Source organism: Prinia subflava, chromosome 8 (genome assembly GCF_021018805.1).
Source record: "Prinia subflava isolate CZ2003 ecotype Zambia chromosome 8, Cam_Psub_1.2, whole genome shotgun sequence".
NCBI classification, from domain to species: Eukaryota; Metazoa; Chordata; class Aves; order Passeriformes; family Cisticolidae; genus Prinia; species Prinia subflava.
The window spans coordinates 35,046,904-35,191,082 of NC_086254.1; the positions used below are offsets into that span (position 1 = coordinate 35,046,904).

The 144,179-nt window shown below is 45.5% G+C and overlaps 2 protein-coding genes and 1 long non-coding RNA gene across 8 annotated transcripts in view; 1 reads left to right on the forward strand and 2 right to left on the reverse strand.

Annotated features, from left to right (window-relative positions):
- The first annotated feature begins 24,967 nt into the window (after positions 1–24,967).
- ASIP (agouti signaling protein) lies at positions 24,968–64,789 on the forward strand. Of its 6 annotated transcripts, none has more exons than XM_063404697.1 (5): positions 24,968–25,091; positions 27,968–28,011; positions 51,990–52,192; positions 54,305–54,366; positions 55,350–55,533. In XM_063404697.1, the coding sequence occupies exons 3-5, from the start codon at positions 52,012–52,014 to the stop codon at positions 55,524–55,526; spliced, it is 420 nt and encodes a 139-aa protein (XP_063260767.1). In that variant the 5' UTR covers positions 24,968–25,091; positions 27,968–28,011; positions 51,990–52,011; the 3' UTR covers positions 55,527–55,533. The 6 variants fall into 6 exon arrangements, with proteins under 6 accessions (XP_063260767.1, XP_063260766.1, XP_063260763.1 ...); XM_063404696.1 differs by lacking the exon at positions 24,968–25,091 and adding an exon at positions 25,264–25,459; XM_063404693.1 differs by lacking the exons at positions 24,968–25,091; positions 27,968–28,011; positions 55,350–55,533 and adding exons at positions 33,579–34,696; positions 64,584–64,789.
- A 3,468-nt stretch (positions 64,790–68,257) lies between these two features.
- Positions 68,258–93,442, reverse strand: AHCY (adenosylhomocysteinase). Its single transcript, XM_063404698.1, has 10 exons — positions 93,297–93,442; positions 91,482–91,672; positions 88,741–88,816; positions 86,842–86,994; positions 82,197–82,309; positions 78,960–79,167; positions 78,060–78,147; positions 77,039–77,156; positions 72,190–72,384; positions 68,258–69,207 (listed from the first exon to the last, which is right to left on the reverse strand). Exons 1-10 carry the CDS (start codon positions 93,322–93,324, stop codon positions 69,076–69,078), a joined length of 1,302 nt encoding a protein of 433 aa, XP_063260768.1. The 5' UTR covers positions 93,325–93,442; the 3' UTR covers positions 68,258–69,075.
- Positions 93,443–144,023: 50,581 nt separating this feature from the next.
- The window catches only part of LOC134553048 (uncharacterized), a 1,277-nt gene continuing 1,121 nt past the window's right edge, over positions 144,024–144,179 (reverse strand). The window contains exon 3 of the long non-coding RNA XR_010081024.1: positions 144,024–144,179. This exon is cut by the window's right edge and continues 120 nt beyond it. This is a non-coding gene — a long non-coding RNA (uncharacterized LOC134553048).

Consider the following 144,179-nt stretch of genomic DNA (forward strand, 5'->3'; position numbering starts at 1 on the left):
TATCTCTAGGGGGGGAAGAGGGCGGATGCCTTCTGTTAATGGGACGACTGATAACACCAGATAAGGCAGTGCCTTCTTATCTCTTCATTCACCCATCCTCTATTATCTGTGAATGGGCCATTGAAGGCCTCTCGCATTACTGATAACATCACCTCATTCCATGTGAGATGCTCCACCCAGTGGGAGGAGCCAAAGCCTTTCCACCAGGATAAAACAGCAATCCCAAACACCGAGAGAGGCTGTTCCCACTGGATTCCCAGAGGAAGACTGGACCCATCTTGTCAGCACTGGGCCCTTTTTTGTACAGGATCATCTCTACTTCACAGAACAACATCTGTTACTCCAGGAGGATTTATTTCCACTGCTTCCAACACCCTGGCTGACAGGGTGTCAGGTGGTATCTCTGGCTCTGTCAGCGTTTTCTAGGACTTTTGTTTGTTTGCTTGTTTGTTTTTTGTACTACTGCATTTGTATTTTTTAATATTCCTAGTAAAGAACTGTTACTCCTATTCCCATATTTTTGCCTGAAAGCTCCTAATTGCAAAATTGTAATAATTTGGAGGGAGGGGTTTTTACATTATCCATTCCAAGGGAAACTCCAGTTTTCCCTGACATATATCTGTCTTTTCAAACCAAGACAAAGTGCTTCATCTGCACACCCAGTGCAGGCATGCAGAGCTTGAGGCTTGAGGTCTGTTCATCCCAGGTCTCCTCCTTCTCCTGCCTGTGAGGGGTTCCTGTGCCTGTCCCAGCACTCTGCATCAGGCAGGCAATGCTGGAAACTGCTGTGGGGATGGTTTGGACTAACTCAGCATCTCCTCAGTGGCTGAGTGACACTTCCTGCCAGCTCAGCTCTGGGAGCACATCCTTACCCAGCACGGGCCCCGTGGCTTCAAAGCCCTTCTGCAGTGACACTGTGACCAGGTGACACCTCTGACCATTGTCATCATCCCCGAGGAGATGCTCAGTGTGAATTCTCGCTCCCCTTGCAGTGGCAGCATGGCCTGAAGGTGAACCAAGCACACTTTAGAGAGGATGAGCTTCAGAGCAGCTGAACCAGGAAACATGTCAGCTGCCACCCTGCTGGCTGCAGGGACAGAGAGAAGGACTGGTCACAGAACACCTGTTTTGTCCTTGCTCCTCTGTTTTCCACCCCAAAGCAGCTGCTGTGGGCTCCCGCTTCATGCAAACACAAGCCAGAGGGCAGCTTGTAGCACCACAGGATAGCAGCAAGAATTTACTGGAACTCCAAAATGAGGATTTTGCAATAAGATGCATCAGAAAGGAGCAAGAATGGGGCTTCCCCAGGAGGGGGACAAGCCAGAAGCCAGGGCTGGCCCCAGTGCAAGCTACAGTCCCACAGGATGCAAAGAGGATCCATCAACGGTCCTGGACAGGGAGCCAGCTCCAGGGTCCATCCAGGATTCCTCAGAGCTGTTAAAACAGTGGTGAGACAATGTTGCCACATCATGGTCATTGTCCATACCATATCCCATGGGAATACACAGCTGCTGTGACAGGACAGCCCAGGGTTCCCCACCTCCAGCTGGGGGACCAGGGATGAGACTGGCTCATAAAATCTTGGCATGTGGCCAGAGCAAAGTGAGACACGTGAAGATTTATCAGATCTGAGGGTGTCTAGCACTTTTCAGAATGGGTTAATAATAGCGAGATGGCTCTTTAGAGGTGTTTTGTAAAGCAATAAGTTTTAATAAAATCAAAATTACAAACAACACAGAAATAAAAGAAAAAGCCGAGCACAGGTGTCAGAGAAACCTCTGACAGCTTGCTAAGAACACCCTAAAAAGCCCAGAGCACCTCTCTGCTTGTCCTAAAGTACTGAATGACCCAGGAGTGTTTTATTGGTAAACTGCCAGTAGAAACAGCTACAGGTTTTGAGAAATGTCCTAAAGATCCAACCAGTGCCCCTGTGCTGGCACGGAGCCAATTACCATGAGAAGGCCGTGGAAAATTGTAGTTTAACTTCCTAAAATGTCTGGAGGTAAACTGAAACTTCTTTCCTTATAAAGAAATGCCCACTTGGGTGTGAGGGTGCCTTCCTACCCCTGGCTACGTCCTAGATCCCAGGCAGACTCTGGAAGCACAGCCAGGTCTAAGGTTTGGGGAGGGTTGGTAATGTCTTGGGGAGGCAAGGAAGACGAGAGCATGGGTTTGTCCACAGAAAATTTTATTTTAAAGCAAGCAGAAGAGGGAAAGAAGTGCATAAAAAAGTCCTGACAATGGCACTGCAGGAGGAAATGTTGAAACCCAGCAACATGCAGTGAGGAAAGGATGGGGGCACAATAACAAAGATTTAAATGCTGTTTAGGGTGAAAATCAAAGCTTGGGCATGACCTTGAGTGTTGGAGTCCAGGACATCCCTCTGGCCACCCTGGAGGGTTTGGAGACCGGACGGGGGGTCTGGGATCTGTCCAAGGGCTCAGCCAGCCTCACACAGAGCCCAGGAGGGCACTGCCTCTGATCCCTGTTCATGGGAGTGAATGCCCACATTGTATGAAGAATCACAAGCCAAAAGAATTCAAAATAAGTAGTAGTTAGTTTATCACAGAGTGTAAATGTAGAATTTAGGATTTTTAGTATATGGGCTTGAAGAGACAAGATGGAGGAATTGGGGGGTGGTCCTGTCCTCCTTGTTCTTGTCCTCGTCTCCCATTTGCTGTTGAGTTGGATCACAAGGATTGATTTAGAGTTGAAATGACATGTTAACATAGGTAGTAAGTATTGGTAAGACTCTGTAAATAAAAAGTACTTGTGGATGGTGGTTGGACCAGGGAAATGGTACAAAGGGTCTGGGACCCTCTGATCCGCGCCAGTCCCCTGCATGTCCTGCTCTGCTGGGGACGCCTTGCAGAGCTGACAAAGAACTGAGAGATAATGAAAGAATAAACAACCTTGGAAACACGGACTGGCAGACTGTGTTTGACTTCTCTGGCTCTGGCGCAGGACCTTTCAGGCAAGAAATGCTTGAAAACCCTACATACCTCAGGGAACAGCAACCCTGAGGTGAATCTCAGGGAAAAGCAACCCTGAGCCTTGAGGAGCTCGATCCTTGCTTTGGTTGTGAGTGCCCTGGGGAGGATCAAGCTGCTGGAGGGAGGTGACTGCCCCACTCCAGTCCTGGGGGCAGTTTCTGGCACCACAATATGAACAAGATTAAAGCTGTTAGTGTCCAAAGGAGGGGTAGGAGGAGGATGAAGGGCCTTGAGAGGAGGCGCATGAGGAGCAGCTGAGGGCACTTGGTCTGTTCAGCTGGAGGAGCCTGAGGTCAGATCCCACCAGGGGCTGCGGCTCCTCATGAAGGGCAGCTCCAATCTCTGCTCTGGGACAGGGACAGGACCCAGTGCTGGAGCTGGGCCAGGGAGGGTCAGGTTGGAGATCAGGGAAAGGTTCTTCCCCAGAGGGTGCTGGCACTGCCCAGGCTCCCCAGGGAATGGGCACAGCCCTGCCAGAGCTCCAGGAGCCTTTGGACAGCGCTGCCAGGGATGCCCAGGGTGGGATTTTGGGGTGTCTGTGCAGGGCCAGGGGCTGAGCTGGGTCCCAGTGGGTCCCTCCCAGCTCAGGAGATTCTGTGATTCCATGATTCTAAGTGCTTAGCTCATGTTCAGCACTCTTTAACATTCAAAGCTAAAAATTTATGTTCTCCTTTTTTTTTTTTTTAAATTGTTTGTAATTTCCAAGTGAGGGTGCTGGAGATGGTACCAGAGTAACCCACAGCTCCTCCAGTGACAGCCTGCCCACCACAGCTCCTTATCCTGAGCTCCCCATCGCTCACAACAAAGACTGGAACAACTCTACTTCTTGCTGTTGACATCCATGGAAGAAATTGTTTGTTTTGAGACAAAATTAGTTCCTTGCAAATGTGCAAATTATCTGGGAATATGCATTGCATTAACCGTCATTGTGTATCAGCCATAGCAAATGAGTCACATGGATAAAGGGAAATCCACAGCATACTTTACAAACCTGGAGGAAACTGTGGGGAAGGAAGAGGGAAAAGGTGGATAACTGCATCCTTATGGGTTTAAGCAAGCTAATTTTTCTTTTTCCATGCCAGTCCATAAAGCCAGCTATTTCCACTGATCCTAGAAAACCTCCCAAGCTGACATTTAACAATTCCATTCCACACGCCTTGTCCATGGCATGCTTCCCCTATTATGGTTGTGTTTAAGCTGTATTGTGTTTTCCAACACTGCTGGAATCACAAAAATAGAGGAAATAGAGATTCTTTTGTACAATAGTCAGGATTAGCAGATTGAATGAGCTGGTTAATGAAAAAACTTGTAGAAGACATTTACATGCAGTCTATGGTCAAAAGGTGAATTATCTTTTACAATATAATTAGCCTATAATTGCTTTGACATTATTTACCTATATCTCTCCCATTAGATTATACCTGTCCAGTACCAGGTAAACTAGAACTTGCAGAGTGTTCCCTAAGATAAGGTGGGGAAGAAGGGTCTAGAAATTTCCAGGGTGCCTGAAATCACACAACCTTAGCCAGGAAAAAAATCCTGATATGCCAAAGAAATCCCATTAATATTTAATGTTTTAATCAAGAGCTGTGTGATCCAAGCCAAGGAGGAGAAAACTGAGCACCTCCAGTTGCTGGGAGCCTTTTCATCCATCAGTGAGAAATATTTGCTGAAGGGTTGGTTTTCTTCCCACTTAAACTTGAGAGAATATATTTTAAATGGATAGAAATAGCCTGAAACCATAACATTTCTCTTTGTTCAAGCATTAGAGTGAGCTTTAACTTGGGCCAAGCTCTAAGTGGCACCAGCTGGGCACAGTCTGGGTGTGCAGAGGTGATGAATGGCTGGGAAATGGCAAAGCCACTCTGGCCATGAGCTGGAGCCAAGGAGCTGGCGGGGGGAAGAGCTGCAGGAATTGGCGACCCCTGTGGCACCAGCTCCAGGCTTCCCATGGCAATTTGGCAAAATGAACATACACTGTTGTTCTCAGTGAGAATGGAGTGTTTCCAATATTGCAACATCTATGGATCATCCATTTCATTTATTTCATGTTGATGCCTTAGGAATTTAGCTTGCATATTTTTCATCTATTTGTAATCCTGAAGTTCTTTCGTGTGTAACTCTAAACTCCACACACAGTGTGAAGCTGCTGGTTCCCCATTTTGGTCAGACACAACAATTCCTCTCCAGGCCTGGCAATCAAGGGCACCTCGCTGCTTCAGGCCTGAGAGATGGAAACAAAAGTGAGTTGGGGGAGCAAACTTGGGGTAAATGACTTCATTACCTGAAGCTGTAATTGGAAGATGAACCCCCAATCTGGAAATGGACCAAACTTATTTGTCATAAAGTCAAGCTCTAATGCAAAACATTGATTGATACTCAATGTGTCAAAGCAACCCTGAAACACAAAAAGCACCTTTCTAAAGCTCTAATAAAAACAATGTGTTTTCAGGTTTTGGGTTGGATTTCTTTTTTCCCTTCATTTTTTCATAATTAATTTAGAATATGACAAGACATGAGATAATACAGCTCAGTTTTAGAAACGACTGTTTTACCAGCTGAACTTCCTTCAAATTCCCTGCTAATAAAAACCATGCTTTTCCTGATAATTGCAGGAATGATGTTCTGTGCATCTGTGAAGCTCCTCAGAAATTCCTCTTAGGAATGGCTTGTTGACTTTGCTTCCTTGGAATATTGCAGGTGTCTACAGGAAGATAAAATCATCCCCATAACCAGAGGTGACTTTAATACCTGGGGGAAAATCCACTGAGTGGGTTTTAGGGATGTTTCTCTGTAACTGCCAAAAGTATCTGTTGCCAAATGAGAATGGAATAAAATCTTTATTTTTTAAAATAGAAACTGGTGGTTAAAGGAACTGTTCTGTTCTGTGAGTGACACATTTCGACCACCCTGCAATCAGTCAGTGACTGCTACTAAATCTACCTCTATGGTGCCATTTGGGTTTTGCCTTTTTTTCTTTTATATGCTCTCTGTATCCTTCACACATCTATATGTAGCTCTGTCAGCTATTGTGTTAGTGACTGCTTTTCCCAGTAATTTTCCCTGGCCTTTCCCTAGGCTGAAAAACAAAACAACTTCCAGAGCTCCAAGCCCTGGGGGTATAAGGCCCCAGTGCTACCTCGGTTCTTCCTGGGAACCAAGGCTGAGAACAACTCCTGGAGATCCATTTCATGGACAGAGTACAGCCAGGGCCAAGAGTGGGGCTCCAGAGAAGGGGCTTGACCTGGGGGGGAATTGCCTCACCACTTGTCCTCCTAATTGGTGCTTTTTATTAATTGCGTTAATTTCCTAAAAGCTATAAAAATACACTCACTCCTATGGGCTGAGTAGGCTTTTGTGGACATCCTTCCAAACTGCCCCTGAAAGCCTTAAGATAAAAATCCACTTTTTTATATTACCTCCTTACTAAAATTATCTCGAGCTTCATTTCCAGGTTGGGCAAAAGGCAACACTAAGTGGATTGATTATGTTTTTCCCATGGTATTTCTGACTCGTGGCCCGGAGGTGCCGGAGAGATCAGAGACAGGCATTGACATTCACTGCATTTTTCTGTATTTCTTCTTGCCCAAGGTAAAGAGAGAACAAAATCTTTCCCAATTAAAAAAACCCAAACAAACAAACAAACAAAAAAACTCCGCCAAAACCAACCAAACCAAACCCAAAACAAAAACAAAACAAAAACAAAACAAAAACAAAACAAAAACAAAACAAAAACAAAACAAAAACAAAACAAAAACAAAACAAACCAAAACACAAAGAGGGAAAAAATTGAAGTGGTTGAAATAAGAACAAATATCTAAAAATACAGCAATGTTCCACATTGCCATCCTTATTCCAGATGGTTTCTTTGATCCTGCTTGCTCTGAGCTGAAGCCCAGCAATTGGTGAATCCCTGCTCCCTATGGATTCTGAGTGTTGGAGCTGAAGATCTCCCAGGAACAGATGGATTCACTCAGTTTTGTATCTGCATGGAGGGGACTGTGCCATGCAGAGATTTTATTTCTTTCAGTTTTATACTGGCCAGCAGGAAGGGCTGCACGGCTGCACACTGTAGCCCCTCTGTAGATCCATTAATGGATTTTTATTCCTGTGTTCAGACTGTGGCATTGTTACTTTGTCATCCAGCACAGCAACCACGCCACTAGAAAACAAAAATTCATAATCCCAGTGGATCCCAAGATTAAAAGACTAAGATTTAATTGCTTTCTATCATTGTCTTCAGCCCTTTCTATCAGATGCAACCAGATTGAAGCCAGCCCTTCCATTGAATTAACTAACTTTAAACATCCAAACGGCTTTGTTTTCTGGAGGAAAACCAGAACACATAGGCAACTCTGAGTTTCATAATAATTAGTTACATTTGTTTTCACTCAGTTTCTGTTCATGGGACTCAGAGATCCAACCAGTAACTGGGAAGTGGCTGGGAATCAGCAGATCCTGCCTCTTTCCACCACTGCATTTCCACATTAAGGTCACTCTACTCCCTGTTTGTAGTGAAGCTGATTCCTCTGTGCAAGGCCTTTGGCAATCTAAGGACAGCAGATGAAACATGTACAGGTTCTTCTTAAAGCATTAGTGCCAAATGTCACAGGTTCAGAGAGGGATGCAGTATGGTGCAGAACAGGGATTGAGAAACTACAACCATACAAACCAACAGTGGCCACTACATAGCTTTAAAATGAGCAGTAGTGAAATTAGAATCAAGCACAGTTGGAAATGGAGAGTTCCAAGCGTGGCTATATTTTTGTTTTCTTTTAAGCATGTAAACTAGGAAAGTATAAATTGGGATGGTAGGAGAAGAACAGAGGAGAAATAATTGGTGCAAGACAAGATGGAGCTGAGGAAGTTCCATCCAAGGTGGTTTTGGAGAGCTGAGCACAAATCACCAGCATGACCAGCAGGTCCCTGTGTGTGCAGGACACAGAAGAACCTCTCAGAAAACCTCAGCACTTGTCAGACATGAGGATGTGGCACTAAGGGATGTGGTTCAGGGATAGCCTTGGCAGTGGAAGGTTTGTGTTTGGATTCAATCTTAAAGGTCTCTTCCAACTTCAGGGGCTTCATGATTCTAAACCAAATGAAAATAACATGGGAAAATTACATACAGGAAACACAACACAGAAATAGGCAGAAGAGTACACAGGGCCCTTCTGAGAGCTTGGGGCCAGACTGAAGCAGTTAGCAGAGCTTGTAACAAAAGTTTTAACAGAAATAAGGGAATTTTTTATAAGGGGCCTTCAGATTGAATTACAGTTTTTTCCAGGAAACAAGCAACAACAAAACTGCCTTGAACTTAAGAAATTAAACATTCAGATGCACGACAGTCACAGACAGGACTGTGCCAGAAGCCTGCCCAGGTTCACAGGGATCATTTTGGGCATTGCTACAAGATGAGCAGAGCAAGAGCAGGTGATAGACCAGAGACAGAAGTTCTTGGTGGGGCTGCAAAGGCTGGGGATGGGATTGCTTCTGCACAGAGGTGAGGATGGATCCTAAGAAAAGCTGTTTTCCCTCAAAGCCTCTTTATGAAGGGAGAAGAAAAAAAAACAAACCAAAAGCACCACCACCAAACACCAACCAGTCAAGCATTTCAGATGACTATTCCAAAATAAGCACAAAGCCAAGGCAAGAAGTCATCATAAAAAGCAGGCAAGAGTTCATCCAAACCTGGGAGTGCTTTGGAAAAAGTTCATCAAAATTCATACATTTCTGTAAAACTTTTTGATTTTATGAAGAAATATTTTCTGATTTATGCTTAGCTGACACGATATTTCCTTGCCCTCATGTTCAGTGCATCCAAAAAGTCAGGTTCTCGAAACCTCTGTGCTTCGAAATTCTTCATTACAAAAAGCATAGAATAAATCTCTTTAAGTTATTATTGCTTGATTCAATAATTCTACCCATGCTGGTTTTAAAACAGAACTTAGAAAAGAATAGCAGAGTATAAAAATGCATCTGAAGACAAAGAGATGGGGTGGCAAATATGTAAAGGAAAAGTGTCTCAAGATTGGGAGCAGAAAGTAATAATAATAATTACAGATTATTTTTGCAACTCCAGGGAGTCATAAACACCAGAACTGCTGGCAGAAGATGTAGCAGAGGATTTGTAAGAGACCAAAGACATTTTAATTTGGGGGACTTGGAAATAATGATCTTCAAGTAGTCTCATCATATTGGTAAGGGAGTAAGCCAAAAGTGCTTTTTAAGTGCCTGCAATAATATGTCAAAGTGATTTTTTTGGCAAGGTAACAACAACCACTGGAACACCTCATTGTTGGCTTGCTTACAGGTTCTCTTTTCAGAAAAGACTCCAAATCCTTGCAAGAAATGTGCATTAAACAAAACACCTATTTCTCTTTAAATCTGGCTAACACATGCTTTTGAGGTCACCCTGACCTGGACAGGACTTTTAAAAAAATTTGCCTTACAGTGACAAAATTCCATGCAGGCTGCCTGTTTGGATGAGGGTGAGTACAACCATCATCCCTCCCTTCTTCTGTTCCTGCCTCAGGAATCACAAAAAGAAGGTGTTTTGGTTTTTTCTTTCCTTTGCTTTTCCCACAGTCCTTGAAATAAAATATCATGAACATGAGTTCAATAAAACCTTTTCCACATTTTCTATGTTCACAAGAAAGAGCTAAACTTAGTGTATTTCTTCCCCAAAAAGCCATTTTTTCAGTAAATAAATAAAAATAGTATGAACTATTGAAAAAAATTAAAATAATCTACCTTCCTAGCCAGGAGGGAAGTAAAAGAAATAAGAGCTACATCATAGTCACAGACTTTTATTTCCCAAATCCCACAAATGTCACCATATTAACTGATTAATATCAATGCAGATCTGCTGGACAAAATCTGACACATGTCTCCAAACAGAACAGTTCACTTAGAGACTTTACATCCCCAAATCTGCTTGCTGTGAGCATCATGACCTTGGGGGCTGAGGGGTGCTCCTGGAATTTGCACAGCAGTGTCACTCTGCAACATTTGAAGGAGTCATTAACGTCATTCAAGGGCTCCACTTTAAAAGCTACGTCTTCCAGCATCCCATCTCTTAATTACAGCCCACAGGGCTCCAGATCCTGTCTGTCCATGCCACAAGATCACTTGCAGAGTCCAAAGCTTCACCCCTGCCCTGCCCCATCTGCCTTTATACTCCTGTGAATCAAGACAGAGGTTTTACCTCTGTTAATGATTGTTGTTAAGAGGCTCCTTTCCTTTCCCATTGCTGCAGTGATGACAGAGCCTTCAGGAGCAGGGGCTGTTTCAAAAGTATCTCCTTGCTGCCGAAATGCTGTTCAAAAAGCCTGTGAATGATGTCACTGTGAATTTTGAGCTGTTTTTCCCTTGAAGCATCAGCTATTGCAGATGGATAATTGCATTAAAATTAACACTGCAGATGTCTGGTTTTATTCCCATCACCCTGTCTCTCCATGGCAGTAACTGCAGCTTTTACCTCTCCCTCACCCAAGTTATCTGACTTTGATCTTGGAACAGGGGTTGTTTCAATGCCCACAGTCAGCTATGTGGGGAGATTTTCTTGTCTCTTTGTATTAGCCCAAATAAGACAGAGATAAGACAGAAGAGAAATGATCAGGTCAGAAATGCAGCTGAAGCACAGCAGCCAGGGACTGATTTCTGTACAGCTGGATGCCATCTCTGCTCCTGCCAGAACCCCTCTTGAATGATGAAGACAATATCCAGCTTCCTCCTCCCTGCACCATGAGATTGGTGTTTTTGAAAAAGGGTTCTCTGGGAAGTAAAGTACATCCACAGCTCTCATCACATGAGACTTTACAGTGAGAAGCACACAAAATAATTCTAACCCATTCTGTTCTCAGGCTTGAAGTTTTCTCTCTGATTTTTAACTAGCTGATGCGATTCTCGCCACAGACTTCCTTTTTCCCTAATTACATGTCCAAATGTCTTGGTTTGGAAAGACACGTATCTGTCAAAGGAAACGGGAGTTTCCCTTGGAATGGAGAATGTAAAAAAACCCCTTCCTTCAAATTATTATAATTTTGCAATTAGGAGCTTTCAGGCAAAAAATATGGGAATAGGAATAACAGCTCTTTACTAGGAATAATAAAAATGCATATGTAGTAATACAAAAAAACACCAAAAAACCAAAAACAAGCAAACAAACAAAAGTCCTAGAAAACTCTGACAGAGTCAGAGATACAACCTGACACCCTGTTGTCAGGGTGTTGGAGGCAGTGCAAATAAATCCTCCTGGAGTAACAGACGTAGTTCTGTGGAACAGAGATGATCCTGTAGAAAAAGGGTCCAGTGGTGGTGAGACGAGTCCAGTCTTCCTCTGGAATCCAGTGGCAAACAGGCTGCTTGGTGTTCCTACATCTCATTTTTTATCTTGTAGGAATGGTTGGCTCCTCCCCACTGGGTGTTGCATATCCCAATGGGATGATGGAATATGTCACTGGTGAGCCTCAATGGCCCATGAACAGAAGATATCCCCGAGGGTGGACAGTGGTGACAGAGATCACAAACACTGCCCCACCTGGTTTAACAGCTGGGCTGTTATCAGAAGGCATCCACCCCCCTCCCCCCTGGAGTTACAAGAAACAAACAAACAAACAAACAAACAACCCCCCCCAAAAATCTCCCCAACTGGTTTCAACAGATGAAATAGAATACACTTTTTTTTGGTTACATAACCCAAGACACCACACAATGTAAAAAGATGTTTCTGTGAGGTTATTTAAGATAAGTGACAGATGCCATGGACCCAGCATCCCTAATTCCATCCCCCAGAGATGCAGAGGAGCTTTGCCCTGCCCACCAACGTGTGCATTTATGAGCTAACCCTCAGTAACATCCCTCCAGTCACAAACTGGGCTGCAGAAATCAAGGCACAACTTTCCAAGTATCAACAGGAACAACTTAAGGAACACACCTTTACAGTAAACAGTGTTTTAGTTTCACAGAAGTAAGATGATACTTGATTACAAGCTGAAGTTGGACTACCAAGAGGAAAAAGAAAATTTAAATAAAACCCCACACACAAAAAATGCACCTGTCTTTGGAAAGGAGCCACCTGAGCCACGTTTAGTAATGAAATAGACTCTTCATCACCTTTTAACACATCTAGGCACTCAAATGATTGAGGGCCAAACTGCTTTTATGTGGCAATACAAAGTCAACCAACAGAGAGACCTGTGGGTTGCAATGAACAGCTGGTTTTGTATCCATGTCTGCAAGGCCAAGGTGTATTGTTTGATTGATGGGAAGAAGTGGAGTTCAGGTAATGCAGATACTCTGTTTTCTTTTTCTTAAAAAACCCCAACAAGACAACAAAAAATCCAAACCCACCAAAACTTCTCCACCAGCAGTGGAGCAAAAAAGCCTGAAACCAAAGTATAAGTCTACACTAAAGTCTCGAAATATAGGAGAAATTAATCCAGTATTTTTCAAGTTCCTGAATTTCTGCACAAAACCACCACTTCAGAGTTAACTAATATTGTTTCCTCTGGGTTTCTTGTCAAATATTCCCTTAGGAAGGAGCTCTGCAGCTTGTAAGCTTCAACTTGATGTTGAGTGCAGCTGATTCACTCAGAGTTACAAGAAAACACAGAGCTGATTGACCTCCAAACTCTGTGCATGGAAAATAAGTGGAACTTGTGATAAAGAGCTGGACTACTCCAGAGCTGGACTGCTGTGAGTCAGTGAGAGAGGCAAGGGCAAAGCATCAAACTGCTGGAATTGCTTCAACAGGTATACAGAAATTAAATGCACACGCATTTGTGGTAGTGGGTGATGTATTAATGCATGTGAGAGAGGCATCCAGCCTCTGAAGGGGTTTGAGGGACATGTGTGGGGCACAGCTGGCTTTGGCTTTTACTCGGCAGTTCTGAGTAGAAGTTAATTGGATGTTAGTAAGGAGAGAAGTACAGTAGGGTGGAACAAAGCAGGGTTATTATAATCACTGGATGAGGCCAAGAATTCGAGTCACATACAGCTGCCACACACGTGGAGCCAGTGATTGCCCTCTTGTGCTCCTGCCAGGCTCACCCCTGCTGCCAGCTCCAAATGCCAGATTTCCCATCCCCACACAGTGCTGTGGCCTTTACAGAAGGCACAAAAGCCATGGAGATCCCAGATACCTTTTCTTTTCCTGTAAAGATGTCTCAAAATTAGCCCAGCTTTCTTCACTGGCTATGCCCAGTAACTTCTCTCAGCACTGGTTAATTTTGTCTTTAGTACTTTATCATAAAGACATTCCTCCCTGCCTCAAAGCTATTTTCATTTAGTATTAGAGCTCTGCCTACATGTGAACAGGACCCATTTTTCTCTCAGGCTGTTTCTGAAGGCAGAGAGTGCCAGAAATACCAATCCCAGCCCATGGAAACTATTTCTGCCATTCCTTGGAAAGAAAGTTTTCTTCTCTTGTTCTCTTTGTACTGAAGGAGGTACCATGAATTTGGCTATTTGGAATCACAGGCTACAGGCTATGTTACAACCTTCCTTCTGAATTCCACTTCCTGTACAGCTACTGCCACTAAAACCTTCAGGTCACACCAAATCCATTCAGGGCTCTGAAGTTCCAGGAAACCAGATAAAGTTCAGATCAGGCAGCTGGAATATAATCACTGTTGTGTGTCTAATTCAGGATATTGACTGTGGGGCTTGTATGGATGAGAGAGAGATGAACTGGGTGTATCAGTCAGTTGGGGTGTCTTGGATGTACTGAATTATTACCTGAAAATCAGCCAAATTGGTGAAAGGGACTGCCTTGGGACACTCATGACTTCATTTCCAGATCTCTTGACTGTGAGCATTTCAGCACATGCTGGTCAGCACCAGAAGGATGTCTCTGTGGATGAGAGAGATTTTTCCTCCTGACAGTCATATTTTTGTAAATGACTGTTCTTACTTCTAGCAAAATTTATGCCATAGTTCAATTTAAGATGAGGGAAAAAAAAACAAAACAAAACAAGACACACACACACACACACAAAAATCCCAAAAGCACCACCACCACCAACAAACCAAAAATTCCCATCACACTGTAGTTTCACAGAACCACAAGATCTCCTGAGCTGGGAGGGACCCACAGGATCACCCAGCTCCTGGCCCTGCACAGACACCCCAAAATCCCACCCTGTTCATCCCTGGCAGCGCTGTCCAAAGGCTCCTGGAGCTCTGGCAGCCTCGGGGCCGTGCCCATTCCCTGGGGAGCCTGGGCAGTGTCAGCACCCTCTGGGGAAGAACCTTTCCTAATATCCAGCCTAAACCCCTATGACATAGCTCCAGCCATTCCCTGGATAGCTTAAACCACTTTGTCCTGACAAACCAAAACTGAGCTGATGGCAGCAGAGTGACTGTGAGGCTGGGCTTCAGGAACAATCAGCAAATGCTGCTGGCTAAATGTTTTTTTTGGATCAAAGTTTGAATTCTGTGAGAGTGCTGACCATGGGTAGGGGTGAGAAGGGCAGGCAAGGAATCTCTGCTCCCATACCTCTCACTGCACTAGGTGATAAAATAGCAATAGATTTATAAATATATAGATACTTGGTCGGGACTCTTTCCTTTTGCACTGCTGGAGTCAAAGGGAAATGAAAATTCAGACTAAGAACTTGTCCCATGGGTGATGCTGGAAGACCCTGAGCTTTCAACAGGATGGAAACACAAGGTAAAACTTTGTGCCTGCACAACCTGATTTAAGGAAAGGGGACCTGCCTCAGCAGCAGGTTTACAGCAGTTATTGTCAGGCTTGGGCAGAGTGTTCCTTTGCTGCAGCACAGCCCAAGTTGCTGGGCGAGTCCCACACATTTCAGCTCCCACTATTTCATTTCAAACCCTCTGCTGAGCCTCATTCAAGTGCAGCTTCTCAAACACACCAGAGAGCCTTGCAGTTTGTGTTTTGAAGACAGAAGGCTTCATAAATTATAAGAACTTCACTCATCCTCAGCAGTGGAAAAGCTGCTGGAAAACTCCAAAGGGTTTCAGGGTTTGCTCATTCACATGCAAATTGGCTGATGGAAAAAGGGCAACAAAACCAGTCACAGTGCTGAGCAGTTTTCCAGTGATACCATAAAATCTCATTTCTCACAGGGAAACTCAGCACTGTGTCACTTCCAGATGTTGTCCTACTGTGGTCCACGTTCAGTTCTCAGCTGCCATCCCCCAGCAGATGTTTTCCTTCATGCTGTAGTCTGTAAACATTTTGCCTTCAGCAGAAATCTATTTAAGCAGTATTTTTGAAGTTCAAAGAACTGCTTGATTTCTTTTTCAGTCCTGTGTATGTTTCTATCTGCGAGGAGAAGGGATGAGCTGTAATTTCTTTCTCCTTTAGTTCACATGTCACCATCAAGCCTCTCTTTAGCTTTCAGATCAGCCTGGGGTTTACTACAAAACCAACTGAGGGGTTACATTTTCTGGAATTGCAGTCAATGATCACTTTTCAAAATGCAAATTTAAAACCCCTTGAACTTCTCTTTCATTGAGGGAGCAAACAAAACAGCAGAAAGCTGAACAGCAGCACAGGGCAATAATACAGGAGTATTCTGCGATGCCTCTATCTCCATCTCACAACTACTTCAGGAGGTCTTCCTATCTCCATGAGAAAGAATTTCTTTTTTCACAATTTGATTAAAAACAGGTCTTTAATAAAGATATTAGAAGACAGTTGTTATTAAACTAAGTAAAATTTTATTTACCCCACTATTCTTATTTTTCCTGAAGTTCATTAAACTTGCTTCAGGAGTTTTTTCTTTTATTTTTTATTACAAAACCTTCTAATAAATTATTAGAAGCTTAATATCTTATTAAATTTCCAGTAAGTTATTAAACCCATAAGTTACTAATATTATAAGCTCTTATTTAAAATAACAGGAATAGTGGGGGGTAAATAAATAAACCAGATTAAAAGTGGACTAAATAAACTTCCAGTGAGTTTAATGTATTAGAATTTAATTTATTTCCTCCCTGCTATTCTTATTATTTCTGAAGTTAAATTTCTTGAATTCAGCCAGAATTTTCTACAGAAAACAATTGCATCACCAGAAATATAAATATATTACACATTTCTGTTCTTTTTTCTTTTTTGTGTATTATTTTACTATTTCTTCACAGACAAATCTGCATAATGAATACTTAAAGAACAGATGCAGTAAATTAATTTATTGTTATTTCTACGTGGCAGTGTTTGCTATTCTTAAATATACAGCAGATTGTTCTATGTTTAGGGAAATACTGCAATGTCTCAACCTGTCACTTCGAAAAGTTATAATTCTGAATATTTAGGCTTAAACCCAAGTCATTATTTCATGTAACCAAAGTTGTATTTATGCTAAAAGGGAGAAGAAAATTCTAAAGGCTTCTGAGTCCCAGCAGCTTCTTTGAATCAATCCAACATGGGGAAACATCTCCAGATATTTTCAGATATTTTGCTGTCTCTTCTCTTGCTTTGGGAGCTGAAAAGAGTTTCATGCAGTCTGAGAGAAGTCAAAGACAGCTTCCCTCCAAAAATAGTTAATATTTGAAATATTTACCAGATAAAAGGTGTTGCACTGAAGCACACCCGGAGCAAGTTGGAGAAGTGACTGCCCAGGGAGATCATGACCTGTTTGTGGAGCCTTTAGGAAAGGAAATACTGACTGGACCAGGTCATAAAAACAAATGCTGGCTTTTGTATAGATGACCTCAAAATCCCAGTTCTAGGATCTTTTAAAGATTCCTAGAAAGCTAAAAGTTTTCTCTTCCCACCCTCAAGCCCACACAAAGACACACAAGGTTGAATGCTCAAGTGTTCTTTGGTGCCTTTTTTTGCTCTGGACGCCTTCGCCTCTTTCCAAGCATCATTCTGGGATTTCTGTCCTGTGAGCACTGTAAGACTTCTCCTTGTACTGCTCATTCCCTGGAGGTCAAAGCAAAGTTGATCAAGAGATCAGTTTTCCTCTCTGACATCCATCATGACAATTTGCAGTTACTTTTCCTGATTTCCAATTTCTTTATCATGCTCACCTTGACATGGAAAACACAGAGAGCAAGCAGGGGCAAAGCCAGGGCAGCCCTTGGAAAAGCTGTCCTGCTTGGCTGTGTCCCAGTGGCACGATTTTAGCACACAGGAGCTGTCAGAGGACACCTGAGGCTCAGGAGGAGGTGCCAGGTCCCTGTGGGCTTCACCCTGAGCAGGGTGGAGCAAGGGAGGATTTACTCCCCCTTATTTCCTCTAAGGGTCTTTGGCACAGGTTGATCTCCTTGATACCAAAGTTATGAACCACAGTAACTTCAAAGGCATGAAGGCTGGGAAAATATGACTGTAAATTAAATTCCATAATCAGAATGACTGTGGACAGAACGAACTCAAAACATATTTTAATCAGCTTCCTGGACTATTTTACAAGCAGCTCCACCTAGAGAGAGGAGTGAAAGAGAAATGCAAAACAAACCCACTGATTTAGAAACACAGACTTAGTTCAGCTGCTGCTCTAATTTTATTGACAATTTTTTAAGCTCTTTGAATTATTTTTCAGCCTGCACTGCATAGCAACCTTCCTTAGGTCTGTGCTGATAGGCTCACTGGATGGCATTTCTGGCCTCCTTCTTTCTCGGCTTTCTTTTCTGTTTCAAGTAAGGTTTTTGTGGCTGAAGAGTATCTGTTCTTGCCAGGTCAATTCACTTAAGCTGGAACAGGAATTTGCAAGCCTCTTTCTCTCCCTGCATGAAGGCTACACTAGCACATCACACCAAGGTCTGTATGTCAGTGATGCTCCTTCACTCAGATGAACTCTGAAAACAAATTTGGGTACTGGTCTGTGGTCTTTAAATTCACTTTTTTTTACAAAAGGCAGAGGGAAAAGCCACAAACCCAAATATTTCCAGCAAAAGCAGAGACATAAAGAATCAAAACATCATAGAATCAGAGAATAGTTTGGGTTGGAAGGACCTTGAAGCCCACCCTGTCCCACCCTCTGCCATGCGCAGGGACACCTCCCACTGTCCCAGGTTGCTCCAAGCCGTGTCCAGCCTGGCCTTGGACACTGCCAGGGATCCAGGGGCAGCCAGAGCTTCTCTTGGCACCCTGTGCCAGGGCCTGCCCACCCTCCCAGTGAGGATTTCATATTCTTCACTGAGGATGCCTTTAAATAGCCAAAACTGGCAGGAGCAGAAGGCGCCTTATGTGGCCACTCACTCTCATTTTGACCTGCTGCTCACCAGATCAGGGTAATATTATTATGTACTATTAATTTGGTTGGATTAATTGCAGGTAATCACACTCAGATAATTAATAGAGACTCAGGTTTGGGAAATAGGAATCAGGAAATTGATGTATGTGGGTAAGGGAAGAGCAGAGGACACCAAAACATCCTTCTGTGCAGGTGAGGACATGAGAGCACGCAGGGCCCCACGTGCCCTTTGTGGTGACTCAGGATTTCCCTCAGGTCATTGCCCATCCTTGGGAAAACCCACACCCATGTGGAGCAAGAGACACAACCTACACAAAGCACTGCAGCATTGCACAAAACTGAGCCCTTGAGGGAGGAGAAATGAGAAGAAAATGTTTCACTTATCAAGAGGACAACAATAAAGCATTGACCTCTGCAAAAAACCCAAGTACAAGAACAAAGAACTTTCTTAATGTGGGAATTATTTCTTGAGGACTCAGCAGACTTTTGCCTTAAACATTCCCTCAGCCCCAAATATTGCATTATTTCAAACTGACTATTTCAAGGAGATGCTGCCAACTGAAAGAAAAACCTTATGGAACATCTGGAGGGGAATGTGACCTTCCCACTGCCGGATTTCAAACACCAGAATTGATCTATCCTAGATCTAAGAGGATATCAAGGCCAGATGCTGCTATGGATAGTCAGCCTTAAGTGGTGATAGTGTTTTCCTTCCATTGCCCTATTCAAGTACTCAGATCTTTAACCAGCCTTGATAAATCAAGCCTTTCAAAACCTCATCCAAACAGATGAATACTGTTTTTGTTTTAAGGATTAAAAAATGGTGCAAATCTTATTCTGAATCCTAGAAAACCTGCAGAATCAAGAAATGACAGGGTAATTACATGCTTGCTAAATGTGTTCCAACATACCCACTGTTCTGTGTCTGGAGACTCAGCTTAAGCCCATAAGCACAGGTCCCCCACACACAACGGATCATTTACTAGATTTTGTCCCAGATTAAATAGTACAACTGCTTATTGCTCAATGTCTGCCTAACGGAAAATTCCTCCTAGTCTTGGTCATTGTTCTTCATTAGTGAACACACATTCACTTAGGCTTCCCAAAATATTGCTGACAAAACAAAATTTTGTGCATTTGTTAATTGCTTCATCACTCACTGCAAGTAGTCTTGGAAGTTCCTAAGTTTCTTTGAGGAAGAGATAGTCTAAATGCACCATTTTCTGTCTTTGGACAGTAAAAGTGGAATCCTCCCATTAGGCCAAGTTGGTCCAAGCCCCATCCCTTGAACACTTCCAAGGATGGGGCAGCCACAGCTTCTCTGGGCACCAGAAAAATAACTCCATGATACAAGTTATATTCATACAAGTCATCTATATTTTAGCATTTTTTCACCTTTTTTGCTGTTTAGCAGACACTTCGAATGCAGCACAATGCTAAACATAATTGCTATAACTGAAAGCATAGTGAAATATGTGTATTCTCTGACTAGGATGAGACAACTAAAATTACCTGAGTCTCTGGCACAGCTAGGTCACACTGCAGTATAAAAATGCCACAGCATTCTCGAGGTGCTCGAGATGGAGCATTGCAGCTGAGAATGCCAAGTTTGTGCTTTAAAACTGCACTTGGGGACAAAACAAAACCTCTGGTGAAAATACCAGCTCCAGTGGAACTTCTGCTAAGTTATGTATTTTTTCCAGGTCTGTGGAGCTGCACACAACCTATTCTTCCACTGCAGGCTGAGTTCAGGTGGAAGATAAGGAAGAGATGTTGAAGAAATTGGGTGGAATTGGGCGGTTTCCATGGATTCCCCAGAGCTGGCAGTCCCCTCAGCACAGTAGCTGCGCTCCCATCTGCCCTCCCTGCAGCCAGGGAGGTGCTGAGCCTGTGTCATCCATTGACAGCAAAGTGAAGATGTTGTGTGCTGCTCGGGAATGTGTTTGTGGTGGAGCACTGGCAGGAACAGAACGGCCCAGGCACCAGCACTTCAGCTGGAGCTGGAGCAGTGTCGTGGCTCAAATGCCAAAAACCGGCCAGAGCCCTGCCCATGCCAACTCCTCTCAAACATCCTACTCCCTCCGTGGTGCTCCTAGATTTCTGTCCAGGATTTATGGACAGGGATATAGATACCCTGTCCTGCTCAAAAAGAGAACAGTGGCTTTAGTCTGTGCACTCAGCAAAACTGAGCAACCTCCCTTCAGTGAAATCTATCATAATATTGTATCATTTCTGTTCATTCACAGGAAGGGAAACAATGTGCTCCACAGCTGAGTGACGTGTCCCAGCCTCAGCTGAGGCTTTTGTTCTTCTCAGTTCCCAAAAAAGCACCAAAGGGGGACCTGCCACCAGCCATATAAGCGTCATCTTGCCAATGATTAACATTTTTTTCCATAGGCACAAAAGAAACCAAGCATCCATTTCTCTTCTGTAAAACCTTTCATGAAATGCAATTTGACTTTGTAGATGACACTGGTTATAAATAAGACTGACAACTCTAGCAATCATATGGAAGTTTGGAGGAGCACTCACAGAGCATTTGTGGGAACATATTTTGCTCAGGAGTCAAAGAGGAGCATGTTTAGCTAAAGCCACACAACACACTTCCTGGAACTCTTCTAAGAAGAGTTGGGTGGCAAATAGGAGAGAGAAGTGTGGAAACACTTCAGAGAGGTGTTTGGTGCCAGCTCTTTCTGGGAGACACATTTCTGTGGGTCCTGCAGAGGTAGAGGGGGATCCCTTCTTCATGCCAGCACCACCAGGTGATGCAGAATCAGCCAAGTTTCTCGTTCACCACCATGGTAATTTCTGCACTCCCCCAGCCCCACGGCCACACTGCAGTGGGGCTTCCCCAGAATGTGGCTCTTCTCTTTCTGTCTTCATTGTCCCACCAGTTCCAGCCCTACACAGGGGTGGGGGACGGGCAGGACAGAGCTGTCACAGGCACCCCCATAGCGTGGAGTTAACTAGGCCATCCTGAGAAAAGACATGTTTGTCCTTGATTCAAAGTTAGGTTTTTGTGGCAAAATCGGTCCTTTGTGCCCATTTACACAGGCTTCTCAAACTGGTATTTCTGAGAGTTTCTACACTGGGTAACAGAACAATGAGTCAGGATTTACAGATGGTTTAAAATGACTCAACCAAACTCCACTTGGACTTGTTGACTTCATTCACCTGAAGATCTGGTTCTCATTATGAAATGTATTTACTCAGTGGTGAATTTTATTACTTCTAGGCTGACAGAAAAATTACATAATAAAATTGTGTTGCTTAAATGGGATAATAGAAAAATATGTAGATTGAGAGAGAAGAAACTGCATCCCGTATAATATAATATTATATTGCATCTTCAGTCAGAATTATAACACTTTTAGGAGAAAACAAAAGAATTTTTTAAAATAGCTTCACTGACAAAAATATGTAATTACCTTTCTCAGCTACATTTTCAATATTGTGCACCTGAAGAGTCATGTTTGGTGAATATACAACCAAGTTCCCTGGGGGAAATTCCCTGTGTAATCACTGCCATAGGAAGCTGAAAGAATCAGAAGTTTTGTCAGGAAGGCTCCAGCTTGTGCTGGCAAGGTTATTTGCTAATCACATATAAGGCCAGGCTCAGCCTGATGCAAATGAAAGAAATTTGAACAACAGAAAAATCAAGTGAAAATACTGAAAAGGAAATAAAATGATACAGTTTCCCCTTAAAAATGAAATACAGATTTTCTGTGGTTACGTCTTGAAATGAAGTACCCTTTAAATTATGAAGGATTAACTGTTCTTGACTGCATACAACAAAAGTCACTACAAAACAATTTCATAACCAGATAAGAAACAATATTTTCATCTACTGAAATCCTCACTCTCAGTTCTAGACCATCATTCATGTAAGGGCCTGCCTTGCACCAAAACTTGTGAAAATGACCCTTGACGTTTCTTCTCACTGAAATAATGCCTGAGACATTATTTCACCATCTTTTCTATGGTTCCAGTCTTTATGCCTTTATCTGCTTTGAGGGGTTCTGTGTTCTTACTGCCTTCTTGGGAAAACTGGAGGGACTGGATGGCTTACATGTGTAGCTGCAGTGCCCATCCTCAGCACTGACCAACATCTCTCCCAGCCTGTGTGTGGTTCAGCTGGGGCTGTTGAAAAAGCACAGCTCTCCTCCTTGTGCAATGCTTTCAGCCCAGCATTGCTAGCATGTCATGCCGCTAGCAAAAATAAATATCCACCAGTCTTGCGTGCAGTAAATAGAAGGAGAAGGTTTTTAAGGCAGCACAATGCTTATTCATGCTTATTTATTGCTTAATAAAAATTTCCATTCAAGTAAATGCCCTTAAACTTGAAAGAGGCAGAGCTGAGAAAAGGAAACTGAGAAGAACCTACCCCAGGCCCTGGTGGCAGAGGTGATGGTCAAGGAGGTCTTGCAGGAGCAGGACTCACTTCACCAAAGTGCCCTGTGCAGGCAGCAGGGAAGTAGGAACTGGTTTGGATGCTGTAGCTCCAGGCTTCTTCCATTGCCCTTGTCCTGGTGTCATCCTCCTGAGTGTCATCAATACAAAGCCCATTTGGTGGCTGTGAAGAGCAGCCTCTCCTGCCAGTCCTTGCCTCACACAATGGAGGGTGATGACCAAGGGCCAGACAGAGGTAGAGAAGAATTCTTTCTTCTGGTGTTATCTGCACCTTTCTTTTCTGTGAGTGTGGTCCATGCAAGTGGAACATTTCATCATTAGAGCACCTTTCCTATAAGGAAACTGAGAGAATTGGGATTGTTCGACCTGGAGAAGGATCTGGGGAGGTTTTATTGCAGACTTGCAGTGCCTGAAGTTGCTCTGAGAGAGCTGGAGAGGGATTTTGGACAAAGGCCTAAGATGCCGGGACAAGGGGAATGGCTTCCCTCTGTCAGAGGGCAGGGATGGATGGGATATTGGGAGGGAATTGTTCCCTGTGAGGGTGGGCAGGCCCTGGCACAGGGTGCCCAGAGAAGCTGTGGCTGCCCCTGGATCCCTGGCAGTGCCCAAGGCCAGGCTGGACAGGGCTGGGAGCAGCCTGGGACAGTGGGAAGTGTCCCTGCCATGGCAGGGGGTGGGACAGGGTGGGCTTTAAGGTCCCTTCAAACACAAAGCATTCCAGGAGCACATGAGTCAGGCTGTACAAAATGCTGTGGACTCTTCCATGTGCTGTCCAACACCAGAGGCTTTTGGCCACCTCCCTGGAGTCAGCAGGGCCCTGGCAGAGTCTTGACTCAGGTCCCTGCTGCTGGGCAGCATCCAACCCACACTGTCCCAGTGTGGATGACACCAACACCACAGCAGTGCTGGCCATGCGCTCCAGCCAGGCTCCCAAACACCACAATGTTCATTGTGGCAGCTTTATGCCTCAGCCTCCTGTGCTGTGTCAGGCCATGTCAGACTGTTCTGCAATACCTGACCCCCAACTTGCTGTGTCCCTGCCCCATATGGTGTCTCCAGGCCATGACAGTTCTACAGTGTGTTCCTTCTCTCCTTCAGGAGTGGGAAAAGAGCAGGCAGTGCCAGCCTGCACTGCTCCTCCCGCTCCCCTTGGTGCCATTAGTCCTTCTCCATTTCCTGAGCAGGTTGCTGGAGCAGTGCCATGACATCCTGGGATCAGTGAGTGTCCTGAGGGTGGGGGAGAAGGAAATGCTCTTCTGCTGGGGAAGGAAGAGGTTTCCCACTGGAGAAGGAGGAAAAAGCAGCAGCCCCAAGTCCTCATCTGCACACTGTTCTACAAACCAACATCTTCCTTGGCAGAAGAGGCCAGGGTCTAATCAGAACTTCTTGGCAAACAATGAACAAGACAGCAAGACTAAGCCAACCAGAGCCCTTTGCCTTCTTTACACACCACAAAGTTCAGTGGCCTTTTCTAATCCCCCACAAATTATTCAGACACCCAACACTCAGTGGCTTGATTTTAGCATTGGATGCTGGAAGGTGGCTGTTGCCCACGATGACTGAGGTGCAAAGATGACTGGAGGCCATGGGACTTCATGCCTGTGGAGCAGGTGAAGTGCCTGGTTAGCAAAGCCTAATTTATTTTTGGGGGGTGGGGGTGTTTTTTTTTTTCCTTAAAACCTCATTAGACCATTCTGCTTCTCAAAGGAACAAAGTACTTTCTTTGAGAAGAGACACTTCAGAATGACCTAACTGTGGCCTTCCAGTATCTGAAGCAGCTGACAGGAAAGATGAAGAAGGACTATTTACAAAGTCTGAAGTGACAGGACAACAGGAATGGCTTCCCACTGATGGGAGCAGGGTGAATGCTAGGATAATAGGAAGGAATTGTTCCCTGTGAGGGTGGGGAGGCTCTGGCACCGGGTGCCCAGAGCAGCTGTGGCTGCCCCTGGGTACCTGGAAGTGTCCAAGGTCAGGTTGGATGGGGCTTGGAGCAGCCTGGGACAGTGGAAGGTGTCCCTGCCCATGGCAGGGGGTGGAGCTGTAAAGGTCCCTTTCAATCCATGCCACTTGATCATTTTGTAATTCATGGAAGGAAGGTGCCAAATCAACAGACTTCTTTTTATGATGGGGCTTTACCTTCACCATGTGATAGCTGCCAACACCAAAGGCACAAAACAAGCAACACAACCCACAAAGCAGAACGAAGTCAGAAGTTTCTTGCTTCTCCAGAAGTGCCCGTGGGTGGGTCTCCTGTGCCCCACATACCTGATGTACAAACCTCTATTGTGTAACTAAAGGATGGAATGAATTTACAGCAGTATTCCCAACTGACATCGGATTGGAGAGGGAGGAAAGAAATTAGAACCCTTCCAGAGCACAGCCCCGCCAGCACGTTCTGGATATTTATTATAAGCAAGACCACTCACATCCTTCCTTCGCTTCACGTCCGATCTACCAAACCAGGAAGGCAGACCAGGATGTTCTAAGTGCAGCCAGAGGAAGGCCCAAGAGAAAGGTATGTGATAAATGCACTTGGAGGTTCATTTCTAATGCAGCTAAAAGCGAGGTACTGAGCACATCCTGCTGTGCTTGTCTCCCCTGGGCTGACACCGCAGTGCCAGGAGCCCTCGCGCTCCCAGGGCTCTTCCCTTCCCTCCTTTGCTCCGGTGACTCCCTTTCAGGAAAAATAAATCTAGATAGAGGCCTTAAAAGCTGAGTTACCTAAGAAGCTCTAGATAAATCAAAGGATTTATTAGGATTAGTTTCACCTGACTTGCAGTGGAATTTCTTGCCCTGAGAAAAGACAGAACTTCCAGTCAATGTACAGCACTTTTATGACATTCCAGTCTGGCTGGAAGTAGTTTCCTCAGCTACATTCCCGAGGTGAGTAAATTCTTTATGGTGTAAGTGGGTGTTTTGGTTTTATTTATAAGTTATTTCTGATTTTATATTTTTCATTATTGTTCTAAATTACAACAAAAATATTTTCAGAAGATACAGGTCCAGTGAGAAGTCTGGATGTGATATGGATTTTTTAGCAAGCTAAAACAAAAATACAGGGGCCAGAAACATCTATAGTTTAAATATTCTGCTTATATGTAGGTACAAATAAATACATATTTTTTACTTTTAAAATAGCAGCACACATTGGTTGAAACTTGAAGATTACAACTACTCACCACTTTTTGTGAAATATAAACTGAATATCTTAAAAAAGGAGACAAGTTTTCATTAAATTAAAATATTAATTTCTGCAAATCTCCTGTATGGGAAAGGCAGTGTTTTCTTTCTGCTTTTTAAATTATAAGCTTGCCTTTAGAAATTGGACAGGTAAAGTTTATAAGCATCTTTTCGTATGAAACATACTTTTACTTCTTACAGAGTTTTGTCACACTCCAGCCCCAAATTCCTTATATTATGGAGGAGAATATGTAGCTTCTTCACTGTGAATAGTTTAGTTTTCTGTTTAAGGAGAGGTTTCCTGGATGTTGAGTTGGGTTGTTTTAAACCACTTCAAAAATTTGTTTTGTTATTGTAGCAACTCTTAATAAATTTATTAACATGCTACATCATCATATATGTTCAGATTTATACAAGGTTTTTTATGACCTATGCAGAATTCTGAAACCTGTAAACACACTGATAGCCTTAACAAGGATCAGATGTCAGCTGCTTTTCTGGTATAGAAACTAAGAAGGTGGAAGTTCTGAATATTTGAAGGACTGGGTGCCTCGGTCTCTCAATCCGCCGCTGGGTTTCACATCCGCGCCGTCTGCGGCCCTCGCACCAGTGCTGAAAAAGTTTTGCACTTTCAGATTAATTCTAGCAAGTTTCTGAGACCTTTTCCTCCATTTGGTGAGAGAGGATGGCAAGCCTGGATGATTATTTTTGGAGGGTAATTAGAACACTGGTCGTTGTTTCCAGTGTCTTAATTTTTAAATGGTGGGAAAGTAAAAACCAAAAAAATTGTTAAAATAAAAAAATGTATTGCAATGCTGGTTTTGTAGTGGAATTTTCCCCCTCCATTTCAAACTCCATTGCAAAAAATAAAATATAGTGCTTTATCTCAAAGCATACAGCAGTACTACTGAGAAATGTCTGATGCTGAAAAAATGGCAATCATTACTGAATATTATGGGGTCCTTAAAATCCTTTTCTGTGATTAGTTAGAATATGGCTGTAGCAGAACAATTAAATTTGATTTAGGACAATCTAAGATCCCAACAGTACAGCCTGTTTTAGTGTTCAGATACATCCCTCATAGCTCAGTAACTCACTAAAATATGAAAAATGTTATGAACATAACATGAATTAATAAAGCTATGAATGCTGGATGTAAAATAGCTATTTAATTAAAATGTTGAGTTTTTAAAATTGAGTTGGTCATGACAACCATTAGAGCCTGTAACTTAAAGTGCAAAGAATGTAAGAATTTCATGTAAAATACTGAAGCACTTAGCAAACCTCATTTTCTATCTATATAATATGCATACATAGTGAAGATATTTGACATTTTGAGCCATAGTGATGCACCAGGTTTTGCAGTGATCAGAAATACAGCAGGTACTTCACAGAGTAATGGAAATTCCTTCCCTAAAAATATTTACATTTTAAAGTCCCGAAAACATTACTGACAATAAAAAGTATATCTGCCACCTTTCAGCTCACTTTTCCATTGCCCCCTCTTCCCTTCATTGTTCCTAATACTCCACTCTTTCTGCCTTTATTCTCCAGGCAAGTGAAGAAACTTTTAACTAAGAACACATCCTCTAAAGCTTTTCCTTTTCTTTTTTTTTTTTTTCCTTAGTGAAAGCAGGAGCAAATCAGAAAAGTTTATAACACAAATTTGAAACATTCAGCCTTCTGCTAAAACTCTTCCTGATTAAGCATGAAAGTGAAAGAGAAGGTTAGAATTAACTGTTCATGGGCAGTTGCCATTATTAAATTACACAATGAAAGGCATTATGGATGAAGCTTTTCAATATTTTGCCTATACTTGTTCCAGTCCAAAAGCTCTGACATTTTCCATATTTCCATCGTCAATATACTCTCTCTATTTCTCTTCTCAGGGATTTCAAGTATTTTAATTGCAAAACAAAATCTTATCTCATATTGACCACAAGGTTCTAAAAATGAGGGCAACAGCATAAAGAAATTAGGTCAAACCTTGCTGAAATATTTTAGATCATCATGAGAGTGAAAGACAACTCACGTTGAAAAGGAATGAGAGAAGATGGGGAAAGAGTAATCAGAGACTATCAACAGAGAGTGGGAGGTTGGGGGTTTTTTATGTTGCATAAACCCATCAGTAAATCCAGTATCAACCTGTAGCTGTGTGCATTTCAGTCCTTTTGACTGCTTCTAGTGAAACAGCATCCTTTGATTTTACAGACTTTCAGAGCAACCATTGGACACCAGACCTCTTGAGCCTAAAGGTAAGACATTCTCCTAAGCTGTAGCATTATTGCACCAAAATGCAATGCAACAATTCACAATATTTTACTCAAAAGCGTAAATCGGATTGGTTTCACTTTCTCTTCATGTGTCATTTCTCCCACTGCCAGCACTGAGGTTTCTCTAAATGGTCTCCAAACATGCCTGTCTTCTCCATTACTTATCACAGGGGGAAAAAAAATTTTAGCAGTGCAACTCCACCGGACCAGCAGCAAGAGATTTGCCACTGAAATAACAAAGGTCTTAAACTGCTTTCCACTGACCTTTGCAAAGACAGATGTCCATAGCCTGATATTTCTAGGATATTTGTTACATCTACTCCCATGCAGAAGTAAGAACCAATCAGATGTAACCTGTTTAACCAAGTTGGCTGCTTTCCGGAGGGATCAGGAGCTCAGATGTAATAGAATGGGGGACCTCAACTGCTGCAAAGGAGCTCTCATGACTCATTGTATTGTTCAAACCTCATCCTGTCATGATGCTTCAGACACTTCATTCCTCTATTTTTGATTGTTTTTATCCATTTTCACACATATGGATAAAGACTTGCTTGACAGTGATAATTTCCTCTCTTTAAAAATATTAGGGGTAAAATCTGCAAATTTCTATTCTGATGTTCCTTCTACTGAAACGCTTTTGCGGTTTGGCTGCTATTTCACATTTGCCTTCCCAAGTCTCTGATGAATGTCTGGTTTGACATGGCACTGGGACCGCCTTGGTCAGTCATTCTTGTTGAAGATGGAGGCAAGGAATGGATGATGGACCAGGAGGTCTTAGGGTCTTCTGCTGGAGGACCATGAATGTCAGATTGATCCAATCCCAGTTGCTCCTGAAAGTGTGTGGGATCTGCTGCCCCAGCTTGATCCCTAAAAATCGATGATGGGATTTGTAAAAAAATCTTCCAAGAGCTGTTAATGTCCTTGTAAAGCCTCTCTTGATGATTTTTGAGTGATTTTGGGAATCCAGAGAGGTTTCAGCCAACTGGAAGTAGGCAGATGTCCTGATTTTCAAGGAGGGCAAGAAGGTGGACCCTGGAAGCTATGGGCCTGTCAGTGTCCTCTCAATGCCCAGTGAAATCATGGAAAAAGGTTATTCTGGGAAGTATTGAAAAAAAGCTGGATGTCAAAACAGCCGGATGTCAAAACAGCCATTGGTCACAGCCAGCATGGCTTCATGAGGGGAAAGTCCTGCTTGTCCAGCCCGATTTACTTCTCTGGAAGTGTGGAACAACACCTGGTCAATCTAGGAAAGCCAGCAGATGTAATTCTTTTGGACTTCAGCAAAGCTTTCCATACTGTCTCCCACAGGATTCTTCTGGGCAAAATGCCCATCCTACCACTGGACAAACACATGATGGGGTGGGTGAGCAACTGGCTCATGGATTGGGCTCAAAGGGTGACAGTGAGTGGGGTGCCATCAGCCTGGCACAGGGCACTAGGTTCCAGAGGGCTCCATCCTCATCCCTGAGCTCTTCAACACCTTCATAAACGAGCTGGATGCAGGATTGGAAGGGAAACTGGGCAAGTCCACAGATGATGCAGAACTGGAAGGAGCTGTTGGCTCCCTTAAAGAAAAGGGAGGCCCTGCAGGAAGACCTCAACAAATGAGAGAACTGGGCCCCATGAGGCTCAACAAGGGGAAGTGCCTGATTCTGCACCTGGCATGGGGCAACCCTGGTGTGCAGACAGGCTGGGGAAAGGGATGCTGGAAAACAGCTGCAGAAAGAGCTCCTCTGAGAGCTAGATGTGAGTCAGCAGTGCCCTGACAGCCAGGAGAGACACCTCTGTCCTGGAGAGCCTCAGGCCCAGCATCTCCAGCCCAGCAAAGGAGGGGGTTGTCCTGCTCTGCAGAGACCTCACCTCCAGTCCTGGGGGCAGTTTATTAAACATTAATCCCTTACAGAGCATCCAAAGGAGGCCAGAAGGATTGGGAGGGGTCTGGAGGAGCTGTATGAGAAGTGGCTGAGGGCACTTGGTCTGTTCAGCTGGAGAAGAAAAGCCTGAGGGGAGAGCTCATCAGGGTTTTCAACATCCTCATGAGGTGCAGCACAGGGGCAGCTCTCATTTCTGCTCTGTGACAGGGACAGGACCCAGGGAATGGCTGGAGCTGTGCCAGGGAGGCTCAGGCTGGATATCAGGGAAAGGTCCTTCCCCAGAGGGTGCTGGCACTGCCCAGGCTCCCCAGGGAATGGGCACGGCCCCGAGGCTGCCAGAGCTCCAGGAGCCTTTGGACAGCGCTGCCAGGGATGAACAGGGTGGGATTTTGGGGTGTCTGTGCAGGGTCAGGAGCTGGGCTGGGTGATCCTGGTGGGTTCTTTCCCAGCTCAGGATATTCTGTGATTCTGTCCTATGGCTCTGTACACAAGTATTTTAAGTAGAGGACATGCATCGCACCTGGGTGTGGAGCACAGTGCTCTATGTGTGCATATATAGGTTTTATCTTTCTCTAGAAACCTTGCATAAAATAAGATAATAATTCCTGGGTTGCTTATTTTCTTCTAGCATGTGATCCCTGGCTAAGGCTGAACTGTTTCAGAGATGTATTTGATCTCCATTACAGTGGCTGGGAATCTTGAAAGCCACCAGCACAAATGCATCTCTTTAAATACCCACACGTCTTGCTGCTTCCGCCCTGCCTTGACTAGCAAGTTTTGACAAGTAAATTAGCAGATGAATAGCCCTTCTCAGATGGGGCTGATTGAGAAAATGGGAAGCAGCTTCAAAGTACCAATTATTAATTGTATCAAGAAACATAGGTGATCTTTAGGGGTGCTGAACCAAATTATCCATACTTTCTTTGGATAATATTTCAAGCCAGTTATCGAGAGTTTACACCAATGTGGATATGAATTTCATTTAGTTCTTATCAACTAGAATTTTTGTTCTTTGACTTTGTTTATCTTAGCTGCAGTGAATTTCACATCTGAGTTAATGCTAGGTTTATTTACATCACAGCAGACTCATTGGATGACCAGGACAAGATGCTTTGTAACTTGATATTGCACACTATTAGTGCTGTAATTTAATATTAGAGGATGAAAGAAAGTTATTACTAAGTACAGAGGTCTGAGAGCTTGTTCTTCCATGAGAAGGTATCAGCCTGGATTTTAAAAACCAAACCAAACCAAATCAAATCTCAAAAGCGTGAAAATGCTGAAATTTGGCTTTGCTCTGCCAGGGTTTCCCATCCTTGCACTGTTCTGCTGCCCAAAGACTTACATGCTTTTTCCTCTTAGGAGTGCGCAGCAAATCATGTGAAATCTGTAACTGTCCCTCCAGATGGTCCTTCCAGTAAACACTTCTAGATCAACTGCTGATATTGGCATGTCAAAGAAGCAGAGAACCTTCTGCCTACTGAAACCTGTGGCAGACGTGTAAACAACAGCATTTTAATTTAACTTTCTTATTTATAAATTAGAAAAAACCCCACCTTTTAAGCCAAGATGAGAAAGTTTTCAGAATAGTAATGTTTTCCCGATTAAAACATTTACAACTGAGATTGAAGTTAAAAAACATATTAATAAATTAGATTCTTGCACTTTACAAATGCAGCAAACCAAGGATGGCTGAGCTGCTTTCTGTCACAGGAACATGACTCCAAAAATCAAAGAGATGTTGCTGAGAGAAGTCAGATCTCATATATCCATGAAAGACATCAAATCCTTTTCCAAGAGGGTACAAGGCCATTAAAATACATGATCTATAACAATGCTCAGACTATTCAAAGGGCTTGGCAGATGATGGGTGCACACTCACCCTGCTGTGAATCAAACAGACCCCATGTGCACCCAGATCCTCGTGGGGACTCTTTTTTGTCTCAACCCATTCCCAGTGCTCCTAACTGCATTTGCAGGGAGGTGCTCAGGGGAATAAAGGAGTCAGAGACCAAAGAGTGATGGGAGGGCACAGTGAGGGAGCCACAAGAAATTATGAGAAGATGGAGAGGTTGACAAAATGAGGGGGAATTGAGAGAGATCAAAAAGCATGGATATTAGGAAAAATGAGGTGGAGGAAGGAAAGACAGATAAAGACAGGTGGATAGAGTGTAAAAACGCGTCAGAGAAGAAAGGAAACCTGGCTGGAAAGAAAACAAATATCACAGAGGAAAACATTCATGTAGAGAAGAGGAGGAAGAAAAGCCAAGATGTGCTAACTATGGAATAAGGGGAATAAGAAAAAGCAAAATACATCGATTTTGTTGTAATGCAAAAGAATGGGGGGGGGGAAAGAGCCAAACAGGGAGAAAATGAAACACTGAGATAAAGCCAAGAAAAGAGGCCCAAATGTGCTCATACCCCAAATTTTTACAAGACTGGTAGAATGAATGCAAACCAGGTGTTCTGCATCATGTCTGACAACCCAAACCACCGTCCACTATGACAGTGGAGTTTCCTTACAAAGCAGCACAGAACAAATCCCCGGGATTTCTTTCTCTTTTAAATGAGAAAATTAATTGCATCCCATAAATGTCTGCAATATAATGGGATGTAAATTCAGGACTTCAAAGCTGGAAGGTAAGCTAAGAACAGAATTTGGCCCAAATTTAGATAACAGCAGTGTCTGAAAAGTAGGGGGTTTGTAACGGGAAATTTAGACTAAGCTTTTATTTTAAGGGGGACAAAAAATAAAATTTTCAACATGAACTGTGAAATTGCACTTTCAAAAGGAAGGCTGCTAATGCTGTAAATTCCCCTGCAGATATCAGCACATACTTCTGTAATTCAATGGCTTTCAAATGAAATATTTGGTTGCTGTTAAAGTTTTCATGTGAGAAATGCCAGTTTCAGAAACTAACATCCCAACCCTCTGAAATTCAGCCAGTTCTACCAATGTGCCCCACTTCAAACCCATCCTCCAACAAAAGTGAAGCAGAGAACATGGGAAAAAACATCTCTCAAGGACCTTAGAAATTCCATATGTTCGTGCAGGTCTGTGTCCCCCCTGCTGTTCCAGGTGTCTTCACACAGCTGCTCTGAGGAGCTGCTCCGAGCACCACTCATGTATTTTTCCTCATCAGCTTCCTCTCCACCTGGTCCCTCAAACATTGCTTCTCAAGCACTCACAGAAGTCCCATTTTGTCCCCCCCATATTTCTGGTGGCTGGACACATCTTTCCTTCATGCAGGAACTCTGTTGGTGGGTAATCCCTGAGTGTCCTAAGATCCAAGCGACGCATTCTGGATCCTTTTTGGAAAAAACACAGGCTAAGCATTGTGTATCTCCTTCAGCAGATGTTCTGCACTCTAAAACACTGCAACATCATAAACTGCTAGTACTTTCAATCAGAAGTAGTAAAAAAGAAAATAAACAACTTTAGATATTTACAGAATTTTCCAGTCTAGGGACTGTAAGGAGTGGTTCCAGCTCCAAGGCAGCAATTCCCATGGCCCTATGCTAATTTGCAAAATTTTCAAGTCTCGTAAAGTCAGCTTGTGTTTCCTTGCTATCATTTTTCTCACCTAAACTGCCACCATTTGGGAGGCTGACTGAGAGAAACAAAAAACAGTCATAAAAATACCTCCCAAAGAGGGATTTTTCCTACCCCAGAATAGCTCTGATGAGATCCTCAGCACTAAAAAAATACAGACTTGCTAATAAGACAGAGAAATGCAAGGGGGCTGCAGTTTTATTTCATATCAGAGCTTCAACCCCTCAATCAACTTTTATTATACAACCACTCTTGAGGCTGTTAAACCAAATTTGATCATTCATCTTCCAAAAACCCATTGCTGCTTTGTCATTCCTTCCAGTCTGAAGCTCTTGGTGCCCCAGGCTGCAAACACGAGCTGCATTGTCAGCAGCTAAAGAGCTCAACCACTCCTTGTTTCTATCTATCCCCTCGCACAGGACTCTCCCAAGTAGGCATAAAAAGCCCAAAAACCCAACCCTCGGGACACACATGACATGCACATGGCTGAAAAATGGCCAGCAAAAAGTATTAATATACCATGGAGATACATAATGTAACCTTTGAAATCATAAAGGGACATTTGATATGTTTTGAATAATTGCACCCACATTCGGGTAAACTCATCTGGTCTTTGTACATGCCTTTATCAAGTTTGGCGGGGAAAAATGCCTTTCCTCCGTGGCATTTTGACATTTACACTCCACAGAACCGTCTCGCTGGAGTGGGGTTAATCAGTGAAAAGCTCGCAGTTGTCGTGGCCGGGATGGCCGCGGAGCTGTTGGTGCAGATGCCCGGCGCTCACAGCGATCTTTGGGGAGCCCTGCAGCAAGGAGCCCCAAAGCAGCACTGGAGAGCACAACAGATGGGGCTCTGTCGGCAGGCCTTTCCCTTCCCCCGCTGTCTGTCCTTTTCTACCTGAGTGACAGGAAAATCTCAGCTGGAATCGCCTCTGCCTGAAGACGGCGGGACCGGCTCTGTCCTGCTGGGTTTCAACTGGGAGGAAACAGCGGGGCCTGAGGGTCAACTTTCCGCTAGATTTTTTTTTTTTTTTTTCCCCCATGAAACAGCAAAGAGAGAAGGAGGGGGAAGAAAAAAAAGATGGGAGGGGGGCGAGCGGGGCGGGGGGGACTGAGAAAAAGCAGAAATCGAAGCAGGATGGAGTTACCATCAGCGCTCCCGCCGAGCGCCCCGGAGCCGCGGGACGGGCCAGCCGCACCTGCCGGGCCCGGGGCCCGGGACCAGGACAGCGCCTGCCCCGGTAGGAACCGCCCGGGCACTGCTGCCCCGGGCATTCTCCCTGCGCTCTGCTCCCGGAATGCAGCCGTCCTATTTTCCTGCCGCGCAGCGCCGGAGAGATTTGCCTTCCCCTAACTCAGATCAGTCCTGCAGATCTCCCTCACGGGTCTGGCAAGCTGTAAAGTTTTAAATTTCTCTTAACTTTGTTATTTTACCATTTTGCTCCTCTTTATTTATTTGCTCTGCTTTCCTGTTCTATTCCAAACCCTTCTTTTCCAGGCACTGCCTGCGATTTGGGTTGTTCTGATTTTGTTCGGTGTTTCTGCCTCTTCAATTTTTTTTTGGTTGCAAATTTTGCTTTTTCGTTTCGTTTACTTCTTTTCTTCCTGAAATTATTTTAGATGTTATCTCTCTTCACTCTTTTATTACGTGATTTTATAATTAACAATGTACATTTCCTAAGCTCTATTTTTACATTGTTCTGATCGATTAGCTACGTTATTTTATTCCCCTAAGCGCAGTAAATAAGATTATGATGTAAAGTTAAAATAAATCATTACTTTCCTGAAGCTTTCATAACTCCAGAAAGATAAGGGATTGGATTTTATCTATTTTAGGACTGATACCATTTTTCTTTGAACATCAGACTGTAATTATCTTTCTGACTTGCCTTGTCAGCTTTCTCTGTAACACCTCACAAAAACGAATCCTACACTTCACATATCCCATTGTTCTGTCTTCCATTAGTATTCTTAATATTCTTTAATTTTGTGCGAGTTCAGCAAGTAGTGGTTGCTTTACACAGTCAACAGGACACAAAATGCAGAGATCATTTCCGATTGCTGTTTGCAGCACCAGAATTTTTCTTTCAACATCAATTTCTAAGCAATTCTATCAATTTTATAGTTCCCGCAATCACTGGAAAATGAACAATTTTACTGGTAATTTTATTGTGGCTGTTATTTTCCAAAAAGGATTAATTTCTTTCTGTTGTCCAGATTTTTGTCTACTTTTCCCTGTTTTATTTCTCCATCTACACTTTACAGCTCTCTCTTTCTGCTGCCTTTCAACCACACCATGAAGGCAAAGGAGAGCTCACCATGTTCTAAAGTGCCTTTGGTGCTGTGCCTGGAGATTTTGTTGGTGGTTTTTTTTTTTGGTTTTTTGGGTTTTTTTGGTTTTTTGTGTTTTTTTGTTGTTGTTGTTTCTTTTGTTTGTTTGTTTGTTTTTTGTTTTGGGGGGGGGTTTGTTGTTGTGGTGGTTTTGGTTTTTTTGGTTTTTTGGTGGGTTTTTTTTAGTTTCTGGGCATTTTCTTAATGTAAGAAATGCTCTGACCAAGCCAGGGAAGTCCTGCAGAGGCATCACTGGACTGTCCCCCTGCCTGCCCCTTTAAAATTCCAGGCATTGATTTGGACAGTCTGAAGTCTCTCATTTTAGACAGTTTAATCAATCTCTTTCAGAAAGGTCTTTTGATGCTTCTTAGGGCTTGAGGGGGATTTCTGTTGTTTGGTTTTGGTGGTGGTTTGGAGCCTTTTTTGTTGTTGTTTATAGTTGGGTTTAGTTTTTCTTTGGTTATTTGTTCTGGTTTGGGTTTTTGCCCCCGAGAACATCCTGTGTTTGCTTTACAAATATCAGTTTCACTTCCTGATGCATTTCTCACTTCACAGAATAATTATATTTTTACCCACTGAAGCAGGCTCAGAAAGTGTTCACAGCATTCTAGTTCAAATGCAAAAATACACAAATAACAGAGTATTTTCCCTAATTATCTTCATTTTTTCTTGTACATAAAAAACCCCCAATTCACTGAAAACTGAAGGATTTTGTAGGCTTAAATACAGATCTTTTCTTTAGCATTCCCATCAATATGTTACACACAGACACAGAAGCAGATAAACACATGAATCAGTCCCCAGTATTTTGCAGACTGAACACCTACTGAAACCCTTAACTAAATAATTAACACCTTCTTCATTAAGTGTGTATGCTCACGAAGGATATTTGCATAGAAGACATATTAATTTTGTTATTTTTAAAATATTAATAACATTCCTTTTAAAAAGCAAATTAAATGGGTAAAAAAACCCCAATCTAAGTGGAATAGTAATCTTATTTTTTTCTTTCAGATCAGACAACTTCTCTTCAAATTTCTTTACTTAGGTGGTTAAACTTTTATTAATTTACAATCAGTACATTGAATTTGAGTGATTAGGAAACAGAAGGCAGCACTCTGCAGGGAACACTCACTACACCTTTTCCATTTGCTTCTCTCTGCATTTTGAAATGCTCATGCCATTAAAAAAAAACAACCTGGGATAATGAGAAAGACATTACATTATGAATATTATTGAATTAAGCATTTTGAACCCATTCAACATGATAACTTTAACTGTTTAGCAAACTATAAAGTATGGGGTTTGTCCTGACAATAGAAATATCCCAGATAAAAATGTCTGGGTGTGCACATCAACCTCTTATCTCCCTGCAAAGCAAAATTTTAAATTGGTTTTGCCGTGAACTGTTGAAAAATTCCCGTAACTGAGGCATTTCCCGCGCCAGTGGAAAGCAGCCCTGGCAGGAGGAGCTGTGCTGGGAGCAGCTGCAGGTCCCAGATCCAGCTGCTGATGGCAGCAGGGACATTCTTTTGGGGGAATACTCTGGGAAGGTACAACTGGCAGAGACATCCATGTTTTTTGCGGGTGGAAATGTATTTGCTTAAAAGAAAAAATCAGAAAGTGGCCAATTCCCAGTGGGAAACCATCTAGTGGCCCATAGGGAATCATCAGATGTAACACATATTACCACATATCATATATATATATATATATATATATATATAAATAATATTTATGTATCTATTGTTCAAGATTTACGCTGAGCTTTTTAATCATTTATATGTTGAATTTCAAAGGTTGTTTTTTCAGAATATTCCTAAGATTTTGAAATGGGCTGCTTCAATAGGTTTGACTCAATGCCTGGCACTCTGGAGGTAATTTTTATTTTCCATGACCTAAAGTGATTTCAGAGATATCAAAATGTAAGAAAAAAAATCATAAAAAGGCAAAACAAACAAACAAACACAAACATAAAAATATTATAAAAATTAAAATAAAACACTTGGAAATAAATAAGTAGACAGGTATAGGTCAAGTTGGTAGGAAAACTCTAATGCCACAAGGGTAAAAGCAACATCTTTGTCTCCATGATTGTATGAATCCCCAAAATTCCAGAGTTGAAGTGAACATTCACGGTCCTGGCACAGCTTCAGTGACTGGGAAGATCAGAAATAAAACTGAAGTTCTAGTCATTAGTTAGCCCATGACACAAACAATGATTTATTTTCCAGCAATTTTGCTTAGAAGCAGTCTTTCTTTGGAAAAAAAAAAATTAAAAATCAAGTTTCTGTAGTAGAAAAGCCAAAGGCAGAAGTTCTAAAGTGTAGCTGTTACTGAACCAGAATGGTGCAAATCCTGGAAATGTTTTGGACCTGGCTTCTATTTCTGGCAGCTTCATCTCATTTGAGCTTTGTTATCTTGCTTGAAAACTCATTTTTCATCCCATTCTCATTCCAGTCCTGCCAAGCACACTCAGGAACTGAGACTCTCTCCATTTTCCCTTTGGAATTCCAGGAACTGAGCTTTGAGGCTCTTTTCAGACACACTTTTCAATTTCTTTGCTTTATCCAAACGTTTTCCAATAAATTCGTGGTGTTCTTGGAGTGCCTTCCGCACGCAGCCACACCGATCTCAAGCCCTGTCCTGTTGAAGCTGCTCCAGTTTTCCCATTTGAGAGCTCCACTTGCACTCTGACAGCAGTGCCACACTGGGAGCTCATTCCTGCCCTTCTGCATTCCTGCTTCCCAGAGCAGCATTTCTCAGCCCAAATACACGACACTTCTTTTTTCTTTTTTTTTTTTCTTGGATGTTTGTCCATCGTAACTTTGTTCTCAGAGGGTTTATTGTTTTCCTGTGTTAGTCCATTAATATGCCATTTCCAGAAATTTTTCACCATCCTTACTTCCCACTTAGGGGCTACACGTGGGTTTCCCTCCTTCCCTGGAAAAGCTGTGCCTCCCAGAGCTTTGTAGAGACAGCCCAGATCTCTCACTGATCTTGTACAGACACCCAAGACTGCTCCAACACCTTCCTTCCATGTGGGACACGACATCTGAGTCTCTGACCCCAGGGTTTTCCACACACAGACAAGAGCAAATAACCTTATTCATATTTTCTTTTTCCTCATTTCTAGCAGGGGCACAGCAGATAAAGTTTGCAGCTACTCCATGTGAATCCAATGGCTCCAAGTGCTCTTAAGTGTCTGTGCCACAGTCAGGATAGCACAACCTTGCCAGGATGTGGAAGGAATGTCCAGAAACCTCCTTTTCTCCCCATCAGCATCCAGGAGGGTCTCCCCTCCCTGGCACTCAGCACTCTCAGCTGGGACATGTGTCACCAATATGCAAGGGCTGCCCTCAAGAAGAAATTGTGTTTACAAACCTAGATTAATTTGAGTCAGACCCTCTCATTGAGCATGTCAAGGGCAGAGGCAGAAAAAAGGATAGGATATTTAGAAACCCCATTATGCAGGGAACACAAATTAAAGGCTTTTAGCATTCTCTTTTAAATTTAACCCCTTAGTCATAGCCCCTTCAAGTTTCCCTTCAGCAGGGTGTGGCAGCCATCAGCCAAGCAGGAATTCTCTCAGGGTTGCTCTTCCCTGAGATTCTCCTCGGGGTTGCTGTTCCCAGAGGTATAAGGTTTTTTGTCTTCTCTTTGCCCTAAGTGTTACACACCAGAGGTAGAGATGACAAGCTGAGTCCGCCAGTGCATGTTTCCAAGGTTGTTTATTCTTCATTATCTCAGTCCTTTTTCAACTCTGCCAGGCCTCCCTGGCAGGGTACCTTATCTTAGTTCTTTCTCAGCTCTGTGAGGCATCCCCAGCAGAGCAGGACACGCGGCAGACTGGGGTGGATCAGAGAGCCCCGCACCTTATGTACAGTACCCCTGACCCAACCACCATCCAAAACGTACTTTTTATTTACAAAATTTTACCAACGCCTATTACCTATGCTAACATGTCATTTCTACTCTAAACCAATCTCTAAAATCCAACTCAGCAAAAGATGGGGGATGAGAGCAAGGACAAGGAGCACAGTGGCCACTCCCCAATTCCTCCATCTTGTCTCTTCAACCCCATATACTAAAAATCCTAGATTCTACATTTACATTCTATGATAAACTAAATACTACTTATTTTGAACTCTCTCAGCTTGTGATTCTTCATACAATGTGGGCATTCACTCCCATGGCAGGGATCAGAGGCAGTGTCCTCCTGGGCTCTGTGTGAGGCTGGCTGAGCCCCTTGTACAGATCCCAGACCCCCCGTCCGGTCTCCAAACCCTCCAGGGTGGCCAGAGGGATGTTCTAGACTCTGACAAAATTCCTCCCTTCTCTATGGCACCCAAGGAAGCAGGGAGTGCCTGGGGGGCACCTCCCAGCTCTGCCCCAGCACCCTGATCCCAGGGTCTGGCTGTGCTGTATCAGAGCCAGCCCCATCACCTGGAGCAGGGAAGAAACACCCAGGGCCCCACCAGCTCCGGGATACATCACCCTGGATTGATCCCAGAGCAGCACAGCTGCACCTCATCCTCAGGGCTTGTGCCACACGGTGGGAATCCCTGCCAACACCACAGCTCCTGCTCCTCCCTCTGCTTCCTGCCCTCAGCAAACGGGTACCACAAGCACTTCAGCATCTCTCCTGCTCACCCCTGTCACTGTCAAGCAAGCTGCTTAAAACCGATCAGCAGGAAAAGCCAGACAGAAAATCCATTTTGTTTTTACCACCAGATAAAAAATTATCATTGTTCTTAGTTAGCACATTACCCTATGGCCATAAGGATTGTTGTTGCCCAAAGGATTTCAGAGGTGAATCCACCATCAGCCTCCACCAGTCACAGACCAAATATTCTATTAAAAAAAGACAACTTCACATTTTAGATGTCTTGGTTGTTACATAAAAGCTGATTTGTTTCTGAGTGTACAAATAGAACAAACTCCAAAACAACAGAGGCTTCAAAGGGAATGCCAGCAGGAAATGTCACATATCCATGTCTGTACAGCCTGCATCTAGTCATGAATTGGAAGAGAGAAGGACATGTCAAAAAAGTAATGTCTTACAAGACAAGGCATGCTCTTACAAGATAGCAAAGGGATAAGTATTGAAAACAGGGGTTTCTGTAGAAAGTAAAAATGGAACAGCAATAGCTTGACAGCTTCCTCTTTCATACAATATTCAAAAGCACTTCCCTGCTCTTCTTATATGCTCACCCTCCTAGAGACAGTTCCCTAGAGCTGGAAATCATAATAGCTTAGATTTCCCCCAAATGAGCTAGAAAGACTCAAACGTGCAGAAAATGAGGAATAGGACAGAACGTTTAAAGAAAGGGTTTTTTAAAAAAATCCCCTAAATCTCATTATGAAGGCATGATTACATTTTCAAACAATCAAAGTGTCCTGTCCCTCAGCTCCAAACAACACTTGCCATTTTAATTGAACAAAATATTATAAGAGGTTGATGATATTAAAATAGAATGTTAGAATTACTTGAAAAACAGCAAACAAAATTATACTCTTCAGAGACAGCTTAAATTCCAAGCTGCACCTGGAAGGAAGGCTAAATAGCCTTCTCAGGTTAGGTGCTAATTGTTAAACTGGTGAAGCTGGGTGAGAAGCTTGTTTTCAGTAAGGCAGGGAATAGCCAGGTAATTATCACTGACTTATTTGCCTTGGGGATAATTAAGCCACATGGATCCAAACCCTGGGGATAATTAAACCATTGTGTGGGCATTGGCTGGACTCAAATCCTAAATTTTGGAGTAAGGTAGGGAACTTGATTAAAGATGGCTAGAGTGGAGTAAGGTGATTATTTGGCACAGTCAAGGTCACTACCTCTGTTTGTAATGAAAAATTAGCAGGCTGAACAGGAGAGCCGTGTGGATAACCAAAGAACTGGAAGAGAAGTAATTTATGTTTAGCAATTCTACAGGCTCAACCTGAGCTGGGAGGTCTTTAGGAAGTTACTTGCTCATCCAAGCACCTCTCAGGAGGGGAAAAAGAAAGTAAATGCATTTTCCACAATGAGGAAAGATATTTAGAAGGATTCAGTTCCTAGAACTTGAAATAAAGCAAATTTAGAGCAGTGAATTATCAGAGATGTTATCACTTGGTTCAATTAAGCCTTAAATGCTGAAATTTAGGCAGGGTCTCCAGCCTGTCAGGGAAGAAATCAAACCATGTGATCCCAGGGGCTTTGTTTGCTTTTGCAAGCTGCAGCTTCATTAGGGAGCTTTTCCCCCTCCCAGGGACTTAGCAGCACTTTGTTTATCCAGTCCTGTGCTGGCGATTTCAGGCTATTTTCTCAAGGTTCCTCTAAATTATGGCTCCAGTAGTCACTTCTAAATCCATTGCAAGCACAGTAATGAGCACACCAGCTCTGGTACAGGCCACATCCCTGAAACCACTTACAAGATCCACATCATTCATCCCCATCCCTGCAAAGAGGCTTTGGAGTTCCTGTATTCTCTGGGCCTTTTCCACAGCTGGCATCAGAGTTTCTTCTTTAGATGTTAGTTCTAAGCATTTCTGTTATTAATCTATTTCTGGTTTTAAGATTCACTCCATCCTCAGCTGTGGCATCTGACATCTGTGTGGAAAGTGAGACAAGGACCCAGCCCTTGGTGGTGCTTTCCATGCACCCTCACACCGGGTAGTTCCTGGGAGGGTGCAGTGGTGTCTGCTTTGGGGGCTCTTTTGGAATCTGGATTAGTTTTGAATATGAGAAGTGTCAGAGCAGCCTGACTGACAGACAATTCATTCCTAAATCTCCCTGACTTTGGAGACTGAATAATTCTCTCCAGGCAAGGCTTGCAGTGCTTCCCTACCCTGCACACGGCAAAGGTTTTCCTCATGTCTCCTCTGAACCTTTTCTCTTGTAATTCAAGCTCCTGCTTGTTGTTCTGGCCATTCTGAACAAAGAGCAGCACCTGAGCAGGGCTGGCTCCAAACAGGCAGTAGGAGAGGGGAGGACAAGCAGAGTCATTTATCCTGAGTTGTAGAGGCTGTGATGGACAAGTTTTTCTTCTAAGAGGACTCTTCCTTCTCAGCCCTACCACAGCTGTCTCTGAAAGCCAGTGAGTCTTTGCACTTTGCTGCCATAAATTGTGATTCCCACCTTTTTATACCTGGAATTTGAGCTATGGTGGCACAGAGAGCTCAGCTGAAGATCCTCCAGAGGGAAATTTGTTTTCTTCATTTCCAGCCTATCCAAGCTCAAGTGGTTTTGGTCTGAACATTCTGACCTAAGTCTAATTACAGAGGGCTTGATAAACCAGCATAACTGTGAGAGAAAAATACACACAGGGTGGTTTGAAAGAGTCTGTGCTGAGCTGCCCCTCCCTCACATACACACAAAGTTAAAAATGTTTGCATTTATATTTATTTACACAATAATATATACAACATCTGTAAACCAGGGGTTTTAAATATAAGCAAGTCCAATTATGCCTGTCATGGCATACTCCTGCACATGGCAAATCTTTTCATATTGTCTGACCTTCCTAATTGCTCTATAGGCATGAAGGAGCCTCAAATATTTGGAGATCATAGGAAGGATTGATGCAAAAAAGGGAACTTTTGCCGGTGGAGTATAAGGAAATGGGGTGTAAAGCACGGCACCACTAGAGGTGTTGCTGGATCACCTTTTATGTAAAGGAATTATTACTCTTTGCTGGCATTCATTCTGAATTACATTACATTACACACATTTTTTCTCCACATGGGTGACCAAAATTGGACATGATTCTCTAAATGAAGAGCAGTATGTGCATAAAATCTTAAACGCTTTCATATTTCAGTTACAAGGTACTTCTCTAGACACCCTAGAATTCAATTCCCTTTTTATACACAGCTGCATCACATTCTCACTCTTGGTCATGCTGTGAACAATACAGCCAGTTCTTCTTTTATTATTTGAAATCCAGAAGTCATTACCTTCAGAAATTAATGGCTTTTTGCTCTCAAACCAAAGTGTTTGAATGTGGCCTCTGCAGTGTTGCATCTCATCCAGTTTCACTGCTTCCTTCCTAAGGATTATCCAGCTGGAGATGCTGAGGACAAAGGTAGGGAAGCAATAAAAGCGTGCAAAGGAAAAAGAGCTAAATAAATGACAGGTGAGAGAAAATTGCCTAAAGGGAATTCTGTCAAAAGTAACAGGGCACAGTGGATGGCTGAAAATGAAAGAAAACAGAAAGTGGACTAGAAAATTGAAATAAAAGGAGCAAGAAGGGTAGATTGAGTTCAGTAAGTTAAAAAATTGTTAAAAGTAGAATTGCACAGAAACAGCATATTGCATCAAACACTACAGAATTCTCTCTGGTACACTTCTCCCTGTACAACAAACACAATTCATTTTAGTGATTGTGGGGTTGTTATAGAGGAACCAGAGAAAAAATACACAAAAGACCGGATAGAGTCTGGAAGAAAGAACCAAATAAATGAGAATTAGCTGAGAGAAGGCCTCCAATGCCACTTGCCAGTGTGACTTTGGTCAATCATATATGACAGGCTTTTTTTTTTTTTTTCAATTTAAGGGTGAAAAGGAACAGAACTCTGGATGTAACACACTGGCATCCCATAGAAATCCCAATCCTAGAAATTCATGTCTTTTTTTTTGCTGTTTAAAAACAAGTGAAGATGACACCATTTTATATAGATGAATAAGGATTTAAACTCATTTTATTAAAAGGGAAACTGAGTTCTTTCAGCCACCTGGCCACTGCAGGGAGGAGTTTGGTGTCCTGCCATCCCACCACACTCTGAGGGTCCTGCACAGGCAGCAGGAATGTCCCTGTCTGGCAGCACCTGAGCACATGGATGAAATCCCTGACTGCAAGAGGTGTAAAATCCAAGCCTCACTTGCAGCTCTGCCTCCAGGGTCATTCCTGGAGAGCCTGAGGGAAATTACGTGGGCTGGAGGAGAACATTAGCTGGTAGCTTTAAGTACAGGTATTAGGGGAAAACGAAAAATAGCTTCAACTGTTACCCTTAAAAGAAAAAAGACTTGGACCTAATTTTGTTTGAAAGTCTGAAAAAATTTGATTTTCAGCTACAGACATGGCTGTCTCCATAGGCAGCACAAGGATCAGTTTTATCCACACCAAGTTTATATTTAGACCGAAGCACCACAACTGAGTGCTTTGCATTTTTTAAAAATGAGCCAAAATGCAAAGGCAGGACTTGAAATAATGAATGAAGTGTGAGACTGGAACACTCTTGGAACCTGTTTTCCACAACTATGGGAAATTTTATACGAGCAAATCAGAAAATAGAAGTTAGAATGAAAGATGCCCAGAAATAAGTACACAAATGGGACAATCCAATTGTGACATTTATCCTGTCTCTTGAATAACAAAAAACAGATTTGAGTGGGGGGTTGGAATTAATAATCATTGACTGACAAATAAGGAATCATGCTCAGAACAAACACAACATCTCTTGTGGTTTGTGTAAATGCATTTGTGCAATGATTACTGCAGTTATGTGTAAAGGTTAATCTGAATTCCTGATTCAGTGTCAAACCCCAGTGGGATTAGCATTGTACTAATGCATTGTACCATGTACTCATGGCTTCCAGAAGAGCTGAGTTGTGCAGAACTGGGGTAATTATAACCCCAGTGATCTGACTGATGAAGCACAAACCCTGCAGAGAGATGTCCATGTAAGCACTGGGGCTGGCAGGGGCCACCAAGTTTCTCTCCAAGCACTGTAGTGGTGTTTATTATCCTGCATCTCACTGTGCTGCAGAAAAGAGGAAACCTGGAAGTACATTGAGGGTTTCCTATTATGATCAGTAGCAGATGGGAATACATGGGGTGTCTCCCAAAGGGAAAAGCCATGTATACTGAACCTGCACTGACAGACAAGCGGAAGGGATGGATGTGCACAGAGACACCTCCCTTACTGGGAAACAGCCTCTCCTGGCCACGTCACTGAAGGTGAGAAGATTAGAAAACATTTGGAAACTGGGCTTCAAGAGCAATCCCAGAGAAAACCATCATCTCATCCTGTGGGCAGGCTGTATGAAAGAACCTGTTTGGGCCATCCTCCAACCAGAACTTGCCAAGTGGAACTTAAGTAAAACATGAAGAGATCCAAATGCTGAGGAAAACATCTTCCCTGGTGTAGACCCATAAAATCATAGAATCACAGAATGATTTGGGTTGGAAGGGACCTTAGAGATGATCCAGCTCCACCCCCTGTCAGGCAGGAACACCTCCCACTAGATCAGGGTTCTCCAAGTCCTGTCCAACCTGGCCTTGGATACTTCCAGGGATGGGCATCCATGTACCTGCAAAATTAGAAATTCTTTTCATTTTTCTTCCTTTGGATGTGCTCAAGAATTTGCTTTTTGGAACTGGATTTGAAGAGCATACAAATTTAATTCCCAAATGGTCTAAGGACTAAGACCAGAACACAACAGGGGAACAGAAACGTGCTGGTTTTTCTCTTCTCATGCTTCCCAAGATCCACTTCAACTCATGAAGGACAGACCCCACCCTAACCCAGCTGGAATTGAGCATGTGTTGAGTGTATTTCTAATCTGCAGAGTCACATTTCCACATTAAGCTCTCACTCAACTTTCCTCTTATTTTAATAGTGTGACAAACAAAGGCAGATGTGCTGGGTGTGGATGGCAAAGAGCTGTCCGGGGAGCATGGGAGAACATGGGGAGGGGATTGAGGAGTTCAGGTATCCACCCAAACACCAAAAACTGTCTGCAAGGTCTGGCCCTGTCACTGTTCTCTCAGAGTCCCAAAAAGGGTCACTGAGATTGTCAGCCCAGTCCCTCAGCACTGAGTGAAAAAACTGAAATTCAGTGAGGTTCAGGTCAGAACACAAACTGAGCCACCAGGCTGTTCTGTGGGGACACAGTTTCAATCAATTTCAATTGCACAATTTGCATCCATCTCAATTTAAATTATTTTGTGGTTCAAAGAGGAGTAGCAGCTATTTCTTTGGTTTCCTCGTGTGTTTGCACATCTTTACAGTCCTGAAAAAACATCTATAATTTCTGTGTGTTCTGTGCAGTCAATCCTAAGCTGTTGTTAGGAAGCTTAAAAGGCAGAGAAAGCCCTGGCTGGGTCAGCAGAGCTCTGCCTGATGATTTCCTGGTGATTCCCTTTTTTCTCAGGGGGATGGGCACTGGTGATTCCCTTTTTTCTCAGGGGGATCCATTCCTTTCCCTCCAGGTGCTCCTTAACACACAATTTCCCTTTTTACTGCTATTCCTTTGCTGAAATCTGCTGGTTGAGGTGGGATTGCTCTGCAGACTGGATAGGACGGTTCTAGGCGACCATGGAATTCCCTCAGGAGATCCCCAGTCATCCCTTTAACTTCCATGTTTCATTTCCCAAGTTTTTCAGTCTCTCACCCTCTAAAAATCTCAACAATTTTCAAGGCAGCCACTAATTCTTGGTTTTTTACCTTGCATTCCTTTTTTTTTCTGTCTTCTCCTATGGTTTAGTGGCCATGGTGGTGTTTGTTCAAGGGTTGGACTCAGTGATCTTGGAGTTCTTTCCCAGCCTTAATGATTCCAGGATTCTTTTCAAAGCAGCCCAGTGTAGGTGAAGATTTACTGAGTGCTGTAAAATTATTTTCTGTATTTTATAGGTCTTTGTTCACCTACTTTAACATCTCATTTTCCCAAGCAGCAGTTTTCAGCTCTTTATAAAAATGCTGATTTATTTGTGAGTCAATCTGAAGCTGTCAGAAAATCTGTGTTAGAAAATTTCAACTTGTCCCTTCCAGTGATCATAGCAGACTTTTTGCATGAATGTCTCACACTCTTCACTCTGTTGTGGATGAAGATAAATCTCTGAAGAGAGTAAAATCAGCTGTGACAGGAAATGAGTTCTCCTCAAAAGTGTTGAATGTACTGGGGTGTTTCCAAGCAAACTAAATTTCCATGAAGACTTTTGATATGACACCAAAATAAATTGACTAAAAAGAGAAAAAAGATGTTTCCCATCATCTGTCATTTTCCAAATTTCCATTCAGGAAACATGCTTGTGAAAGACAACAATTGGGATAAAGATTAAAATGCTTTATTTACATTTTGAATATAATAATCCAAAGCAGAGAGGCAATGGCACAGAAAAGGGTACTGTGATCTCTGACAACAGTCAACAAACTTTCAAATGTCTGCCTTTGTTTTGGTTTTAAATAAAATTCTGTAATTCCCTTGACAATCAAGAGCACCGCAACATGTTAACTATTTCCTCACCTAATTTGCTAAACTGCAGCCAAAATTCACTGCCTGAATTTCATCGATGGGCAAGACTAAGTCTCCAGAACCAAAATTTTTAAAATCATATGTTAAAGTTCTCCTTGCACATTTGGCAAGATTAGGGAAATCGGAACCATCCCCTCAAGATTCCACTATTAAAGCTATTTACTTCTAAATTGTTAGGGGCTCAAAAGAAAAATAAACTTTTAAATGTAGGTGCTCAAAGAGAAACAGATGTGAATATAGCTAGAGGTAAGGAAAATAGTTTGATTGCTTTAATCAGCCTTTGATGAGTCCCAGAAGGAAAATAATGGGAAAAATGGAAAAGTAAACCTCTTTGTAATGCAAGAAAAAGAAAACAAATTTACGGAAGGACTTTGCAATATGATGCAGAAGAGGAAACCCAAGATAATCATAAAATCAAGGAATATCCTGAGGCTGGAGGGACCCACAAGGAGCATCAAGTTCAACTTCTGGCCCTGCACAGACACCCCAACAATGCCACCCTATACCTGAGAGCATTGTCCAAACACTCCTCGAGCTCTGGCAGGTTTGGGGCCATGAACACCTTTTTATTTCACTTCTGATTCCACTTTCCTTCTCCTTCATCCCTCCACGGACTCGGCTGTTCACACCTTGCAGGCTCCGCTGCTCCAGGGAGCGTTGCTTTGCCAGCCAGTGGACAGAATTTTGCAGATCAGATGCATGTTCCCCAAATACATGTGATTTCCAGGTTCAAACACTCACCCCAGGGCTGTACAAGCCTTACCACCCAAGGGCCTGTGACTAAAAACCCTCACGTGCACCGGGGTTCAAACCAAGCCAGGTTTGCCTTTCCACCCCAGCCATCGTTGAGGTGTCGCTGTTAGAAGTGAGCAGATACCAGCTGTAAAATGTTACTGTTTGCTCAGACAAAATCACATCCATTGGCAATTTTGCTGAGATAAAGACAAGGAAATACAACAGAAACTACATTTTGGGGTGGAAGCTTGTTTAAACAGTACAGTGGGGGCAGGCCAGCATGGTGTCCATCAGGCAGCTTTGTGCCAGCCAACATTCCAGGTGGGCAGCACACCCTGACCCGAGCACCACAGGTATCTTACAGAGCATATACTGCAACGAGGCTAAAAAGTTGCTTTAAAAACCAAAATCTGCAACACTGTATGCAAAGCAAAACAGCTTCCAGCTCATTGCTTGCTCTTTTCACTCCAGCTCAGGGCAAGGAAATAATTTAGAGCCCAAATGTCTCTGTCCACCTGCCACAGACAAGCCCAGTGTCATAGAATAGATTGGCTTAGAAGTGACCTTTAAAGGTCATTTAGTCCAACTCCCCTGCCATGAGCAGGAACATCTTCATCTAAATCAGGTTGCTCAAAGACCCTCCAACCTGACCTTAAATGTTTTCTGGGATGGGCCATGAGCACCTTCCTGGATAACTTGTGCCAGTGTTTTTTATCACCCTCACCATATTTTTTTTTCCCTTTAAGCCTAGATCTGAAAAAGCAGGAAACTTTAATGTTTAGCATGGTAAGATTTTTAGGCAACATATTATATTTGACCAACTGTATATTTGGAAAACATAGACAAGCTTTTGGGCACACAAGTCATTATTTAGTTCCTGTATGAATTGTAAACATCTACCTAGAATATGAACATCACCAGGGATACTCAGGTTGGCAAAATCAGGTAGATGTAAAGAAGTTCCACTTGTGACCTGAATGGTTATGACCTAATGATTATTTACACATGTAGGTATGTGTTAGAGCAGTCTTTAGGAAGTATCAAGAAATCTCAGTGAGGTTTGGACATCTTTTGTGAAAAGAGATGGGAAAAAGCCAATAAAAGGGCAACTTGTCTGAAGATAAGATAAGAGTAGATCCTGACTCAGCAAATATTTTCACATACTCCCCTTACAAATGGGCAATTGCCACAGGTGAGGACTGAGCTTCTGTACAAGAGTTTGCAAGATCAGAGTAGGTAAAGAATTGACACAAAAGTGTCACCTTGTTACTTTAATTTAAGCTACTAACTACTTAAACTGCAGTTGCTGAAAATTCAAGCCCACGATTTTACCATGACAACAAAAAATTCTCATGGCAGGTCTTGTTCCTTTTTGTTACTGGAATTTTTAGAGTCTTCTAAACAAGATGCACCTTCTCTCAGAGGTGATTCAGGATCAAACGAAAGGCTCTTCACATCTGATATGACAAAATTTGAATCAGCTCATTCAAAGGAGACTCCTACCCACAGCCATGACTCTGATCCAGCTGGGGTCTGAACTTTGACATCTGCTTTGAACGACTCCAGCTGTGCAGCATTCCAAGTGCAGACACAGCAGCGCTGCCTCCCCAGAGGTTCATCCTCCCCTGTAAAACGCCAGGCTCAGATACATCTCTTTCAGTTGCAGCTCATGCAGATGTGGAAACCACAAAGGATCCAGCACATGTGTCCCTGCAAATCCCAGTGGAGCCCAGACTGATCCAGGAGTGAATTATGGACTGACAGAATGGCTTGGGTTGGGAGAGACCTTAAAGCCCATCCAGTTCCAACATGAGCAGGGACACCTTCCACTGTCCCAGGCTGCTCCAAACCCCATCCAGCCTGGCCTTGGACACTGCTAGGGATGGGACAGCCACAGCTTCTCTGTGCCTAAATCTCTCTCTTTTAGTTTAAAACCATTCAGCCTTGTGCTGTGACTCTCTGTCTGGATAAAAAGTTGCTCTCCCTCTCTCTGGTAAGGGCTGAAGGGTTCTCATGTCTCCCTGGAGCCTCTCCAGGCTGAACCAGCTCCCAGCGTGGCTCCAGAGCAGAGGTGAACATCCTCATGGCACAGCTCCAGCCCCCAGGGGAAGCAGCCTCGGTGCCCCCAGCACTGATTTGTTACATGAGCATGGCCTGCAGAACAGACAGTTCTAGAACTGATTCCAAGCACTTGGAATTAGAAGCATAACAGTGACCATCTCCCAGGGAAGAGTGGGGCAGTGGGGCTATAAAAGCAGGTGTAGAACAGACCTGGTGTAAGAGCAGTGACCTGATTGAAGCGCTCCCAATGCAGAAACATTTAATCTTTTACCTCCCCAGTAATGAAGTCATTACAACCAGATGAACGGCCCAAAACATTTGGTTTCACTCGCTCTTTTTACTGCACCCAGTAGCTTTCCACTGACACGAAGCCACCCATAAATCTGGAGACTGGCAGTGCCTCTGGAGGAACGAGGCTCCCATAACCCTGACACTGCAGAAAACTGATGCACATGGAAATAAAAGTCAGCTTTGAAAAAACAAGAATGTACACGAAAAGGAGCCCAGGCTGGGGACACACTCTGTGTGCCCTGCAGGGACTGGCACCTCAGGTGAATGGCCATGATCCACAGCTCACAGGTGCCTCCAGAAGCATCCCCAAATCCCAGACTTTGCCACATCTTGGAAGTTATTCAGTGCATAACACCCAGGCACATAAACATCTACAGCACTGGCCCTCTATAACGCACATGCGTTACGGCTGTGATTTATAGGGGATTAGAGCAGCCACTTGGAGGTGTAATAAAACAAGATATCTTCATGATTTATTTTTAAGACCAGAAAATTAAAGGGAAACACGATTTGCGGGGGTGGGGAGGAGGTGTTTAAATCGTCATTATTCTGATTTGTTTTCTAGCACAAATTTGTAGACATGATTTTCTGGGCAAAATTTGATGATGTGGTTGAGTTTCTGCCCTTGGCCATATAATAACCATTGTAAAGCTCACGTCTCATGGGAAATAAACCTTTTGAGAAAAGAATCAGGAAAAAAGACCATCTTGGGGAGTGGTATTTAGGATAGCATTTTTCCACTTTTACAACTACAATCTTAGGTATTCCAGTACCAGAGGCAAGGTGCTGGAAATAAAATAATTGTCAGAGATTTGTGCTAAAGCTGCACAACGTGACAGAAAACCATTGCTGAAATTCATATCCCTGCATCACTTCTACAGGTTTGGACCAACTTTGGTTTTCATGACAATGGAATTTTTCCTCCCCACAATGGCAAGAAGGAACCTCTTCCTCAGCCTCCTGCTCTGCTACAGCCTGTTCAGAGCTACTGATTCCCACTTGGTCATTGAGGAGAAGACAGAATGCAACCTGTCCAGGAGGAGCAAAATGGACCTCTCAGATCTTCCACCCATCTCCATAGTAGGTGAGTAAAACCTGCCCTTCATGGCCAAATTAACAAGATTTGCAGGAAACACTGCTGTTGATTATTCTGGATTATTTGGATAATTTTGCTTTGCCTCATAGGGTGCAGAACTGTGGTGACTGCAGCCCTCATAAATAACAATGTGGTAAACCTCAGTTCAGAGGGAAAAAATATACAATTTATTTTAGTTTCACAGGTTTCACTTCAGCTTCTATCACACTATAAGTCTTTTTATATTGAAGAGAAGTTGCTGAACTGAATTGGTTTCAGGCTAATATGGGAAATAACCTTCCTTTGAAAAACTGATGCATATGAGAAAAAAAGAACATAATGTGAGAGTTCGAAGAGTCTGCACTTGTGGTAGAAAAATCAACAGTATTAACAAGTATTAATATAACCTCAGTTTACCTGATCTTTAAACAGGGGAAGAAAAGAGCAGTGCAAGGGAGAGCCAGGGGTCTTTTATTTATCTGTGCAAGACAGGACCAGCTCTATCCCTACAATTACTGGCAGATGACCTGTCCTGTTTGGGAAGAGCCTCTTGAGGGTGATGCTTGACTCTTCACAAAATTATTTCCTCATGTCTGCCTTAACTCTTTCCATGTAATTTACACCAACTTCTTCTCTCAAGAAACTCACTGGTGTTTGGAGACAATCAGCAACAGAACATTCATAACTGTGTCAAAATGCTAATAATTGAAAAAATAAAGCTTCTCTGGTTTAGCTCCTTTCTGCAGGTTTTTAGGGCTTTAGTTTAAAGCACTCTGGTTCTTACCTTGTTTTCCATATTTTCTCCATGCTCTTGCTCAGGACAACATATCTTTAAGGAGAAACAGTTGTCCCACACATGCATTTCCAAAGAAATTTGAACCTCTGGATCCTGAGTTAACTCAGTGTTGTTTAACTGAGAGTTTAGCAAAGCTGGTGCTGTCCTGCAGCCTCCCAAGCTGTACCATTTTGCTGTCCTTGTAATTCTTGATGCCTTCACTCTCACAATTCCAGTAACTTTTTTACCCCAATTAAAACCAGAGATATAAAATACAATAACTTCAGCTGATTTCTCCATCTTCTCACAGAAGCCAGCCCATGCTTTAGACAAGGCAGAAGGGCTGAGCTGTGACACATTTCTCCCCACTGCTTCTTAGAGATGCATAATCCAAACCTATAAAGATAAATAAATCAAACTCCCCAAACCAGCTCAAAATATTTATTCTTCATCCTGCAACTCTGTAAATCCTAGCAATCAGTAAATATTCAAAAATATATTGATAGAGGATCCTGGAATAGATAAGGAGCACCAGTGGGGATATGGATGGTTTTTATCTCAATCATCCATTACAAACAGGTAGTGCTTATTACAAAACTCACACACCCAGAATAAAGGTATCAAAAATACCACAATAGCTTGATGAGCTGGGAAGTGTCTCACACTTTTAACAGTGTTGCTTTGTTAGAGCCCAAATCAAGCTCCAGTCATGGAATTTATACAGTTATAAATATCTAAAATTAGACATGGTGATAAATATATACAGAGAGCAAAGTTACAGGCACATGAATGAAACACCTTTGCAAGTAAAATTATGTAAAATGAGGTCATGGGGGGAGAAGGAACAAAGAACTGCAGAATAAAAGGTGGCATCACAGATTCAGAGTTTATGCCAAAACAGCAGCAGTTTTGCTTGTGGAAAGCAGCCATACACTTGTTAATTCCTTCCAAAATTATGCATGTAGCACAACCTTTTAACAGAAGAAATTATGGAATTCCAAAGATTTCTCCTATTTTTGTTCATGTGGCTACTGTGCATGATCACTCCAATCTTCTTCACAGAGACCTTTAATTTTATTTCTCTGAAATAATTCATTGTTTGCATCTACCAAACAATGTGTAAAGATCCCTTCTAAAATACAAATATCAGTTGCTCTTCTGCTTCACACAAGCAGCAGTGACAGAGTTCAGACATTCTGAACTGAGATGAACATCACTGTGAAACATGCAGCAATGAGGTGGCAATGCAGGTTATCTGTCTTCTCTCACACAAAAATAGGATTATCTCAATGAAATAACATTCTGTAAAATTGATTCCACGTTTTGCTGTGCTATTCTCATTGAAGATTTAACTAGAAAATCCCAGAAAGTCAGCAGGAAAGAGGCAGAGAACAAGAAATCTTCCAAGGTAGGTGGTTGTTCAGAAAACTTTGTTCCATTAGAACAGTTTGTTACTTTTAGAGTTTCCCTCATGTGTTCATTTGCAAGGCTTTTACTGTCATTCTGTCATTCTGTCATTCCCTGATTTCAATAATTTAGTTACAGTTTAATGCTCTAAATGTTGTAAAAAAAGATGGGAAACAATAATGGTGGAAGGAAATTAGAAGCTGTGGCTGCCCCTTGATCCCTGGCAGTGTCCAAGGCCACGTAGGATGGGGCTTGCAGCACCCTGGGATAGCAAGAGGTGTCCCTGCCCATGGCCAAGGAGGGGATGAGATGGGCTTTCAAACCCCTTTCCATCCAAACCATTCCATAACTCTGAGTTTCAGAAGTGCACAGGGTGCCTGGAGCTGCTGGGCTCCAGAGATCCCTCCCAAGTCCCAGGCACATGCTGAACAACCCCAAATTTTCCACCTTTCCAAGTCACCAGCAGAGAAGCTGCCCTCCTGGGGGAAATGAGGGCTCCTTTTCCACTCCCTGAGCTGAGTGTGCAGGTCAGGATTCCCATGGATGGAGGATCACTGGGCTCACCAGGTGGAGCATTCCAAGTCACTCCCCTGCTCTCTCCGTGCCACAGCTCAGCAAACAAGAGACTGACAGGGAGTTTTCACTCTTCTGAAAAGCTGGGAGATCCCAACATAACGCCTTAATTTGTTTTCCTGATAACTTCACCATCTGAGTACGGTTTTGCACCCCTTTCTTCACTACTGCCACACTCTTTGCTACAGACCCTTCCCAAAGCTCCTTCCAGTCAATGAGGTCAAATGAGGTTTGTCATTTTGCTCTAATGTTGCTCTCAAGCCACCCTTTCCCATTTCCCAGCCCCACCATGCCTCTGCATTGCTAGCACAGCTCCCACTGCCACAACTACCTGCTCCTTCCCCCAGAACCTCCCGCTGCTCACCACCCTCATTTCACCTGTCTGTGAATTCTCATGTTTTTGTCTTCCAGAAAAATGCTAAACGCAAGACATCTCCAAAGCCAAGGCCCTCACCTGCTGCTAACTGTGTGCCAACCTTCAAAGCCTGCAAGCCACACTTGAATTCCTGCTGTCACTACTGTGCTTTGTGCAAATGTCGAATTTTCCAGACAATCTGCCAGTGCCTGATGTTAAACCCCAAGTGCTAAGCCAAGTCAGAAACACAACAAGCCTTCTGTCTTTCATTAGCTTCTTGAGTGGATATTCCAAACTGCCCCATGTGTATAGTAATCAAAATAGAGAGCTCTGAAGCTTGAATTTGCCCCTCTTAAAATTTAATGGACAGTCTTTATTATGGGGTTCTTGTTTTCACAAGCTGAATGTTATTTCAGGGAGCAGACAACCAGGGAGATTGGCATTGATTAGATATTTTTAGGATAAGAGCTGTGTTTTATGATGAATTCTGGATTCCTGTGGGTTATTTAAAGGGTAATATTAATGCCAGTCTGCAGAACTGTCAAAGCAGTACCACAAAACCTGCCCCATGGCACCCCAATGGCCACTAAAACAGGACTGGTTAGGCCAGTGAGAGACTGGAGCTTGTCTTTGCCCACAGGGACATCACCAGACTTCAGCACAGCCAAAGTATCAGGCTGAAAATGCAGAGTTTGGGGTTAACTCCATCTTCACATATTCAGCAAAAATCAGGACAAGAATTTCTGTAGGTTATTCCACCTGAAAAGATGGACCCAAGGCTACAACGGCATTTTTTTAGTCATCCTCAGCTAAGCATCCACCTTCTGGGGTTTTGGTCATTCTGCCACCAGGCAGGACCTCCTAAGGGTATGACATACATATATACTTGAAACCTAAATGCATTTGTGCCTTGGAATATAAAAATCAGATTTTTTTTCCCCAGCCATGTCTGTAGGAATCAGCTCGGTCAGCCCTTCTTCTCCTGCTGCCAAGGACACTGCATGTGCAGAGCCCAAAAGCAGGAAGACATGTCTGGGACTTTGAGGAAGAAAGGAAAGATCAGCAAAAGATGAATGTCTATCCCACAAGTTCATCTTGAAGCAAACCATTCTAAACAATCAATCCCTTTCTTTGCCCTTTCTTGCTATAGGAACTCCCAGAACCATCTCCAAGCGTGAATTCAGGCAGGAATGTCCAAGTGCTGCAGCAACCAGCAGGACAAAATACACCGCATGCTTTATCAACACTTAAAGGCTTAGAAGGAGATGGCTGAAGCTCAAGGCAACAGAAGATTTCTTTCTCTTGTTCTTGAAGCTCTTTGCCTTAAACTTGAGGTATCCAAGATGGCACAGGAGGTAAACTCTTCTTGGTTAAGCTCCCAGGAGAGCAGGGAGGGAGCAGACCCAGAAAACGTCCCTGACATGGAAGACTTTTTATCAGCCAGACCCCAGCTCTTGCTTTTTACCTCCTCTGCTCTGTACCTACAGTGTTGCTCCCCTGCCTCCTTACACTCTTTTTTTCTTCTGTGCTACTTCCTTGTTTTTAGCATTTTCCCTTTATCCAACTGCTATTCTCCGTTACCACAGGAGCACTCCAGGGCTAACCCACATCTCCCGTGTTCTCTCCACCTGCCAGCACCAGGGTACCTTCCAGGGCTCTTTAGCTTTCGCAATCAGATTTTTTATAGCCATGATTTTCTAATCCCAATCAGAAATTTTCCAATCCCCTGTGCAGGTATAATTGAGAAGACAGTGGCTTACTGATTTATTTCTAAACAAAGCTGAGGGCTACAAAAATCTTCCAGGCAGGAAAAGATGATGTAGATGACACTCCAGTGGGGCTCAAGCCATATCAATGTTTTTTTAAACATTCTAATAATCAGTCTAAAGCCCAGAACTCAAAACTAAGGTCAGATATTGACAGAATTTTTTGTTCATACTATATATATATATATATAGTTGTCAGATTAATCTAAGAAAGAGCCCTAATGTCATCATGTTCCTTATCATGTTCCTTATGTGATAAGGCACATCAATAGACATGTGTGATATAAGCTTGAATTCTTGTAAATTCATATGTGTCTTTTAGCCAGATTTCTTGTCTCAGGAATCTGTAAGCCTCTCAGTTATTATAAAAAAGGAGATGAGAAAGAAGAACAATACTCTATAATAGATTTCAGAATGCGGCTCCTTCTTTTACTAGATAAATATTTATGTTCCCTCAAATTGTTTCAAAATTCTCATAACTATAACAAGGCATTGTTGATTGATACTAAAAACTTACCAATAATCACACTACTTATTATGTGGAAACAAGATCATTTTCATACCAGGAAGTCCAGCTGGTCAGAAAAAATATATTTTACCATGATCAAAGGGAGTGGAGCAAAACGAAGGGAAGGAAGGAGAGCCAGAAATCCAACAAACAGCTGCTCTCGACTGCAGCTCCCACTCCAGCTTTGCAGAACCTCAGAATGGTTGAGGTCAGCAGGGACCTCTGGCAGCCATCCATCAGGACCTGCCTGCCCAGGACCATGTCCTGGCAGCTTTTGAACATCTCCAAGGAGGGAAACTCCACCACCTCCCCAGGCAACCTGTGCTGGGCCTCGGTCACCCTCGCTCACCATTAAAACCAGAAAATGAAATGTTTGCTAATGTTTGACTCTCTCCAGTGTGTCCCTGTCACACTGGGGAGCCCAAACTGGACACAGCAGTCCAGGGATGAGCTCCACAGTGATGAGCAAGGAGGGATCCCCTCCTTGGCCTGCTGGTGACAGTGCTCCCAGCACAGCCCAGGGCACAGTTCTGGGGACTCTTGTTCAGCTTGGTGCTCACCAGGTGCCCCAGGGCCCTTCCCAGCTCCCTGCTGGGTATCCTCCAGAGTGTCCTGGCCTTGCTCCTCTCCAGGGACAGACTTTGTGCTTCTCCTTGTTGAGCTGTCCAGCCTGGCTTGGCCCCTCTGGACAGCAGCACATCCCTCTGGCACATCCAGGCCACCTCCGAGGGCTCCCACTGCCCCATCACCCACATCATTGATGGAGATGTAGCACAACCTGGGGCTCTCAGGCAAGGAAATCAAAGTGCCAAGACCCACCCACGGACCTAAGACACAGCAGCTGAGCCAGACAAGACAGGATGGCATGTGTAGGCAACAAAGGAAAAGGAAAAAAGCTGTCAGTGACAATTAAGGTGATTTTTTTTTTCAACACATATGAACATACTTTTTAATATAGCACCTATCTGTAGCTTATTTTTAAATTTGATTTATTAATAAGCCTTCTTTGTAACTACAATTGATTAGAAAGAGGCTTTGCTTTCTTTGCTGTTCATCTATCACACCAGAGAATACATATAATCAAGTACTCTGAAATTGTTGTTAGCCTTAGTGACTTGACCTTTCTGGGTAAAGATCACATTGCATGAGGTATTGACATAGGATGCAGAAATCAGCAAAATATGTACACCAAATACTTGCTTCAATGTATTTAGTTTTAGCTATTTATGAGTTATAACTGTAATGATTTATTTGTACTGAGGGGATGTTTGTCAGTGCAGGAGTGCCCCCGGGGTCCCATCTGAAACGTCATCAGCACACATGATAAAACTTGCACATGACAAAGATGGAGTATGTAATTTTTACCTGTCACACACCAGAATGTCTCCACTGAAAACCTACTGGAATTCAAGTATAGAGACAGTCCCAGGAATGCTCAGTGACATTCATTGTCCTCCCAGAGACTAATGGAAATTTTACTCCCATTACAGGTTAGCAGGATGAATCACAAATAAATCACTGTTAGCTTTTTCCACATATCGCCTGCCTTGTGTAAATTTAAAACAGATACTGTATTTTCTTGATTTGATTGCTTATTGTCACACTCAAAGCCCATAAAATCTAAGTTTATCCTGATGGATAAAACAAGTGGTAGAATTAACTCCTTAATGGCTACCAAACTACCTCTAAACTGTTTTCCAAGCTTATCACTCAAATTCTCTGGAAGACCCCAAAGGGAAACCAACTAAAGCCTTTAGGAATTGCTGAGAGAAGGGAAGATTTGACAGAAGGTAAAATGACTTTTTCCAAGTTCTCCAGAAAAGTCAGCAGTGTCTGTGATGCTGCATTGGCTGAGGGTGGTAAAAGCCTGAACGAGGCCCCTTTGAGATGAGGACAGCGTTAAACACAGGATGAAAAGGATTACTGATATATGAAAAGGATTATTGGAGCAGCAGAAGGAGATCTGTAAAACCAAACCGAGGGGCTGAGGAAGAACCTGTTTGTGGCCTTGTGAGCTGTGCCTCTGTGGGAGCTCCATTTTACAGGGCACAAATGACATCCACCCCCGTGCTACAGCAAAGAGGCCTCTCAGAGGCACACTCCTCACGAGGCACTGCAGCCTCCAGTTCCCTCCCTGGGTGGGTGTAGACATTAAATTGTACTCAAGGCCAATGCAAAAACCCATTTAACCATAATATATTACAACAGAGCATTTTAAGATTAATTAGACCATTCTATGGACAGAAGTGACTCTATAAACATGATAAACAGACCAATTCAACACTTGTCCACATCCAGTGATCTATTTAACTGCATGACATGCCTCTGAGAGGCACATTCAGACCTGGAAAAGACAATAATTAACAATGGATTCCCCTAACAAAGCCAGGAACAATTTCTTTCTATCAACTCCCGAGCTCTAACCTGCAGCTCTTCTGGACAGTGTTCCCCACACAGTGATCTCCAGAACCCAGCAGGAAACACATGGAGAACACATGGGATGGCCTGCTGTGGTTACTGCACTCCAAAATCCCAGTTAGCCCTGTCATACCTGTAGCAGATTTGCCACAGGCACCTCATTTCCAAAACCAAGGATGCACAGCAAGCAGTTATTCATTGCCAACCAGAAATATAATCTTACATTTTTGTAGTACATTTAATAGTTGGAAAGAAATAATTGCGTCCTGGGCCAGCTGCAAACCACTTGAAGCACCATGTACTTTTCTAACTGTGGGGATGAGAAAGTCACCAGTCACTTTTGGCAAGCTCTGGCCAAAGGCAATGAGTGAAGTCCCCAGCCTTATAAAGGCAACAGTTGGCAGGTCACAATATAGTCACAAAAACACAACTGGGCATATCACAGGTGGGCATACACATGGACAGTGCCACACATGGCACTTCATGAACAATTCTTTCCTCTCTGCACAACCTCCACTGTTGCAGCTTTCATTTTGCTGGTGTCCAGATTCCAACAGGCATTTTTCAAAGGCATCAGCAGCTCCTGGGATAGCACAAAGAATAGGAATACACACAACAGTCCCCCACTGCATCTCCTCGCTCTTGGAATCCCAGAATGGATTGGGTTGGAAGGACCTTAAAACCCACACAGTTCCACCCCTGCCATGGCAGGGACACCTTTCACTGTCCCAGGCTGCTCCAAGCCCTGTCCAGCCTGGCCTTGGGCACTGCCAGGGATCCAGGGGCAGCCACAGCTGCTCTGGGCACCCTGTGCCAGGGCCTGCCACCCTCAGCATTGCGGGAAATCAAGGCACAGAAAATTATCAAAACCTTGTGCATACAAGGACAGACCTAGAAATCAATGCAGGCTTCGATCTGAGACCTTGGAAGAGGCTTCCAGATTTAGAGACTAGAAGTAAGAATGTGGATTTGTAGTTTAAGCAGAAACATGTTAAGCTAGGTAGTGGAAAGTTTTAGAGTTTAAAGATTATGATATAAAACAAGTTATAAAGGTAAAAAGAAGTTTTAAGGTGTAGTACTGTAAATTTCTGTGTCATTATATGATTGGTTAAGAAAGTCTGTACAATGGCAAAAACCTGTAGAACAGTAATCAACGACTGGCTTAAAGACATAAACATTCTTTGTAGCACTAGTTTATTGGCTGATACGTGTTTAAAAGGCATTGTAGCTAGAGATCTTGTGACCTCTGACTTAGGCAGTGAAGATGTTCTCACCCTTCATGAGACTGTAGAAGATAAGAGCAATAAATTGTGCTTTAACACATCTCTCACTGGGCCCATCTCTCTCGCGCAATCCTGACACACATAAAAAGCAAAAATCTTTTTTATCTGGTTTAGATCTACACTCTTTCAGTTTACAACCACCACCCCTTCTCCTGGCACAACAGACCCTGCTAAAAAATCTGACCCCATCTTTCCTACAGGCCCCCTTCGAGGGGGGGGGTAGCCACAGGTAGGTCTCCCCAGAGCCTCCTCTTCTCCAGGCTGAGCATCTCCAGCTCTCCCAGCTCATCTTTGTGGCCTCCTCTGGAGCTCCAGCCGTTCCATGTCCTTCCCCTGTTGTGGCCCCAGAGCTGCAGGCAGCCCTGGGTGTGCTGAGAGGGGAGGAGAGAGGCAGGGTCCCCTCCTGCCCTGCTGCCCACGCTGTGGGGTGAGCCTGACACACGGGGGCTCTGGGCTGCCCAGTGTGTGGCCGCTCACAATACCAACTCTTAGACCTGTAAAATGGAGTTTCACAGCTAGAAAGGGCTTTGGTGGGATATTCTTCCCCTTCACCAGCAAGTTACCCCTGGTCTGGGAACAAAGACACCCCAATGTCAGTCTGGCATGATGGGTTGTTCAAGTGTTTCTGGTCCTTCAGAATCAACCTAAGTATTTTCTGCCTCCTGCACAGTCGCAGCAGGGAGGGTTGGAAGAGAGAAATGAAATCCTGCCCCTTGCCTTACTTCCACGAGAGGCACAGTGCTGTCTCACCACACCAGGAGCAGCCACGCAGGGCTGGCAGATGTGACATGGGACCTGTGGGACACCATTCCCACCCCGGGAGCAGCACCAGGCCAGGGCCACACAGGGCTGCACCATCACCTGCCTTCAAAGTGCCCCTCTGTGGGGCCTGCAGATTGCTCTCTGAGCTAAGAGAAAGATTTTATTGGCAAGCTTCTCAGATGATATGCAGATGGCCAACATATGGTCAAGTCACTCTCCCAGAAGAAAAAGAGGCTGTAGTCATTTCTGCAAGTTTTTTTTTCAGTGAAATGAGAAACTATTTCAATTGCTGCATGGCATATGCACATCTCTTTCCATCCAGGAAATCCTTTACGATTAAACCCTGTCTGAAATATGGGAGCCCTAAAATGGCTATATTAATGTCATAATACAATTCACATGTGGCTTTCATTTAATACAGATAAAGGCAGGAAAAGACTAAAATACACCATTCCCTAGTGATCCACTGCAGACCTCTCTGAATCAGTAGAAATCATCTATTGACTTTAATATAATCTAATATACTTTAATAACACTTTCATCACTCACTCTCTACATTTTAGCTAATCTATTAGATTTACCTAACAGTGTTCATGTGGTACCCTTGCAATTTGGGGCTGTTTCCTCAGCTAAAATGTCATTTGGGATCTCATATGGGCTCCCCTTTATTGTGTACAGTGGTCTCAAATAGACAAACAACAGTATTATGTGGCTTGCAACAGTAATAGCCAGAAATGAACCATGAGAACACACAGCCTCACTCCTCCTTGTGTTCCATAACAAATCAGAGTGGCATTATATATATATATATATATATAAAATATATATACATAAATTCATTAAATGAATGCTCTTTCACTAGTTGATGAAAGACACCAAACCTTAGAGTCTTCTAAAGTGGAAATAGGAGCATTCAAAGTAATTCTACAGCCAGGGATCCCTTGTCCTCTGAAAAAACCTCAGAAATATCTGACAGAGCCAGACCATTCTAAACACAAAGGTTTTAGCGTTTCAAAGATTTCCTTGCTATAAAGCTATGATTCAGTTCATATTAATTTCTCAGTTTGAAGCAAATATTTGGAGCACTAAAATGAGCAGAGTGGATGGTTTGATTCCCTGTATCCCCTTCAACATTCTCCATCCCTGCCCCTTTCCTCCAAGTCTGGAGTGTGGTCAGAGACATTGGTATTTATCTCCAAAATGACATCTCAGTGGCAGGACAGACACTCAAAAAGTGTCAAAGGAATCTGCAGCAAGTTGTTAATAAAATACATAAGTTTTGAAGAGGAGGAAGAACAGGACCACCAAATTTTTGTTCTTAGAGGAAACAAGTTAATAATGCTGCTGACAGTAAACTCTGGCTTAACCCAGAACCTCATGCCCAATTACTGAGCATTCAAGGTGCCTGAACCTCTGCAATCTGTTCAGTTTACTTCCAAAATGCTGCTGCTCCATCAGGGAAAATGAGAACACACCTATGACTGTGGCCCATTAAATATTCCCCTACAGAAATGATTTTCCAGTTAATGAAATGAAAACCAGGGTGCTACAGAAAAGTACCAGGTTTGCTGAAAAGTGTCTCTGGACTCTGCAGATGGAACAAGAAGTGAAAACATTGCTACAAACTTTCTAAGTATCCAAAAGAATTTAATCTTTCTGTTGTGCAGTTTCAGGGAATTAGACAAGAAGTTGGGGTGTCCCCAGCCCATAAAAAGGATGCTGCAGAACCTTAAACCCATTTTTTTATCCCACTCACTTCTGGAAGTATTTTTCACAGGATTGGGAGTTTATTATTATTATTCTGTCAGGCTATTGTTTGTTTTTGCTTTTCCAAAGCTGGTGTGCAAACCACAGGCATGAAGGGGATTTTAAAAGAGAAGAAAAAGACTTGTAATTGTTACAGTGGTGCACAGCTGTCCAGTGGCAAAAAATGCTACTGCAGACCCTGCTGAGGCTTCCCAGGCTACATTTACTACATTTGATTTGTCTTAGCAAAAAGCCCCACGGGCTAGAAAAAACCACAAGTAGCTTCTGAGAAGCTTCATATCATCTGCAGGAAGAACCACTACAATGAAAACAAGCTCAGTCATGAATCTCAGTCATCAGTGCAGCATCCACTCTTGCTTGCTCTCCTCTGCACTGATCTGTATTTCCCAAGGCAACCTGTGTACCTCCATCAATCTCCATTTCACAGAACTCCAGCCTTGCCAAAAATTAAAGAGCACAGCCTAGGAAGACTATATTGCAAATTTAAAAATCTCAGAGCCTGGCATTTCTGGTTGAGATAAATGGAGAAAAATGTACAGCCCGTGCTCTCTTATCACTTCTGACTCAATAGTGGAGGGAAAACAGGAGCAGAAGGTGCCTTATTTACAAGAGAAGAGTATTTTTACTGGTAACAATAAGGAAGCATTAATAAGGAAACAGAATGTTAGTCTGACAGACATTTGAGAAATACTTGATAACTTTTGGCCAAATCAGAGCTGTCTGAAACCAGGAGTACAATCTTTCATCATTAATGTCATTTGATCACCAGGTTCCATCAATTTGCAGGGACAGATTTCCCAGGATGACAGTGCTTGGAGACACCCAGAACAACCCAACCTCACTGAAGGCAATGGGACAGTGAAAACCACTTGAAGGTGCTAAATAACAACCTGAAATCAGATACATGAAATAAAAACTTTCCCCAGCATGGAAACAAGTCTGGCTTAACACTACTTTACTACTGAGGTTTTTTTTCCTGATCAAGTACCAAGAAACAGTAGGAAAAGCTCTGCTAATTTAATAGGCAGGAAAAGCTAAAATTTAACCAACAGCTATTAATTAGAGTGGACTTACTATTTCCCAGTTCTCAGCCAGTGGTTGCTGGTATTGGGGAGATCAGGGGTGGGAGGAAGCTGCAAAGCTGAGCCAGTTGTTGTATGAAAGAGAGCACACACCAGCTCTCCTCATTCCTCACCCAGTGCCCACACTTTCCCAAACTGCACCTCCTTTGAGCACATATGGAAATCTCACTCCTTGAATTTTTGTCTCTCAAAATGATCCTGCAAACACGGCTGGAGGAAGAGGCTGCTGAAGTGAAGGTAGGGCTGCTTTGGGTCTGTCCATGTGCTCAGCCTGGTTGGGACAGAGGCCTGAGGGCTGCTCTGGGACAGCATCTCACCTTCCACAGAGAAAGGCACTTCTGTGCATCCATCCCCTGCTCATCTGGACACCAGAGCTGCTGAGCTTCACCAATCTGAGACTGAATCTCATCTTTGCTCCCCCCTCCTTGTGCACACTGTGCTTGCAGTGACCCAGCTCCCCCCTTCCAGGATCCCAGGCTGTATCCAGGGAGCCTGTGGCTCACATCTCACCCCGGTGCTGGGACATCTGCTGTGCAGAGGCCCAGAAGTGAGAAAAGCTGCAGCCTGTCACTGTCCTCTGACTCATCAGCCAGATGTGGGATGCCAGAGGAGCCCATTTGAGGGGTTTTGGTGCTGGGGAAGGGACACTCACCACCCTGGGCACCTACAGATGCCAGTCTCTCTTCAGTGCTGTTCTTCATTAGCTCCTGCTAAAACCATTGTAAAGCAGCCACAATGGGTCTGGCAGTCTGTATTTAGGCAATCTAGATGCTCAACCTCAGGCTAGAGTGAACTCTGAATTAATGGCATGTGGATCGAAACCAAAGTGAAAAGAGCAAAAAATTAGTTGTGAATGATTTAGCAAAATGGTGACATCAGATGTGCTCTTGCTGATGAAAAGCAAGCAAGCAAGCAATAAGGCTGAGTGATTTCAGTGTCATTGAGGTTAGTAAAGACCTTTAAGACCATGGAGTCCAACCATTCCCCCAGAACCTCTAAGTTTGCCACTAGCCCCAAGTTTGCCAAGTCCCCAAGTGCCACACCCACACAGCTTTTGGATGCCTCCAGGGATGGAGACTCCCCCACTGCTCTGGGTACTTGTGCCAATGCCTGGCCACCCTTTCCATGAAGTTTTCTCCAGTATCCAACCTGACCCTCTCCTGGAACAGCTCAAGGCCATTTCCCTTGTTCCATCCCTGTTCCTTGGGAGCAGAGCCCCAACCCCCCTGGCTGTCCCCTCCTGTCAGGAGCTGTGCAGAGCCACAAGGTCCCCCCTGAGCTCCTTTTCTCCAGGCTGAACCCCTTCCCCAGCTCCCTCAGCCCCTCCTGGGGCTCCTTCCCCAGCTCTGTTCCCTGCCCTGGACACACTCCAGCCCCTCAATGCCTTTCTTGTGAGGGGCCCCAAAACTGACCCCAGGATTTGAGGTGGGGACTCAGCAGTTCCCAGCATGGGGGGCAGTGGCTGCCCTGGTCCTGCTGGTCACACCAGTCCTGGGACAGCCCAGGTGCCCTTGGCCTCCCTGCCCACCTGGGCACACTTTTGCTGTAATGTGGATTGTACATCTTAAGAAACCAGCAGGGAGTCACAACGTGTATTTTTTAAAGCAAATCAGCTGCTACACCAAAGGTCAGGTTTCTGAGTCTTCCATTCATCCTGGAATGCTTCTGAAATGGAAGAGAAATCTGTGTATTTTACTGTAAAGATTATTTCAAACCGCCCTTGAGAAAGAGTTCAAACAGCTCATACCACAGTGAGAACTATGACCCCTGAGGCTGAACAGCGGTACCTTAAGAATGTGAAATGAACAAAAAAAAAAGGCTAAACAAAAATATTCAACGTGCTCCTGTTGCAGTTCCAGTTCCCAAACTGCTCTGCTGACAAGTACTGACCACAGCCATGCTGTAGCCACCAAACCACAACTGCACTGGAAGAGAGGCACAGAAATTCTGCCAGTGGTTTTATTAGGGCCTGTGTTCGATCTCACCCTCTTCAACAGCAGAAAATAAATAAAGACCTAATAAATATATTCCAAATATAAATTCTGCATTTTATCAAATCAAACCATCATACTACCACATTGCTAACTTGTTCACAATAGTGGATTTTCAGTAGCAAATCAGATTTTCATTAGTTTGGTAATGAATATGCTGTGCTAGGAAGCCACTGGGCAGTTCTTGTTCTCACAGTGGTACTTTAATGCCTTGGCCCAGGGCCTTGCAAAGCAGACGAGATCTTGTTAGAGTTGGTCTGGACACTTCCCTGATTTGTCTCTGGGATCATGAATGCAGTGAAGATGGAACTAGCCCCTTCCCAGAGCGAGAAAGTGAAGCAGCCAGCACAGGCTGTAACACAGGAAATTCCAGTTAAATGTACAGACAAACACGTTCACCAGAGGGTGCTCACATTCTGGGAGAGAAGCCTAAGGAGATGATATGATCTGTCCAAGGCAACTGAAACTCTCCTGGCAAGTTCATCTGAGCCATGGCCCTGGTATGAGGACAGGGATGAACCAGAGACCTCCAGGCGGCCCTTCGTAACTGAATTTTAGGAACCCATGATCCAAGAGCAGAATTACAGCTTTGCACTTCAGCATAGCAGCTTTCAGCTGTGAAATGGGTTGAGCAGCCAAAGCCCAAGTAGTGGAAACTAAGGTATGAGGATACCAGCAGTTCTTAATTTTCCTACTGCATTTGTTTTAGCATAGTGACATTTTCCACCATTGTTACTCTGCCACAAGCACAAGGTGCACACATCACCTACCTTTAGATGTGCACTCAACTGCTGTGTGTTATCTTAAAGGATAATCACCATTAATGATTACAGTCTCATTTATGGTGCCCCTGTGGGATCCAAGTTCAGTCCAAATTGGTGCTTTTCAGAGGTCAATGCAAAACAAAACCATGAAAAAAGCTGCACACTGAGCAACATCTTGTTTACCCATCTCTTTTGTTTCCTCCTCCAACAGCTCACACTCCACACCATCTGTTCCAACCGCTCACTGAGGTTTTGGCACGAATCTGAGAATTTCAAGCACTTTGTGACATCATTCCAAACCTTTTATCTTCTTACATCCAGAAACAGAGGTGGTCTGCACTGCAATGCTGCCTGAATAGGACAGTGGCAAAAAAAGTGCTTCCATGGCACATGGAGATAATTCTATGTGAGCAGAGTGACTATCCTGGAAGATTCAGCCCTTCAAATATTCCTGAGGAGCAGCTTTTCCCAGCCCCAGCACAAGATGCAGAGCAGCCACAGCACTGGCTTTTGCCTTGAGGACACCCCACGTGGGTACAACAAATATTTGCAGTAGCTTAAAGATCACACAAAGATAAACCAACTCATGGCAAACCCTCAAACATCTCACTGCACAAAACAAGTTAGGCCACAGTCAGATCTTTAATAAAAGCACTTGAAGTCAGTGACAAACATGATACAGCAGACATGACAACTCAGAGAAATCAAGTGGGGGTAGCAGTGTGCTGCTGGTGTCTGCAGAGGATTCAACAAGGTCCCTAAACCCAACCATCCCCTCAGTGGCTCCTCAGCTGTTCACAACACACTTGAAGGCTGCTAAAAGTCCCTCTTGCCTCACCCTTCCTCAAGCTGGTATGGCAGAAGCAAAGTAAATTAACTCAGGGAAAAGCTCCAGCTCTAATCTCTGAATAGGAGGCTGAGTTGATTTTAAAGCAAGGAGACCAAGCAACCCATATCCTCCCTATTTCCTCCAGTTTCACAAAATGCACTTTACCAGGGCACTGTTGTGGAGAGGGCTTGACAGTGCCAGTCTCCTAATGGGATTCACCTGATTGGAGCAGGGCACAACAAAAGCATCTCCCTGCAGAAACCGTTCCTCACCTCACTGGTGAACCTGTTCAAAGCTGTCAGCCACTTGTGTGGCAAGACTACACATTCTCATTTAGCCACCTTCTGTCCTGCTCCCCTTATTGGAGCATTACAAACCAAAAAAAGGCGCATAGGATCCTTTTCACTATGACATTAGCTAAGTAACCAATTCTAATTCCAGGAGCCAGTCATCCTTTTCCACTGACAGGGCCCTGAAGGTTCCCTGGTAAGGGGAGGGGTTGTGCAGCACTGAGAGGAAAATGGCAAAAGGCTTGCCCTCAGAAGCCCAGCACACACAAGAGCTTTGGAAGGTTGTATCCCTGCACTTTGGTCTTTGGGTAGTGCCACCTGCTCAGTATCTGTAGTGATCTGGCTTGAAGGGCCCATCTCTGGACAAGCCCAGGTATTTGGCCTGTTTGTCACTCAGCTTTGTCAGCTTCACACTCAGCTTGTCCAGATGTGCAGCAGCCACAGCTTCATCCAGCTGGAAAACAAAATATTGAGAAAAGAACATCAGAACAGAGTTCAGGAAGTCGCAGTCCAGAGGGAGAAATGAGTACGTGGAAATCAACAGCAGCCCCAAGGGGGACTTACAGTGACACAGCTTTTTTCCTGCCACCATCCCTCACCTGGCTGAGCACAGACCTGCACCCATATGGAAGAGCCTTGTGCTTTTGAGGGAGTCAAGTTAAGGTGAGGCAAAATTTTATATAATCAAATCCCTTTCAATCTCATTTACACGTTCACATCCATCCAGCAAGCAAAGAGCAGAGATCAAACTCTTCAGTTATAACAATATCCAGTTTGGTAGAACGATAAAGCCCTAGTTTCCACTGCAAAGAACCTGGACATACTACACTGTCATCCTACAATATTATGTAAGTCCTGAAAAAAAATCCTGCCCTCTCCAGATATATAAATCCTCCATATATCCAGATATATGTCCCCCATCTTAGGGGCACATGAATAACAAAATTCATTCCAGAATCTCCAATTCAGCAAGACTTGTATCTACTGGCAGTGTCTTCGTGAAGAATAAAACCCAGGTGGGCTGTAGAACACAAGCACAGAAAAGTTGATTTAATTTCTGTGTCCCAGAGGTGTCAGGCAGATGTGTAAACTCAAGAAACTGAAAAATGTATTTAAGTTAGAAGGCAGTTAAGTGCTCCAGGAGCAGACACAGGAGAGTCAGAAAACAAACAGGAAGATGGTGAACAAGCTGCTGTGTCAGAGGGGGATGTACAGCCACAGGGGTTATTCAGAGGTAGAAAGGACAGCACAAGCAGGGATCAAGGACAGGTCTGATCATTTGTAATTCCTGCAAAAACCAGGCAATCATTGTGAAGGGAACTGATATAAGGTAAGTCTAAATCCCAGCAATATTTCCCTCATATTAGTTAAGTAGACATGGAAGGCTGCAATATAACTGAAGAGCAGTAAATCAACAAAACAATCAAGGGCCAAACCTGCAGCTTGTGTGAACCAGCAGAGCATAAATGATTCAAAAAATAGTTCTGGATTTCCCCCTCCAAGGGCCTGTGGCAACAAAGCCACTACTCTGAAGTGATCCCATGCCATGAACCAAGTAAAAAGCTCCATCTGCACAGTGTAACTCCCTGCAGCTCAGCCTGCTCAGTGACCACTGTGGACCTGACTCTTGGGAACCAGTACAGCCAAAGGTGACAAGACAAAATCAGAAACCTAAGGGGAAATGGTTGAAATGGTGGCAAGAAATTCAGGGAAGAGTCAGGTAAACCATGAAAGAAGCAAACCTAAGGGGAAGGTCTGTGTTTCAAAGGGAAACAAGTATTGAGGCCCATTACATCCTGTCAGGATGCCATGAAACAAAAGAAAGGAGGGTCAGAAATTGTATTATTACCTAGTTGATTAGACTGAGGTATGAAGCCCTCACAGGTTTATGTCCAGTGAATTTAAGACCGATTCCACCCACTTAAAAAAGGAACTGAGTTCCTGACAATTCCCAGATGAGTTTTTCAAGTGGCAGCAGGGATCAATTGTTTCACAGCTGCTTCAGCTTGGGGCCTTCAAGACTTAGATGTGAGAGACACACAAATTTAGATGAAGGTAAGCAGACATTCTCACCTTAAAATCAAAGCTGAGCAGGAGAGATTTGGTGCCAAGAACACGGAGACAAGAGTTTTCCTAGATTTGCAGGAACACACATTGCAGAAATGTGTGCACATTTGTAATGGCTGATCAAAGCAATATTCTTGCAGCCAAAGAAAATATAGTGTAAGGTACTTGGTAATTGTTAAGTCTTACATTTGGACCTCAAAGCAATTGCACAGAACAAGGAAAGACACTAACCCAGAATATTACCAGAAAAAGCTTTTTTGTTGGTTCTGACAAGGTGACTGTTTTATTCTTTGAATAAAGCCCTCTGTGAGGCACAGAGGGTCAGAAGTGTTTTGTCACAGTGGATGAACCTGAGGAGATGACTGCCATTCACTCTATTAACAGGTAACTTCATGTTTAACTGCTCTGGGCATTACTTCTCATTTCTGTGTATTTCCAGTTCAAATATGCTTACTAAAATTTGTGATTCAGTGAGAGGATGAAGACATTTTATCAGCAACACTGGGCTCTCATTTTCAAAAGAACTGTCAATAAGACTGTTCCTTTGAAGACAATTATGTGGCAGTTTGGTGATCCACTCCTACACTGTATTTCTGGTATGCTTTGCTTGATCCTTAACTGATGAGTTGGTAAACTTAAGTTCTTCAGGAAACACCTCATTAGTAAGCCCAAACATACACATTCTACTTCCCAAATGGAAAGTATTTTCACATTTACTCTCACACCTGGTTGTGCTCCAAAGGCAGTGGGATTTAACTCCAGCATCTTTTTCCATGAACCATCTCAAATTCTCAGGCTTGTTTTGGAAAATTAAAACCATGTTAGTTTTCTAAAAGGAATGTGCAAGCTGTGACATGATCCAGACTTTTCCAAGAACAAAGAATGCAGAGATAAGTTTAAAGGGAAATCTGAGGAAATCTGTCATTAATATTTTGTGAAGTTATTAGGACCAGATTGTGATAAGCTCTCTCAGGTGCAAATGGGATCAGGACTCTATCAACCACAATAAAAGGGATTCAGTTTCACTCCAGCTTCGACTCTGCCCATTACATTTTGTTGCTGGACAGGTTTGTAGAAGGAATACGCTGGTTGGTAGAAACTTTCCAACTACCCTTAGGCAGCACAGGGCTTCCCAGCACCTCAGAGAAGTCAAAAAGTGCCTGGATGTTCTATCACAGAACAGGTAAGTCCCAGTTCTGCACACAAAAGAACAGCTCATTCACACCCAGCACGGCCAAAGCTAAACATCCTCTGAAGGACAGAACCACTTTCCAACAACAACCTTCAGTAGGAAAATTAGCTGAAGCACAAACAAAGACACACCTGAAGCTGGCTTCCCTACCAGCACCCTCAGGTGGCTGTCACTCACCTTCTTTGGCAGGAAGTGGACCCCCACGGCGTATTTGTCACTGTGGGTCCAGAGCTCGATCTGAGCCAGGACCTGGTTGGTGAAGGAGTTGCTCATGACGAAGCTGGGGTGGCCCATGGCGCAGCCCAGGTTCACCAGGCGGCCCTCGGCCAGCAGGATGATGTGGCGGCCGTTGCGCAGCGTGTAGCGATCCACCTGCGGGAGCAGCGGCTGCGTCAGACACAGGACACCCGGGGGCCTCCCCCCAGCAATGCAGCACCAAATTATAACAGAGACACCCCTCTCTCCAACCCAGGTGTTTGCAAAGCCTGCAGCAACCCTGGCTTTCACAGCACACTCATTTTGGCATCTCTTTCATATCTCACCAAACCTCCCGTTCCTTTCACCAAACCTCCCGTTCCTTTCACCAAACCTCCCGTTCCTTTCACCAAACCTCCCGTTCCTTTCACCAAACCTCCCATTCTCCCAACTTTTCCACATGTGTGTAGTCCCAGCCAGCTGTGATGGGAATGTGCTGCTAGCTGTGCAGTTCACAGCTGGTGTGTGGTGACAGGGAAGAGGGAACACCTCTGCATGCAGCAGTCCAGAACATTGGCATCTTACACAGGGTAACAGCCAGAGCCCTCAGCCTGCTGAAGGTCCCCTGGCATTGTTCCCACCTCTCCAAGGCCAATACATACAATAACCAGCTGTCCTAGCTCCTGGTGTACCCTGCTTTGCTCTTGGGGGACCACAGGCATGAACCTCCCGAAGCCACCCCAGGGCCAGCAGGACACTGCACACAGAAGCCAGGCTCAGGTGGGCTAAGGAGACAGGGCCTCAGCTGTCAGAGTCCCACATAACCCAGGGGACAGAGAATGTCACTGTCCAACACAGCTCAGGAGATAATGTCCCAACTGCCTGGGCCACACTGGACTCCTGCAATGTTAATCTCAACCCTGCTTCTCCTTTCTACCTCTCACTAACTCCTCTCTGCCCTGCCTTCACCCTGGAGGTTACAATATTAAATCAATAATGAAACCCCAAAATGGCCCATAAGCACTAGAATATTCAGTATTAACTGGTATTTATTGCTCATGTCATACCAAGCATTTGGGAGTAGAGCACTTCAAACATAATCAACAACCAACTTCAACAAAACCTAATGCTTCAGACCATTTATCTTCTGCTAGCAGTGCAGAGCAACTGTGACAGACCTAAAAGAGTCCTTCCCCACAGCTGTATTTAAGCTTTAGAAACTAAAAGAAACAAAATTAAAACTTACATGTTTTATTTAATATTAAATATTTTGTTCTTAAAGCTTTGGCCTGTAAGTTAAAAGCCACATGTGATGAAGCTGTAATTGTAACAATACTCTATTCTGAAAAAACAGAAGGACTTGTGCAGGACTTTAGCAGAGATGCCAAGAGCAAACCAATACAAAACGTTTTCTACAACAGGTATTTTGCCTTGAGAGCAGGTCTGTGCCTCCACCTGCCTCCCCTAGCTGTGCTTCAATCACAGCACCATTTTCTTCTTCTCAGGTTCACATGAGAGATTGTGATTTCAGCACAACACATGCAGGCAGTAACCACCTCAAAGAGCAGCCCTAAATCGGTCCCGATTTCTCCTGCCCAAAAGCACTCAGCAGGTGTGATGCCTAGGGAGGCTACCTGGAACAGAGGCTAGACAGAGTTAAAGGAATAAAGTAAGGATTTATTAAAAGGCCTTCCAAGGATACACCATGGGCAGTACAAGAGCTTGGCCATGGCTCTACCCAAGATGGACCCAAGATGGATCCAGAGGGATCCCGAGTCACAATTTCCACACTTTTCTAAGTTTTGGTCCATTTACATATTGGGTTAATTGTCCAATGACAGCTTCAGGCTATCAAGTCCCATCCTCCCAGATTGCTCTCCTCAGTTTGCCGCTGTTTATACTTTTTGCTGTTTATACTTTTTGGGCCTGAAGCTGCGATGGTTCTCAGGCTGGAAAAGGATTGTTTTGTCTGACTAAACTGTGAAGAGAACTTGCTAACACTTTATATGAAGTTCAGAGTTATATACTAATGCAGTACAGAATCTGGAAAATACAAAAGCTAAAACTTAAGGCATCAGGTGGGATAAGAATGATCCCCCTTGAGCAGCTGCAGTTGTTATTTTGCATGCCAATTCTCCATTGTGGACCACCAGTGACAGTGCTCAGTCCACCCAAAAAACACCATATGGGCCACCATGAGATTCCAGGAGGAAGTGACAAAACAAAGAAGGAACCAGATGGGAAGCAGAACATGAAAAATCCTGAGAACAGCTCCAGTTTTACTTATAACAAACACTGAATCTACCAATTGAACTACTAAAAGACAGCTGAGCAGTTAATGTAGCATTTCAGTTTTGAAGTCTGGATTGGGTGGTTTAGGTGTCAAAATCTTATATTCTTACATACTATCCACACAATTTGCCCCTGGACAGCTGCTGGCTTGTGCACCACACCTTCAGCAACCTGTGGTGACAGGAGTCATTCAATGGACAGGGGAAAATGTAAAATTAATGCACAGAAATAAACACAAAATAGTAGTGGTACCAACAGAGGCTTAAGTCAGTACTGTGGAAACACATCTCATACACAGGCAGACAGACTGATTCATAAGTTCAAGAAATTGCTCCAGAAGTAGAACTCAAATTATCCAAGCATTAAGTTCCTCTCCACACTTAAGACAAATGCCTCCTCCTTTTCCCCACTGGAATTTACTTGGCTCTGGATTTTCTGGCTGCTTTACACTTCCCTTCACATTATATGGGAATAATTTGTGAGCCAAAGTTCATTGACCTTGACCTTTCCTTGCCCTCTCAAGTTGAGTTTGTGCTGCAGGTCAGTCTCTGATATCCAGACATAGCTGAGCAGGGCAGCAGTGCAAACTCAGAGCCAAACAAACATGCCAGCTTTTCAGTAATAAGCCTCTTTCCTCTTTACCTGTCCTCTGAAAGCTACACATCAGTCACAATGGCACAGTACGAGGTTCTTCTTATCACTCTGTACCTCCAGCTGAAGTTAACCACCCTCAGCCCTGGCATTAATCCTCTCATCAAGAGACGTCCTCATAGAAAGTCAGGGATTTTTGTTCTTGTATTATATTCCCCTCTTTGGTTCAGGATACAGAAAAGAAGCTGCCAGGTTTCAAAAATCTGACTATTTAGAAAGTTAGATTTTTTCAGCATTAATCCATATGGACAACCCTGACCCCAATTCCATCCTTTTCAAAAGGTATTTTGATTTCTTTTTAAAACTAGAAACTTGTTACAATATTTGTACCTGGGACCACACTGCACCTTACTGACTCTATCATCAATGCCAGACTGGCTCCTCAAAACAAAGCATACAAAAAGGGATTTACTGCCTCTGTACATGTAGTTTGTATGGTGCCATATTAACACCCAATTAAACCTTCAACAGTGTTTATTCTTCAAGCAGTCCAAGGTTTAGTTTTAAAACAATCTGAGCTAGCAGAAAGCAGGCAGGTATCTGTGGACTCACCTAGTACAAGAGCTGCTGAGCAGAATTAGGTCCACCAAGGCCATGGGCAAGAACAAGACTTGCTAGTGAGATCACAGTGAGAACTTGAGGGTATAACTCCAGACGTGGTTAAGGCCGTGCAAAGTGTCCCAACATAGCTCTCACAAGGGCTTAGTAAGACTTTGATGTGGTGGCCAATAAGCCACAGGAGAGCTTTGAAAGTTGGAAGGGCAAGTGGAGATCTGAGAGGTATGTTTGGGTGTGGTGTTATTAGGAAGTACGAAACCTGTCCCAGAATGCTGCTATCAGCAAGGACTCTCCCTCTTCAAAAGATAACCAGAAGTCCCACACCAAGTCAGATAAAGCCTGACTTGCTTTATGTGATGTTCTCCCTCAATGCTGGTGTCACAAGAGTTCTGATCTAGTTCAGTTTTGTTTCTCTGCTTTAAGACACACAGTTGAAAAGCTGAAATTTTCAGATTCTGATTTTCCCTGTGTAGCTACAGCCCTAACTAGAAGCAAATACATGGCAGGCATGCAAGCTGAGCAAGAGTAAAACATCCTGCCTGGTCTGCCCACACAGGTTTCTAAAATGAAGCTACCAAGTCTGGAAGAGAAACCCAAGTTCGGGAGAGCTCCAGATAGGCTTTCCTGAGGCTTCAATCTCAGAGTAGATTACAAAAACATACCACACTTTGAAAATGAAGGTGTGAATTTTGTCAAATCTTGACAGACTCCCAAAAGATATTCCATTGAGATTCCCTTAGAACCACAACTGTTCTGCTGCAGAGCAATACATGAGCAAACAGCTCCACAACAGGAAACTCAGGTCAGGCACCAGGCAATCTATGGGCTCTGCTCTGAAGTTTTATAGGGTCTCTAATGGTCTGCTCTGTATTCCTCATCTAACTTGCTCTCTGAAGCTGAGCTATGGCACTGTTTTCAGCTCAGGGCTATCAAAGCAAGCACATTTGCTAACCCCCTGCTCCTGCCCCAAACATCAAAGCTGAATGGACTTGATGCAATTAATTGTCTCTACACCCAGCACTAAGGGTCGGCTCCTGTCTCTCAAGGAAGTGTGAACACATGAAGAAAGATGTACCCACAGCAGGCACCTCTCCCCAGAGATCACCCTGAGGGCCTTGGGCACTGGCTGGAAACAATCACTTTAATGCCAACCCAAGAGTATCACGTGCAGCCTGTTCCAGGTTAGCAGAATCTGCATTCTGACCAGAGCAAGTGGCTTCCAACAAAGCTAGAAACACCAAAGAACCTGAAAAGAAATACTCTCTAGAAACAGACACTGAGTAGCTACTGCCTTTTTCCAGCAGGAGAGCCTGTGGAAAGGCCACCTTACCTGAGGTTTGACATTCACTGCCTCCACTGCATTGTCATTCAGCCACTTGGCATCAACTTCCACATCAAAATGGCCAATATTACACACTATGGCATCATCCTTCATCTGCTCAAAGTGCCTGCAAAAGAAAAAAAGTTGTATCAAAAGTTAATCCACACAGTTTTCTCCCTCAGCAGATGCTCCAATCCACAGCCCTGACAAGTGCCCAGTTCACTAACTGCAATGACTCTCACAAGGTGTCTGGGGCTGGTAACCCCTCCAGGCATGGGAAGTCTACTGGAAGACTTTCAAGCTTCTAGGGAAGGACATTTCCCAAGCATGTAAGAGCTTACTGGAGAGAAAGTATTTTCCCAGTATGGAAAGTAAAAAAAAAAAAAAGTCTGATTGGTCAAAACAAATACCTGCAGTTATTTTCCTTCTTACTCAGAAGAAATAATTTTCTTCATGACTTTGAAGCTCCCAGCACTTTTACATCTCAAGACACTAATGGCCTGATCTCCTCCCACCTAATCTGATCTTCCACTACAATGTGGACAGTCATCGTGGCAAAGGAAGGAAGGAAGGAGTCTGTGTGAGCTGGGGCTAGAGACTGAGATCTGTGAAGCAGTCACCAAACACTGCAGGGCAGTTCACTGAGAACAGGCTGGTTTCAGCTGCTATTTCCTATATGCACCCACAGATGAAATCACTTTCAACCTTTACCTGCCTCCTGTTCACATCTTTCTGGCCTAACACAGAATTCAGCCCTGATGCCCTCATTCTCCCAAAGTCCATCTACCTCTCTGCAGCTTTTGTTTCTCCATCGTTACATTCTATAAGCCAGGAACAATTGCAATGTGGCAACACCCAACAAAACTGATCAAAGACTTAATTTTTCACTAAATTCATGCTAAATTCTGATGTCTAGAAGTCTGACAGTGTGCTAACCCTAACCACACTGCTGACAGCTTACCACTGTATTTAAAAAAAGAAATCTAGCTGTAGAGGTATGCTTTCACTAAAGCAAGTGGCTTGGCCATACCTGCCCTGCACAATGTCAGTGCAGCCAGTGGTGGTGACAAAGATGTTGCCCTCTTTGCAGGCCTCTTCCATGGTTGTAACTTCATAGCCTGAAAAGAGAACAAGTTACTTCTCTACACAACCACCACCATTTATTAACAAGTGGGACACAACACTAGAAGTAGGAAAGTATGGAGAAAGAATGAGTCAAATGTTTCTGTCCACACCTGGCCTAGGGATGATGCAAGGTAATGGGATACTGATCTTGCTAAACACCAATGTGGCACAAAAACCATCCATCCCTCACCCTTTTCAAATCTGTGGATCTATGCATTCAACACCCAGAGGTATAGTCTGGCACAGCACAGCACTCAGACTGGATTCAGGGGATCAAATTTACAAAAGAAGTGCCCCCACAACACTGCAGTTCTTGGCAGGTATGAACAGAAATGAGACAAACTGGTACCAAGAGGCACAGTTACAGGAGGCACACACAGAAGAGAACAGCTCCAGAGCATGCCCTGAGCTCAGCTGGCAAGAGAGCGCGGTATTGCTCTTCAAAAAAAAAAAAAAAACTATTGAGGGTAAAGCCTGGTGTTTTTTAATGTTTTAATTCCAGTCAAGCCTTATCCCACACTGGAGATTAGAACTGCACAACTTGAGGACAACCCCTCAGCCGTACTCCACTATGGTCTCTGAATCCTTGACTCCAAACACACCTTCAAGGCCTCTAGCGATAAACTCCTCCCCTAACTGCAAGTAAAGAATTCCTACAGTTAAACTGGATTCAACTGAACCTCAGCAGGGACAGGGCTGAAACCCGCTTAGCCTTCCTTGGCCAGCTCACATTTACTGCTCTACATGACATGCAGAGACCCTGTCAGACGCCCCAATTCCTGCTCTGCCTCAGCTCAGCTCCCACCTTCCATGGCTGCCTGGAGCGCGTTGATGGGATCGATTTCGGTTATGATGACTCTGGCTCCGAAGCTCCGCAGGGCCTGGGCGCAGCCCTTGCCCACGTCCCCGTACCCTGCCACCACTGCCACCTTCCCGGCAATCATGACATCTGTGGCACGCTTGATGCCATCGATGAGGGACTCTCTGCAGCCATAAAGGTTATCAAACTTGCTCTGAGGGAGAAAATGGAGCAGTTTCAGAACAGATGAAAGGCACTCAAGTGCAATTTCCTTAGTGAAAGAGAATCGACTTATTATTATACTTACATACTTATATACATATATACATACTTATATGTAGTGCATATTATTATTATACTTACATACATATATCCATACTTACATGTAGTGCAAGTACTACAAGAGTCACTTAAATACTTTAACCACCATGAGAATTAGGAACAAGACAACCTGGTTTGATGTTTTTATTTATCCAGTTTCAATCTATAGGGTTATATCAGACACAGGATTCAACATGGTGAGAAGCATTTCCTAAACACATTGTGTCTACTGACTAGGGCTTGGACTTACTAAAAACTTGTTAGAGGTAACCTAAATTTATCAAGTGTCTTTCACACTAATGTACATCTGAGTTCCTAAATCAGATGTTCACCAGTTCCCTGCTGTTGTTTATCAGTGAACTGAATCACAGGGAGGCTACACACACCAGCAGTACACCATCTTATCTCTGCAAGACATGTCCAGCCTGCAGAGCAGCAAGCTGCCCACCTCAACCAGGAGGAACTGGTTCCTGCAGCTCCAGAAGATCAAAATTACATCTTCCCCTTGAATAGTTATCCTAGCATTGTCAAGACCTCACTCAGATTTGGAAAAACTCAGCAGCAATTCACAGTAATATTCACTGCAGCCAGGAACTCCTAATGCCCTACCACACAACATCCTCCTGCTGTATCACTGACATTAACAGCCAGACCCTCCAATCAAAACTGCCCTGCTAAGTCAGACATCAAATATTACTTCACCCCTTGAACACCTTCCTAAACTCAAACACATCTTGTTGTGCTGATTTTTGTAATGCTCCTTCTTCCACTGGGGCCTTTTAGTTTGACCAGAAAGAAGGGCTGTACAAAGAGATTTGATTATTTAGGGGTGTTACAGAGACCAAGAATTTTTAAGGAATCTGGCTACTAACATTGTGCTGTGCTCCCCAAGGAAGCAGTATTAAAAAAATCTCCATTCACACCAAATTTTTGGTCTCAAAGCCTGTCCTGGCTTTCTACAGCCTCAGGGCACCAATCCTTCTTGCTTTCACTGAACACAGCACTGTCTGCTACAGGCAATCTTAAGATTAAATTTCCAGAGGAAGCAGTCTGGTCTAGTGAAAGGTGTACCCACAACACCTGCAGTTCTTGTATGAACAGAAATGGGATAAACTGTCCATGGCAGAAACTGGCCGAAGTATAACAAATTACACCTCAGATCCAGAAGCTCCTGACTCAGTGCCTATAAACATTATCAGAAGCATAGCTGCCATTAATGTATCAGGAAACTGTGTTACCAATCCTTCAAATTCTAGAGCTAGTGCCAGTTGGTATCCCTCTTTCCTGGTCCTGCAGGTTTTCCTTGCAGCATGGTCAGATTTGATTCCTCATCACCAAATCCCCCAGCTGCAATCAAAGCCTTCCAGGTGTCTGTGCACTCCCACGCAGGCAAGAGAGCAGTGTTGGATGCAGACATCTGCCCCACCCAAAATACATTTGAGTGGCATAGGATACATTTGAGTGGCAGAGGGGAAGAACAGAGCTGCTGTGCCCACCTTCTCTCTCCAAATGTTAGCACAAGAACCTGGCAGCAACTGGAAATATCAGACTGGGAGAGCAGAATTTGTCAGCTCAGTTGCACATTTTCCCAGAGATCTGTAACTGTGGTTAGTACAAATCTTGTACTGTATAAATACCAAACAATACTTGAAAACAAGCACTTACTTGGCACTAGAATCCCAAATCCCCTCAAGAGGCTTTGTCAGAAACATCTGAATTTCCAAATCTACTAAACAGTATTAATAATTATTATGCAAGCAGCACAAATCTGAAAAGGATGTGAAGAACTTCTTCCAACATTAACTGGATTTCAGCCCACTACCTATGAAGTAAGTGTCAGGTGCATCTTAGTGAGCAGAAAGGAGAGAGCAAACGGCAGAGGAGGCAGGCCAAACATGAGAACTCCCAACCCAACAGGATAATGTCTGTATGGGAACTTGAAACAGAGTCAGTAACTAGATTTAAAAAACATCAGGATGCATAAACCTTTAGTACACCTTTAATTCCCACTAGAATCCATCTGCAGCCAAAAAGCACCACTACCCTTTAAACACCATTCCACTTCATTCTCAGTTCACCAGGGTTGATCTCGGAAGCAGTACTAAAGCTAAACAAGGGATAAATATCTCCCTCCTGCCCTCTCCTTTGCAACTGCTGCTCACAGACATTAGCCATAGGCTAAGCAACCAACCTTTACCAGCACAAGCTCAAGGAGATCACACTCTCTTTTCCAGTTGGTACCTGGCACCTGCCTAGGGACTTTAAGCTACTCAGAGTGAGGAAAGGCTCCTTGCCACAGGTACTGACTGTGCCAGTAGTACCTCCAAATGATCTCCAAAAGTGTGTTCACATTATTAAACAGCAGAAAAATGGATGTCCTTACATACAAAAAAAATCCCCTTGATGTTTTGACAATGGGGCATTTACAATGACATTAAGTGTGGCAGAATGGATTGTAAGAGAATAGAGATGGTGCTCCAGGCAACCTCACCCCTGATGAGTTGCAGCTGTACTAATTACCAAAGAGTGGAAGCAGCCTTGCCCTTAATAGGTTGGAACTGTGTCCCATAAGGATGTGTGTTATAAAAGAGTGGGTGGGGCAGCCTTGTAAAGAGGAGGAGTCAGTGTTGCATAATGCTGCCTGTGGGAGTTCACAGAGAAAAGGTATGAAAGTTTTACTTTCACACTCATTTTTACTTATTACTAGGATAATAAACTGCTGACGCTTGCCACCATCTTTGGTGTCAGTTGTGTGACCATTGTCAATCAAGGGCTCACTTACAGGATATGGTGGAAATCTCTGTTCAGAACCAGATCAGGAGAAGCTCAGCAAGAGAAGGAATACTTTAATGGGAATGACAACACCCCAACACCAAGCTGGTCAGAGAGCAGAACACTGCAGAAGGGCTTTGTCTGTATTACCTTGGTGACAGAGTCATTCACATTGATAGCTGGCACTTTCAGGGTCCCGTTGGCCTTCATCTTGTACAGGTTGTGAACTCCAGTGGTTGTCTCTTCTGAAATACCTCTAATTCCTGTGGAGACAGTAAAAGGATTCACCTTAGCTGGAGTCAATGCTGTGCAAACCAGTTCATCCAGGTGCTGGGAGCACCCCCCAGAGGCTTAAGTTAAACAAACCCTTGGCGAGAGCAAGAGATGAAAACCCTCAAACAACTGCAGGAGGATGTGCTTCAGAGCCCCACACCTGCTGGTGCTGGGCTCACCAGGCTCCCTAGCAGGCTGTAACAGCCCGGCTCCTTGGGGAAGGCAGGCAGGTGCTCTGCCGCAGCCCCTCGGGGTTGGTTTGCCCGGGGGGACGGGACCGGGCCCCGGGAAGGGAGGGGGTCGGGCCCGGCCCGGCCGCGCTCCGCGGCGCCGCAGCGCCCCCTGCTGCAGCCCGGGGCGCCCCTCAGCCCAGCCCACACGGACCCACAGAGCGGCCTGAGCTGGGAGGGACGCACAGGATCACTCAGGGCAGCTCCAGGCCCTGCACACACCCCAAAATCCCACCCTGGGCATCCCTGGCAGCGCTGTCCAAACGTCCCTGGAGCTCTGGCAGCCGCAGGGCTGTGCCCAGCACCCTCTGGGAAGAAACTTTCCTGATATCCAGCCTAAATGGCCCTGACACAGCTCCAGCTATTCCCTGGGTCCTGTTCTTGGTCACAGAGAAATCAGAGTCCTTCCCTTCTCCTCCCCTCACAAGGAAGTTGTAACTGCAATGAGCTCTCCCCTCAGGCTCCTTCAGCTGAACAGACCGAGTGCCCTCAGCCACTCCTCATATGGGTTCCCCTAAGGGTCCTTCACCCTTGTGTCCCTCCTTCAGACACTCTCTAATAGTTTAACATTTTTCTTATATTGCAGTGACCAAAACCACACAATATTCAAGGTGAGGCTGCCCAAGCCCAGAGCAGGGCATGACAATTCTCTCCCTTGACCAGCTGGTAATCCCCCCATGACACAATTGCTCCTCCTGGCTCCCGGGCACTGCTCACTCACAGATGCCAAGTCTGGTTGCAATCCATCCTCGCTCCTGAAAAAATCCAGCTGTGAGCTGGTCCAAGCCAAGGCAGGGAACTCTGAATGCAATTCAACATGGTTTTCACAGAACTTGGACAGATTCCCCAGTGGGGCCTGAGACTGAGCCATGAGAGCTTCTCATTGTTGGCCAGACCAGTCTGTAGCACATGAAGGAAATGGGAGCAACTGCACTAGAAGGGAAAAGGCTGATTAACTGGAGAAGGCTCCAGAGAGAGGTCACTACAGCTTTTTAATACTTGAAGTGGGCTTACAAGATGTGGACACACTGTTTAGCATGGCCTGTTGCAACAGGACAAGGGGGAATGGTTTTGAATTGAAAGAGGGCGATTCAGACTAGATATGAGGCAGCTTTTTTTTTATAATGTAGGTGGCATAGGCTGCCCTGAGAAGTGCTGCCTGCCCCATCCTTGGGAACATTCAAAGGGCTCTGAGCAACCTGAGTTGAAGGTGTCCTGCCATTGCAGGCAGGTTGAACTAGATGGCCTTTCAAAGGTCCCTCCCAACCCAAACCATTCTGTGATTCTATGATGAAGCTGACTGATCCCCATCACTTCTATGTCACCACAGAGCCCTCAACAGCCCCACTCTGCTGAGAGAATGCTGAGGGAATGCATTCAGGCTTTGGCAGATGTAGGCCTTGCTTGGAGGAGAGAGGAAAGTTTAAAGTTCACAGTGCAGCCTTATGCACAATGAAATGGAGGATGTGAAGACAGGCTCCCAAAAACATCCGTTTCCAGACCAACTGCCCGGATCACGGACAGTCATCCCCTTGAAGGAAAGCTTTTGGAGGTCATGGCAGAAACCTCCAGTTCAAACCTGCCCTCTCTCTTCTTGTGCATCTGGCAAATAAGAGACACGCTCCTCATCCTTCAAAGGCTCTCCAGATGAGTCCTGAGCTTAGCAGGTGGTCTTTCTATGGCACTAAGCAGACTTCACATCCCATATACCAACAGCTTCCCCTCCCTGGAGGCACCCCAGCACTGCCCCAGGTGCCATTTACTGCTGGTCTAAACCACTCTGCAGCTGCCCCAAGTGCTGCCTACACCTCTCACGGTCAATACCTGAGTGACTGGAAAGCAGAGAAGGGCCTGCGGCAAGGGCAAGTTTGAATTAAACTGACACAGCCTTGCTAAATGCTCAGACCTGCTCTGCCCTGTATTTCTCACCTGAGCAATCACAAACTAGGCAATCTTCCCCACACAGGTCTTTTGCACAGATACCAGAGACCTCCTTTGCACAGATGACTTTCCCCTTTGGTCAGTTCTCTTTTTCTCCCTTTCTACCTTTATTTATCTCGGTATTAAGGGCATTGGGCTTAATGGAATAAGCCAGTAGTACAAAGGCCATTATGCCCTCTAACTGCAGGCACACTTCAGAAGAGGAGAAACTTACTGAGCAGTTTCACACACACATCTAACACATCTCCTAGTTGAAGGAATACTATTTTTAACTCTTAGCTGCACACTAGGACTGAACTATTTAAATTAGAAGCAGCTGAAGCATGGAAGACACTGCCCTCTGAAATTAGCCCAGAAAACTTACCCAGTCTTTAAATGTAAAATGGCCTTTTCAGCTGCCTAATGCCAAAATGTCTCCTGTGCTCACAATCTACACATTGTGCACACTCTGCCAATGTCACTCTTGTTCCACCTCCACAGAGGTCAGATATCCCCACAAGCCCTTAGGATATATTAGCCTCTGTTAGCTATAAGATACCAAAATTGGATGCTACACTGCTTCATTTAAGCAGACTTTGCAGCAAAAAGCTAAGCACAGATCTCAGATTATGCAGATCAAGACTCTACTCCGTGAGCCCCATTCTGGAAGTTTTGCTGTTTCCAAGGTGCGATGGACTGGAAGGTAAAACAGACCAAGTTTACCATCCTCTACAGAGATCAATCTTCATTTGCTGAACGGCTGCAAGGAGCTTTTCCACTACAGCCAGTGCAGATAGCCACACATTTTGGGAAGGGAAACTGACAGGTATTGCATCCTCCCTGGACTCTAAAATCCCAGAGGAAGAGTCATTTCTATGAATTTCCAAAGCAAACCCAGACAGGGATGTTTTTTATCAGAGGCAGGCTACAGATGGATGCCAAGACATGAGACAGTTCAAGAGCCATTGTCCTACTGCATTGTATTATGCCCGTCCCTCCCACACCAGCATCAAAAGACAAGCATGAGGGTGAAAAGGGCTGGAGAGGAGAAAGAAGTACAACAGGAGGGCAGAAAGTGTGAAAGGAGCTCAGCTCAGAGACCCTGGGAACACGGACATCAACCAAGGTGTGCATGGCAGGGAAACAACCCTGAGAGAATGAAGATGGAAATACCTTCTTGGGCTTCTGAAAACACAAGACAGAGAGGGATGACCAGTTGTGGTATTCCTTGGCATCAAACGTGAGAAAAGCAAGAGCTCAGGAGTATCACACAGAGGAAACCCAGGAACCACAAGACCTTTGATGGAAGAGAGGCTAAGCAAAGACCAATGAAAACCTTTCATTACAGTTTAAATAACACAGACATTGAGTGTTGGATTATGAGTGACACCAGGCTAAGGATGAAGGACAAAGTGAGGCTTGTCACAGAGAAAGCTCCCCTCTTCCTGGTGCCCCTAACCTGCAGCAGCACATGGATGAGGAGCAGAGCCCCAGACTCCCCTCACACAGCCCTATTCACAGCCTGCCATCTTCAGATTTTTTCCTCCTATATTCCTACTAAAGCAGAGCACAAGTCAGAGGAGAGCTGATCCAGCAGGCTTATACAGCAACCTCCCCTCTACAAAAGCACCAACACACCCCACTGTATCACCACCCAATTTCCTTCACATCCCAGACCAAGTGTGCCCTTTAACAAACCTGGGAACACATCTTGGTGATGGACATTGGCAGGGCTAAGGAGTGTCTGTCACTCACCAGGCACAGATCAGCCTGGTCATGTCAAATTCCCTTCACATGAATCTTCTACATAAACACATGCTAGCAACACTACACTGATCAGTTTTACTAAATTGCACTGAAGGCAAATCAAAGCAAGAGTCCCAATCCTGACTCCATCAGCATCTTCACTGACAAACTGAGTGAGTATTTAAGGTAGAAAACTTCCTTTTCCACAGGAGGCTACAGGTAGTCATGACTTCATTCAGAACTGCACTAAGACGACGGGTAAGAAAAGCATTAATGTAAAATTGTTAATTGCAAACAGACTTTGAGCAGCTCTAGAACACACCCCTCTTCCAGGAAGCTTTTGACATGACAACAGAACTAGTGGTCATTCTCAGGTAATGGAGCACATTGAAGTATGGCCAAGACAGGTCATTGCAGCTTAAGTGCTACAGAGCAGAGGTGGAAACAGCTCCTGCAGGTAAAAGATTCTGGTCTTGAACTGTAAGGAATTTTCACAGCGTGTTTGGACATGCCTGTCGCTCTTCCCCCACCTCTATTTTACACCAGCAGCGAATTTCTGCAGAAACACACCCCCACAAAGACCCTCCCAGGCAGAACTGTGCCTGCCAAAACAAAACACAAGTCACCTTTCAGCAGCTGAGGGTATTTGGTATGAACTAGATTGGTAAGATCTCCACCATCATCCAGAATCATGTTGAGGGGCTGCCCATCCTTGAAGTACAGGGTCTGCTCAATGCACCACAAGTATTCCTCGTCTGTCTCCCCTTTCCAGGCAAACACTGCATGGGAACAAACAGAAACCATTAGCCAGTTTCTTACTCAGCATGTAGTGAAGCAGCCAAAGGAAGATTTCATCAGCTCCCAGTAGCAGCTGACAGACAGATGATTATCTGTGCTTGCAGGCCAGCAAAGACATTTGCACTGAAAAACAGACCTCAGAATAATCACTGTTCCACACCACAAATATGGTCAAGATTTTGAGACTTCATTACTCTCCTTATTCTTCTTCCATGTTAAAAAGGAGAAGACAAAGCAAAGTTAAGCATATTCACATCCACAGAATTCCACCAATTAAAAATAGCCACTGGACAATTGATACAGATAAATGAAAACACAACTACAGCATTTTCTAGCACAGCAGAAAATAGAGACCAGACTTCAGCATGAGCTAAGCAGCAGAATATAAAATCCTCAGCAACTCTGAGTTTAAATTCAAGTCTCTACCCGAGCATTAAAATCCAAGCTGAGGTGCCTCATCTGCTTTAATTAGAGTGTATTTCAATGTCAGTACAGCCCCAGCAGCAGGCTGCCACCACTGGCATGTTGCATCCACCAGGATGTGTCTCTTTCCAGGCATCTGTACTGTCTTCACACCATACTTAATCCTCAGAAGTACACAGCCACTCAAACATGTACTGGGCACATTATTTACACACTCCAACACTTGGCTAAATTGTCATGTTTTCTCTGTTTACACACAAAACTGACCTTCAGCCATGAAGAGCCAATCATGCAATTACCTGTTCTGAAGTAATGTGTGTCAGGATCTCATACTGAAGCCAAAGGACCAGCAGTCCTCCAGGGTCTCATAAATTCAGTATGTGAAGTGCAATATTAACAAAAAGAGTAAGTTCCAAAAATAAGCATACAAAGGGCAAAGGTTGAACACTTTGACAAACACTCAACCTATAAATGGCTCTTCAGTTGATTTTGGGGTGTAGAAAGCAGTGAGGAAGACAACACAATGTCTAAAAATCCCACATGGCCCTTTGACATCCCACTCCAGAGGCAATGCCTGAAGCTGGTAGTGCCAAAGGAGCTGAAGGGATCACTCTGTTGCCATAGAATGTGCCATAGCTAGGGAAAGACTTCTGGCAAGAGATAAATATAATAGAAATGAGAGACCCCTCCCAAAGCAGACTGCCAGAAACCAAATTTAGCCTCTGCCAACAGCTGGGCTCTGGCAGTTCCCAGCACTGAGGATTGCATTTCCTTCAGCTGACTTACACAGCAGACAGCTTTGGGTATTTACACTGATCCATGAAGAATTGCTCCCTATTGGAACCTGACAATAACAAGACAGCAGCATCCTGATACAGCACTTAAGGGATACTAGGCAAGAACACAGCTGTGCTAATTCTAGCCTAAAAATATCTTGGGTATTGACCCTGCCACTGTGACAGAGCACATGGCAGTTCCCTTACCTTTCCCAAACCCTATTTAGCACAGAGCTTGCTGGAAAGCACTAAACACCTCCAGCTACACACACCTACACACCACTCCATTTCATCAGCCAGCCCATTCCATCATCTCAATGAGCTCTAACATAGATACCAACAGCAGCCTTTGCTGAGAGACCTGTGCACAGGCTGATGCAACACAGCTTGAATCAAATGTCCTGGTTTGTAACAACCACTGCTTCTGATGGGCTGTTTCTATCCTCAAGCTCAACGTGTACACAGTTTGATTTAGCAGGAACAGGCAGTACAGCCCAACTCAGCCAAACCAGAACATGGAAAACTTACCAGGGATACCAGCTTTTGCAATAGCAGCTGCAGCGTGGTCCTGAGTGGAGAAAATGTTGCAGCTTGACCATTGCACCTGGAAAACAAGCAAGTTTTGTTTGCTGAACAAAGTTCCAAGATATCAGGGACTCTCTATAAAACACAGGAGTTAAAAGGAGAGCAAGAGCAGAAAGAAATTAGTGCAGATTCCCGCCTTTTCAGTAGCTCTGCAAAGATAAGGTGAGAACTGGGTGTCTGACTACATCAGGGAAAATAATGTCACATGGAGAGAATGTGAATGAATTTTAGCTGTGCCATATATTCAGCCACCTCCTTGCTCACAAGCACTTGTCCCAGACAGCCAGAGCACACTCCAGATCTTCAGGGATGCCCAACAGGGTGGGTTTGGGAAGTTTTGATCAATAAAGGTCAGATACTCAGAACATTCCTATAGGAAGTGTCCACTAAGGGTATGGACATACAGCAACACACCTGCTGGCACTCAAAAGAGTCGGAAATGCAGCTGAAACGTTACACTCAATCCAGGCATTCTCTAAGACAATGCTCACCCACCTCCCACTCTGTGCTCCAGTCATGGAAGCTTTTCCAGCTGAGCTAAGTGTTTTCCTCAGATTTCATAACTAGGCTCAGGCACCTAGAAAAGCAACAGCATGTTGCTGAGTTGCACTGAAAAGAATCTGTGCACCCACTGCAGCTCACAGCACCGCATCCCAGAGCCACACACCCTCTGCTCCCAATAGGGCTGACTGGCAGCTATTTGCATGTTCACTGGTTACAGAGCTTGAGTAGAGAGGGCAGTAAGGCACAAACATCCAGCCTGCTTTCAGATACTCATCCCACTTGATCAAAAAGTGACATTTCGAAGTAAGGGGTGCAGTAGGAAGCAGCCTACACTACCAACATTGGTCATGAAAACACACCTAGAAACAATCCTGGAAGGATTACAGGAAAACAGAATCCATAACCTAAAGCTGCACCTCCTCACCTGGGTTTTCACAAGCTCCCTCCATACCAGCAGAGATGACATTCAAAATGTACAGAATACCTATATATTGTTTACACTTCAGACCTGATACAGACTTGTGGCAGTGACATAGAGCCTAGAATAACGGGCACACCTGATAGACTCAGTCCCTAGTATTTACATCATTGGTTATGGAAAGGATTATTTTTTTTGTTACAAATTCAGAATGTATACTCTGAAGCACAGAGTATTTATTCTATCCTTGTTAACCCAACCAAAAAAATGGACACAAAGGTTACTATGCTGCAGTGAGCAACATCCTCATTACATGGGGTATGATTTTATCAGTTTCATTCCTCCCTGGCACCAAAGTTCTGACAGAACAGATGAACCAGGGCTGAATCCAAACTCAAATCAAAGCCTAAACTAATCCATGGGCATCAGGACACGGAATTAACACAACAGCACACACCTTCAAAGGTACAACCACATCTTAGAGAAACCAAGTCTCTGCAGGTACCTCCCTGAATGACTTGGATGAATCCCATATAACACTGATCTGGGGTTATGCTCAGCTTAAGGCAGCTTGGCAATGTTTAACTGAGCACACAGCTGTCTCCTAAGCCAGCCATACTGGGATACAGCAACCAACAGGAGTTGCAAGGAGATTCCCAAATTTCAACAGCTACTGCTTCCTTTTAAATCCTGCAGAGCAACAGGAGCTACCCATAGACTGGCTGGAACAAAGCCAGGACAGTATCTCCACATCGAAGTTCTCCTTCAGACCTGCACCATTTACAACCACAGGACAGCTCTGAACAGGCTGGGGAACACCTGTACAGCAGCATGTGCCTTGCCCAGGCTGACCTGGCACAGTGTCTATACCTACTTCCTTTTCTTTTTGAGGAAACACATTCACTGCTGCAGAGAAAACTCCTCCTTCTCCCAGCACCTTTCAATCACCATGCTCAATTCTCAACTGTTCCCAGGGAGGGATCCCACATAGGGCACCTCTGGGCAGCCAGACTGCAGGAAGAAGGATCTTCAGATCATATACATACTTAACAATCCATCGAAATTGCCATCAGCTCCCTGCTCAGCACACAAGCAATGCAGACTGTGCTCAGATACCTGGCTCTCCTCATGCTCTGTACAGTGAACACTCAGCTGTGATGTCTGGACTTCACTCAGCAAGTCAGGCATGGGACACAAGGCAGTAAATGGTTCTAAGTATCTGCAACTTCAATATGGATGAGAGTAACTGGTCCATAGTCACACAAAACTCAGTGTAGATCCCAGCCCTCGGTCCCTGTGCCACACTGCATCCCTGTTGTTTTCCTGCACAGCTCAAGGGCCAGCACAAGCTCTCAGAAAATTTCATTAGATTTTGCTGACTTTACCAGGGCAGACTGGGGTTCTTAATACAGGCTAATCCGTGCTGGAGGCAGTCCCTAGAGCTGCAGCATGAGCAGCCACGGCACTGCAAGCCCAAGCACAGCATGGCTGCACAGGCACTGCCCAGGGCACAACAGGCACTCAAAGCTGCAGCTTGTCCTCAGGAAACACACATCACACACCCCACACCCCAGGGGTGCTGAGGGCAGACAACAAGCTTCTTGCTCAAGATGAGAAGACATAATACATCCATGTGGAGATTGCAGCCTCATCCAAAAAGTACAGACATTTGCCAGGATTCCATAAGGTGTTACATAAGCAGGAGCAGTGACCTGGCAGAGCATTACCCAAGAGCTGAGGGAGAAACTCAGAGCCACATTACCTCAGCCCCCAGCACGATGAGAGTCTCTATGAGCACTGCTGTCTGCACGGTCATGTGGAGGCAGCCGGCGATGCGGGCACCTTTCAGGGGCTTGGATGCAGAGTACATCTCCCTCATCTTCATCAGCCCTGGCATCTCATTCTCCGCAATCTCAATGGCCTTGCGACCCCAGTCTGCAAGGCTGATGTCAGCTGCAAGAGAAGCAGGACAGGTGTCAGAGTTTGACTAGCTGAGACCTTGGTATCTGTTCACACACTTGTGCGTAGGCACTGGCTGCAACAGCTGAACTGAACACCCAACAGCAGCTGGGAGACAGAGCTGCAGAAAAAACAGACCCTGTTCCAGCTACTCCCTAGTTCTCTGCTATGGTACACAGGCTTTTACACAAGTTTAGACCAAACTTAACAGCCCCTCTAAAAAAAGCATGCTACTGCAAGAGAGTATAAATCAACTGTGATCTTGTGCACGGACATCCCGAGGCCCATGAACTCAGTAAGCCACAGCCTTAAGCACTTCTTACAGACACTCCCCAAGAGGTCAAATCTTCCTATAGGGACTGACTTCCACAGGACTGACCTGTATGTGGGGAGGGCTTGGCTGTAGGGCATTGGCTTCCTACACAGAGAATGCTCCTTTAGAGTGCACAGGAGATGAGCCCAGCTTAGCTCCCCCTCCTCACAGCAAAACTGCAAGTCCTTCCCCCTCGGATCCACAAAAATTATTTTAAGTGACCATAATTACCTTAGTTACCAGTCTACTTCTAGTTTTGTAAAAAGGATCTATAGCAGATAAGTCCAACAAAAAAATGAGCAAGAGAGATTTCTGACAGGCTCACTGCATTCACCACGGATGTCCAACCCCAGCCTTAAAAACACAAGGGTCAAACAGGTAATGCCCACCTGCATCAATTCTTTACCACCAGCCAACACACAGCGACCTTCTTACTCAATTTGAGATTCTTTGAGAGATTTCAGAAGTTCACCATTCCATTTAGACCATAGTCAGATGCTTTTTTGTCACCTACCTCATGAACACAGACTGTTTAGAGCACTGGGGAACACCAGGACTCCAAGTCAGGCTGCAGGGTTTAATACAGACACGCTAATTGCATTTTGCTACAGAATGAAGCCTCACTGAAGCTGTTGCACGTGCTAGAGCTGATTGGAGCACAGCCTGTCCATCACTGTGACTGAAAACTGCCTGAAAACGGGCAAGGAAAGGACCATGGAAACAAATACATCAAGAGGAGAAGATTTAATCTTACCCCTGTTAAGGGCTTGGTAGCTTTACGAGGGCTGATTTAAAAATAACCTGCAGCATTTTAGGTTCAGAGCCTCCAGGGTAAATTATTTATGATTCTGCGCCTTAAAGACTAATATTCTTTTGTTTGAATGAAGCCTCCAAGGCACATCCAAGTCTTTATAAAGACTGGCGCTCTTTATGAAGTTTCAGGTCTACAAAAATACCCGCCAAAACCTTCACGGCACATGAGTCAAAGGTCCCATGCTGGGAAATACTTTCACCTTCGCAGCTAAGCCTGTTCCCGCCAAGGGCTCTGAGCGGCGGGGGAGGGACGGGGCAGCCGGGCCGGGAAGCCCGCGGTGCAGCGGCCCCGAGCCCCTTCCCCCGCGGTGGCTGCCCCAGCGCACAGGGGCTCAGGCCCGGCTCCGCCGCGGGCAGGACCCGCCGTCCTCCCCCCCGCGGCCGGATCCAGCGCGGCGCCGCGGCCACAGAGGCCGCGCTGCCCGCACCTCGCTCGCCCCGGCCCGGGGGAGGTGCCGAGCCCCCCGCGGCTGGCCCAGGGCTCGCACTCACCCACTTTGTAGGGCAGCCGGTCCGACATGGTGGAGCTGCGGAGCGAGCGGGCAGGAGGAGGCGGCGGCAGCCCCGGGCGCGCTTTAAGTAGAGGCGGTGCCGCCTGCGTGAGGCGGGGCCGGGCTGCGCTCGGGCACTGGGCCCGGCCGGCGCCTCCTCCGGGCCGGGCCCGCCTCCTCCGCGGGCGGCGAGGGCACGGGGTGCGCGGGCTGGGCTGTCCCCAGAACCTGCCCAATCCCCAGAACCTGGCCCTGGTACGGCTTTTGCCGCAGCTTCAGCCCCGTGGCCGAGCAGGCTCTGGCGGCCGCTGCACTTATCGCTGCCGGTGCCAGCACAGGAGCTCGTGTATAAATGTCGGTAGGGATGGCTCAGAGCATGGACTAGGCTCTGCTCCGTGAGGCCCAGCAGTGGGATAAGAGGCAACGGGCAGAAACTGAAGGAAGTTCCACTTGAATATGAGGAAGAACTTCTTCATTTTGCAAGTGATCACTCATTGGAACAGATTGCCCAGAGAGGCTGTAGAGTCTCCTTCACTAGAGATACTCCAGATCTGTGCTGTGGCATGAGTGATTCAGGATACGGGACCAGAAGCCCCACTGTGGCCCCTTTCAGCTTCACCCATTCTGGGACTCTGTAACCCAGAGCCACTTGCGCTGCAGCAGGTCCCAGGGCAGTGCCAGGAACAGCCCTGATTCCCGATATCAGGCCTGGCCACATCGGCACTGAGCAGGCAGCACTCCCTGTCCACCTTCCAAAGATGATCCCATGAGATGTTCAGTGTGAAGTGTTACCCTGGGGCATACAGGCTCCTCACTGCAGCGGGGCCCAAGGCAGTGGGGCAGGATACAACTGGTGAGATGCCAGGCAGAGCTGGGGCCAAGGTGTGAGCAGCTCTATCAGCCCGGACCTTGGACTTGGCTGCAGCAGCTCCCCTCCCCAGCCTGCAGCTCTCTGCCAGGTGCTGGGCAGGGCTGCCGGCCCCCAGGCACAGCCAATGCCCACTGGGCACGCAGGAGGCACAGCCCTGCTTCGGCCCTGCCTGCGGGTCACGCACACATTTGCTTCTGTTCTAACATCTGAAATAAGTTTTTCATAAGCCTGAGTCATGAACTGGGATGAACTTTCCAGCCACACAGTTATACACATCTCCTTTAACTCATGAAATACGTAAGAGTGAGGGATTCCTCTTAATTACACAGATCATTTTATTATTTTGAAAAGTTTGAAATAATTCTCAGTGCAAAGTTTATCCTGAGACCCCAGTTCCCAGTCCACCCTGTAAATGAGGGTAAATATTTTTAGGTGAGCAGCAACTGACCTTCAGTGACTGTCCTACAGTGTTGTTGTTTAAATTTTGGGGGGCTCCCGGGGAGGGTCCCCCGGGAGACCCCCGGGTCCTAGGGGGTCGTGGGGTTCCTGTGCTGGCAGGCAAAAAGACTTCAGACGCCGGTGGGGTGCTGATGAGGTGAGGGTTTATTCAGAGTCCCACTCCAGGCAGGGAGCATGGTCCTGCGGGAGTGGGGGATGGGAAGGGGGGAAGGGGAAGGGGAAGAGGGAAAGGGAGCGTCCGGAGGCCTCCAGGGGGAGAGGGGCAAAGAGAGGGCGAGACCCCTTGCCTTAGCATTCTTATCACAGAGGTTCAAAGTGGGCGCGGTAACATTCTCCAGCCAATGAGGTTACAGATACACGATACTGCAGGGAGGGTACAGACTTGGCATAAACCATACATTTTCCAGGGGTGAGCCAGAGCAAATCATTTCCATAAAATGCATTTCCACACTACAGTGAACAGACCACAGAAAGACAGAAATCCCAGTAGGACACCTGGACAGACAATCAGTACACATGAAAATGGCAGGATTTCTGTATACTACTCAGAGTACTACAGGTGCACTGTCACACCTGATACCGTACAAGGAGTTCTGTAAACCAAAAGGTGCCCAGCGCAGGCTTCATTCCTTTCATTTTACCCCTCAGCATTAGAGTGCATTTAGTTCCTCTCCAGTGATAACACAAAATTCCCTGCTGGTGCCCATGAAGCTGCAGCCCCTCCCAGGCTCATCCCTGCCCCAGCTCTGGGGTCCCAAGCACGGGAAGGAGCTGGAACTGTTGGAGGGAGGGCAGAGAAGGCCCCAGAGATGCTGCAGGGCTGGAGCACCTCTGCTCTGAGGAAAGGCTGAGAGAATTGGGTGTGCTTAGCAGGGAGGAGAAAAGGCCCTGGGGAGGCCTCACTGCAGCCAAGCAGGACTTTGAGGGGCTCTGGTGAAGGATGGGGACAGAGTCTTCAGCACGGCCTGTGACCAAAAGAAAAGGGGACATGGCTGAAAACTGGAGGAGCTCAATTTAGCTTTGCTGAGAGGAAGATAGTTTTTCTCCCATGAGGGTGGTGAGGCCCTGGCACAGGCTGTGCAGGGCAGCTCTGATACCCCATCCATGGGAACATTCAAGGCCATGCTATACAGGGCCCTAAGCAACCTGGACTGGTGGGAGGTAGATCAGGTTGGAGCAAGATGATCTTTAGGAACCCACACAAACTATTCAGGGATTCAATCATTTTATGACAAAAAGCACCAAATCTGGAGCGGCCTTGTGAAACATGATATTGGAAATTAGAGGATATTAATCACAGAAATTAGAAAAGCTCATTAAAAGAGTAGGCATTCAGGTGATGTATTGCTGCCCTTAGAAATAGAAAAAACAGAAGTATGAAGGAATACAAGGATGCTTAATTAGAAGGAGAATGCTTACCTGTGGCGGTGTGTGAAATTTAGTTTATTGAGTTTGTTATATGTTCCTTTGTTCCCTCCTCATCCACATGTACCCCTGAGGCAAATGACGTAACTGTCAGTTTTCTGTCCGTCAGAAAGTCCGCAAATTTTGTATTTCTTCCTGTCCCCTGGTTGGCAAAAGTTGAATACTGCACCTGTCTAACGGTCCCTATAACTCCCTCTATTGGTTGTTTCACCTTTACCCCTCCCTGACACCATCTGTATAAAAGTGTACACAGAACCGCCCTCGGGGCAGTTGCGAGAGCAGGCGCAGGTGGGTGAGATCACCCTTGCCGCACAATAAACACCGCTACCTCACTGCCTTCCATCCTGCCTCTGCTTCGTCACTTTAAGACCACTGCCAAAGATCTCTCATAACAAGAACCCACAGGAATCAGTATCGTTGCTCGGCGTACAAACTGATCCTCGTCCCGTGTCGCAGTGCCCGGGCTGGCTGTCCGTGGAGACGCTGAGGTCTCGAAACAGCACCGTGACACTTACCCAAAGCAGGAGACAAGAATGCAAGTGAACCAAAGATGCTGAGATAACAGGCGCCTTGCACCCCCAGGGACAGATAAAACTGACCTTACAGCTTGAACTGTGACCAGAGCATCAGTGAGCATGCGCAAGGCGGCAGGGTCAAAAGTTCATCTCAGAGGAGTCGAGAGGAAGACTTCTTCCTTCATCGCTGAGACCCCCGGAGAAGACCACCAGAGAAAACTGCGCAGGCGCAAAAGACTGATGAGCTAATTAGCATGCAAAGCGGAGAGGGGGGGAGCCAAAGGATGAACATGCATGAGGGTATTGTGAAACTCAATACATATGTAACATTCTAGAGGATAAAAGAGAAACATAAAGTGAGTGGCACGCGTGCCTTTGAGAATTATCTTGCATCGCGTGCAGTGCTGAATAAACCTCATACCTACTTTAAAACTCACTCTGCCTCCAAGTTTTAGAGTCTTTTCCGCACGTCATTTTGGCGACCCAGACAGGACGTTCTCTGCCCAGCCGCAGGACTGGCTGAGGGGTGGACTTCCTAAGGCGCCGCCGGGATTTTCCTGGAAGGAATTCCGCTCCTCAGGTCGCTCAATGCAGGGGCAGAAACGGTATGTATTTCTTTAAAAAAGGGCCCCATAGAGACCACTGATAAGTCGCACAGAGACGTCTGAGCACACAGAAGGGGTTTTGGTGAGCTTGGGCTTGCAGGTGACCACTGGCCGAACGTGCGGCCAGAGGTGGGAACCGCTGACCGAGGGAAAGGCGGCGAGGAGGGGTTTGTTGACCGTGGATCAGCTGCTAGCGACTCTGGGCGTGAATCGAGCGAACTCCTATTTGGTTGTGTGCATGTGAGTTTGAGAAAAGTTTGAGTGCGTTTTGCGTTTGGTTCTGTGCCTGCCTGAGAGCGTATGTGAAATGACCGTGCGTTTGAGAGCTGTGCTGTATTTCTCAGGTTATAAGTGCATCAAAGTACCGGTTATATGTATTTCCTTTCTTAGTGTGCTCACAGAAAACTCTTTGGACTTTTTGTGGGTTTTTTCCTTTTTATTTTTTTCTTTTACAGCATGCTGTTGTAAAGTTTGTTTAGTATAGTTTGCCAAGGATTCTGTCCTTAAAGGGTTTTGCATTCTGCTTTAATGGGGTGCTGTCTATAGAGATTGTTGTTGTGAGGTGCCTGGGAACCCTTAGAGTTTGTGTGATAAACTGCCTGGGGTTTTTGTGTATTGCTGTTTGTTTTCATGCTTTTGTTGTGAGTATCGCCTTTAAGGTTTAGATGATAAATGCTGTTCTAGGTTGCTGCAGTTTGTTTTAATGTTTTTGCTAACAGTGGTGTTTTCTTGAGTAGAAGACAGTGCTTGTGCCCAGTGTAGGGTAAAAGGGTGAAGAGAGCCCTAAACTACAGATTTTAGAGTACTTGGTAGAAATAATGAGATTGGGAGAGAGTAAGGAATTCCCAAAGGCAAGCCCCTTGGTCTGTGTTTTAGCTCACTGGAAGGAGGTGAAATTTATGGTAGACATGGGAACAACCCTTTCAGTTTTGAATAAAGCTTTGGTGCCAGTGGGGAATGACTGTGTTAAAGTGCGGAGAGCAACTGGCCACCCTGAAATAGCATACTTTTGCAAGCCACTTGAATACAAATATGAGAAACAGTGTAGCATCCATAAATTTCTATACGTGCCCAACTCCCCGGATTTGCTCCTAGAGAGAGATCTGTTAGAGAAATTGGAGGCAACCATTTCATTTAAAAATGGAGAGGTTACTCTAGAGATAAATGAGCAGATACTGGGTGGTGCAAGATTTACAGGCTGTCAATAAGATAACTGAGGATCTTTACCCTGTGGTAGCTAACCCATATACCTTGTTAACGCATTTGACACCAGAGCTAACTTGGTTTACTGGTTTAGATTTGAAAGATGCCTTCTTTTGCCTCCCTCTCCACAAAGCCAGCCAGAAAATTTTCGCATTTGAATGGGAGAATCCCAAAAGCGGATGCAAAACTCAGTTCACATGGACGGTGCTTCCCCAAGGGTACAAAAGCAGCCCCACTTTGTTTGGAGAACAACTTGCAAAAGATTTGGAATCCTGGGAAGCTCCACCAGGAGAAGTGAGACTGTTGCAGTATGTGGATGACATCCTAATAGCTACTCCAGAAGAAGAAAAGATTGTAGCCTGGACGATAAGCCTCCTAAACTTTTTGGGGCTTCAGGGTGTCCTGGGGTGACAGGACATTTTCATGCTTTGTATCCCAAATCGTGGGGGTTTTTTCCTGTTCCCATGTTCCCAGTTTGTTTTGTCTATAGCTGAGCCCCTCCCTTGCTGCTTGCTTTTGGCTTGCTTGCTGCTAGCTTTAGGCTGCTTTGCTGGTTTTGCTCTCTTGCTTTCTGCTTTTTGCTTGCTTTTTGACATTTTTCTGCTTTTGTATTTCCCTTTCTTTCCTTCCTCCCTTCCCTGAAGACATCGGACCTGCTTCGGGCCCTGATTCGGGAACATCAAGGGAAAACCCCCCGGAGTCTGCACCTGAAAGAAGCTTTGGCACCCTCCCCAGCAGAGACTGCTCACCCTCTCTTGGACTGGTGAAAACATTTGTTGTCATATCGGACTGTTTTTCTTGTGTTGGGGAGTGTTTTTTCGTTGTTTCTCAATAAACAAGTTTTTTCCACTTTTCCTCTGAGGAAATTCCTCCCGAACCCGCTGGTGGGGGAGGGAGTTGTGGGAATTTTCCCCTAAATTTGTCCTAAACTAGGACAAACATTTTTGGTGGCCCGTACGGGGAGGCGATCATACAAAGTGGAAAAAACTATATTCTAATAATATTTTGGTTTCTGTTGTTTTGTGGGCATATTGGTATGTCTCTTTTTGAAGGTATAATGTCATTTGGAGTGAAAGCCTGCCTCTATTTCTGGTCATTAGGGTTCTTTGAAGTTTTAATACCTTTTTGGTCGTTAGGTTTATTCTCTTATCCAGCAATAGCTCCGATATTGTCCCTGATGCATAGCTTTTGTAACCGTGGGGCACTAACCAGAATATTTATCAGGCTGGGCTTGGTTGTGATAATTTGCAAGAGGTTTATAGAAATGTTGCTATCGTTTCCAGGAATGGATGGTTCATGGTTATGGTTGTGTACTCGGTTTGTTAGGGGAGAAGCAGGGGAGGAGGCTTTTCAGCCTTTGCTCTCCTTCTTCTCCTCTGAATTGTTTACATCTCTATTAGAAAATGTTTGGTCCTCCCTGACTGCCAAGGACACCATCTTTCTGGCATTTAATTTAGTAAGCTTTCTTTATACTGTCTGCAGTTTATATAAGATGAAGGCTGAGATTTCTAGAGGGGCTGGTGAGACTCCTGATTTAGGAGTAAAACCAAGGGTGAAGAATTCTGAGTGGCGTGGGAAATGGGAGGATATGGGCCAAATTTTAAAGGAGTTTTCTGATCCTGTAGTCTGGGACTTTCCATCTGAACAAATTCAGAACCCAGCTGAGGTGGTAAAGTATCTGAAAGAGAGGTGCCATGGTAACACTAAGGAGGAAAGGATCATTGCAGTGAGCTGAGCCCGGCACATGCTTATCACACCCTGCTAGATACTGTGGGGCAGCAGATAGAGGAAAGGGAACAGGGAGATAAATTAGTTACTGTCCCAGTCACTCAAGCTGCAGCAAACATCCCAGGCTCCAGGCCAGTAGTTAAACCAGAGAGTAAGCCCCAACCAATGGCTGTTGCTGGAAATACAAAAGGTGGAAAGTGTAAAAGCAAGACTGACCGAAGGGTGGAGGATGATGATGATCCAAGAGAAGGACCATCACCAAAATCAGAGACCACAGCAAGTGGCATAGATTCCAGAGCCAATATTGATTCCTTCTCCCTGAAGGACCTTCGAGGCCTAAGGAAGGATTATAGGCGACAGCCCGATGAGTCTATAATTAGTTGGCTAGTCCGCCTTTGGGATGCGGCAGGGGAGGCTACCATTCTGGATGGCACTGAAGCGAGGCATTTGGGATCCCTGTCACATGATCCTGTCATCGACCAAGGCATGATGAGGAGGGCTAGCCCTCACAGCCTCTGGGAACGGGTCCTGGACAGCGTAGCACAAAGATACCTGTGTGCAGATGACCTTTATATTCAGCAGACACGGTGGAAGACCATAGAACAGGGGATCCAACGCCTGAGGGAGATGGCAGTGGTAGAGATCATTTTTTCAGATGCTATAACAACTAGGAATCCAGACTTCGTACCGTGCACACCTGTAATGTGGAGGAAACTTGTGCGCCTTGGGCCACCTGAATACGCTTCTGCTCTAGCAATAATGAAGCGGGATGAGGTATATGAGACTGTGCTCGATATGGCAAAGAAGCTTCGGGCATATGCAGATGCTGTACATGGCCCAACTCATGCCAGAATTGCAGCTGTGGAAACACAACTGCAGAAATTAGAAGATAAAATAGAGGAAAGTCGTAAGAAACTCAGGGAAGAGATTAAGGAGGACCTCCTCCAAATCTCAGCTGTACAAATTAGAAGCCCTAGTATCCAACGCAGACGTTCCTCTGTTGGGGAGAGAAGGTACACCCCACGAGCTGAGTTGTGGTTCTTCCTACGTGAGCCTGGAGAAAACATGAGGAGATGGGATGGGAAGCCTACTGCTGCTCTGGCACAATGGGTGCGTGAATTGAAGGAAGGTAGGAAAAGGGAAGCAGCTCCAGTTGCCCGTACTCGAACTGTCAGGCATAATGATGATGATGACTTGTCCGATCCCCTTGAAGGAACCTCCAAGACATATGTCTCAGGAAAGAAGGATAACCAGGCTTAGAGGGGCCCTGCCTCTAGCCAGGTAGAGGTTAGGGAAAACCGAGTTTTTTGGACAGTATGGGTTCTATGGCCTGGCACATCAGAGCCACAGAAATATAAAGCTTTGGTTGATACTGGTTCTCAGTGTACCCTAATGCCGTCAGAACATGAGGGAACAGAACCTATTTCCATTGCCAGTGTGACAGGGGGATCACAAGAACTGACCCTGTTGGAAGCCAAGGTGAGCCTGACTGGGAAGGAGTGGCAGGAACATCCGATTGTGACTGGCCCAGAGGCTCCGAGTATTCTGGGCATAGACTATCTCAGGAATGGCTATTACAAAGACCCTAAGGGGTTCAGATGGGCTTTTGGAATAGCTGCCGTGGAGGCAGAGGGCATTAAGAAACTGAACACCTTGCCTGGACTGTCAGAGAACCCATCTGCAGTAGGACTCCTGAAGGTAGAAGAGCAACGAGTACCTGTTGCCACCTTGACAGTGCATCGCCGGCAGTATCAAACAAATCGAGATGCTGTGATCCCCGTTCACAAGATGATTCGAGAGCTGGAGAGCCAAGGGGTGGTTAGTAAAACCCACTCACCCTTCAACAGTCCCATCTGGCCTGTGCGTAAATCTGAAGGAGAATGGAGATTGACCGTGGATTACAGTGCTTTGAATGAAGTGACTCCACCAACCGAGCAGGTCCTGCCCAGTCTGAGCCCCTTAATATAGTAGATGGAGATAAAGTCCCAGTGGCCCATGTCAGAGGTTTGTTGGGGAAGACAGTATGGATTAATCCTGCCTTGAGTACAGGCAAACCCATTTGTGGGATTGTCTTTGCTCAAGGACCAGGTTATACCTGGTGGATAATGCAGAAAGATGGGACAACCCGTTGTGTACCTCAGGGAGATCTGATTGTGGGATGATATCATTGTTCGTTGAGCATTACCACCATTGTCTGTACGTTAGATCATACAGATATGAGACAGAAGGAAACGTGAAAGTGTCAAAGGTCTGAGCAAGTAAGATGGAAGGAAATGTGTAAGTGTAGAAGATTTGAGCAAGTGAGAAGAAAGTTGTTTTTTTTGTGTTCAGTAACATGTTCACGATATGGGGTAAGGGGTGGAATATCCTGGGGTGGCAGGACATTTTCATGCTTTGTATCCCAAATCTTGGGGGTTTTTTCCTGTTCCCATGTTCCCAGTTTTTTTTATCTATAGCTGAGCCCCTCCCTTGCTGCTTGCTTTTGGCTTGCTTGCTGCTAGCTTTAGGCTGCTTTGCTGGTTTTGCTCTCTTGCTTTCTGCTTTTTGCTTGCTTTTTGCCATTTTTCTGCTTTTGTATTTCCCCTTCTTTCCTTCCTCCCTTCCCTGAAGACATCGGACCTGCTTCGGGCCCTGATTCGGGAACATCAAGGGAAAACCCCCCGGAGTCTGCACCTGAAAGAAGCTTTGGCACCCTCCCCAGCAGAGACTGCTCACCCTCTCTTGGACTGGTGAAAACATTTGTTGTCATATCGGACTGTTTTTCTTGTGTTGGGGAGTGTTTTTTCGTTGTTTCTCAATAAACAAGTTTTTTCCACTTTTCCTCTGAGGAAATTCCTCCCGAACCCGCTGGTGGGGGAGGGAGTTGTGGGAATTTTCCCCTAAATTTGTCCTAAACTAGGACACAGGGGTACAGAGTGACTAAGAAAAAAGCTCAGGTAGTGAAACAAAAGGTGATCTACCTGGGCTATGAGATCAGTGCTGGGCAACGGACTCTGGGGAGAGAACGCATAGAATCAATATGCCAAACCCCGAAACCTCAGACAATAAAAGAACTGAGAACCTTCCTGGGCATGACGGGATGGTGCAGACTACGGATTTACAGCTACATATTACTCGTGAAACCTTTGCTCATTGCAGAAGGAAGCAGAGACCTCCAATGGACAAAGGAAGCCACACAGGCCTTTGGTCAGCTGAAAAAGGCCCTCATGTCAGCTCCAGCTTTAGGATTGCCAGACATGAGTAAACCATTTTTTCTCTTCTCTCACGAGAAACAGGGAATTGCCCTGGGATTACTGGCACAGAACCTGGGTCCATACAGAAGGGCAGCTGCTTATATTTCTAAGCAATTGGATGCAGCAGCTAAAGGATGGCCAGGTTACCTCAGGGCAGTGGCTGCAGTGGTGCTGAACATTCAGGAAGCCCGTAAGTTCACCCTGGGCCAGAAAATGACTGTGCTGGTGTCTCATACGGTCTCCTCAGTACTGGAAACAAAAGGAGGCCACTGGCTTTCCCCACAACGGTTTCTGAAATACCAAGCTGCCACAGTAGAACAAGATGATGTAGAGATAGTAGTGACTAACATTGTCAACCCAGCTTCTTTCCTTAGTGAGACCATTGAAGCTACTTATTCCAGTCGCTCAGACCTGAAGGACACCCCTTTGGATGATGCAGAAACCTGGTTCACTATGGAAGCAGTTATGTCAGCGATAGAAAACGATGTGCTGGGTATGCAGTCACCACATCCAGAGACCTAATTGAATCAGCACCATTACCAGCAGGTACCTCTGCACAGAAGGTGGAAATAATTGCCCTAACTCATGCATTAGAATTATCAAAAGGAAAGAGAATAAACATTTATACAAATTCAAGATCCATGTTTGGAGTAGTGTATGCTCATGGAGCTATTTGGAAAGGAAGAGAACTGTTAAATTCACAAGGGAAGAACATTAAACATGCACGAGAAATAATACAACTGCTGGAACTGTCTGAAAAGGTGGCAATCATGCACATTAAGGCGCATCAAAAGGTGAGCTCGGAATTGGAAGAGGGAAACGAGCTGGCGGACAGAGAGGCAAAAGAAGCAGCTAAAGGTGAGGTGATAGTGGAAGGAGCCCTGATTCCTGATGGCCAAATCTCCCCCGAAGGTAAGCCAGTGTACAATAAAAAGGATAAAGAGCTAATTGAAGACCAAAAGGGAACATATAACCAAGAGGGATGGGCTATTACAGAAGGAGGGAAATTGGTTATCCCCTCCCATTTACTGTGGCCATTAGTAAGAGAAGAACATCAGAAAACACACTGGGGAATTGATGCTTTGTATAATTACTTGATTGGAAAGATCACTGCCAGGAATTTATATGCCACTATCACCCAAGTGGCCCGGCAGTGTGAACTTTGCCTCCAGACTAACCCTAAGAATACCCCTAAACCAAACCTTGGCCAAATTGGAAAGGGCCATGGACCCGGTCAGCAGTGGCAAATTGATTTTTTGGAATTACCAAGAAAAGGGGGGTATCGATATTTGTTGGTGCTAACAGACACCTTTTCAGGATGGCCAGAAGCTTTCCCCACCAGAAGTGCCAAAGCCCAGGAGGTAACCAAGAAATAATACCACACTTTGGAGTTCCAGCCACAATATCTTCAGACAGGGGACCGCATTTCATTTCAAAGACAGTCCAACAGATCAGTCAGCATCTGGGCATAAACTGGGAACTTCATACGCCATACCGTCCCCAGTCAAGAGGCCAAGTTGAAAAAATGAACCATCTGATTAAACAACAAATTGTGAGGCTAGGACAAGAGGCTAATTTACCTTGGCCCCAGTCCCTCCCGTTAGCATTGCTGCGAATTTGGACTAAGCCCAGAACTAAAGAAAAGCTGAGCCCCTTTGAAATGCTTTATGGGAGACCATATGGTGTGCAAAAAGGGGTATCCACCCAAATTGGGGAAGAAAGGCTGACTGCGTACATGATAGCCTTAGGCAGACAGCTTAGGAAAATTGAGAAACGTGGCTGGAACTCAAAGCAGAGGGCTAGACGGGCCAGTGCATGACATACAATCTGGGGATTATGTGTATGTCAAGTCTTTTACAGAAAAAACCTTGGAGCCAGTGGGAAGGACTGTTCCAAGTGCTTCTCACCACTTTTACTGCAATTAATATCCAAGAGCAGAACGCCTGGATTCACCACTCCCGAGTGAAGAAAGCTCCTGATACCCCCTGGAAAGTAACACCGGGTGATAAAGAACTGAAACTAAAATTCACTCGAGCAAAATAAGTACATTGTGGTTGAGGATATTCTATAATCTAAGTTGGAAGAGCTCAGCTGAGAAAATTGTTTGGTGAATAATCATAATCACAGTGCAAGAACTGGGAAATACCTCTAGCTAGAATGATACTGAATGGCCTTGGTCCCAAGCTTTCATTCAATATACTGGATCCATGGGAGAGTATTCTAATATAAAAGATTTAAACCTATCAACTGTAGTCATGCAAGAGAACCAAGTGTATAAAAGACAACAGTGGCAAAAACAGAAGTTGTGGTCGCTCCAAGGGACTATAGGAGAGGAAATTAGAATAGGATGTAGGCTGATTAATGGAACTGCTCATAAAAAGGCAATCCAAATCAGCACTTCAACCACCTGCACAGGCAAACACACAGAAGTTTGTAGTCATTTAAGTGAATTGGACTGCTGGTATAATTTTACGTTAGTACAAACTGTTGAGGTGGTCTGTCTTTGGGCCCATGACAATATTGGGCTCTCCTTCAAGTTTAAAATAAATGCCACTAAACCCATTACAACTTATACTAGCACCCCAGCCCAAACCCAAATCACACCAACCAGGTTTGGACCCAAAATTTATGCAATAGGCCCATATGTAATAAGGGACATGGGCCAACAGCAATTGCTATTTAATCCAAAGTGGTCCCTTAAGCGTGTTGAACTACTAATGCAAACTAACATCTCTGAAGTTCAACTAGCGTGCTCTTCCTTCCTAAAGACATCCTTTGAAGGCTGGACAACATGGTTGCAAAGGCAGACATACACCAAGAGTAGAATGGGAAGGGATCTGACTGGAATATTGGGGACAGGGCTAGGAGTTCTAAATGGAATTGATTCTGAAATATTAATGAATAAATTGGCCACTGCAACAAGTGATCTAACTAAATTAAAACAACCCTTACAATCATCTTTGTTGGCATTGGGAACAAGTCAGTGGCAGGTTTCAAAAGTGTTGCCAAGTTGGGAAAAAGCAGAGGACCAAGACCATAGGTTAATCATAGATGCACTTGGTATGGCTCAGAATAATGTATCTTGGGCTTTCAGCTGTACACAGGCACAACCGTGGCTGCAATCAACAGGTGCATTGATTATAACAGAAGGAAGTGAAGGAGCCTTTCCAATGGAAATCCGAAAAGCTGTTTGGGAAAATGCTACTGAATTTGAAAAGAAATTTCAATCCTGGTGGACCTTGGTAAACTTCACTTATGATCCAATATGGCTACTGCCTTTGTGCTCACCGTTCGCAAGGCCACAGTTTATGTTATTCACCCCATTATAGCACTAGGGCTGAATCATGAAAGATCAGTGCTCTGCCCTTCAGAACACAGAACGTGGGCACGGAGAGTGAGTAAGAAATGGCAAACTGTGAATCTAGAATCCTGCATTACCAGAGAACAGCAGGGGTTTATTTGTGAAAGTAACACAATCGATGCTCGAGATATATGTCTTGATACTGAACAAAGTGTCTGTCATTTTGAAATTCATCCAAATACTAGTCAAAAAACTATACTTGTATATATTGGTCAGGGTTGTGTATGCATAAGGACTGTGTGTGCTTATATAAAAAGAGACAGGGATAATATAACTTTGATTAGCAAGAATCAGTCTAACTTTTGTATTTGTAACTTCGTTAAAATTCTAGGATGTGACTTTCTGTATTTCGCACCAGTTGTGTCCCGCCAGCTAGTTAAGTCTGACAATACAATATATCACAAGTTGTCACCCACACCTATTGGGATGAATCTCACTTTAACAAAACAATTCATCAATCATCAGGACCTTGTTAAAATTCTAAAAAGTATTCAGGATACTGGAGAGAAAACCTTAATTACTGTCCATCATGACACAAAGGAAATAAATAAGGTTCTACAAAGAGTGAAACAAGATGCAAGTCACAATTGGTGGGACTCATTCTTTGGATGGTCACCCACTGCAACTGGGATCCTAAATACATTATGTCACCCCATCATTGTCTTACTAATATGAGTTAGTATAAGTTTAGTGCTGTCTTTTGTAACACTTATTTGGAATTGGAAACTGTTACAACGAGTAGCAATATTAATCTCATTATCCCAAGTACATGGCAAGGCGTTGAGAGACACATATCGTAAGGATTGGAACTTGTACTAAGTAAAGGAATTTACTACTTTATTGAAAAGGGGGGGGGGGGGGGGGGACACGACTGAAACATGATATTAGAAATTAGAAGATATTAATCATAAAAATTAGAAAAGCTCATTAAAAGAGTAGGCATTCAGGTGATGTATTGCTGCCCTTAGAAATAGAAAAAACAGAAGTATGTAGGAATGCAAGGATGCTTGATTAGAAGGAGAATGCTTACCCAAAGCAGGAGACAAGAATGCAAGTGAACCAAAGATGCTAAGATAACAGGCGCCTTGCACCCCCAGGGACAGATAAAACTGACCTTACAGCTTGAACTATGACCAGAGCATCAGTGAGCATGCGCAAGGCGGCAGGGTCAAAAGTTCATCTCAGAGGAGTCGAGAGGAAGACTTCTTCCTTCATCGCTGAGACCCCCGGAGAAGACCACCAGAGAAAACTGCGCAGGCGCAAAAGACTGATGAGCTAATTAGCATGCAAAGCGGAGAGGGGGGGAGCCAAAGGATGAACATGCATGAGGGTATTGTGAAACTCAATACATATGTAACATTCTAGAGGATAAAAGAGAAACATAAAGTGAGCGGCGCGCGTGCCTTTGAGAATTATCTCGCATCGCGCCCAGTGCTGAATAAAACTGTATACCTACTTTAAAACTTGCTCTACCTCCGAGTTTCAGAGTCCTCTCCACGTGTCAACTTGGTTTTATTTTTGGCTGTTGGTTATTGGAGGGCTAGACTCTACCATACTCCACAAAAGCTGCTGTAGGTAATGCTCTGAGACAGGAAGGGCACACACAGCCTGGAAGTTCTGTGTCCTCCTGAGCACAACTGTAAGTCCCAACACAGCTGAATTCAAAGTTGAAATGTCCTTTCTGTAGCTACAAACCCATTAATAAAATAGAAGGAGCCAAAGTCTTCGTAAATGTCAGAAGAAACTCTCCAAAACAAAAACTGCCCAAGGAATGGATAAGGCTCTGTCTCACACTTGCCATTACACATCAGTGCACATCACACATCCACTGTGACTCCTTTAAAAGAGCGTTTCTTATACCGAAAGGTAGATCTTGAAAGCAATGCATGCCGTGACACTGGACACCAGGGCAAGGCAGCCACCAGGGGCAGGCAGCAGCCTGAGTCCCAAGACCCTTGTCACACAGGGCCCTTGCACACACTGCCACCTGCCCTGGGGCTGCCCCAGCCCACTCAAAGTGGCCCAGGTTGGAAGAAATGCCTTGCCCCAGGTGTCTCAGACAGCCCAACAGGATCCTTAGGAACGGCTCAAGCAATAAGCAAACGCTGCCCTGCTCTGCGGGCTCAGGGCAGCAGAAGGAGCAGGAAGGGCACGGGGCCTTCCACAGAAGCTGGCACAGCCTCCTTGGAACACGTCCCGCCTGGTGGCCATCCTAAACACGGTGGTGTGACACAGACTAGGAATGTGTGGGCCAGGGCACGAATGCTGCTCTGACCCCTGGGGCCCAGGGAGCACTGAAATCTGCAGGTGTGGCAGAGCCCCCACCTAAGCAGAGTCTCCCCAAGCCATGGCAGCGCTGGTGCCTGTCTCCTGCCCCAGAGATTTATGCCCAGGCGGGGATTCTCTGCCAGAGGGCAGCCAAAGTAAACGTGCATTGGGGGCTGTGCTCCAGGGCAAACAGGGGCTGTTTGCAGGAGCAACTGGGGGCAACACTGGGTGTGTGTCAGATGATCCTTCCTGGAAGGATTTTTGTCATGGTAGTGATTAGCAGTAGCACAAAAACACCAACAGCTACTGCATTTCACCAGACAAAGATACTACAGAGAGACACTTCCGTGTTTCCTTGTGCTTTTTTGTCTTTCTTGCATTTTGGAAAAATAAGACTTGGCCCAGCCTCTGCTATTCAGCGCTCCAGTTGCTGTGTGTCTGCCTGTGGCAGCTCATGTCCAAACACAACTGGGTGCTTGCTGATCATGGCAATGGATGGTCACAAGCAGGGAGGATCCCTAGTGAACACCAAGGCAGACACCTGGGCAAGTGCAGAGGATAGGGATAACTCTGGGAGAAGCAGCTCTTCTGTGTCTCTGATGATGGTGCCAGCCCCCCTGCAGGAGCAGCCAAGACAAGTGCTGGAAGCAGATGTGTGGAAGCTTCCCTTCAGTGCTGTCAGAAGCACACAGGACAGACTTGTTGCCACAGGTCCACCAGACTTGATCCAGGAACAGTAGAGGGCCATGCATTGGTAGGGAATGGCCTCCAGCAAGAGCAAAGCAGCATCTTCTAGCAGCAAAGCTTGAGCTTGTGAAGTGGGTCATGTCCTCAGCAGACACCAAAGTGCTTCCCTCCAGCCCTGAACGTTGGCCACAAGTGCCTGCTTTTCCTCTGTGCCTGCTGCTTCTTCCCTTGTTCCAAGCCAGTCCAGGATTCCATTTGGAAGCTCAAGGACGTGTCTTTAGGTGCCTGCATGGAGGAGAGGGACGGCAGCTGCAGCGCGGCCTTGTGTCCCTCTCACAATGGCACCAATGCTGGTGCCTTGGGAGGCCTGCCTATGGCAGGCAAGTCTGCCCTTGAGCACAGCTATTGAAGTCAATCAGGGGCACAGGCTGCAGCTGTGAGGCTAGCAAGTCAAGAGAAAGCCATTGTGGCCAATCTTGATAAAGCCTTTTGCCAAACCACGTGCAATGGTGCCCACAGTATGTCCCTTTTGGCATTGTAGCTGGTGTGGGTCCCTCATTGAGCAGACGCTGGCGTTGGTGCTGCTGCTGTTCCTGTGCATGCTCTGGTGCTGTTTCTGTGGCATCCAGAGCTGCTTGGGCAGCAGCAACTCGGCAGCCCTGCTCGAGGAGACATTGCTGCCCTCCCCACGGAGGCAGAAGCTCTTCGGGCCCAGAGCTCTGTGTCAGGGCAACCTCAGTCTCAGCACTGTGGCCTGGGCAGCTGCAGGGGCCTGGGCTGGCCACCAGCCCTGCCTCTGCCCACTGCCCTGGCAGCACCCAGTGGCCATACCCTGGCAGGGTCCCCTTGTCTTGCTTGTCCCCAGCCAGCCCAGCCTGGGCACCTCGGGGGTGTCCCCACCCTCCTGCTGAGGCCCAGCCTTGAGGGCTTCTGTCACAGGCCTGGGAGACTCTCTGGGGAAGCACCAGAGCAGCCAGGTGGCAGGAACAAAGCAGCTGCTGGGGTGCTTCTTATGGCCTCTGACACCCAGTTCCTCAGGGATTCCCACCAGCCTGGCCCCTCAGGGGCCTCCTGTCCCCTTGGAGCCTCCTGCCACCTGCTGCCTCCCACATGGCCCTCATGCCTTCCCACTGCCTTGTCCCATCAGGGCCTCCGCAGCCCCTCATCCCTTCACGGCCTCCCACCGCCCCGTCCCCTCAGGGTCTCCCTCAGCCCGCCCAACCTGCCCGGCACCGGCACAGCCCCGACACAGCTCCAGAGGAGCTGGGTCGAGAGGCGCCTTGGAGCCCTCAGCATTCCAGCCAGCAACACACGGGCAGGAGGACACAGATGGCGGTTCCTGGCTGAGAGAGGCCTCGTGCCCATCTCCAGGCACCATCTCGCAGGGATCCCCACAGCTCCGACCCCTGCCCAGCCGCTCTGTCGGCAGCGTTAAAGCTTCAGCAGAACCACCAAAGGCCAAGGGGCTTCTGCCCATTTTCCCTTCCCCACTGCACGTCTGGGCAGCTTGCTGAGCACAAGGAGGCATTTTCCCCTTTTTACCCTATGCCCTGCAGACACTGGGCACCAAAAGAAAGCTCCTGGGAGTCTGGGTATTATAACAGATGCTATATTTATATATATATAGAGAGAGAGACTATATACTCTCTAGAGCCTAAAAGAGACAACCAAAAGGGAGTAAAAACAATCTTGAAGAAAAGAAAAATCTCTGCTGGCTCAGGCGGCCCCAGCAGACAGAGAGCCTCTCAAATCAGCTCTCCTCAGAGCTCCAGCAGCACCGCCAGCCACGGCCCCACACACAAGACTGTTTCTGGTGTGGCCTACAGAACCGATCTTGCAACTTCTGCAAGATGGAGCCCGCAGCTCTGTCTGCAGCCTGCAGGACAAAGGCTGTTTCAAGAGCCAGGCTTCTGACAGCAGGGCTGACGTCGTATGTCTTGTCTTCAAGGGCTGCGATAGAGAGGAACAGAGCCACGGTCAGGTCCCGGATGTGCGGGGACCCGAGGAGACGCCCGTGCCAGGACCATCCCAGCCGGCTCTGGCCGTGGCCAGGAGGGAGCAGGGCCCAAGGGGCTCACCCGAAGCCGCTGGACACTATTGCCCCCCGTGGCCCTGAAATCTCTGTGTGTGCTCTGGCCACACCAGCCCTGGTGCGCACAGGGAGCAGAGCCCTCGCCTCGGGGCAGGGACTGCAGTTCCCCCGGCAGCCCCCGCTGGCAGCCCGCTGTCCTCACTCACCCTGAGAGATGCGCTGCAGCTCTCGCTTGTGCCCCCTGAGGTGCCGCCCGGCCATCCCTGGGAACACAGAGCGTGCCACGGCCCCAGCGGCCCAGCACCCTGCCAGCGGCGCTGCCAGCCCTGCGGCCACACGGCCTCCTGCCCCCGGCAGAGCTCAGGCCGGGCCCTGGCCGCCTGCTGCCGCCCAAGGAAGGGCACGGCTGTGAGAGGGCGGCAGCAGCCCCGAGGGCAGGCGGGGCTCCCCGGCGCCGGGCCCGCATGGCGCTGCCGGGGCAGCAGCCGGGGCTGGGGCCGAGCTGCGGCGGGGCGGGGAGGGGAGGAGAGGGCAGGGAGCCCGGGCTCGTGGCTCACCTATGAACCTGATGGCCGCCTGTCGCAGGGGCTCCCGCAGGCTGTCCAGAAGAGCAGGGCGTGGCGCAGGTGCTTGGCCGCTCGGCTCCTGTCCTCTGCCAGCTGGAGAGAGCGCCAGGAGGGTGCAGTTGGTGCAGGCTCAGCCCCTCGGCTGGGCGCTCCGTGAGGCCAGCACTGGCTTCCCCTGCCCGCACAGCCCTGCCAGGCGGCCAGCAGCCTCTGGCACCGGGCTCTGAAGGGGGCAGAGGGCCGGCTGCTGCCCGGGGAGCCGCCGTGCCGCCCCACAGCCCAGCCGGGCCGGGGCTTCATCGGCACCCGGCCCCATCGGGGCCACGGGAGCCCGTAGCAGACCCCGGGCTGAAAGGAGTTTATCAGCTGTTGACTCATGTAAGCGTGAGGTAAGTGTTAAGAGTCAGTAAATATTAATCACAAGTCTAAGAAGGAAGATGCACTTTAGCTATGTTAAGAGACACTGATGCACCTTTTAAAAATACAAGTAACAGAACCTGTTGAAACCGCTGAAGCAGCCACTGAAAGACTGCACATACTTCATAAAGAAAGGTCAAAAGTGCAGCGTGAATAAGATTGTCGGCCTTCATGGGAACAACCCCTTTCGAAAACTCAGAACCTCCCTCAGCTGGACTACCAGAGTACACTGTGCTTGCACATCAGGTATGTTAATGACATTAATAACTTCCAAGAACTTATATAACCACTTGTAACCAAGGAATGTATTGGATATGCATTGTAATATATTTTTCAAAATAAATTCGTTCTATAGATAAAAACTACAGTATCTTTTAATGGAAGCCAAGTGACAAAGAGAGCAACATGCACTGGGTGGTAAGGGAAAAGGTATTCAGCTACCAAGGATGAATTGCTGTCTCCAAGAATGTGTATTACAAGAGGATTATCGTCTAGCAAAACCCCTGCGATATGCATTTGATATGCATCCACAATAAGATAATAATTGTAGGCAGAAGAAGCATATTCCAAAAGACTTCCACATGAATTATTCACCCAGTTCTGGGAAGAACCTTTGTCAGATGCAGTGGAAAAGAAAGAAAGCTACATTGATATGCTAAAAGGATAAGACCACCTCCAAAGCTCGGAAAGAGTATAAGAAACAACCCTGCAAGGGCAGCAGCGGAGAACCACAGGGAATTTGGTGTGATAGAGGCCCAATTCAGGTTCCCCCCGGCTCCAATTGCCAGGCTGGGTGCCGATTTGCTTGTGGCTTTTTCCCAAAATTTATTACCTGATTATTTAATAAATTCCTTTAATTATTCAATTAGCCTGTCCATTTATAACAGCGTGAATTGTAACCATATATTCTGCTGTGCCAAGTGCTGAGTATGCTTGTGTGCTGGTGTTGCACAGAAGTGATATTTCAAAGAAAGTTACAGCAAAATCAATCAGTAACTAGGTTTGAATATTGACATCTGGTGAAGCCACTAGAAAGGTGACATGCCTCTGTGGCCATACAGGTTAAAATCGGAGAAATCCTGGCAAAATCCTGGGAAATCTCTTTCCTTCCAGCCTGAGAAGAGGTAACAAGCAGCTCCAGCTCCCTCCTTGGCATGGGGACCAGGACCATGAATGCTAGGACACCAGCTCCTTGGTGATTTCAGCTTTATTGGAAACAGTCTGGGAAGGGGGCCTGTGGGGTGTGTGCACACCACTGCTGCTCCTGAGACAGTGTGGAGGGGGAGGATGTCAGCTTTGTCATCTGGCAGATCTGGGTCTTCCTCACGAGAGTCCCTGAGAAGATGTACACTGGTTTCAGGTTCATGGTCCCCCTGCTTTCCCTGGCTCACTTAGTTAGGGTGACGAAGGCGAGGGATCCTGACTGGAGCCTTGATGCTGTCCCATTCCCCTCTGGTCAGAGGTGTTACTTCGGTACTCCAGTTGTGCTGTGGCTGGTGACTCGTTCTAGGGGTCGCCACTAGCGAATTCTCTCTCTACTAAGTCTCATGGGAACCCGACATTTGCATACTAGGTGACATCCTCCTCCTCCTCATGGTCTTGGTGGTTCGCCATCTTGGAGGAGAGGGGAGCAGCGGGGGCAATACCCTACGGTAAGGGGATTTACATAACAATAAGACATTCAACAAAGAACTCATTCAACAAACAATTTATTATCTTCATTAACTTATAACACTGGAACTTTATATCAACTTTAACAATCTATTCTCTATGCTGGGGCCCTGCCCAGGGCCAGGCCCCTTCCCTGGAAGCCTGCTGGGTCCCATGTTGGGGCTGGGCCAGTGACTGCTGGGCAGGGAGGGGAGAAGAGAATGCCCTGTCCCAGCCACACTGGGCCTCCAGCGGCTGTTAAGATCTTTCTGCTAAAGCTGCACCCCCATCGCAGCCCCCGGGAGGCCTGACAGGGCCAGGCCAGCCCCCCCCCCCTCAGTGGCTGCTGGGCAGAGGAAGTGGGGGAAGCCCCAGTCATGGGCATGCTGCTATGAGACCCTAGCCATCCCCCCCAGCCCCAGTGCACTCCAACCACCGCTACCAAGACCCCTTGCCCAGGGAGGGAGTGGCCCAGCCATGCAAGAGATCATGCAGCTAAGACCAAGGGCAGCTCTGCAGCCATGCAGATTGGCCCGCAGCTGGACCACCTTTGGCCACTGCCTGGAAGAACCATCATACCTTCTACAGACCTGAGAGAATGTTGACTCTTTCCTTGACAGATGACACTTGCAAAGCCCTAATCCTCTCTGATCTAGGAGAGAAAACAGACAGATTGGAGACATGTAGAGAGACAATATGAAGATATCAAAGTCAGGAAAGGAGGCAAGGCGTTGAGTCTTAGAAAAGAGAACGAAAAAATGCCTGGTCTTAGGCTGAAATTCTTTGGTAAAGCCATGGTAATGGACTGTAATATACTAGAATATGCATTTAAATCGTGGAAATATGTATTGGGGAGATGAAAAGAGTGTTCATATTGCAGATATAAGCAAAGGTATTTGTGGTGGACTAAGTAAATGTTGAAGTAGCTGTGATCTTGTGAGAGGCTTGAAGAGAGAGAGAGAGATATGAGGTGAAGATTTGCCCCCAGAAAGAAAAAAGATCTCTGTGCCTAGAGATGAAGAGAACCTTTGCTTTTGAACCATTCATCTTTAAAATGGCACCCCATGAGTGTACATGACCCGTAATGCAGCTGTGGGAAGGCTGTGCAATAATGGGAAGGGCCTCACAGATGCAGATTCCCGGGCGGCTGCTTTTGTGAGAATTAAAAAGCCACCAAAGAACAGTTCTTTCTTGTGGGGAAGTTTCAATAACAGACCAAAAGAGACTTTTCTCTCTAAGTGAACTGATGAAAGACTGTTTTAGAGGTGGTAGCTGACCTAGAGTCTAAGTTTTGTCTCTGCACTTTGTCAGAGAAAAAGAAAGGAGTCTGTGGGAAAGAGGGGAAGTGTTTTGAAGGTTTTACTCTGATTCTCACTAATTTTTTTCTCTCTTGTAGTTTTGTTAATAAACCTGTCTTTATACCCTTTTAAGTTCTGAGCCTGCTTTGCTTTTCTCTTAATCCTATCTCACAGCAGAAGAAGAGTAAACAATTCTAATGGGCAGTCAAACCATTACAAAAATGGTGCGCCACCCGGGAAACAGAAATTGGCGAACCTGAAACCACTACAGCAAGCTAGGAGGAGCAATCCCCCACATACCCAAATAAAGCAAATACCCACCTCACTGAGTCAGTCTCTGAGGTGACTCTTGGCTCAGCACTGGAGGGAATCAGTTTTTATTTCAAAATGTTAAAACTTAGCAGTATCTGTGAACTAAAACACAGCATCTGGTTCTGGTAAAACAAACACTTTGCTTTTCCTTCCTTCAAACTCTGTATTTCTGGATGATTTTGTTTTCTCGATTGCTGGATTAGGTACCCCACTCTTACATACCCTGCAATTATTAACACAAACCCAATCCCAGTTAGTGCCACTATCACAGCTGCAGGATGCAGCTTATTTTGGAAAAGCCTGTGGCAGTTGGAAACCATCCAAGCAAGTTTTCTCACCAGTGATTCTCTCATTCCCTCTCACTTTGTTCTAGGACATGATGTGCTTTTTCTGTATTGTGATGGACACTGATCAGTGTCTTCTGACTTTTCTTCTTCTGCTGTTGTAGCACTTTGTGCAGGCCAGGATGTTCCAACAGTTTTTTGACCATGGTAGTGTTCATTTCAATGGGTGTTGGAGAAAAGTTGGCATGTACGTTCTGTAGCACAGCTTCTGGTAGGTAACAATTGAAATCACATCCTGCTCTCTTAGTAAAGTTACAAATACCTGCTTTTGAGTGGTTGGTAAGCTGGATGTGTTATCTACTGTTAAGTTGTCACAGGGGGTTCCAAAACAAAGACATCCTTGTCTTATCTACATCAGGATGGATTCAGGATCATCGCCGGAGTACATTTCAATGTGACTTTGTTCTGGGCTTTCAGAGAGTTACTTTCACATTGTCTTGGGAGGTGACTTATGGTGATGGGGATATCCCATCGTCATTTGTGCTGGGAACTGTCACTGTTTCCTATCCAGGGCCTCCCATGGCTTGGAGGGAATCAGGAGAGGTGTAAGCTCCACCAGGGGTCCCAAAGAGGGTGGGGCCAGGGCTGCCTCTTCCCTTCTGGTGGGGGGATTGGAGGAGCTGCCATGGGGGTGTTGGGGTGAGTGTTTATCTGGCTGGGGGTATTGCTATGTTGTAACTTGGCACTAGAACCAGATCTGCCTGCCTTCAGCGTTTCTGCTGGCTGCCGGTGATACTGAGATCCATTGTTGCTTGATCTGATCTGCCTGTTCTCTCTGTTTTCTGCCCACTGCCAGTGATGGTGCTGAGATTGGTTGCTGCCCGTGAATTTACAAAAGGAGCAATTTCCCCTCTTGGCCCTCGCCCGCGACGCCCTCATGCCCGGGAAGGGTGCTGAGCTCGCGTTGGAGCGCCCCCTGCTGGCCTCGGCGGGAGTCAGCACCCTGCCCTGCCTCACCGGGGCCTGCCAGCGCCCTCTGCCAGCTGTGGTTGTAACTACACTGAAGGGGAAAGTGGTGACATGACAGGTGGAAAACTCCTGTTACTGTTTTCTCTTGTTGTTTGTGGTTCGTTCTGTTTTATAGACAGTAGAGAAATGTTTTTCCTTTTCCCATATTTTTGCCTGGAAACCCTGTAATCTTGAAGTAGTAATAATTTGGAGGGAGGGGTTCATCTTTTCCATTGCACAAAAAAAAGCTTTACTTGGCAGACATCTGTCTTTTAAAACCAAGACAAATATTGGCGCCCAGTCTATGGCATGAAGGCGTTGAAAAGAGAATAACAGTTCTTGAGTAGTCCATTTGCGTACAGGATAAAGAATCTTGTTAAGTGGCCCCATGTGGTCTAGCTAACCCTAGTTAGGTTGGCACATGATTGTGGCTACATTTTTCCAAATTGCAGCTCCTTATCGAAACATGGGTCTTATGACTGAAAGCATTGTGGCTGTTATCTACTTTGTAGAATGGGTCAACAAGGAATTCAATGCTTATAAACTTCTTCTGGAATGTGGGCACATGGCTATATAGCTATCATGGACTAACTTCATGTCTTTGGGGTTTCCTTACTAATGGTACTGTACAAATGTGAAGCAACACAGCAGGGAGTTTTCTCCAACCCTTCATTCACTTATTTGCACCTAACCCAAGAGCTTTTGAAGAGTTTAAATTTCACCTAGAAGGTAAAGAGATCATATACTTGTTTATGTTTTTGCTGTGTTTTTTCAGCAAGGTCCATTCTGTAAAATTTTTCTGATTGTGTAAAATTTTTCACTGAAAAAGTAATAAAGCACTGGAATTGTCTTCCCAGGGAGGTGGTGGAGTCACCATCTCTGGATGTGTTTAAAAAAAGACTGGACATGTCACTTAGTGCTATAGTCTAGTTGAGGTGTTAAGGCATAGGTTGGACTTGATGATCTTAGAGGTCTCTTCCAACCTCATTATTCTGTGATTCTGTGATTCTGTGATTCACCATTCAGACACAGGGTGCAGATACCTTAGGTAGCTACCCCAAAACCTGACACAGAGGTCAGGGACATGATCCAGCAGCACCACCTGCAGTCACAGGGAAAAGCCAATGGTGCAGCAGTGGAACCCACAGACATTACAACTGTCCAGGTTCCAGCTCAAAAACAAGGGCAGCCAAGCCAGCAGCCATCGCCCCTCTGCAGAGGAGGAGGTCTAAAACCAGATCGATGTGCCAAGTTCGTGTTGATGGGGAACCACGGCCCTCACAACCAGCAGAGGAGCCAGAGTCCAAGATCATCAGTGAGTCCCTGTTGTTTGACAGTCTCAGCAGTCTGCGGAAAAACATTGCATGACAGGGGCTTGAGGCTTTTTTGAGCTGTCTGATTCAAGTTGGGGACCTTTTGGGTACAAGTGTGCAACTTGATGATACCAAAGCAAGGTTTCTAGGCTCTTTGGCCCAGGATGTGGGGATCAAACAGGTGTTTGTGAGGGAGCCAGGGCCCCTTTCTCTCTGAGAGTGGCTTATAACAAGTGTAAGAGAGAGGTTTATTTACAAGGACAGCCTGCAGAATCACCATAATAAAAAGCCCTGGAAGACCAAGATAGAAGGGATCCAATGCCTTAGTGTCTCAGTTTGAAAGACAGGTGTCTGCTAAGGAAGGAAGGAACCTCCCTTGGAATGGAAAATATTACCCTTTCCCTCCAAATTATTATAACTTTGAAATTAAGGGACTTGCAGGCAAAGAAATGGGAAAAGGAAGAGCAATTCTTTACGTGTATGTGTGTGTATAACAAGGCAAACAAACAACAACCCCGGCAGCAACAACAGACGCAGAGACCCAGTGCCAGCCTTCCCCTGGCTGCAGGCACCTTCCCCTTTGGTGCAGTTCCGGGCACAGCCGGCAGGGGCGCTGCTGGCTCCCGGCCGGGCAGGGCGGGTGCGGTGATTCCCCCGCGGCTGCAGGGGGCGCTGTGGCCCAGCTCGGCCGCCTCTCTCCACACGGTAATGGCAGGCGGGTGGAAAGGATGGAGAAGGAGCTTCCTTTCCGAACCCCCAGGGGTAGCCAGTCCCAGTGCACCTTTGGATGGTGAAATGGGCTGTAGCAGGAACCTTGAAAGCAGCAAGCCATGGTAGGAGAAGCAGTGGGAGGACAAAAGCTCTATAGTGGCAGAGCAGTGATTTTGGCAGACTGGCTGTCCCTGCTCTGATCCTGAGAGAGTGGGAAGAGCAGAGCCCAGCCCCTCACCGTCTGGCCAAAATCTTATGGTATCTCTGCCCATCCCAAGAGAAAACCCCTCAGGTGAGACAGTAGCTAGGTGTACCCTTCCACCTCCTACTCCTCCCAGCCACATAATTTGTTCTCTTAAGTATTGGTCTCTTAGCAAGAAAAGGGAGAAAATTCCCTTAAGACAAAGAAGAAAGTAAAAAAAAAGAAAAAGAAAAAAAAAAAAGGAAAAATCTTGACAAATGGCAGTATTGGAGGTACTTTTTGGAAGGGATGGACAGCACAATGACTCTGACAAGGTCAGGTGCGCAGCACAAATGTGGTGGAGCCTTGCACAGCAGGGGCCATCTGAATAGTCCAGCCTCATGGGAACAATGTATTTTGAGGACAACCAAGAGACAGTGAGTTCTGTAGCAAGCAAACTCAGGAATTATGAGACCATGGTCCATGGCCTGATGCACACTCATGTCTCTGCTGTGATTGAGTCTCAAGGATGAATAGGAAAACCTCAGAGAGAAGATTATCGAGATTTCTCTCGATAACTCCGAAGGTCCAGCCAGCGGAGTCATGCCTTAATAAAATAGCGAGACGGCTTCCCAGGATATACTTTGTAAAATAAAGGTTTTAATAACAGCAAAAATAATAAACATTACAAAATGAAAAGAGATAAGCCGAGCACAGTGTACCAAGCACAGTTACACAGGCTAAGGCATTCCCAAAAAGCCTCGTGCACCCCCTATGCAGGCCCTTTAGTACTCGATGGTCTAGGTGGGCTTTTTTGGCTCTTGGCCCAATGAGATGGACACTGGGCTTTGAGGTGCACTTCCAAAGCCCTATCACTGTGTCTGTGCTGGGACTGAGCCAATTGCAGTGAGCAGGCTATAGAAAATTCTAGCTTAACTTCCTTATATAGAAACACCTGCTCGGGTACAGAAATGCACGACTACATCTCACCCTGTAAAATCATTAAAAAAAGAAAAAAAAAGAGAAATAGTTACTTCGAAAAAATTCTCACTTTTGTTCATAATTGTGATTGTGTCAATAACTTACTGTTATTTAACAATTTGGTTTATAGTTAAGCTGTAGTTTTATGGATTACAAAATTTTTAATTTGGTACTTTCTTTTTTGTTAGCCAATATTTCAATTATTAGTATTTTAAAATTAATATTTAGTCTCAAATTACATATGAATTTTATTTTACTTTTTTGTTTGGGGAGATTTTTTCAAGTGAACTATATTTTCTTTTTCTTCTGCATAAAGATTTGGTAATAACTTTTAATATACAACAACGAACAATTTTGACATGACAATAATAACTTCAAAAAATTTTTAACAGTGCAACTTTTATAAAACTTAAGTGTCTGCTTCAAACGTATTTCAGTGTCTATAGTGCTGGGCTGTGTCAAAATGCAGAAGTCTTTTTGAAGACACGGTCTGTGGTCACTCTGTGTCCTTTTGCATGCTCTTCTTCAGGTGTGTTCTTCTCTCCTCTTTTGTAGTTGTGACTCAACTTCTTTTGCAGGAACTTTCTTAGAGTCTGTACCTGTGGAGACAAACAAAACCTCTCTCCCTGCCATAAAGAACAGGCTCTAAAATTTGTCTTGTTTTCAGAATTTTTATGAATATGAGAGATCAAAAAACATATATATAACTTTGTTCAACCTTTCTATAATAGGAAGCACTACACACTCTCCCATTTTTATCTTTTGAAGAGCATTCTTAGCTATTTGTGTGCTTTTTTTTTTTTAACAATAGATTTGCTTTTGAATGAATTAGTTATAATATGTGGTAGATTTGATATGTTGAAAAACTTCTGTAATTTTAAGAACTGTACATTTAGTAATGAGAAATGTTTACAAGAGATGTTTTAATTGTCTTTTTTGGTCCTTTTCTCCTTTATGTGTTGAGGTAGAACATACTTTAAAAAGTGTGTGGTTAGACAAGTGAATTTGTTTGAATTGTTTAAATGGTTGATATTGCATGATACTTGTTTTTAATTTTGAGGGTTAACTTTTGCTGCTATTGATGGCATAGTTAGTGTTTGGTAGTTTGGGCATGGTTGCACAATTATCTTTAATTTGACTTTGAGATATATGAGACACTTTTTACAAGAGCTGATGTATTTTGATGTATGGTTAAAAGTTTGCTGTTACATTGCTATTTGCTATAAAACTTAGGAGTTTAGTGTTTGCTTTAACATGTGACACAATACAGTTGCTGTTGAGAAAAAAGGAAAAAGATTAGTATTTTAATGTAAATTTTACAATTGATTAGAACTTTTTCTTGAGAGGTCTTTGCTTTTTCTATTAAACTTGTAACATAAAAATTTGTAAATATAAAATATGAACTTTGAAAAACATGTAGACAGTTGTTCTTTTTTGGTTTTGAGATATAGTTTTTAGACTTTCTTAAAATCTGATTTTTTTGGTAATATTTATATAGGCAATTTATAAAAACTTTTGAATTTTGAATTAACTATTTCAATTAAAGATATGAGCAAGCAAAATATTTTTGCAGAATCTTTTCCTGTAAAGGAAAAATTATTTAGGAATTAGCTTTTATAATTAGTTTGGAATATAAATTTTTGGGCAAGTTATTACAATCTTCTTGCTTAATTGACAAAACAGAAAAGAAAAACCTTTTGTTTTGGAATTACTTGGTGGTCTTTTTGAGATCTTGATGAAAAAATTAACTTATAAAGTTCTGGGTTTCTTGTTAAAACTGCAAAATAAAAGAATGGGTCAGGGTTTTAAGGTATTTTGAGCCTGCTGCTTTGGTGGATTCTTGTGGTGGTTTTCATGACAGTCTTCTTTTGGACGAAGTCTACTTTGTATCTTGGCTGCTGGAATTGAACTGTTAGCCGTCTCTGTCCTTGCTTTTGTTTTGTTTTGCTCTCCTGTCGCCGAAGCCGGGCTGGCCCCAGGGTGCTGGTTTCTTTCCTTATCTTGTGCCAGGGATCTATGCTGGCTGATGAATCCTCTGAATCATCAGAGAAACTGCAGGACGTGTGGGAAACCTTCTGATTTTTCATCGGAGTTTGTTTACATTTCTCCGGCATGGGCGCCGCCATCTTGGGGAGGGCAAGTTCCGGGATGTCACATCCGGTTCCCACGCTCGTCACAGCCAGGGCGTGTCTGTCCCGGCTGTGGGTGACAACCCGGGGCGGTGCCCAAGGCTTGGGACCGGCCATGGAGGGGGAGCCTCCCGTGCTGGAGTGGGAGGAGCTGAGCGACACATCGGATGGGGCGTGCCGCAGGGTCGGGCTGTACTGAGCCCGCCCAAGTGGAGCTGCAGTTTCTGCCTCAGAGATGCAGAGAGTTCCACGTTTTTCTTTGTTCTGTGAGCCCGCGTTTTCAGGGCTTTGTTCAAAACTCGCGTGCTCAAAATTAACGGACCGGGATCGCCCGAATCTCGTACCGGGAGACTGAGGGGGTGGGGAGGACGGCTGGAATGGAACCTTAGCCCGCGTGGCCAGAGCTGGCACAGGTCCCACTCCGGGGGACTGAGGAGGGTGCGGGGGGGGGGGGGCTCTGAGCCCTCCCATCCCTGCTTCTCGGGAGTAAATCAAACCGGTTTTTTCTGTGACTTGGGGGATCAGAACTTGGATTTTTATCTTCACGTCTAAGGTGAGCAGGAACCTTTTTGCATTTTACTTTCTGGGCTCCTTTTTTATGGTTGCTTTTAGAAGCTTTTTCTAAGGTTTCTCTTTCTGCAGTTTCAGGTGTTTTTTCACTGCTGAGCCTTTCACCTTCTGTTACAAAGTCTAACACAGTTTTAAAGATGGGTCTTAATTTTAACGCAGATTTTTTCTTTGAATTATACAACTTCAATCCTATTTTGTCCCAAAATTCTACTGTTACTGTTTCAGCTGTATTAGTGTCCAGAAAATTTTTATAGACCCATTTCACAAGTTTTTAAAGTTCTTTCCTCTCAAACTTATAGTCTTGAATAGTCAGTTTATAATTAAAATAACAAAAGGTGTCTCACTGTTCTCTGGATTGCCGGGTCCCCATTATCACTCACCGGAATGGCTCTTGTGATCCCCCGGCAGCTCTTGGTTTGTCTCCGACTCTCTCAGGTCACTCGGTGATTAGCTGTTCTCCAGCTCTGCTAGACTGCAGCTTCTCTCTTTGAAGAGTAATCCACCTTGTACCAGAATCGGTGTCCGGCAAAGACCCCCTCTCACCGGTATAGGGGTTCAGTCAAAAGGCTCCCTCTCAGCCTTTTTGACCCAAAAATGTGGTTTTATTTTCATGACCAAAAAAACCACCACGAGCTCGCTTTTAAAAAAACGAAAACCAAGAGGAAAACGGCCAAGCTGAACGTGAGGGCTCTGTCAGCAAACTCCGATTAGGTACCTTAATGTAAGGTTCCTCGTTCGAAGGCGCCATTTATCGAGATTTCTCTCGATAACTCCGAGGGTCCAGCCAGCGGAGTCATGGCTTAATAAAATAGCGAGACGGCTTCCCAGGATATACTTTGTAAAATAAAGGTTTTAATAACAGCAAAAATAATAAACATTACAAAATGAAAAGAGATAAGCTGAGCACAGTGTACCAAGCACAGCTACACAGGCTAAGGCACTCCCAAAAAGCCTCGTGTACCCTTATGCAGGCCCTTTAGTACTCGATGGTCTAGGTGGGCTTTTTTGGCTCTTTGCCCAATGAGATGGACACTAGGCTTTGAGGTGCACTTCCAAAGCCCTATCACTGTGTCTGTGCTGGGACTGAGCCAATTGCAGCGAGCAGGCTATAGAAAATTCTAGCTTAACTTCCTTATATAGAAACACCTGCTCGGGTACAGAAATGCACAACTACAGAAGATGAGGAAAGAGATGAGGAAGGACAGTTCCCATGTGGCACCAGTGCAAACCAGAGGCCCCAACATCAGAGACTAACATCTCCCAGCTAGGGAGGGGGAGTACACCCCCCAAGCTGACTTGTGGTTCTTCCTGTGTGAACATGGGGAAGACATGAGAAGGTGGGATAGGAATCCCATCTCTATCCTAGCAGCATGGGTATGCAAACTAGAGGAGGAAACTACTAACAGAGAGAGTTCCACCAAAATGAATGCTGCCAGGTATAACAGAAGGGAGCATGATATGTCAGATGCCATTGAAGGAACATCCAGAATATATGCCCAGGGAGGGAATGGTAACCAGGACTAAAGAGGCCCTGCCTCTAGCCAGGTAGAGGCCAGGGAAAACTGTGCCTTTTGGGCTGTGTGGATCCCATGGCTTGGCACATCAGAACCATAGAAATATGAGGCTTTTGTTGACACTAGTGCAACAGCGTGCTCTAATCCCATCAGGACATGTGGGAACCTGTTTCTATTGCTGGGATGACAGGGGGATCGCAGCAGTTGACCCTGCTGGAAGCTGAGGTTTAAATGGCAAAGACTAGAAGAAACACCTGATTGTGACTGGTCCAGAGGCCCTGTATATTCTGGGCATAGATTTCCTCCAGAGTGGTTATTTCAAAGATGTAAAAGGACTCAGGTGAGGTTTTGAAAAAGCTGCTGTGGAGGCAGAGGGCTTTAAGCAATTGAAAGTCCTTGCCTGGCCTGTCTGAACATCCTTCTGCTGTTGGACTCTTGAAGGCAGAAGAATAAGTACTAATTGTCACATCAGTGTTGCATCACTGGCAATAACGGACAAATTGACATGCCGTGATCTCCATCCACAAGATGATCTGAGAGCTGCAGAGCCAAGGGGTGGTCAGTAAAACCCACTCACCCTTCAACAGTCCCATCTGGCCTGTGCACAAGCCTGACAGAAAATGGAGACTGACTGTAGACTATCGTGGCTTGAATGAAGTGACTCCACCACTGAGCGCGGTTGTGCCAGACATGCTGGAACTCCAGTACGAGCTGGAGTCCAAGGCAGAGAAGTGGTACGCCACAGTCGAAAATGGTAACACATTTTTCTCCATTCCTCTGGCAGCAGAATGCAGGCCTCAGTTTGCTTTCACCTGGAGGGGCGTGCAGTACACCTGGAACCGACTGCCCCAGGGGTAGAAACAGCCCCACTATCTGCCATGGACTGATCCAGGCTGCACTGGAAAAGGGTGAGGCTCCGGAACATCTACAGTACATCGAGGACATCATTGTGTGGGGGAACACAGCAAGGGAAGTGTTTGAGAAAGGAGACAAGATCATCCAAATTCTCCTGGAAGCCAGCTCCACCATCAAAAATAGCAAAGTCAAGAGACCTGCCCAAGAGATCCAATTCCTGGGAGGGAAGTGGCAAAACAGACAACGCCAGATGCCACTGAGGTCATCAACAAGCTCACAGCAATTTCTCTGCCAACCAACAAGGAGGCAAAGCAACCTTTCCTAGTTGCCATATGTTTTTGGAGAATGCACGTTCCCAAGTACAGCCAGATTGTGAGCCCCCTCTACCTGGTTACCTGCAAGAAGAATGATTTCCACTGGAGCCCTGAACAGCCACAAGCCCTTGCCCAGATCAAGCAGGAGGTAGCTCATGCAGTAGCCCTTGGCCCAGTTAGGATGGGACCAGAGGTGAAAAATGTGCTTTACTCTGCAGGTGAGAGCCATGGTCTGTCCTGGAGCCTTTGGCACAAGGTGCCCGGGGAGGCTCGAGGCCGACCACTGGGATTTTGGAGCTGAAGTTACAGAGGGTCTGAAGCCAACTGCACTCCAACAGGGAAGGACATCCTGGCAGCCTATGAAGGAGTTCAGGCTGCCTCAGTGGTGACTGGCACAGAGGTACAACTTCTCCTGGCACCCCAACAGCAGGTGCAGGTGTGGATGTTCAAAGGAAAGGTTGCCTCTACCCACCATGCCTCCAATGGCACCTGGAGCAAAGGGATTGCCCTGATCATACAGCACACCAGTATTGGAAACCCAAATTGCTCTGGGATCTTGGCGATAATTATGAATTGGCCTGAAGGTGAGAACCTTGGTCTACTAGAAGAAGAGGAGCAGGAACAGATGTCACATGCTGAGGAAGCTCCACCTTACAACCAACTGCCACAAGAAGAAACACACTGCACTCTTTTCACTGACAGTTCCCGTCGCATTGTAGAGACAAACTGAAAGTGGAAAGCAGCCACAGGTCACAGAAGCTACTGAAGGAGAAGGTGGGTCCAGTCAACTTGCTGAACTCAAAGCTATCCAGTTGGCCCTGGACATTGCTGAGCAAGAGAAGGGGCCAGAACTCTCCCTCTACACCTACTCATGAATGGTAGACAATGCTCTGTGGAGGTCTTTCCTGGCCAGAAAGGTGAAAAAAGGCCAATTGGCAGCATAGGGGAAAACCAGTTTAGGCTACTGACTAACGGCAGGACATTGCCACTGGGGTAGAGAAGCTGCCTGTGAAAGTTTGCATGTAGATGCCCATGTCCCCAAGAGTCGAGCTAGTGAGGAACACTGAAACAATGAGCAGGTGGATCAGGCTGCAAAAATCAAGGTGTTACAGAGACTTGGATTGGCAACACGAGGGAGAGTTGTTCCTAGCTTGATGGGCCCATGATGCCTCAGGCCATCAGGGCAGAGATGCCATCTATAAGTGGGTGTGAGACCAAGGAGTAGATCTGGTTCTAGCCATGGTTCTAACATCTCCCAGGTTATCCATGATTGTGAGACATGAGCTCCGATCAAGCAAGCTGAGTGGGTGAAACCCCTGTGGTATGGGGGGGCCGTGCTCCAAATGTAAGTATGGGGAGGCCTGGCAGATTGATTATGTCACACTGCCCCAGACCCGCCAAGGCAAGCACTCCATGCTCACAATGGTAGAAGCCACCAGAGGATGGTTGGAGACCCACCCTGTGCCTCACGCTACTGCCTAGGACACCATCCTGGGCCTTGAAAAGCAGCTCCTTTGGAGGCACAGCACCCACAAGAGAACTGAATGCAACAATGGGACTCATTTCAAGAATAGCCTTATAAACACTTGGGCTAGAGAACATGGCATTGAGTGGGTGCACCAGATCCGCTACAGGTGCTCCAGCTGTCACCCTGGTTTTGAAGACTTTTCTAAGCCTTCTGTAATGTTCTTCATATTGGAGTCAGAAATTTCACCTTATCACACTTTCTGCTATAAACACTGGCCATGTTTTGCTAACTGTCTTTCATGGTTTACATATTTCTAGGTGGGAGGAGAAAGGTGATTGACAGTTGGCTTGACCAATGTGGATTGAGAGGTGGAATTCCATCCTCCAATTCACAGGCCCCATAGGAAATGTATATAACTGAGTTTTGTAAATAAACTCGCCCCTTCTTTTCCTGCTTCGCTCACCAGCGTGTCCTTGTGTGGTTCTTTCCGTGTCCACTGTGACATCTGGTGACCCTGACGCGTGTGGTAGGACTGTCTGGGTGAGCTCTGTCATGCCTTTCACTCCTTGCCTAGGCTCTGTGGCTCTGTCGTTTGGCGGGTTTACCCCCCTTTTTGTCTGCTGCACAATGCCTTTCGGTACGGTCTTGAAAGAGGACTCCATAGATTTGGATGTCTGGAAATCTATTATGGAACAAAAGCACATTCCTGTTTCCTGGGCAGAACTTCAGGGTTTGTTTGAATGGGCCTGGGGGCGTGGCTTCTTTAGCGATCCGGCGGACGCATTTTCTGGGGAGGTGTGGGGCAGTTTGGGGGAGTGCCTCATGGACTCTCTCTCCTCTCCCCTCATGCTGGAGGCAGCCAGGTTGTTAGTTGTGTGGCGAAAGATTGATCTCTTTTTCCAGGAAATGGATCCTGCTAGCTCGGAGATCTCGGCCGATTCTCTGAGCGACCCTCCCTCTCTGGTAGTAGGTGGGGGGCCGCAAAGGGACGTGGCCGTGGTGTCGGACATGGGATTCCCGTCCGAGCTCGATCCCCTGTCTCCGAGGTCGGAGGATTCTTTTCCTCCCCCTCTGACTGCTGCAGTGGAAAAGCAGGTCGGTGATCCCGAGCATAGGAAGGTATTACTTAAGCACCTGGCCCAAGGCAACTGCAATACTGATTGCAGGAGGATCATCGACGCACTTCCTGGTGATCCGTCCATTGCTCAGATGGCAGAAGCCTGTGCAAAGATAAGCACATGTAGCCGCAAGTTGGTTGCCTTGGCTGATGCTGTGCAGTCGCCTGTGGCTACGGCTGTACAACCAGCCGTGGCCACTGTGATGCAGCCTGCTTGGATAGTCCCTCCGGGCAGGCTGCAACAGCAGGGCAGTCCCAAAACCAGGAAAAAACAGGGGAAGAAAGTGCAGAAAACCACGGTCCCCTTGTTTCTGTGCGCTCGATGCGGAAAACCAAATCACTATGCAAATAATTGCAAGGCAACGGTGCATGCCAATGGCCATCCCCTTCTGGTGTCGGGAAACACAAAACGCAGCGCGAAGCAGAGACACGCTCAGACACAAGTGTCTCTGCCCCCGCCCGAACTAATGGAGGTCTGCTTAGCAGGCTTGCAGCCAGCACCCACGGTTCAGCAGGTGTTGACATCTGCACAGCAGAATCTGTCCTCATAAATTCGGACAAGATACACAGGGTCCCCTTGGATGCCTTTGGTCCTTTGGGTGATGGCATGAGTGCTTTCCTCATGGGGAGGTCTAGTGCTATCATTCAGGGTATCATTGTGCACACGGGACTCATCAATGCTGATTTTTCAGGGCAGATTCATGTGATGGTCTCCACACCCACCCCTCCTTTGACTATTCCAAAAGGCACCCGTATTGCTCAACTTGTTCCTTTTAAGTCTTCTGTTTCCAGGACGGAGGACCGGTCACGAGGTGATGGCGGCTTTGGCTCTCCTGGGTTGCCTCAAGTCCACTGGACTGTTCTCCTGACCAAAGACCGTCCTGAGATTGTGTGTACTGTGTCCATGGCTGATGCAACGCCGTCGGAGATTCAACTTCGTGGCCTCCCAGATACCGGGGCTGATGTTACCATTCTCTCCCTGGCGGCTTGGCCCCCGCAGTGGCCTTTGAGCCTGGTACAGACACCTGTCGTGGGCTTAGGAGGAACGAAGCAGTGTTATGTGAGCCAGAATCCTGTGATCATCACCAGCCTGGAGGGACAGACGGCCATGATTTGGCCTTATGTTACAGAGACTGCTAAGAACCTCTGGGGGAGGGATGTTTTGGCTGCGTGGGGGGTGCGAATCACCACGGATTTTTAATGGGGGCCACTGTGACGAAGGGTGCAGAGTGTCCCACGCCTCCTTTACGGTGGCTGGTGGACAAACCCATCTGGGAGAATCAGTGGCCCCTCTCTCATGACAAGCTAGTCGCCCTTCACACACTTGTACAGGAACAGTTGGACCAGGGGCATCTGGAACCATGTAGCAGTCCCTGGAACACTCCTGTCTTTTGCATCAAAAAGAAGTCTGGGAAATGGAGGTTGCTACAAGAACTCCGAAAAATCAATGCCATGATGGAAGGCATGGGGACATTGAAGGCGGGCATGCCATCGCCTACCATGCTTCCCGCAGACTGGCCAGTCCTCATCGTGGATCTGAAGGATTGTTTTTTTACGATCCCTCTGCATCCCGATGACAGACCAAAATTTGCCATCACAGTACCAACAATAAACAATGCCGAACCAGCACAGAGATACCAATGGAAATTTTTGCCTCAAGGAATGCGAAATTCCCCGGTATTATGCCAATGGTATGTGGCCCATGCCTTATCTGGAGTCCGCAAGCAGTTTCCTGATGCTCACGTCTATCATTATATGGACGACATTTTGGTGGCTGCGCCCACCAAGGATGAGCTGCTGAGGATACAGCCTCAGTTGATGAATGCTCTGCATTCACATGGAGTGCAGGTGGCTCCAGAAAAGGTACAACAGCAACCTCCCTGGAAATATTTAGGTGTAAAAATTCTGGAACGGACAATCCATCACCAGGAGGTGCAATTTGTGCAACCGGTGAAGACACTGAATGATGCTCAGAAGCTGATAGGTGTCATCACTTGGCTACGTCCTTACTTAGGCAAACTACCACACAACTGTCTCCCTTGTTTGAATTATTGAAAGGGGACACTGATTTAAAGTCACCTCATCACTTGACCCCTGAGGTACAAAAAGTGCTGGAGGAGGTGCAGCAAGCTGTTTCGGCTCGCCAGGTATACCGCATACAACCTTCCATTGATGTCACTGTGTTCATCACCACTCCTGATCTACATCCTACAGGTATCATTGGCCAATGGAATGATGATTGGACTGATCCTCTGCATGTCTTGGAATGGGTCTTCTTGCCTCATCAGCCGCATAAGATGGCAACTGCGTTGTTTGAATTGATTGCGCACTTGATAATCAAGTGCCAACAATGCTGCTTACAATTGATGGGTGCAGATCCCTCAAAAATCATACTCCCGGTTCAGAGGGAGGAATTTGATTGGAGCTATGCGAACAACGTTTCGCTGCAAAGTGCTCTAGAGGGTTTTTCAGGGCAGATCACTTATCATCTGCCCAGCCACAAGCTATTGCAAGTGGCAAAAAAGACTCGATTTTCATTACGACCCAAAAACAGCCAAGAGCCAGTGCAAGGACCCACCGTCTTCACTGACGGTTCAGGCAAAACAGGAAAAGTCATTGTTACCTGGAAGGATGGATCCGAGTGGCAGGTTTTGGAAGGCCATGAGGACAGGTCAGCCCAACTGGTTGAACTAAGGCCTGCCGTCATGGCATTCGAAAAATTTTCTCAGACACCCTTCAATCTGGTCACGGACTCAGCTTATGTTGCTGACATTGCACAGCAATTAGGGTATTCAGTTTTGAAGGAAGTCAGTAATCCTGCCTTGTTTCATCTGCTGAAGACCTTGTGGTGTGCAATTCAGTCCAGGGTTCATCCCTATTACGTTCTGCACGTTCAAAGTCACACAAATTTGCCAGGCTTCGAAGCGGAAGGTAATGCAAGGGCTGACAAGTTGGTTAACCCAGCATGGGTTGCTCCTCAGCCTGACACACTCGCGCAGGCCAAGGCATCGCATGGGTTTTTCCACCAAAATGCGCATACGCTGCAGAAGCAGTTTCACCTGACGGCCACTGAGCCTCATGACATTGTTGACTCTTGTGACAACTGTCATGCCCTTGGTGCGCCGTTGCCGGCAGGGGTTAACCCCAGGGGGCCTTAAGGCCTTGGAGCTTTGGCAGACCGATGTCACCCAGGTCGCCGAGTTTGGCCGGCTCAAGTATGTGCATGTCACGGTGGACACATTCTCCTCTGCAATGTGGGCTTCAGCTCACACTGGGGAAAAGGCCCGTGATGCCATTGCCCACTGGAGGCAGGCTTTTGCTGTACTAGGCATATCTTCCGTCGTGAAAACCGACAATGGTCCTGCTTATGCCTCTCAGCAGGTACGGCAGTTCCTACAGTCATGGGGTGTGACTCACAACTTTGGCATCCCTCATTCTCCAACAGGACAAGCAATTGTAGAGCGTGCTCATGGTACTCTCAAGCATGTTCTCCAGAAGCAAAAATGGGGAATGCAGGGTGAAACACTACACAGTCGCTTGGCCAAAGCATTGTACACCATCAATTACCTTACAGTTCCGCAGAACTCAAGTAACCCTGCGATTGTAAACCACCTCCTCTCGTTGCAGGCTTCAGATGACACACATCAGCCTCGAACAAAGGTTCGGGTCCAGAATTTAGTTACCAAACAATGGGAAGGACCCTATGACCTGATCATTATGGGGCGTGGGTATGCGTGCGTGTCCACAGATACTGGGGCATGCTGGGTACCTTCGAAGTGTGTCCGTCCTGACCTGCGACAGCAGAGGCAGAATCCGGCCGATAGGCGAGGTGGAGGCCGTGACCAGACTGAAGGTCATCAAATGGATGAATCCTTGGGCGATGACTCGGACGCAGATGACGCGAGTGATCGCTCTGATGATTCCTCCATGGATAATCACTGAACTCTGTACAGTTTTTTCCATTGTAAAAATTGTTCATTTTTCTTTTTCTCTTTTTCCTTTTTTTAAAGATAAAAAGGGTGAGGTGTCACCCTGGTTTTGAAGACTTTTCTAAGCCTTCTGTAATGTTCTTCATATTGGAGTCAGAAATTTCACCTTATCACACTTTCTACTGTAAACACTGGCCATGTTTTGCTAACTGTCTTTCATGGTTTACATATTTCTAGGTGGGAGGAGAAAGGTGATTGACAGTTGGCTTGACCAATGTGGATTGAGAGGTGGAATTCCATCCTCCAATCCATGGGCCCCATAGGAAATGTCTATAACTGAGTTTTGTAAAGAAACTCGCCCCTTCTTTTCCTGCTTCGCTCACCAGCGTGTCCTCGTGTTGTTCTTTCCGTGTCCACTGTGACACTCCAGCTGCCAGGAAAGTTGAGTGGTGCAATGAACTCTTAAAACAACATTGAAGGCAATGGGGGGGTGGGACCTTCAAGCAGGTGCATTTAGCAAAGGCTATGTGGTTAGGTAATACCAGAGGTTCCATCAACCAAGTTGGCCATTCCCGGTCTGAACCCCTGTGTACAGCAGATGGAGACAAGGTTCTGGTGGCACATAGGAGAGGGATGCTAGGGAAGAATTTTTGGATGAATTCTGCCTTGAGCAAAGACAAACCCATTGGTGGGGTTGTCTTTGCTCAGGGACCAGGTTGCACTTGGTGGGTGATGCAGAAAGAGGGAGAAACATGATGTATATCTCAAGGGGACCTTGTTTTGGGGTGAATTGCCCAAGAAACTGTGCCTGTATCCAAATCTGCATTTATCTATGTATATAATTAGGATAATACATGTATGTATGTTGAAATAAGTCAGCTGAGGCTCCATTTTCTTTGTGCAAGAAAAGCCAATTCTTTATTCACATAACTCATTTTATGCAGTTTTGACAGAGTTCATGTGCAACACCCATTGGTTGGTAGTTTTCTTGCTACTTCATTTATTGGTCAGAAGGTGATTTGTGTGTACGTGCTAAGGTTCAGGTTGTTTACATTTTTTCTTTGTGAGTTCTCATGGAAAAGATCTAATGTTTATGCAGGTGCACTTCTTTTTCTCCCTGAGAACAGATTGTTGTGCTGATGAACTTTTCATGATCAAAACTGCTTTGTATGAGAACTTGCAAGTTATCTGCACTTAGCTAAAGTAGCAGGGCCTAATCCATATTTGTAAGATCTTTCTTTTAGAACATCTTTTACCTGACTACAACATATATATATAGTTTAAAAGTCAAAGTTTGATGTAACATTTTGGTATGGGAAAAAATACAGAACGGAAGATATTGTGTGTCTGCAGGCAAGGTGGGGGGATGTTTGGTGAATTTTCTCCCATTTGTTACCTGAAAAGGGGGATGTGGTGAGGAGAGGGCAGTTGATGCCCATGGAGAATGAATGATGGGCAACTGAGCTACAAAATAACTGACCTATGACCCTCCCATTCCACTGGAAGCTTTCAGGCAGGGAGGGCGGGGTTGGGCACTGGCTTGCTGAGGGAAGAAGCAGCCAGCTGTTCCAGGAGCAGGGCAGTTTGGGCAGTTTTTGGTGCTGGACCCAGCACTGCTTCAGAATTCTCCTTGCCACCCGTGGGTGAGCCCCTTGCTTGCAGCAGTTGCTGGTTGACAGCAACTTTTCAACACTTGCCATCACAAGGAAGACCCTCACCATCTGCACAGGTGCTTCAGAGGAAACCGGACCATCCCACCTATTCTCTCTCTCTGGAGAGAGGGAGCCCCAGCTGCTGTTTGACTGGAACCTCACCAGAGTTGCCATCACCAGGATACTGCAACAGACAGGGGAGAACCTGGGAAAACCAGGCCCCCACCTCCTCTCTCTCCCTGAGGCTGCCGTAAGCCCCTGGGTGCCTCAGAGCTGGCATCGGTGGCCCCCTGAAGCTGCCTGAGCCAACAGTGCCCTCTGCCCAGCTCTGTCATAACTTCAGCAAAGTGAGAACTGCTTAATGGGTGGGAAAAGTCTGTCACTGGTTTGGGGGGGTTGTTGTTTGCTCTCTCTTGTTACCTATATATACATATATTCCAGTAAAGAACTGTTATTCCTTTTCCCTATCTTTGCCTGGACATCCTGTAATTTCAAGTTGTAATAATTTGGAGAGAGGGGGCTATCTTTCCATTTCAGGAACATTCCCAGCTTTCTTGGCAGACATCTGTCTTTTAAACCAGGACAATCTGCTATCATTAATGGAAAAATTGACCTAGGAGGTAAAGGAACTCACAGAAGCATACTTTCAGCCCTTGCCTTGCGTGGGTGCCGGCAGCGGCTCTCGCGGTCGCGCTCCTGGGTGGCGGTGTCCGATGGGTTGTGGCGGGTTAGGTGCAGGGTGTCCCGCGCCGTGGTCGGGCGGCGGCAGCGGCGGCTCCCGTAGGATGAGAGCCACGGCTGCCGCCGGACCGTGCAGCGGTGTAAAGGACGGCAGGGTTTTAGTTTGTGAACGATCCATGATCCTTGCGGGGGTGGGCTGCGGCGGGACTCCCGAAGAGTTCGGGTCCTCCCAGCACGGGCTTGTGTGTGGGGGGGGTCCCTCCGCAGCCCGGGTCCGCGGCTGGAGCTGGCAGGGGGGCTCTGACCATGCTGCAGTCTGCGTTTGTGCTCCCGAGCTCGCGGCTGTGTGCGGGGGAGCTGTATCGTCCTCTGTCCCGCGGCTCCCGGGCCGCGGCATGGGCTCGGCAGCCGGGGGAGCAAACTCTTGTTGCTGAGGAACAAACAGAGATTCATCTTTGCCCCCCACCGCCCCTAGAAGCGAATCGCGGTCCCGGGTTACCTCAACAGTTTGCGATGCAGCTTTACCGAATAAAGTAAGTTCTAAGTTTGCAATTTCCATTTGTGATTAGTTAAAAAGTTTTACCGTGTTAAAGTAGCAGTTAAAGTAGCAGTTTTAGAGTAATACCTTCAGATCCTTTCCAGAAACATCATAGCCATTATTCAAAATCAGTAACTTTAAACAATCATAGATGTGGTTTTGTTCTTTAGACAAATTATTCCCCATATTTAGGATTACTCCAGACCATTATTTCGCTAGTAGGAACGGCAGCTTTTCCAGCGTCCTGGAGAAAGCCTTAGAACACCGCCCTTATCCTTCCTTCGGGATACAGATTCTTTCAAAAAAGCCCGCGCGGGGGAATGCTGTTTTCGTCCTAACAGCCGATTCGAGCAGTCGTCTGGAGAGACCTGGCCGTTGCTTATGTATAGCAATGTACGCCGCTCTTAAAACGAGGGGCATCAATTTGCCTAGGCTGGGTACGGGTATAAAGTCTCTAAAGATCTTACCACATCTTGATTTCTAAATAGAGTAATTTATTTATACAAAAGCACATATCTGAAGGCAGAGAGTTCTAAGAGCGGCCTTATTCTACAACCAGTTACAAACCTAGGCAAAGAAAGTCTGAACAAGACAATAACTAAAGCATAGAAATCTTAACACATACAACTCAAATGAGACAGCGAACAAAGCATAAGATTCCTAACAAACAGAGCTCTAATAGAACTATAGACAGAGCATATAATTCACAGCCTCAGGGTAAAGCAACCTCTTATTACTGTCTGCATTTTCAATCGCTGGGATCACATTAACAGAGAGGAATCGATCACAAATTTCAGACAGGAATCTCAGCCACAGGGATCGTAGTAACAAAAGGGACCCCGAAATTCCAAACCCACACAGAGCCCTTGGCCCCAGGGACGCGGACGCAACGGGAAATCCCGAACCACACAGAGCTCCCGTCCGGGGGATCGCGAGGGCAGTGGGGGCCCGAGCCGCGCAGGGTTCCCGAGGGCAGTGGGGGGCCCGAGCCGCGCAGGGTTCCCGTCCGGGGGACCGCGAGGGCAGATGGAGGGTCCGAGCCGTGCAGGGTTCCCGTCCGCGGGATCGCGAGGGCAGTGGGGCCCCGGGGTCCCTCCCCACACAGAGTCCCCGACTGTCCCAACCAGCGCACCAATAGTAAGTGCTGCAGGGGAAAAGGGGGAACCCCGGGGCCCAGGTCCCTTAATGCGGGGACCGCGATGTATAATACCTTAAAATCCCATCTCGGCTCCCTGTCAAGGATCGTTCCTCAGGTTGCAGAGAGTGGAGGTTGGATCGATGGATCGAATTGATCAATCAATCGATGCTTCCACCTCCAACCCTGAGGCTTTTTATCCCAAATTGCAAAATGCATATTCATATTTCTTATCTACACACTAACCAATCTAGGTACAATTCTAAAGTTCGTAAAACTACGAAAAACAGTATCAGAACCTACGCACTTAACATATCTATTAACGCAAAACACTATCTTGCTAGCCTCAAGTTCTATCTTGTTATTGTAAAAAACCTCTATTCTATCATATATGAAAAACTCTATCTTCTCTGCATAAAGTCTATACGAGTTACAAACAGCAGTCTACCCTATTTTTGTTATGTCTTTAAGTTTATACGAGTTACAAGCAACAATCTACCCTATTTTTGTTATGTCTTTACTCTATCACTAGGCCTGAAGCTGTGTCCTTCTACACTGAACTAGGACTTAGGGCATGCAAAGCTTAAAGCTAAGGGTTAGATTTCTACTTTGTGCATTTAAAGCTTTTATATATTCTAATTTTTCTAAAGGCTTTAATTCTATCTCTGTACTTTTCACTCTCTGTGGAGGATCCATGGAAACATGGACTCCGACATCTCCCCCTCTTTGTTTACACATGTAGACTTTCTTAACAACCTTATTAATCATCTACATTAGTTATAGGTTTGGCTAACTAGGAAAAAAAATCTGTGCTACTAAAAGCAAGCAAAACAAAAGCAAAAGATAACATACAATTGTTCCCCACATCTACTAACAGAAATTCTACATTACTACAGATTCCCACATTAAAATCCCCAAAGTCCAAAGTCTTTTGTGACTGAAGCACACGATGGCAGGTGCAAATCAGAATCTCTGCGCAGTTCACGTCTGCGTGCTTGCTCGTCTGTTCATGGAGTGGTCTGTGTGTTTCTGTGCTCGCTGTCTTCTTCACATTCTATACTAGAATTCACCTGGGCTCAAATCTGCAGAAACACAAGCAAGCCCTTCGCCCCAGGTTAATAGAGAAAGTGTACCTTCAATTTGTCCTGTTTCTAGATTTCTAAACTAAAAAAAAAACTTTTCCCTGTGTGTACCGGTGTAAAATTGCACTTAAAGAACATCTACTGACTGATGGATATTTCACACTTCTCCATTCTAATGAGTTGACAGCTCCTGTAAATGCAGGAAATTGCACCAGCTGGTAGACTGGGCAATATTTATGATTGATGTGAATATTACATAAGTGCACAGGTACTCTAAACAAATGCATAACTCTGTTAAGTACTGACAGAAATCAGGAAAATTCAGGTACAACAATGAAGAACAGGCATAATTGGTGACTTTTAACAATTACATATGTAAAATAAGATAATTACTAATTACTAAAACACTGTGCTTTCATCTCAGAGTCTGCAGACAGCTTTTGGAACCTTTTTTTTCAGTCTGGACCCAGACCACCTTTCCCGGGCAAGATGCTCAGGTCCACCCTGAAAACTGGTTCAGCTGTCATTTTACAGGGTCAAATTGTCAAGTCAAAATGACTTGAATTTGTTTTTTGAAGCAGAAACCATCTGAGCTTTTAGCAGAACATCCATCCAGATAGAGTCAGGGCTTGGCCAAGGCTCGGGCTCTAAACTGGAGTGAGGTCCTTTAATACATTTCTAAAACAAAGATCTTAACAATTAATATATCAACACTAATCATCCTAGAAAATTGAAATGATACTTTTCTAAACTATCATATACTTATAACTTACAAAAAGGGAAACTTCACTAAAACAGCTCACAATCAACAATCCCAATGTGGCTTTGTGAAATGCCACTAATAATAGAACCTTTCAAACCTTTCAAACCTTTCATCTTCTTCCATCTACTAATAGGTGTTTTCCAATGTTTCATCATCGCTGTTCCCGTGAAGCATCTTATCTCTAGAACTAATTTAACTTTACAAATAAAATGAGCATATTTTCTTAAAAACAAACAACACTTAAACTTAATATGAATAAATCTTAACAGAACTTATATGCAATAAAAACCTTAATAGCATATAAACTTAATATTATTTAAATCTTATAAAACTTAAACCTACCAAAACTTAAAAATAACTTAAACTTAACAGAATTTAAACTTAACCTAACATAATTTAATTGAACAATACTTAACCTATACTTAAACTAAACCACACTGACTATACTTAAACTAAACTATACAAAAGTTTATCTTAATATTAACAGATTACTAAAATATAACTTAACTCAAACATACATATATAATAAATGACTCTAATTAAAAGTCCATTTCTATTAAATCCATTTCTATTCTACTCTCCATTGTGATTGTGCTTCATATGGTAATGTATTTCTGTATTAATTAGAGTACAAGTTAGATGTTGTTGTACTTTTTGGTGGTGACTGGTTTCCCTGCAACTGGACTGAAAAAGTCCAGAAGAGATGCTGGACAGAAATTTTCCATATAAAGACATACCAGGTCATTGTTACATTGTGTGTCTATGACATCTATCAGGTGATCTAAAAACATGAGAAGTGTCTCTGATGTTCCCTGCTTTATGTCTGGATAAGTCTCTTTTGCGGTTGTTATTGACTGAGTCAACACCAGAGCTTCGCAAGCAGGATCCCCAGTGTCCCCATGATTTAGTGTCTGTAATAAGTTGCCACCCTGTCTGCCACCCCTGACTGACAAAGCCACAAGCAGCTCTTCAGCCAGGGACTCCTGCTGAGCCTCTCTTGGAGGAAGCCTCCATTCAGGCTGAGGTGAAGGGTGTTCTATGTTAGAAGTGACTAAATCTGCTTCCCAGTTTAAGTCCGCTGGGTCTAGAATTGATAAATCTGAGTCACTGTCCGAGCAAGTATTATTTATGTCTGTGTTTTGGTGCATAATAGTCTTATGGTGTCTCTCACGAATGTCCTGTGTGGTTGTTTTACTTTGGTGCTTGCCCTCCCCTGTTCCCCCCTCTTGTTGCAGCGTTGGTATTGTCCGAGGTCTGTGCAGGATCGGGGGGGTCAGTGGAGAGTCCGGGCTCCCAGGCACGGGCTCAGGCGCTGAGGGCAGGACGGTGTGGGCTGGCGCAGGCATGACGCCACTCCGCAGCGCTGGTTCTTTTCCGCGGGCAGTACAAACCGCGTGGTCGTGTGATGGCGGCGTGGGTGCCGGCAGCGGCTCTCGCGGTCGCGCTCCTGGGTGGCGGTGTCCGATGGGTTGTGGCGGGTTAGGTGCAGGGTGTCCCGCGCCGTGGTCGGGCGGCGGCAGCGGCGGCTCCCGTAGGATGAGAGCCACGGCTGCCGCCGGACCGTGCAGCGGTGTAAAGGACGGCAGGGTTTTAGTTTGTGAACGATCCATGATCCTTGCGGGGGTGGGCTGCGGCGGGACTCCCGAAGAGTTCGGGTCCTCCCAGCACGGGCTTGTGTGTGGGGGGGGTCCCTCCGCAGCCCGGGTCCGCGGCTGGAGCTGGCAGGGGGGCTCTGACCATGCTGCAGTCTGCGTTTGTGCTCCCGAGCTCGCGGCTGTGTGCGGGGGAGCTGTATCGTCCTCTGTCCCGCGGCTCCCGGGCCGCGGCATGGGCTCGGCAGCCGGGGGAGCAAACTCTTGTTGCTGAGGAACAAACAGAGATTCATCTTTGCCCCCCACCGCCCCTAGAAGCGAATCGCGGTCCCGGGTTACCTCAACAGTTTGCGATGCAGCTTTACCGAATAAAGTAAGTTCTAAGTTTGCAATTTCCATTTGTGATTAGTTAAAAAGTTTTACCGTGTTAAAGTAGCAGTTAAAGTAGCAGTTTTAGAGTAATACCTTCAGATCCTTTCCAGAAACATCATAGCCATTATTCAAAATCAGTAACTTTAAACAATCATAGATGTGGTTTTGTTCTTTAGACAAATTATTCCCCATATTTAGGATTACTCCAGACCATTATTTCGCTAGTAGGAACGGCAGCTTTTCCAGCGTCCTGGAGAAAGCCTTAGAACACCGCCCTTATCCTTCCTTCGGGATACAGATTCTTTCAAAAAAGCCCGCGCGGGGGAATGCTGTTTTCGTCCTAACAGCCGATTCGAGCAGTCGTCTGGAGAGACCTGGCCGTTGCTTATGTATAGCAATGTACGCCGCTCTTAAAACGAGGGGCATCAATTTGCCTAGGCTGGGTACGGGTATAAAGTCTCTAAAGATCTTACCACATCTTGATTTCTAAATAGAGTAATTTATTTATACAAAAGCACATATCTGAAGGCAGAGAGTTCTAAGAGCGGCCTTATTCTACAACCAGTTACAAACCTAGGCAAAGAAAGTCTGAACAAGACAATAACTAAAGCATAGAAATCTTAACACATACAACTCAAATGAGACAGCGAACAAAGCATAAGATTCCTAACAAACAGAGCTCTAATAGAACTATAGACAGAGCATATAATTCACAGCCTCAGGGTAAAGCAACCTCTTATTACTGTCTGCATTTTCAATCGCTGGGATCACATTAACAGAGAGGAATCGATCACAAATTTCAGACAGGAATCTCAGCCACAGGGATCGTAGTAACAAAAGGGACCCCGAAATTCCAAACCCACACAGAGCCCTTGGCCCCAGGGACGCGGACGCAACGGGAAATCCCGAACCACACAGAGCTCCCGTCCGGGTGATCGCGAGGGCAGTGGGGGCCCGAGCCGCGCAGGGTTCCCGAGGGCAGTGGGGGGCCCGAGCCGCGCAGGGTTCCCGTCCGGGGGACCGCGAGGGCAGATGGAGGGTCCGAGCCGTGCAGGGTTCCCGTCCGCGGGATCGCGAGGGCAGTGGGGCCCCGGGGTCCCTCCCCACACAGAGTCCCCGACTGTCCCAACCAGCGCACCAATAGTAAGTGCTGCAGGGGAAAAGGGGGAACCCCGGGGCCCAGGTCCCTTAATGCGGGGACCGCGATGTATAATACCTTAAAATCCCATCTCGGCTCCCTGTCAAGGATCGTTCCTCAGGTTGCAGAGAGTGGAGGTTGGATCGATGGATCGAATTGATCAATCAATCGATGCTTCCACCTCCAACCCTGAGGCTTTTTATCCCAAATTGCAAAATGCATATTCATATTTCTTATCTACACACTAACCAATCTAGGTACAATTCTAAAGTTCGTAAAACTACGAAAAACAGTATCAGAACCTACGCACTTAACATATCTATTAACGCAAAACACTATCTTGCTAGCCTCAAGTTCTATCTTGTTATTGTAAAAAACCTCTATTCTATCATATATGAAAAACTCTATCTTCTCTGCATAAAGTCTATACGAGTTACAAACAGCAGTCTACCCTATTTTTGTTATGTCTTTAAGTTTATACGAGTTACAAGCAACAATCTACCCTATTTTTGTTATGTCTTTACTCTATCACTAGGCCTGAAGCTGTGTCCTTCTACACTGAACTAGGACTTAGGGCATGCAAAGCTTAAAGCTAAGGGTTAGATTTCTACTTTGTGCATTTAAAGCTTTTATATATTCTAATTTTTCTAAAGGCTTTAATTCTATCTCTGTACTTTTCACTCTCTGTGGAGGATCCATGGAAACATGGACTCCGACAAGGGGGCTATCTTTCCATTTCAGGAACATTCCCAGCTTTCTTGGCAGACATCTGTCTTTTAAACCAGGACAATCTGCTATCATTAATGGAAAAATTGACCTAGGAGGTAAAGGAACTCACAGAAGCATACTTTCAGCCCTTGCCTAGGAATTGTTCCTGATCTCTATAAACAGGGCCTTCTATGGTTTGAGAAACAGTCTTTGAATGATCTCTACAGCTTTTACCTCCCTCAGAGTGCTCCTTCCCACAGTATGTCACACCAGTGTGGCACAGTTCCTGTGCAGCTGACATCCACTGCCACCAACAACAGGACCACTTTTCCTTTACCCACCCCCAGTGAGAGCAAGCATGGATCATGACATTTTTTTTTCCCACATAAGATATGGAGCAGAAACCCCTGTTGTAAATCCTGCTAATTCTTTCTCAATATGTACATACAAGCAAAGATGCACAAAAATCTGTCTTCTTGGACCCCTGGTGATCGGTGGCACAAAGTCTAGCAGTGTACCCTGGAGGACAATGCGGAGTGCAGCCCTTTCTGACACCTTTGTTAGTGAACTGGGTGATGGGGCCGAGTGTGCGCTCCCACAAAACCGGGAGGAGGGGCTGATACGCCAGAGAGAAGCGCTGCCATCCAGAGGGACAACAGTTCAAGAGTGACAGTTCAATGACAAGAGCTGAGACCTGTCCTTGGGAAGGAACAACCACAGGCACCAGGACCTGCTGGGGACCTCCCCGTTGCAAAACTGAAGTTAGGCAGGGTCCTGCTGGACACCAGGATGCCCCTGGGCCAGCAGTGTGCTCCTGCAGCAACGCAGAACAGCGTCCTGGGCTGCACTGGGAGCTGTGACGCAGCTGGCAGAGGGAGGAGATCCTTCCCTGTTGCCATGAGGTTTTTTCCTGTGTGTCGAGCGTTCATGCTGAAGGAGAGACGGGCAATCTCCCATGTTTGTGAATGTAAACACTGGCCATGTTTTGCTGTCTTTCATTGTTTATATATTTCTAGTTGGGAGGAGAAAGGTGATTGACAGTTAGCTTGACCAGTGTGGATTGGGAGGTGGGGATTCCATCCCCCAATCGATGGACATTATAGGAAATGTATAAAAGTGCCTTTGTAAATAAACCTCGGGGGCTTCCTGCTTCCGGCCCTGCTCTGCTCGCAACTCAGAAATGTTTCTTGAGTCCCTCTCTTACTGTCAGGCCCCGCGGTGATACTTCCCCTCTGCTCCACACCAGTGAGGCCAGCCCTGGAGTGTGGGCCCAGAGCTGGGCTGCCCAGTACAGGAGACAGGGACAGACTGGCCAGAATGCAGCCCAGGGCCAGGAAGGTGATGGAGGGACTGGAGCACGTCTGCCATGAGGAGAGGCTGAGAGAGCTGGGAGTGCCCAGCCTGGAGCAGAGCAGGCTCAGGGCAGCTCAGCCCTGGGGATAAATACCCGGGGGAGGCTGCAGAGGGGACGGGGCCAGGGACAGCCCCAGGGGCCACGGGCACAAAGTGACACACAGGAGGGGCCCTCCGAGCTCAGGAGACACTTGTGCACTGGGAGGGTGGCTGGGCACAGGTGCAGGTGCCAGGGAGGTGGTGGAGTCTCAAAAGCCACCTGGACACATCCTGGGCACCTGGCTGTGGGTGGCTCTGATGGAGCAGGGGCTGGGCAAGGTGACCTCCAGAGGTGCCTCCAGCCTCAGCCAGACTGATTCTGTGACTCTGAGAAAAAACAGGTTGCAGTTTCCTAAGGACAAATGAAGAAGCTCCACCCATGGCAGGTTTCTCCTGCCCTCACCTAAGTGGTTCATGTCACATATCTCCCTTCTGCACATTCCTCCCTGGAGTGAGGATGCCCCTAAGGTCACTCCTTGAGGCAGAGAGAAGTGTTTGCCCACCCATGGTCATTGGTTTGGGTGATGAATCTTTAATTAAGAATTCCTTTTGCTGGCTTGAATACAATTGCTTCAGTGTTGCTTCAAATGTAATGAACTATATGGGAAGTTATGGTTCTCTGTACTGGGTAGTAAGTAATTCTGATTAAAATCTTTTAATTTAATCGCGATCATAATAAACTCTTTATTTGTCTATAAATAGATCCTTCATCCTATGGAACACAGTTGTATAGAGGTTCAATTACACCTACACTATCCTTAAACATAAACTATTGACTAAGCCTATGACTGCATCCAGCTGTATCCTGGCTCCTCTGTGAGAAGTTG

Excerpts from the sequence above, each read along its gene's own strand:
- AHCY (XM_063404698.1), bottom strand. The coding sequence starts at position 93,324 with ATGTCGGACCGGCTGCCCTACAAAGTGG. Across the intron at positions 88,817-91,481 it reads TCATCGTGCTGGGGGCTGAG|GTGCAATGGTCAAGCTGCAA; the intron begins GTAATGTGGCTC and ends CTTGTTTTCCAG. Across the intron at positions 79,168-82,196 it reads TGAATGACTCTGTCACCAAG|AGCAAGTTTGATAACCTTTA; the intron begins GTAATACAGACA and ends TTTCTCCCTCAG.
- ASIP (XM_063404692.1), top strand. The coding sequence starts at position 34,497 with ATGAAACAGCAAAGAGAGAAGGAGGGGGAAGAAAAAAAAGATGGGAGG. Across the intron at positions 52,193-54,304 it reads TCCACCCATCTCCATAGTAG|ATTTAACTAGAAAATCCCAG; the intron begins GTGAGTAAAACC and ends TTCTCATTGAAG. Across the intron at positions 54,367-55,349 it reads AGAACAAGAAATCTTCCAAG|AAAAATGCTAAACGCAAGAC; the intron begins GTAGGTGGTTGT and ends TTTGTCTTCCAG.